The sequence below is a fragment of the Lygodium microphyllum genome, chromosome 3 (assembly GCF_053477565.2).
Source record: "Lygodium microphyllum isolate KBCC chromosome 3, Lygodium_microphyllum_v1.1.10, whole genome shotgun sequence".
NCBI lineage: Eukaryota > Viridiplantae > Streptophyta > Polypodiopsida > Schizaeales > Lygodiaceae > Lygodium > Lygodium microphyllum.
In genome coordinates this window covers 4,693,336-4,837,514 of record NC_141137.1, presented here as the reverse complement: position 1 = coordinate 4,837,514, position 144,179 = coordinate 4,693,336, and the positions used below count along the sequence as shown (strand labels likewise).

The 144,179-nt window shown below is 39.2% G+C and overlaps 1 protein-coding gene across 2 annotated transcripts; it reads left to right on the top strand.

Annotated features, from left to right (window-relative positions):
• The first annotated feature begins 28,289 nt into the window (after positions 1-28,289).
• On the top strand, positions 28,290-89,845 carry LOC148038025 (Nitrilase/cyanide hydratase and apolipoprotein N-acyltransferase family protein). Of its 2 annotated transcripts, XM_087668087.1 has the most exons (10): positions 28,292-28,709; positions 65,694-65,810; positions 65,941-66,165; positions 66,273-66,366; positions 80,239-80,313; positions 88,682-88,760; positions 88,881-88,896; positions 89,004-89,084; positions 89,198-89,280; positions 89,370-89,845. In XM_087668087.1, exons 1-10 carry the CDS (start codon positions 28,470-28,472, stop codon positions 89,455-89,457), a joined length of 1,098 nt encoding a protein of 365 aa, XP_087524213.1. In that variant the 5' UTR covers positions 28,292-28,469; the 3' UTR covers positions 89,458-89,845. The 2 variants fall into 2 exon arrangements, 1 of the variants encoding a protein (XP_087524213.1); XR_015688872.1 differs by lacking the exon at positions 89,370-89,845 and having other exon boundaries at positions 28,290-28,709; positions 88,669-88,896; positions 89,198-89,249.
• The last annotated feature ends 54,334 nt before the right edge of the window (positions 89,846-144,179 follow it).

Here is a 144,179-nt window from a genome sequence, read left to right as displayed (position 1 = left end):
CTCTCTCTCTCTCTCTCTCTCTCTCTCTCTCAATGATATTAGTGTAAATGAAGTGATGTAAGGGATATAGAAATTCTCCAAGATACGTAGAAAAGAATCAAAATGTTATATCTATGTTTAAGGTCTTCATTGTTCTTGGAATTTTCTATTTGTGGATAGAAATAGAAAATACAACATAAGATTCAAAAATAATTTTAAAAAATGTAACATAAAGTCAACTTTTTGGAAAGGCAATAAAATTAATAACTATAGACATTGAAGACAAAGTGTAAAACATGTCATTGGTCCAAGTGGTTATAGCTATGAGACAGACAAAAAATTTAAATTAGAATGCTCATGTATGTGTTGTGTGTGTGCATGTGTGTGTGTGTGTGTGTGTGTGTGTGTGTGTGTGTGTGTGTGTGTGTGTGTGTGTGTGTGTGTGTGTGTGTGTGTGTGTGTGTGTGTGTGACAGAGGACTTTAGATTTTCGTGTTTAAGACTAAGGGTAAAATATGACATTAGTTAAGTGTTTATAGCTTGTGCAAGGGTGAGTATAAGACATGACATTAGTCAGAGTTCTAAAGTCTTTATAGCCAAAGAAGAGTAAAGGTAAGACATCACATTAGTCCAAATGCTTCTTAGAAAAAAAAATTTGAAATTATAATGCTTCGTGTGATATTAAAAGTGTTACTTGTCACATCACTCACAAAGGCATATCTCGTTACATCAAAGAAGATAATGATAACACATTAAAAAAGAGTAGTCAGAACTGTCAAGCTATAGCACATGGAAATAAACTTACAAATTTTTCAAAATATATACTTTCTCTCAATTGCAAGCATCAAGACTATGATTCATTTGTTGCAATAAGGCATGAAATCTGCAAACGCTCATTTTCAATGAGTGCACTTCTTGTTATAGCAAGTAAGCTTGCTCTTGCATTTGCAAGAAATGTAATCGACAACCTTTATTGCAAATCATAGGTTATTGGTCATCTCCATGCCCCCAAAACACAAACCACATATCATTGATGAGCACATTAGTTAGCCTACTTGTTTCACAAACAACTCCAAAAAGAGTCTTCACTTCAACCCTTCATTTGGTCGAGAGCTGCTAAAGTACATTTTGTGTGTGCTTGGTTTCATGCACAACTTCATGCAAACCTTTGGCTTGTTCATTCAATTCTGCCAAAAACATCCCAAGTGCACCATCAACATGTCTACACAAACTTGTCTATATCTTAAACAACTCTTTCATCGTGCTTTCCAAGGATTCAAAAACTAGAGAACTTGGAGTTTGATTAGCTTTCCTCCCATTTTTTATCATTATTGTATGTTTTCCAAGTAATTTTTTTGGTCCCCCTTCTTGCTTCTTTCATTTTATGCACATTCACTTTCTTGGAGCCTATATCAAGACTAACATTACATATAGGATAAAATCACCTCAAAGGTCATATCAAATGATGATGAGTTTAACAATGATTCCTTTGGTATCTTGTAATGTATGACTCCATTTTGTGAATTAAAACCATGAGTGAGATGTACCTTAATACGAAGAGTTAGCATTATGGGATGGAGATGTCTATAGTAAAAGGAAGTATGTTATGCCTGTAACACCTCAAATGGCTTGAGTGTATGATGAAAGCAATGTCCCTAGCATGGACATGGAGAATATGCATGTAGATGAGAGACGCATATCATAGGAGAGCTCTCCAAGCCATTAGCAAGATTCATGACATGTTCACAACCAAGAGAAAAAGAGAGGTGTGGTAGAGGGGAGAGAGAGAGAGAGAGAGAGAGAGAGACTCATAAACGTGGCAATTGCATGGAGATTTGAAAAAAAAAGAGAAATTTAATGCCTTATTGTTTTCAAATCTCCCTGTAGCCTTAAAATTCACAAATCTCATATTAGCCTTACTATTTAGGTTCGAAAGCAACATGGACGTTTCGAGCAAGTTCAGAAGAGATAAAAGGTAGAATGAAAATAAAGAAGTATAGATATGACATGTCATGTACCCCAAATTAAACATTAGGTGGCTTAATTATCTCTCCACACATATTGTAATGCATATAGATTTATCAAATTCTCAAATGTGGCATTGGATATGGGCATTTAGCTTAGCACCAAAATTCCATGTGTTTCCAAAAGCATCTACTTGTTAATGTCTAAAAAGGGTTAAAATGATCATCTTGGAAGAGACGGGGAGTGGCTTCTCACAAGCTTGAGATCCCCAATCCCAACTTCAAGCAATAATATATCTGCATTACAAACGGTGATTATTGTTTATGGACATTAGTGATGCATTTCAGTGAGGGTTTGTGTTATTCATAGTAGCATGCATGTATACATGCATATGATGGATAATAAGTTTGTTTATTATTTATTTTATGTCAATAATAAGAGAGGGAGAAAATGGATAATTTATTCTTAACCTCTTAGGATTTAGATTGGGAGGGGCAAGGATGTTTTGATAAGGTGAACACCTGGGTACTTGTTCTCACAAGGATTTCTAAGGGGAAGTTCTAGTAAGAACCAAAAACTAGTGCACGCCAGATGAATTTCACTAAAAAGCCCCCTCTCTTGAAAACTTCCTCTTCTTGATTCTTAGTCAAAAATCTTACAGCTAATTTGGGCTTATCAGGTGCTTGCTTTTAAGGATAGAATCCACAATGGTCACAAAGGAGAACAAGTCCACCACAACCATTATGAAACCGTGCCAATGGAGGGAGGTGAGGCTTGGCATAGAGCATCCCTCACCCCCTCCACTCTTTTTTTTCTCATACTTTCTTCTTGATGTCTTACTTTGGCAATGAAGCTCAGCAATACTTTTAGAGCACTAATCCACATGTGCTTTAGCAATGACGCTCTACAATACTTCAAGAGCATTGAGCCACATGTGCTTTTTCCTTATTGGCAAAGGAGCCCAAGTTTTCTTATTTATTATTTCTATTTGTGTAGGTGCAGTTGTCAGTAATATGATATCGAGCTCATTGTTTTAGACTCGAAAGGATCTTCTAGAAACGGGTCCTTCTAAATCCCATGATAGCATCAATTCAATGAGGATAGACAAAGGTAAAATGCACCTACATGTATTACACACATGCACATGATATAAGCAACCGATTTTTAAAGTGCATCATAGCTTTTGTTGTGTGTTTCATTTTGCTATTTGCTGTGCAAATGAAATTTCTTCACTCTATTTGGCTTATAAATCGGCCTAGTTTGATACTTTGTTGTGATGGACAAATAATTGGCTATGATCATCTAGGCAGGACATTGATTAAGGAAGCTATATAGCCACATCCAAAGTTTTAGAATAAAAGTTGGTGCCAATTTGACTTCTAGAGTCAACGTTCTACAATTGTTGTGGTTTAATGTGTTGTGAGGTAGCTGACATAGGAGTTATGAGGCCATAATTCATTGTAGAGTGATGTCATGTATGATGATAGGGACATGAATTTGCCGCTAAATTCAATATTATTTCTTAAACCTAACTATTTCAATTGCAATGTTATTTCCTATAGGAAGACAAGAAGTTGGCACATCATAGGCATGAATTGTGCATAGTGCTATTTTGCTTATGTAGAAGAGGAAGTAGTCGGCCAATTGATGAGTGCTAAGAATAGGTGGAGATCTCGTTGTATCATTTTTAAATGGAAGGCTAGGAACTTATGCATTTCAATTTTTTTTAAACGAGGAATTTTGGAAAACCCCCTCATGTAGCCTTCTTTTGCAATTGAAAACCTTTTTCTTATTCAAAAAAGCTTTGCAATTAGAAAGCCCATTGAGAATAACTCATTGGGATCTAAGAATGATTAACTCAATGTATGTCATTGTGGGGCCCATCCCTTATCTCAATATAAACCATGGTGTGATGGAAGTTGAAGCATTTTAAAGTTCTTTGAAAAAAATTTAGATTTTTTCTTTTTTCCATTATCCTTTTTTTGTCCCAAATGAATTATAAACCTTTTTAAATAGTCAAACTACACACACACGCGCACATGCACACACACACACCCCATATGGTGCTCAAAAGCAAACTTTGGGATATTTTGTTACTTTTTTTCAAGTGAACATAGTTATAAATAAAGGGTTCACAAAAGAGTGACAATGAGGGGCCAGTAGAGTGATACTCACTATGCATTGTTTTAAGGTTTTACAAATTCCAAGATATTAAAAACTTTATGTAGCCCAATTGTTTGACTCAAGATTGAGCTTATATGTGATATAAAGCAATTTGTATATCAACTTTAAGTGGCTAAAAGAGATACATCACTTTTGCAAAATTGTCTCTAAATGGAGGTGGGGTCTGTTTTGCTTTTGGAGGGCATCACTTTATTGGCCCCTTTACCCTTACAAAGTGTTTTTGGGTAAAATTCCCCCTTTTATTCTTTCCTTTTTGCAAGTGCTAAATGTGTAACTACCAATTTCCAAGTGTGAAATGTGCAAAAATCATTCCAAGTTTGAAATGTGAGAGCACCAATCTTTACATCATCATGGGCGCTTTGAAAACTTGAAATAGAATCTTCATTATTCTCCTTTTGTTGGTGCGAATAGTCCTCCTATTTTGCTTGACCAAAAAAACATAAATTTTTTTGTTATATTTGAATGATAAGGCTTTCTAATAACTTTTTTAGGCTTTAGCATGAAATAAACTTGACATCAATTAAATATTAAGGAGTCTTTTGAATGGACAAGGCAAGAGAACACTATTCTATTGATATTTGAACTCCAAGAGACTATGGGCCCAGTCACTAAGCCATAGTTATCTTTTTGCAATCTATTAGATTTTTGAGGTGGTTGGGCAAGGAAATGGTGGTATGTAATAGTCCTTGTTCTTTTTCTATAGTGCACACAAGATGTTGTGGTCCACGTGTTGTATTTCTATACACATTGAATGAACAAGAGTTGTTTTGCCCAAATAAACCATTAATATCACAAAATATCCATTTCCACATCAGTGGACCCATATGGCATATACTATCAAACAAGGAGACACGATACTCTTTCCCAAAAAGGCCTCTAAAGTATCCTTTTTAGCATTATTGTTCGCACACATGCGCGCGCGTGTGCAGACGCACACAATCCACAAGCCTTGATGATTAATAGCACAGTGCTTGCACAACTCTCAATCCTAATTTCCTGCTCACCAATTGTAGCCAATGACTCATAACTCATCTCAGTCCTCCTCTCGTCACTTGTATCCTCATCATTGGCAATAGCAAGCGTGCAAGTTGGCCTCAACAAACTGCTAAACAAACATCAAACTACTTTAAAATTTGTGAGGTATGATGCAATGTTGTTTTTCACTATTGTTTGCCTTCTCACAAGCCACTCTTGGCCATCAACTTGTGCACTTTCTTAAATACACAACAATGAATTGGATACCAATTAAACTCTGGGAAAACCACCACAAAGATACATTTGGGTGTATCAAACTTGCTGAATATTACCAATGTCAGTCTCTTAGCTTACAAACCCTTGAATTTTGGCTTGTTTGTGCCTAGCAAGAAATGGATGTTGGATTTAAATCACTCTTAAGTTATTTAATATGATTTTCTACCATGGGCAATGTTCTAAGGCTTATAAGTGACATGTAGATGTAAGTTAATGTAAAGTTACCGTGTGCATAGGACCTAGGGATATTTGGAGATTGACGTAGATAAATTCAAGAGTTGTGTGTATCTTTATGAACCATGTCTTTTTTCATGGGTATGTGTCGGTGCATTCAAGCATTTGTGCAATTGGACATGTGTTTATAAGCATGTGTGATTGTATGGCTAAATTGATGTATGTAGAGGAAGGGATTTATTATTAGCATAGGTTGTATATGGGTCTCTAATCTTATGACATGTATACAACTTCTTCAAAGCATCCAATCACATGTTTCACTTTTAACTCTAAACACACATACACTGCACATGTGTGTATGTATGCGCATCTGTGTACATATGCATGCATAGTAAGAAAGTGTATGGTGTATTTGAGTGGATAGAATTAGCGTACACATGATTGATATTTATTGGCATCATACAACATTGATTACACAGAGAGTAGCCTGATGGTGAAAACCTAACTTTTCTTCTTGTAAAGAAAAGAGCCTTAGCTAAGGTACGTTGCACATGAGGAAGCCATCTTTAAGGGTGTATTATCATGAATTTTAAGAAGGCAATTTTAAGTTTTTGATTGATAGTACACTTCCTCCAATTTTCTCAAACCCTTGTCAATATGTGCTTCCCATTCATAAAAGTAGCATATCTACTCTACCACCCTTATTACATATTGGACCACACAATTGCATTGGTTTGGGTGTTGGAAAGTTGAGCTATCTACTAAAAAGACAAACAATATTTTTGCTATGAGAGAGAGAGAGAGAGAGAGAGAGAGAGAGAGAGAGAGAGAGAGAGAGAGAGAGAGAGAGAGAGAGAGAGAGAGAGAGAGAGAGAGAGAGAGAGAGAGAGAGAGAGAAGGGGGGGAAGAATTGAGCATCTTGTTTCCATGAGAAAATTGAAGACAGATCGGAGAGCAGAAGAGAGTGAAAGAAGCATGGTTTTCCATTGTGGGCCATTGAACTTTTGCCTTCGACTTTATACACCTATTCTTTCATAAGAAGTGATAAAAAATGATATCATACATATACACAGATGCACATGCATGTATACATACATATCATATTTTCTTCTTCATATGTTATTATTTCTCCCTCCCTCTCTCTCTCTCTCTCTATATATATATATATATATATATGTATATGTATATATACATACATATATACATACATACATACATACATACATACATACATACATACATACATACATACATACATACATACATATATATATATATATATATATATATATATATATATATATATATATATATATATATGTATGTATATATATATGTATATATATATATGTCTCCTTGTGGGTCGTCTAGAATTCCAATGATCATTGTCTTTGGTGGAATCTTAACCTTCTCTATTTTTTCATGCACTCTCCAACTAGTCTCTCTATCCTCTAAATTCAGAAGTGGAAAGGCTCCCAAGCCTTCCCTTGGTATATCATAGAGATGTATATGTGCACCCTCTCTCTCTCTCTCTCTCTCTCTCTCTCTCTCTCTCTCTCTCTACTGCTTAGGGTTGATTTCACACACTTCTCTTATGAATCAAAGGTGAGTGTTTGAATACACAACTATTTGATTTGGGACAACCTAAACTACCCCTAGTACTACCTCATGTGTTTAGACCACCTAGAGAGACCTTACATTGAGTGCAAGAGAAGTTCTTGATCATGTTGATTGATTTTGCAACCTTTTTTTGGGCCTCCAAGACTTGCCAAGACCCATTCTTGGCAATGGTCTCTAGAATTCACACCTTATATGATGATCGATAAGCTCTGTGAACTTGATGGCTAGACTAGGACTAGTACATGTGTGTAATAGCAAACTCTACTAATAGACTCCTACCTAGCGTAGGAGATAGATCCTAGCCAGATTGATTACTTCTTGTGGCCACATTGAGTCAATGGACTTACCTCATGGAAATATCCCTAAGCTTTGCATGTGCTCAAATTCAATAGTATGATCCTAGATAATCTACACTATGCATAGTATTGCCTTCCATAGTTAGAACATTAGAATGCATCATAACTAGTATGCAAATCACAATTAGTGGTTCAACAAAAATTTTGAGGTTGCGAGATCATTTTTTAGCCATATCACAATATATTCTCTAGAATATTCAATTCTTATCCAAATCGAGCAATAAAGAACCCAAGAAGACCAAACTAAAGATGGTATGAATCCATGGTACTAGACCTTAAAAGTAAGAACAAGTGTAGCCGAAGGCGATAATTTCCTGATCACATTAAGCGATTTCATGATCACTTGAGTGAAGAGAACCTATTATACTTATCTCTAAAATTCAAACCAATTGATCAAATCAAGTGCTCCTTATCATAGGGTAGGCTTATTTACATGTAACAACCTCACCTAGAGGATAGGAGTCTGCTTTTCAATCAATTTAGTAGATATTAATACATGTTATGACATATTTAACATTAATATTGACTTATTATATTGTAATAATGTGCTTTTATATTACCATATAAGCATTAACATTATTCATATATATGTATAGTAATGTATGTTAAAATGTCAAAAGCTAAATTCAACTTAGCCTTAAAATGGAGTAATATGTGTCTCATTAGGACTAGTGAGTAGCATCTCTTAACATAGACCACAATGATTAGAGATACATCACCCTCATGTCTAACATATAATGTGCTCCCAATGGGATTATTTTGAAAACCATGTGTAGTCAAATATGCATATAGATTCTCATACCAAGCTTGAGGTGCTTGCTTGAGACCATACAAAGCCTTTTTCAATTTGCACACATTGTTTTGTTGCCCCTATTGCACAAAACAGTGAGTTTGAAAAGCATACAATTCCTAATGCAAATCATCATTCAAAAATGCAATTTTAGTGTCTAACCGATATACATTCCAACCATTACATTATGTGAATCTGTTCAAACTCCACTCGACCTCTTATAGTGTGTGACTAGTAGTCCTTGTGAACTACAACATTTTGCCACTGCTTTCTATAAAGAAAGAACACCTTATCCTTAGCATCCTCGTACGTGGGTGCTATAAAGTCAAGGGCACGGATGTCAATCTCCATCCATTCATTGAAGAGCTTAAGATGTTGTGAAAGGAGAGAATGATTGTGAAAGATGTGAGCAAGCACATTGGGAGGTGGTCTGAGCCATTCTTATGCAGACCATGCATGACTTTTGGGTTTTTGAGAATGCTCAAGTAAATGAGCTCTTGTTCTCATTGCTTTCTCTAAAATCATATGTTTATATTTATTAGATATAGATTTTGTGGTAGGCCTAGTCACCTCAAGTTACTATGCACCTCCATTGTGCAGCAAAGTTGGACTCTCGAAGGTTGTAGAGGATGAAGAAGATGGTTTATGGGCACTTTGTATTCTTGTCATAGAGCCATGATTTGAGAGAAGGATTCCTTGGACCACCCATGCACGAATGAATGCCCAAAGTTAGTATGAGTGGAAGATGGTCCACGAGGAGTCGCTTCCAAGTGGAATGCAATGGTTCTCAGTTTTCTATGAGTTGCCATATTGGACCTGTCAACCATCTATTGGATCGCATGTACATTTTCAAGAATGTAAATAGCTTGTTGTGGGACCATATCACAGAAAGAGAGACACTTTGTAGGTAAGAATGGACTTGAAGGAGATATGTAAGACAGAGGCTTATTTGGCCACAAACAAGCACCACAGATAAGCTCTGATGATCATGTGCAACTACCTCATGCTCCTTGGGTCCTATCCACTATAGAGGAGCGCATGGTGAAGCAAATCATCAGATCTATTCACGTGGCAATGGGTATGATGCATTCTCTTAGGTCCATATTTTCTAAAGATGACCAACTAACATGACTAAAATCCCATGATTGGCACAATATATATGAGGTTTGTCCTGGCCTTGATAGTCATTGACTTGATTAAGTACTACCTATACATTTTACCTTGCATCGATCTATAGTACATAATAGTGCATTAAATTTATTGCAGTTCATACTACTAATTGTGATTGTGGGTTGTCTCACTCCAAAGATATATTCGGTGATTTGTAAGTTGTCAAACTTAGTGCAATGAATCTCATAAAAGGAGACAAGGACATCCTTGAGTGAATTTGCAAGGTAAGAAGTGGTGGAGATAGTCTATTTATTTGAAAAGTATCTATCCATAAGCATGCACATGATATAGACTCATCTCCTAGTACATCTTGTGGTGGATAAAGTGGAGTTGTAGGAGTGGTCCATACTCGATGGATGTATTTTTTGGAGCGCTGCAAGAAAACCTTAAAAGGCTTTGTGTAATAGTAGGCTTTGTCCAAAGGATGGAGTGATTGCCGATGATGGATTCAGATAGCAAGATGCTATGAATTCTGAAGGATGACGATAAACTAATTGGAGACAGGGTAGTTGAAAATGGGATATAGAAGAGGAGAGATGGAGCCATGGAGAAGAAGGCGAGTCATTTTTGTATGTTGTATCATGCATCAATGGAGAAGTGGCTAAGTAGGTATGAGCTTGCCCAATAAGGCCACGAGAGGCAGCACGATTAGAATTTTGGCATAGTACACTTTAATATCTTGATTGATTTCCTAACAACATGGAGGAGTTGTCGTGGTTCATGACAATGAGATGGTTGCATGATGCGCCGACAACTTCACACTAAGGGTGGAATTGCTACAACATGGGCATTCTTCCTAGAGAGAGTCACTGAAGAGGAGTGGGAGTTCTTGAGGGGATTCAATCCAAAGGTAAATGGTGCTTTCATTATTATTATTATATCTAACAACTATATGCAGCAACTAACCTAGGCATTTTAATGTACTATAAAAAGTCTACATCACAATGTTGTCGTGTGGGTGACATTTCTAAGTGGATTGCATTGACAAATTGTGCTCGTGGTGTCATGGCAAAGTTTGAGCAAAAAAGTCAACGATGGAAATGTGAATCTTGTGGGGTGAATTTTGGCAACTTGTAAAGTATTATTTTAGTAGATTATCATAGCTTCTCCATAATCATATTTGATGTATAGTGGTTTAAAGTGGTGTTGGATGGAGCAAGGGTAGTTGTTCGTGATGAGGGTTGTTCGGATTCTTAGAGCTAGATTCCGAGAAAAGATAGAACGATTTGCACAATAAGTTTGTCTTATCAGGTCAAAGTCAAAAGTGCCTTTTACTTTGCAGCATGCTCTTACTTGATTCCAAATAGGTGATATATTTATCTCCAACAAGTGCAGTCAATGCTCGAAGTTGGCCGAGAGGGAGGCAACTCAGGGATGCGTCACTTGACTATTGGAGGTGGTGGCTATGGTGCATGCCTTGAGCAGCCACAATCTTCCTCTCCTCCTCGTTCTAGGGATGGTTCTGGGGGGTATTACAAAGATACGGATTTTAAGACCCCATAGCTGGTTGCTACTTCTCACCCCCATCCTAGTTCTAGAGAGGGTACCTCTAGTGCATGCCATGGAGACACCAATATAGTGTCTCTGTCTTGTCGGTCGAGTGGACACTTATCACCTCCTAGATTTGCTACACCTATAAGCATTTCTACTCCTATGATGTCAAGGTTTGCTCTCAGCCATCTACGAGTGGCACTTGTATGGGTGCTACTCTGACAGATGCCACCATTGTAGATATACCCAATATACAGGGGTCTCCTAGTTATGACTAGGAGTGTATTCGAAGGTGGGATAAAATGCACCTTAGACGCACCCCACTAGGGTATGGATACTTAGTGGAAGAGAAAATCGATGCTGTATACATGAATGATGAGGGAAAGAGGCTGATTGCACGTACATATAAGTTGTGCCCAACAAGTTTTTAGGCATAACATATTGGATCATTGGAAGAATATACTAGAGACTAGAAAGGACTAGGTCATAGTATCCTTGCATGAGGAGTTTGCGGAGATCGATTGATCAGTTCTCCACTGAATAGATGATGGATATGATGTGTGTCTACATGTCACACAGATTGATAGATGTGTGAAAGGTAGTGAAGAGTAGCGTATCAAAGCCTAAGTAGCTCGACTACGAGGATTGGAGGAGACTTAGAGAGAAATTTGTAGACTCTCTAGGGCGATGAGAGCAACAACAAGAGGCAACGAGGGAAGGATTGGAGGAGGGAGTTGTGTACCCTTTTAGGAATGGTAGACGTCAAACCTACTTGGAGAGCTTTGTAAGTTCTCTATTAGCTATATTCAGTTTGTAATTTTATGTATAGTTTGTAGTAGTAATAACCTTATTCTAACAATGCTATTTTGTCTTTTTTGCTATATCACTCTAATACAAATCTCGATCCTACAGGATTAGAGAACCAATTTGCAGAAAGACATAGTCTTATTGTACTTATCGACAAGTTATATGTGCAAGATGGTCAAGTAGGTCATGCCTCTTTTATGTTTTCAGTTTTTAGTCCTTGTAATGCAATGTGTACTCAGAATTGATATTTGGTTATATTGCAGACTCCTTTCAACGACTTGTTTCATCAAGTTGAGCTATTAGATGGTGATGAGTTGTAGCAGTCACTTGGATATAGCAACATTGGTATCGGTGCAAATAGTGATGGTACCATAAAGATGCATATGTCAATGTTTTTAGTGACAATGGGAGCAATGTTTTGCATGAATAATTCTCTCACTTTGAATATTGATATTAGGCCTATATGTCGTAGTGTTTGTTGTTCAAAATATGTCTTCTCACATTCGAATTTCTATTGGCAATATTGGATCAATTGTTCTTATATATGAACCTTTAGTGTTCATGGATGGTAGCAATGCTCTAAATGATCAAATTCTAGAAAATCCAATGATCGGTGAATCACATATTAAGAATATTTCCATTTTTAATCACCAAAATGGAGGATTTTAGTCTATTTTACATATCCACATCTTGGAGCTACAAATTTTTTGTTTGAAGACCCAAATATGCATCCCATTTGGAGACTTTCTCAAGTATGTGAGTGATATATCAACCAAACTATGGAGATGCAAAATGCAAATGTAGCTATCATTTTTATTTGGTAAACATTTTTACCGAAACAAAAAAGTGATGTTACCACCATTACAATATCCATCACAACCATTACATGATTTATTACATGGTGTGCATTCTTATAGTAAAGAGTTAAAATTTAGTATACGAGCTCATAATGGTGCTCTTACATTTGTATCGCTTGGTGCAAATGTTGATGAGCTTTTATGTGCTGTCACTAGTAATGGTTATACTAACATGGCTCAATTTATCGTCATATAGGTTCTCTCATGTCCCATATGCAACATCAACAAATACCAAGGTTTGCTCAACTATATGTCTATGATACTGAACACAATTATTCTAATTAACTAAGGGTTATGCCCAATCTCTTATTAGAGAGCTTCAATCTATGATACATCAATGTAATGTAAATGCACAAGCTTTTAGATCTGTGGGTAGGAAATTGCAACACAATCTTCCAATGTAATGACTATTTTTAGTATTCCATAGAGTAATAGTCAACTGTGGAAATTTAAATCTTGTGATGAATGAGATGGAGTATTTTTGGCAACTTGCAAAGTATTATTTTAGTAGATTATCATAGCTTCTCCATAATCATATTCGATGCATAGTGATTTAAAGTGGTGTCAGAAAAAGCAAGGGTAGCTATTTGTGAGGGCTATTTAGATTCTTGAAGGTAGATTCCAGGAGAAGATAGAACAATTTGCACAAGACGTTTGTCTTGTTAGGTCATTGTGAGTAGGTGTATGGCCATTTTTTAACATTTTACCACAATAAGATAAAAGTCAAAAGTGCCTTTTACTTTGCAGCACACTCTTAATTGATTCCAAATAGGTGATATATTGATCTCCAATAGGTGCAGTCAACGCTCGAAGTTGGCCGAGAGGGAGGCAACTCAGGGATACGTCACTTGACTATTGGAGGTGGTGGCTACAGTGCATGCCTCGAGGAGCCACAATCTTCCTCTCCTCCTCATTCTAGGGATGGTTCTGGGGGGTACTACAAAGATATAGATATTATGACCCCATAGCCCATTGCTACTTCTCACCCCCATCCTAGTTCTAGAGAGGGTACCTCTAGTGTATGCTATGGAGACACCAATATAGTGTCTCAGTCTCGTTGGTCGAGTGGACACTTATCACCTCCTAGATTTGCTACACCTATAAGCACTTCTACTCCTATGATGTCAAGGTTTGCTCTAAGCCATCTAGGGGTGGCACTTGTATGGGTGCTACTCTAATAGATGCCACCATTTTAGATACACCAAATATACAGGGGTCTCCTAGTTATGACTAGAAGTGTAGTCGAAGGTGGGATAAAATGCAAAATTTGTAGACTCTCTAGGGCAATGGTAGCAACAATAAGAGGCAACAAGGGCAGGATTGGAGGAGGGAGTTGTGTACCAAGTCATATAGATCAATTATGTCAAGATACCATGGCCAGAGTCCAAAGTAAGGCAAAACTTAATCTATTTATTATAATGACATGCAATCCCAAGTGGTCTAAGATAACTGACGCATTGTTGCTTGGACAAAGTGCTCATGATTGTCCTAATTTAACTACTTGAGGGTTTCATAAAAAGCACATTGATATGCTACATATCTTATTGAAGAAAGAATTGTCTAAAAGATCACAATTTATGTTAGTGTGATTAAGTTTCAAAAGAGAGGGTTGCCACATTCTCATTCTTTGCTAATTTTGGAGCATCCTTTCAAACCCTCTAAAGTATGTCACTATGACAGATTGGTTTGTGCTGAGTTGTTTGAAAAACTAAAATTTTCATATTTATTCGAGATAATTAAAGAATGTAATACTCATGGTCCTTGTGGTCCAATAAATCCCAAGAGTCCTTGGATGCATGACGGTCGATGTACTAAAGGAAAATTCCTCGAATGGTCATGTATATGGCAATTGTTGATGACATTAGATATCCTATTTATAGAAGGAGGGATGATGGAAACACAATGACCATCAAGGGCAATGTTATTGATAATCAATGGGTTATTGTATATAATCCTTATATAAGTAAAAGATACAATGCATGTATAAATGTGGAGGTATGTCAACTATTGTGGCTGCTGTTATACACACACACAAACACACACACGTATAAGGGACATGATCATTCAACCATCCAATTCTCTACTAGGGTTGATTGAGCACCTAATCTTACAAGTGTCTAAGAGGTGGATGAGATCCAAAGCTAATTGGATGCACAACATATGTGTACTTCTGAGGCATATTGGCAAATGTTTGGTTTTCCATCGTATAATGAAAAACTTGATCCACAACACTTAACAAGTGCACTTGCCAAGTAAGATTTTTATGGTATTTTAAGATACAAAAATATGGCTAAATACCATGCACATGACAACATATGCTATAACCTACTAGTTTACAAGTGAGAAACATTACAAATATATGAATGAATCATGAATGTAAAGCAATGTGACTACACATACCCACTTTTAATCCACTATTTTAGGGCAATAAGCTTTAAACTTAGAGCGCAAATACTAATGAACCTAATATGCTCACAGAGGAGATAGTCATTGTTATTTCAAGTTTTTAAAAACATTAAATAGATTGAAAAGAAGAACTAAACACAAAGCAAGAGTTGATAATATATCAAATCTTATAAAAAATGAATATATCCAAAAAACTACTCTTACTGAATAGTTTATATACAATAAAATTCATCTAGATGGGACTATTCTTTACCAAGATTTTTCAATCACTACAAGGATATAGGATAATAGCGATGGCCATTTCTGATGCAAATTAGTGGCGTCGCTATTTATGACACAAATAGCAACGATACTTAGACGAAAAAAAGCGGGTTGAAACCCGAGCGCGACAATTTGCACAAAACAGTGAAAGAGAGAGCAAAGTGCATCGTGCATTTGAGAGGGAGAGGGGGAGGTAGAGAAAGAGGGAGAAGGAGAGCTTCTCGATGCCGACACCGCCGTTTGCGAAGAAGAAGAGGAGAAAGTGCACAAAGGGCGAAGAGGAGCCACCATCGCGAAGAGGAGCCGCAGAATCCATCCTCGGGCCTTTGTGGTGAGTGCATTGCTCCCTCTTGATTTGTTTTTGTTTTTCATCCTTTTCTTTTGCTTGTTTTTGTTAAAAATGATGTGTACTGAGAGAGAAAGAGAGGAAATGATAGAGGGAGAGAAAGAGAGAAAAAGAAAGAAGGAACAAGGGAGAGGGAATAAGCATGAAACACAATAAAGAAAGAGAGAAAAAGAGAGAGAGGGAGGGAGAGAGGAGAATGAATGGATAAAAAACAAAGAGAGGGTAAGATCTTGTTCTTTAATTTCTTATTTTATTGTTTGTAGTAGTAGTAGTAATAGTAGTAGTAGAAGAAAGGCGAGTACTAGTAGTAGTAGTGGTGGTGGTTGTGGTGGTGGTGGTAGAGAGAGAGAGAGAGAGAGAGAGAGAGAGAGAGAGAGAGAGAGAGAGATGTTTTGTTAAAGGTGCACCATTGGTATGTTAGAGAAGGTGAGTACTAGTAGTAGTGTGTGTGTGTGTGTGTATATATATATATATATATATATATATATATATATATATATAGCTAAGTGTACCTTAGGTGTGTTTGACACTTTGGAAAGGGACGGAAGGCTTGTGTATCCAGGCCCGGTAAATCAAAAGAGAGATTGGACTTGGAGGTGAACGGATGGTTTTATTGACATGCTTTGTGCTGCCTCCTCCTACGCTCTATATATCGAGTTGCACACAAAGGAAAAAAGGTGGCAAGGTCCGGTGCAATACCACAGGATGGGAAACACTCCGACATAGGGTAGCTACTTCCTCATCCCCATGCATAGCATATTAGACTTTACATATTGTAGGCCTGTCCGTGGATGGGTGGAGACTTTACATACGTTAATTTTGTTGAGTTACAAGAGAAGAAATCCCTTCTCAAACAATTTAAGAAAGAAAAAAAGAATGATAACAAAAACAAATTGTTTGTTGCAACGTAGACCAAATGGAAAACGATGAACGCCATGATGTTCAAGTTTGCGAGGCGTATCTTAATTAGTGTGTCCCATGTCCTTACTCTCAATGTAAGCTTGCAATTAGCCGAAAATATCGATTGTTTATAGAATACGTACAATGCTTCGACGAGTTTCAATCAAAGATCATCAAGCGATCTCATATTTTGAGCAAACGATAAGAAAAGTGTATATCAATCATGCATTGTATTTGCAAACTAATTGAGTATCATATACAAAAACATTGTATGTGATCATAAAATTTATTACAGGAAGGCGACGTCTCATCCCAAGGAGAAGTGTACCCTTTGCAGCTAGTTAGAAGAGTTCATAGGCGTGCAATGGATGGAGTGCTTGTGCCAATCCACCACTTGGAAGGTACTACCCAATCTATACCGTCAATACTAGAGGAGACATGTAGCCTTCTAGACTTTTTTACAATCTTGGAGCTTGAGATGGAGGCAATGATCGATGCATTGATGCCCATGGATGTCGACACATCTGATCCGCTTAGAGAGGAAGCATCCATACCATTATATGATGGGTGCCGAGTATCTCGCCTGAAGACATTGCTTGCACTCCTAAGTGTGAAAGCAAAATACGGGTGGAGCGATGCGAGTGTGATCGAGTTGTTCATGTACGTTCTACATACGCTTTGTTGATTTCTTTTCGGCACCATCATAAAAAATAATTGTGTTTTTTCAAGGTGTTCTATGATTTTTTTTAAAGGTTACTAAAGTATCATATATTACTACTTGCAAATACCATTTCTGAGTCTCGTGATGATGCGTAACATGTTTTACAAAAGCTTGGCATGGACTACAACATCATCCATGCATGTATCAACGATTGCATACTGTTTCGAGGAGAATACGAGACTATAGAGACATCTCCAAAGTGTAGTGCTCACAGGTATCAGCAAGACTTGCAAGGGATAGCCATCCCTCAAAAAGTTCTTAGATACTTTCTGTTTATCCCCCTTATACATCACATGTTTTGTGCGTCCGGCATGGCGAGCTTGACAACGTGGCATGCGCAGAATAGATCCACAGACGGAGTCCAACGAATATCAGCGAATTTACACGCATGGAGCCACGTTGACTTTACCTTTCCAGATTTTCCAGAGAGCCAAGGAATATTTGGGCTTGCTATGGATGGCGTGAACCCATTCAGTCTACGTTCAACTTCTTGCAGTGTGCGGCCTGTAGTCCTTGTTAACTACAACATCCCTCCATGGCTTTCTATGAAGAAAGCACACCTCATCCTTAGCTTGCTCATTCCCACCGCTACAAAGCCAATAATATGGACGCGTATCTTCGTCCATTAGTCGATGAGCTTAGGATTTTGTGGGAGGAAGGGGTCACCGTGGAAGATATGAGTAAGTGCGATGGTCGATGGTCTGCCAATATTCAAGCCATTCTCATGTGGACCATGCATGACTTTCTCAAATTTGCGGAGTGCTCAGGTAAGTAGGCTTCCGTTCTCATTGGTAATATCTATCATAGCTCATTCAAGTTTGTATTCATTGAATAGAGATATTGGAACAGGTCTCGTTACCTCAGGTTATCCTGCATGTCCATTGTGTAGGCCACAGTTAGACTCCCAAATGTCACAAACCATGAAGAAGATAGTATATTAAGGACACACTACTTTCTTGCCAGAGAGTCATAAATTGAGGGAAGGTTTTCTTGGACGACCTCTAGCACGAACGAAAGCCCAAAGTTGGTACAAGCTGAAAATGGTCCACACGTAGTCACATCCAAATGGAATGTGTCAGTTCTCAGTTTTCTACAAGTTGCCATATTGGACCCACTTACAAATCAACCACTTATCGGATCCCATGCATATTTTCAAAAACGTGGGCAGCTTACTATGGGACCACATCACAGGAAAGAGATATAGTGCAGGGGCATGAATGGATTTGAAGGAGATAGGCAAGATGGAGGCTCCTTGGCCCCGCAGTCGAGTGCTGATGGTCACTTGCAGCTATCTCACACTCCTTGGGTTTTGTCCACTAAAGAATAGTGCATTGTGAAGTAAATTATCAAGTCTATTAGCACTCTGACGAATATGATGCGTTCTCTCAGGTCCACGTTTTTTAAAGATGACCAATTATCAAGGCTAAAATCCCATGATTGGCATAAGATATGTCAGGTTTGTACTACAAATGGATTGTAAGTGGCCTGCGTATTTTGTTATTTGAAGTGTAGTTGTTGTTCATAATACTTCTTCATTTGTAGCACTTTGTACTACTGATCGCGATTGTAGGATACCTTACTCCAATAGTGACAATGTGTGATCACCCTTCACTTATTCATTAGTCATTGAAATAATTAAGAATAAAGTGATTCTGATGGGCGCCTGCCACTTGTAGTGTATAGGTATGTAGGTACTATAAGTGTAGTAAAGTGTAGTGACTACACGGGTGGCATAGGCATATGTGCCTTTACCCCCAAAAACCTTCCACTTAAAGATGATATATGCCTCTAATGAGGAGAGAATAAGAAAAAAGTGATATAATGAATCCAAAACTCATTGCAAATAGCCAAGTGTCAAGTAATTCCCACTAAAACAAAACCGAATGCCAATTGAGCAAGACAAGCTCTATACATCATGTAAATGATATTCAAGCATCCAAGATACATTAAGTGTATAGCCAAAAGCATAAAATGTCAATAAATCTTCAAGCCCATATGTAAGTGATCCACTAAAGCAATTGAAGCATGTAGCCAAAGCTCCAAGACATCAAATGTAGCTCAAAGTCAAAGCCCAAAACATTCCATATAAAATTTTGGGGTCAAGTATCAATATTATGCATCAAGGCATCCAAATAGTATGCCCATATTTCATCAAATGATCGTAGGTATAACTTTCATTGTGTAAGTACTTGTTGTCCAAAAGTATTCCAACAATGAAATAACTATTCACTGAACTATGATAGCTCAAATCAGCCCAAGAGCAACTCAAGTCCTCAACCGAGCATCCACAAGTGATCCATCATTCAGTAGGCATGAATAAAAGCAATATAAGAGATGCAATATTTGATAAAACACTATTCCAGATCTATAATAGTAGGTTTGCTATGAGTAGGGGTAGGTAACTAAGATATAGCCACTCTAAGAGGTGCCCAATCACAATCATTCAGTGCCTAGAAAGTAGCAAAAGGTTGTCGAGGTGTCCATGGAGTGTTGCAGGTGATATAGCAATTGCTAGAAGTCAAGTAAGAAGCTATTGGTGACAAAAATTGATCCACACTGATCTACAAATAGTTATACTATTGGTAATGATGTTAATGCTAACATGTAATGGTTGCCACAAAGCATGGAGTAGATGCTCACTAGTTATCCAAGTGCCTTAAGGGCCAATAGAGCGGCCAAATTGAAGAGGGGAGCTAGAGTGGGATTAGGTGCAAGATGTAGGGGAACACGTTGATTTGCTAGACTTTTTGATGCTATTACTAAATGTAATGGAGCTCAAGAGGCAATCTAAGGTGCTCAAACAAGCTTCCTCAATGTCGGGAAGAAGCTTACACAAGTCGAGGAGCGTGTGAGAAAAAATGGTTACCTCTTCAAGCTAAAACCATGGTTGCTATTGATGAAGTACTGTAGGTATCAAGTTTGGGTTGAAGCAATGGTAAGTCAAGCTCCTCGATCTCAGATCTAATACAAGTTGAAGGAACAAGCTTGAGTGGGAGCATGAGCAAGCGAAAGCAAGGGAGGTGCAAGTTATGGAGGACGGATCAAGAGAGTAAGAGAGAGACTCAAGATATGGGAAATTCAATAGTCACAATGTGTGATCTTAGTCTCACTAAAAGAATAAAGAATGAAGTGACAATGAGATGGGAGTCCACCACTTGTAATGTATAGGTGTGGGTGTTGTAAGCGTAGTGAATACACAAGTGGCATAGCATAGGTGCCTTCACCACCAACAACCTGGGGTTGCTTCATGACTATACATCAAGGTCACGTAGCTCCTACCAAGTGGTACATGAATATTGGGCTAGGTACTTTTATATTGTAATGTGCATACAATGCAATGATCTTTGCTAGTTTTATATTATCTCTATTAATTATAATTCAATAATATTTAATCTACATTATGGCTTTAGTTAATTATAGGTGCAAGAAGAAGGGAAGAGTTTGGCACATTATCCGCCATGCCAATGCAAGAGCATATTGTAGCTTCACCCTCCCATGTTAGCCATGGAGATCAAAATGTTCTCAATAATTCATGGAAAAGGAGAAAGCTTCACTTTGATTAGCTGAATTAGAGGAAGTGCTCTTTTTTTATTAACATTGATCTTTTGCATTGCTTGGATAATTTTGGATCTATATATTATCGAAGGTATTAGAAATTAGGTATATGTCTTCATATTCTTGCTTTTCTATATTTTTATGTGTGGTGAGTTACATTTTTTAATTCTCATGGAAGTAAGAGAGAGAGAGAGAGAGAGAGAGAGAGAGAGAGAGAGAGAGAGAGAGAGAGAGAGAGAGAGAGAGAGAGAGAGAGAGAGAGAGAGAGAGAGAGAGAGAGAGAGAGAGAGAGAGAGAGAGAGAGAGAGAGAGAGAGAGAGAGAGAGAGAGAGAGAGAGTGTGTGTGTGTGTGTGTGTGTGCAAGAAATTGGAAAGTAAGAGAATGTGAGCAAAAGAGGAAACAACCTGCATGGCTAACAAATGATATAAGCAAATGGCAAGTTTTGTTCCTTTCTCAATGCTTCTTTATGGAAATTTCACGTTGTAATGAAGTAGCCTAGCATTCCTTATTAAAAAAAATGGGACAAGCAAAATACAATGGTTTGGTAAATGGAGGATACATTTATTTAAAACAACAAGACTACCACCAATAGTTTGAGAGGAAGGCTTAAAAAATAACATAAGAGTGTTAAAAGCACTTGCAAAACATAAATATAGTAGAAATGTAAATGTGAGTATTACCAATAACAAGAGAAACATAAAAGACAAAGCCAATCTCAAGCAAATACTAGAATACCACTTGTACAACTAGTGTCAGTAAAGAATGACAAATGGATCACAAGGTTTGATAAAGGAAAGTGTTTTATTTGAGGTTTTGGAGTTTAGAAACATGGTCTCATGCATATAACATCGAGAACATGAACAATGACAAACTTATATTTACAATCACAATTATGCAAATATAATATCTAGCTAAGACATAATAGTCAAAACTAAATGCAACAACTAAAGAAGCATCTCCTAGCAAGCAAAACCAAGAAAAAGCATCAATGTTTGAATCAACATCAACACAAAAAGGAAATGCCCCTCTGCACTAGTGTGGTCTTGTTCAATACGAGTGTATTCATGCAAACAACATGCATAGGTGAATTTTACCGCAACCAAACTATGCATCCATCACTTTTCGACATCATGGATCCCACAAAACTTGGAACAATGGGAGGGGAGAAAATGTGTATTGCCCTTGCTTCATGGTGGATTTATGGTCAATGTCAATACAACTTGGCATAATAAGTCAGGGATCCTCAGTTTTGAATGAGGCCTCGAACATGGCAAGTCAATTCACTCGTGCAAGTTGACAAAGGCTGTGACCTATGGTGCATGTTTGAGCTCATTATCAATTATCTTGACTTGTGGGCATGTTTGGCAAGACTCTATATAGTTGAGAGGAATTGCTTTACTTGTAGAGGCAAATTTTATGTGGCAATTTAAGGCTTGTTAAGCAATGTGTTGGGGACCTTTTCTCTCCTTGTTTGCTAGGTTTCTCTCTTCTCCTCATTGGCCTCTTCGATGATTAGTTCCTCTATACATGGCCCTTTTACTCCGAGTTCATGGAATTGCATACATAGGTCCTAACACACCAAACAAACACATGGCCCTATAGAAAATGCATCAAATTATTAGCTAGCCCCCTGCATAAATGAGAAGGGATGTCTGATGAATATATCATTGAACATTCTTATGCGTCCATGAAAAAATAGGAATATTTTCAATCCCTACCTGGCTTATCACCTATACTAACCATCATCGACAACATCACTAGATAAAATGCAATTACATGAGCATAAAATCATAGGGTTCGCATCAAATGGAACTAGTGCCATTATAGAGGTAAACAAAGGAGTTGTTGTTAAGTTTAGAAAAACCATTCCTCATCTTGTAGGTGCTCACTGTATCACTCATTGATAAAATTTAGTTGTTAAGGATACATGTGAGCACTTTATAGAGTTTGTATTTTTAGATAAGTTTGCTACCAAAGTGAGAGATTGGTTAGGAGCTTCTACATTGCATCGTGAGGAGTTAATCAATATCTTAGATGTATTTAAAATAAAGCACTATGAAGTTGTTCATATTTATGGTATTAGGTGGTTGTCTAAAGGAGCTGTGCTTAATAGATAAGTAGTAACGATGCTTGCTTTACTTTCACGATGGAAATATAAAATTGAGGCAAGGTCTAACTTAGCAACAAATTATTAGCTCCAATTTCTTCTTCATTTTTTAGTTGATGTTTTAGTAGAAGTAGACATATTGAATGTTAAGTTTCAAGCAAAACATGTAGACATCACCATCATAGAAAGAGATATAAATGTATTATTAAATATGTTGATAGATAGATATTTAGGAGATTAATTTGGTGGAGACTCTAAATTTCTCCAACAATTCCTTAGAAAATCTAAAGGTGGAATTTATAAGCTTGAGAACAAGGAGGGTAAGGTAATAGAACATATCTTGAAGTATGAAAGTTTGCCAAATGGTGTGAATTTTGGTGATGTTAGTGGATGTACTATTTTAGCTAAGGAGTTCACTAAAAAAATAATTGAAAGATTTAATGAATGTTTTGTTTATTGCCACTTGTTTAACTCATGCAAACTTTTTTCACCCAAGCATTATCCAACTAAGAGATGTGATCGAGATCCATTTGTGAGACAGTTCATGGGATGGTTATGCGATAGATTTGCATAAGGAGCTATGCCACATGTCAATCGTGAATCATGTGAAATAGAGCTAGGTCGTTTTGTGACCACTTTGGTGGAAACCTATCCTACTAAAGAGTTTATTTTACACATGGGCACAATGTGGAAAGGATATGGAGTGGCAGATGTTTCCAAAAATGTTCAAATTGAAGCAAATCATTCTTGTCTTACTAGTGAGTTATGTCACATGCGAAAGCAGAATTTGCTAAAGAGACAACATCGAACATCCCTTTGCCTAAAAACCTTGGATTGGCTAATGTTTATAACTCTCTCTATTCATAAAGACCTTGATGATGTAAAGTGGGATGAAATCTTTGATGTATGGAAGTCCATGAAAGATAGATGCTCTCAAAACTTGAGTGGCTAATCGTTTGTTGTAATCCCACTCCATAATTTAGTGTATTTTTATCATGAAAGTAATATTAGAGAATTATCTTTATTTTTATTTTTTTGAAAAGTATCATCTCCTCATAATTATAAAAAAAAGATACGGTAAAAAATTTCCCCTCGATTAAGAAGAGTAAACTTATTTATAGGCCTTAAAAAAAAAAAGAGCAAGGCATGCCCTTCAAAACCAAGGCTTGCTTCAAATTAAAATAAAAGAAATTGTAACTCAATCGACTGGTAGTGGTGGGGTCAAAAAAAGGAAAGAGACTAACCATAAACCCTTTTTCAGAAGCATCATTCACATGCTCACATATTTGTCCTATAATAAGTAATGATTTTCTTGAGGGTCATTGCTCCCAAGGTGTTTCTAACAATACCCCTTGTTTCTCATTAAAACCAAAAAACCCTCATGTGGCCTGAGGTGACTTCTAGTTTTCTATAAAAGCCTCTCAAAAAACCCTTGTTAGAACAACTTCATGTTTTTTCTTCCCAATTTTTGGTATTGCTCCATGGTTTTTTTTCTTTTTTGAGAAATATATTAAGGTTATATTAAAGTAAGGTAAAAAGTAATATGTACAAGCTTATGGGATTTGAAAATTGGTGATAGGGATGTGCCAAGTTATCATGAAAGTAGCCATGTTTCTATCAAAGTAGGCCAAATGGTGGATTTGTGCATACAAGCCTTTTATGGGACACAATGTAAGATTTTGAATTCTATGAGAGAGAGAGAGAGAGAGAGAGAGAGAGAGAGAGAGAGAGAGAGAGAGAGAGAGAGAGAGAGAGAGAGAGAGAGAGAGGTTTGGGCTAAAGTGGGCCCATTAGCATTACATGGCCACATAGACTAGTAGCAACAAGTTGCATCCCAAATGGTGGCAAGAACTCGGTCTAACTCCTCTACTTTGATCCAAGAAACTTCTTCCTCCATTTCCTAGTCGGAGTGGGGTGGTTCCTTGCCCTTATTCTACTGCATTTGGTCACATAGGACCATAGTCATCGATTTCATGCGCAAAAAGTAGAAGAGCAAACGTCAAATAAAGGTTGAATTTTTTACTTCTATTTTCATCTTAAACCCACCTTCCAAGCTTTTAAAACCTCATTGTCACTTTTTTTTTAAGTTTCTCTTATTTAATCTTTAAATTTTTTTTTTGTTTTAAACTTCCTTGAAAACCCCTTTGCCAAGTCTAATTTATTTGTTTTAACACTCCCTTTTTTTTTTTTCCAAAAACCCTCCATAGAAGGGGGTTTGATGATAAAATTAGATTTAAAAGTTTAGATGAGATTTAAAAACTTGAAATGATCCTTGGTTGAACAAATATATTATGCAAACAATGAGATGCTTTACATAACGTCTATGAGTACTTTCATCAATCATTAAAGAATAAAAAGGACTAGAACAAATTTCATTCTTAAGATTCTCCCAATACACAAGATACATTGCATTAATAAATTATCTCCTAGTTGTGGAATTTATATGCGATGAGTACTCCGTGGAGGTAGGCATGTTTGGGGTGTGCATGAAGATGTGAAATTTACATGCACAATATTCCACATTATTTGAATAACACTCACAATTCAATTTTTTAAAGCATCAACCATTAAATCAGCATGTTTTTCAATAATTTTTATGGTGTTTTTTCCCTTCTACTTAGTTCCTTTTCAACTTGTTTGTGAAGCTCAAAATTTTGATGAACTTCGAGAGCTTGTTTTTTAATAGATTTCTTTCCCATCCCAGTAAATGTTGTGTTTAATTTCAAATCACTACAAGTTTTACTTTTAAGACATTAATTCCCTCCCTCATCAATAATTGAATATACGCATGGATATACAATTTTCCATTGTGGAAGAAAACTACGAACATACCCATCTTTTTTCTTTTTACATTCCTCAATAAGTTCACTCTTTATAATAGTATAATCTTCAACAACAATTTTTTTATTTAGGTCTAATGAGACTTTGCTAACATGTGTCGATGATGATCCTAATCCAAATGCTTGTCCAAACACGGCAAGTCGTCGCGTTGAGTTGAAGGTCTACCACCGGGGCTTTTAGTGCAGAAGAAGAGTTTAGGATTCAAGATTCGGGAAGGGAAAATAGATTGGGGTTTAATAAGATCCGGGATTTAGAAATGATTTAGGTATGGAAGAAGAGTTCAAGCCTTTTCACTATGTACTTAACATACATGAACATAAGAAATAAGTCTATCTTGATTACATCAAATGCCTATGGATACATACATCATATCATAAAGGATATTTTCAGATTCTCAATTCATTTATGAATGTCAAATGCAAGCTCTAATGGCATTTATTTCAAGTACATAGATGGATTTCAACCCTTTGGATCAAGTATATTGATGATAGATTCAAATGCATCCAAGATTTAGGCCAAAGATACATGAAATGAATTGAAAAAGTATAATTTTAGCTTCAGCCGTGTTTTAAAACAGAAAATTCCAGCCCATAATCAAGTTCAAAATGAGTGCATAAACTCAAGAAGATGCACTTCTGATCATTTATGAACAATGTCCTGAAGAAAAGAGGTCATTTCCTTCCATTACAACCATAAAAATCCCATTTTTGCTCATAAAAATGGACCATAACAGTGGGCTGCCCTGTTTATGACTGGTTATTTCAGCCCATAACAGCCCAAAAGTCTTCAATATCCTCACCCTTTGCTTGCCCCAAAGTCACTCAAGTACTTGGGTACAAGTCGGGCTTCATTGGACCAAGAATAAGGTAAACAAAATGAGAGAAGTCGTGCATAAGAGTAGGCTGAATACTCTTCTCTCAGTTTTCCCTCTTTTATAAACTGTTTCAGTATGCATTTTCATCAGACCAAAGAGGCAGAGAAGTGGAGCTCTCACCATATTTACATCTTCAGTAGTTGGGCATGTTGATCTTCAGTTTGCATGCTCCATTTCATGCACCATAGCTCCAGCTCTCTCCAGTTTGCCTCAGACAGTGCAGCCCGCATTTTGCGCCGAAAAACGCGGGCTGCTCCCTGCTCAGTCCCTGGTCACTTTTTGACCAACCTAGGTCACTTGCTGGTCACTTAAGTCTGTTACTCCAGGTCCCATGTGGACCTAGTGGACTTTTGGCAGTTTTTGGCATCTTTCTTGGGTTCTGACCATATTTTTGTACCTGAATTAATGTGATTTATCCTGCAGACTGTCACTTTCTTCCAGATGACCAAGTTGTAGGTTCCCATAGACTTATTTTTTATAAGTATACATGGTATAATTGAAAATTATATGCTAAATACAAAAGAACTTGTATAACTAAGGTGGTTATTGGATAACAATGTCTGAATTTTGTATGCAAATTTCTCATATAACTTCCAGTGAAGCTCTTCTGTGTTCATAAGAATCCCATGATTTATATTATGAACAATAAACTCTTTGACAACGTAAAGATATGATCTATCAATTTTTTGTAACACACTTACTTTAGACTATCAAAATAACACACAAAGTAAAACATGATATCAAGCATATAGTCTATAGATATAATAAAAACATAAAGTTTTTAAGTTTTCAAGCGAGGTAGATCCAAGTAGCAAAATTGAACTCTATAACTGAATTTTGAAATAATATGCATTGGCCAATTATCAATTGTTAGCAATAAGATTCTAGGGTTGAAGATTGAACATAATAACATTATTATATTATTATATTATATTCTCTCTCTCTCTCTCTCTTTGTCCGTCAACCACACAAGCGGCATTACGCTCCACGCTCCCGTTGGCAACTACCTATCTAGCAGCTCTCTGCTCCGCTGGCTAGCCTCCAAGTCTGGGGAGTCGCGACCACCATGCTCAGCCATGTGTGACCGCATGCCAACTGGCAGTTGCCACCAGTGCTTCCATGTTTGCCGAGGCTTTAGACTACCCAATCTCAACTCTCCAGTAGCGGACCCATTGCCTGCTTGTTGGATACAGAAGCTATTGGCCATGACACTTTGGTCAATGGCCATAGCTATTCAATTACCTTTCTTTTGAAAATACCCTTTTAATCAACCCTTAGGGCCTTTAAGGTTGGTCACACACCAAGTGATGGACGATCAATTCCCACCCAAATTGTGGTCATGCATATTTTGAATTTGGGTGTGGACATGGATATCATATCTTTACACACCAAATAGACACAGCTTGTAAAAAAATAAAAAAAATAAACTTATAAATTTTTTGATTGATTGTAAATGTAAAAAGTGCACTCTTATCGCCACTTTACGAAGTGGGAAAAGGAGACTCCGTTTTTGGACAAGGAATTCACTTGTTTACGAGGTAAATAATAGGGGAATGTCCTCTTCACTATGTGAAAGACTATGGACATCCAACCCTTACATAAGTGTTTTGATTGATTAAAGCTTACAAAGTGAGCGCCACTGCCAAGTGGTTTGGTGAATGGGAAATGAATCCCGATCCCGAGAGCACGTACTCGATACATGTATGACGTTATAGGGGCATGAACGTCTTCCCAGCAAAAGAGGAGCGAGTATTATCCCGAGTGTTATCCCTGATAGCCTGAGCGGAGGAATTCTCTCACATCACAGGCATGAGATGATGAGAGCTGCTGCCGTAGCTACTCATCATCATCATCTGCTATCAGCTTCGATCTCGGCTTCTACAGCAGCTAGGATCATCCCTCACGCAGTCTTGCTCTCAGCGTTCTCCTCCTCCTCTTCCTCTGCACGACCCATCATTTTCTCTCGGATTTGCCTTGCGTCTGCCATGGCTACTTCCCAAGCTGCCCGTTCGCCTCCTGCTTTGCCCCCTCGAGCCGCACCCATCGGCATCAAGGTAATTCAGGTTTCTGATCCAAATTTATATTCTCGTGCTTCCGCTGGATTTACTGTAACCGGACGACTCCAATATCCGATTCTCTGTTGTTGGTTAGATTTGTATCCTTTCCTCTGGGTAGTGAGGTTTTGATAAAATGTGCAGGATGGTGGTGATTGAGAAAATATGATTGCTTTGTCTAACCGGAAAATGTAAATGATAGCTAGGTGGAGATAGAAACAATAATGATGGAGTGTCTTCATCGTGGTTTTGGGGCCAATGTACTCAGGTGTAGAGTGATGGATTTGTGTGGCCTTGTTCCAAGGATGTGGCAATGAGGTGAGGAAACATGCATGCAACCTTATGCAATGGGGATGCTTCGAGCCAATGAATCTTGTTGCATGTTGGGGGTGAAACCTTGACTTGAACTCACTCCACAATAAGTGAAATCATCACGCTCTTGCCCAAAAACATGGGGATCACAAGCTTGTGAAATGGAGATCAAGGCTTCGAAAGAAGCTCTAATAAAATGCATAGAAGAAAAAAACTTTGGAAACTGTGATTCTTGAAGGCCATTGTATTATGCACGGATCTAAGTGAAAAAGCACTTCAAAACATAAAAAGCTAAAAATAACAAGAAGGCCCCAGACACACTAGGTTAATTCGGGAGATTAAATTTAATATTCATGATCCCTGAACATTCATTACGATATTATTTTAGAGTTCTGGGTTCATTCCTGTACAAGTTGTAAATTAAATTTGTATGCATGTTAAGACACCACATGTGTATGACTTAGAGAAATTAAATCTAGACATTTTGGATGGGTCAATTACCTTAAGATTCTATATAATAGAGTATCTAGTGCAGAGCCCAAGAGCAAGTGACCTTGCCCACATGAGTTTCAAAAAGAGAAAGTATGTGTTCATGGAATGATGGATGCAGTCATGGAGAGTTTTAAAAGAATCGGTGTGAATTATTTTGGTTTGATATTTGAATGTTAATGATGCAACTATTGAGAGTTTCAAAAGAATCGGTGTAAATTATTATGTTTCAATGTTTGAATGTTCATGATGCAACTGTAGAGAGTTTCAAAAAGAGGAAGTAAGTGTTGGTTTATGTTCCTTACAATCACTTGATTTATGTTACTTGTAAGCACATCTTTGTTCTACAACAATAGAATGCTATGTATCTTTTTTAGATATAGAATGATCAACACTCATGTTATCGCCATTACAAGGGAAAAGTCTAATCCATAGAAGCAATTTGATGCCTTTTGGTGCATGTCATGTGCACCGGATAGCATCGACACTTATCTACACTGATACTTATCTACACTGACAGCCAGAGTGCTTTGGCCATTGTGTAGAACCTAGTGTTCCATGCCTGGACAAAGCTTATAGAAGTTCATTACCATTATGTTCGCGAGTGCATGTGAGTTGGAGATATAGAGTTGTCTTATATGCCCATTGAAGACAACTTCATAGATCTTTTCATGAAGGCTCTTTCTCGATCGAAATTCCAAGCTTTTTGGCAAGCCTTTAACTTGATTCCATTTGTTCCATGATGTGTCGTACTCTGTATTGTGAAAGGTTGCTATATCCACTTGGATGAACTTGTGCAACCTTGACCTTATATCTCATTTCTATTTTCTAGGATTTTGTTATAGTTCCTAGATTAGTTCACCCATTTCATGGAGGGGGTTTTTGTAGGCCATCTCATTAACTACAATGTCCTTTGATCCATGATTTGGGCTCTCTAGGCATCTAAGCTGTCATTAAATGTAGTTGTTGCCCCTACTATTCTAGATACACTATGGTTAGGGTTTTCAGTGACGGTTAAGTTATCTAGGGCTAGGATTTATTATAAAAAGGCACTTTGTGTATCTCTAACATATAAGTGTAACATTATTCATTGTGATTGCTTTGAGTGTTGTACTCTCTCTTATTCATTAATACATTACTTCTCATTTTGTGATTCAGTTATTGTGCATCTATTAACTCTTGTATTATTTTTAATTCTCTATCAATTAATCGCACAATTACTTCACACTTGGGCTAACAAGGATGGACACTAATAGCATCGGTCATAGCGGTTATGAATTGACTTAGTGTAAATCCACTAAAAACACTTCAGGGTTAGGAAAGTTGAGTTCTATTTATAGGACTCTAGGTCCTATTGTGTACATTATTGTGTGATCACCACTCGTGGAGTGTTTGCTTGTTGGCCAGTGCATATGTACAATGGGAGGGTGTGGGTTGATGGAATGGGACACTAGCTCTTGTGGCGTGGTTGTGACTTGGAGCTCTACCAACTCCTAAGTTTGAGGATGAGCTTGTTTGACTCTATGGCAGGGAGGTGAGTTTGATGTCTTGTCCTTGTAAGCTCATGGGTATAGGTTGTGTCTTATCTCATGTGCAGGTTGGATCCTAGGTGGACATTTCATGTTAGTTGATGAAGGATTTGCAAAACAAGGATAGAGCAAGTGGTTGAGCAACTTTTTGTTTATATATACGGATCCTTTCAAACTTTGGACGTTTGCATATGAGACCTATAAACTTTGATACTTTTGAGTTTTGGGGCTGTTTTAAAAGAGCTAATGAAGGTCTAACTAGTAAGTAACATTGTTTCTTGTATTTGGCCTTCTTTAGCATAACATTCCCTCTTGGGCCCAAAATTGGAACTTAGGAGAGGTTGCGAGCATAGCTTAGCTTGTAATACCTCGAGGTGTTCCACCCCAAAGCAGCTAGGATGTTTGTGTAGGGGTCCATGAAGGCTGCTCAAAACCCTATCAAGACCATAGAGGTGATGGTAATCTTACCTTAGGAGTTCAAAGGGCCACACCCTAGAGAGACCAATGCATTGTGACAAAGAGTGTTGATTGGTTGCCCAATGGCCTATGAGGAGCTTTAAAGTTGATGATACCGCTATGAACCTTCTTTTTTTGTTAGGTTTTTTATAAAGAATCCGTGTTCGGGGGGGGGGGGGGGGAACAGGAGGGCAATGGCAAAATCCAACTTACCAAATAGAGACTATCCCAACCACCCATTTGGGTGTGGGTAACAAGTAAATATATGGTGGATCCCAAGTCGATCACTTTTTGATGAAGGAAAAGCGAAAGTATTCATAGATGCAAGGAGATTTTCATCCTTGGATGGGCTCTTGCCAAAAGACAGGCTTTTCTCTCATCCAAAGTTCTTTGTTCATAAAAACCAATGCCAATGCAATATCTTATGCAAGGGGTAATGCAAAGTATCATGCTCAAATAGAATGCTATGCAACGATGCCACTTGGGTAGTGGCCTCATAGGGAAAATGCAAATGGATGATGATAATTCAAAGTACAAATGGAGCTAATAGAGTAGTGGTGAAAATCCCATAAGCACCAAGAGAAGAAGTTGCTTCCTCTCACTATTGGACAGTGGAAGGAAAAGCTATGGGAATCCAATCTATGGAAGTAGATATTGTAGGATTGGGCGGTTAATTGGCTTGGTCAAAATGTTTGCAAAATTTTTGGATGTGTCAAAGTGCAACGAATGTGGAAGTGTATGGACAAGACTAGAAGACAATGAACATGAGAGAAGAGGGAGAGATGAAAAAGATAGAAGAACGCAGAAATTTGCAATTAGAATGCTAAAATGAAGAAGGTAGATATACAATGGGCAATCGAAGTATCTCCTCAAGCCGATCTCTCTCCAGCACTTGGAAGGATAAGTGTGTTGGACAAGTAGACTGTTAGCTATAACTAGTTGGGAATAATACAATAAAATAATTAGGACGGCCAGTAAAAGTTACCGATTTGTAGCAAAATGCTGCCAATTGCTCAATAAATAATAAATAATCATTGATCTATATATGTACTGCCATGTGGCACTACTGCATGCCTATAACTTGTCTGACTTGCCTAGTAAAGGGTGACTACACTTGGTGACTATTGAAAATATCCAAAATTGATAGGAAATGCGAAGCTATGCATGAGAGAATCGATTGTACCAATTGTAGCATGAGAATACCAATCTAGGGGATGACTAAATCTCTAACACTCTTGCTCAGATCTTGGATGCGGCATAAGACTCAGGGATTTGGAGTACTATTGTAGAATAACTTGAGGAAGCGCTTTCGTAAACAAATCTGACAAATTGTCCACCGTCTTGTAGTATACCACATCAATAGTCTCATTCAAGATCTTGTCTTGAATGAAATGGTACTGTATATCAATGTGCTTCGACCTAGCATGAAAAATAGGGTTTTGTGCCTAAGCAATGTAACTCTCATTATCACAATGAAGGATATCCTAATTTCCCTCGGAGGAACGAGTCTACTTGTTCCAAGCTTGCGGAGCTTGTTTGAGGTTGTAAAGGCCCTTCTTCAACTTGTACACCTGTCCATCAGGTGAAGGAAAAGCCAAGAGGCTATTCAACATAGATCTCCTCCTTCAAATCACCATTCTGGAAGGTAGACTTCACATCAAGCTGATAAACTAGCTATCTCCTATGGCTAGCTAAGGCAAGAACGGCCCTAATGGTAGCCATGTGAGTTGTAGGTGCAAAGGTGTCATGGAAATCCATCCCTGATCGTTGTGCGAAGCTGCACCTTGTGTTTGTCTAGAGTAGTATCACTATGGTATTTGGTCTTAAAGAACTGTTTGACTCTAGTCACTTTCTTGTGAACGTTGGGCCAAGGCACAAGATTCCAAGTGCCATTCTGGTCAATAGCATCCAACTCTTGCTCCATAGCCTTCTTTCAATGCTGTGACTATAAAGTGTCCTCCATGAAGCTGGGCTCCCTATCCTACATGCACAAGTCATCAAATAGTAATTAGTATAAACGAGCTCGGTGGAATGTGCTTGCTTCCTCCGAGAGCACCGTGCGCTATCCTACAGCTGCTACCCTTAGGGAATCCCTTAATCCCTCAATCATCCTTATCGAACTTGACTATCAAACCAAGAGCTAGATCTTGCTCATTGAAAGTAGATTATACCCTAGATCCGACACATACAATACCTCTAATGTGTGGGCTTTGCCTTGCCCATCTAGAATCAACTGCATATCACCCTTACCTTTGATCGCGACCAAAGAGCTATCACCTATGAGAATTTACCCATACATCGGACGCACATGAACAATACCGTTCAAAGGAGGAGTCATGTGGTAGGAAGGGCCACTATCCACAATCCAATCATGAGATTGTGGGGCGAGCATTGTTGCATTAGTGGCCCTCTGAGGAACATCCTCTTGTCTCTTCCAAATGAAGGAAGGTGGACGATGAAGGAGCAACCATGGCTCCTGAGTCCTTTGTAGTCTTCTCCGTCTTAGTGTCCTTGTCCTTGTCGGGGCAATCTTTCTTCCAATGACGTATCTTGCCACAAATGTGGCAAGAAGACTCCTTGGCTTTGTAGTGTTTGGACTTCGTTGTTGTTGTTGTTCTTACCCCTTTGTTGGGAAGATTGATCAATCAAATCCTCCCACTTGAGAATGTTCTGACCTTTTGAGTTGTTCCTCTTAGTCCAAGACCATCGGAACTAACTCCTCCCACTTAAGGGTCTTAGTCTGTCCTAAAGCAATCAAGGTGGAATTAAATGCACTGAATCAGGGTGGTAACTAAGAGAGAAGAATTATTGCCATGTTCTCTGAGGTAATTACCTTCCTTGCGTTTTGGACTTGCATTTGCAATTGATGAAGCTTATTGACATGCTACTGCATAGAAGAAGACTTGTTAGGACTCAAAGTTCTCATTTGAATCTCTAGAGACACCCGCTCATACTACCTACTTGTAACCTATTTGACTTGCCCGATAAATGGTGACTGCACGTGTGACTATTGAAAACATCCAAAATTGACAAGAAATGCGCAACCATGCCCAAGAGAGCTCACTATACTAATTGTAGCATGAGAATGCCAATCGGGAGGATGACTAAATCTCTAATAAGATGAAGGGATGAACTCTAGGCAAATGGTGCCTAGCTCCAGATGATGTTAGGTAAAATGATATTGCACACTGGCATGCTTTCTCTTGGGATTGATGATGGGTTTACTAGCTTGTGCTATTGTACTTTGGTTGTCACAGAAGATCACATTTGATATAGTCCATGGAAATTGTAACTTTGCCTGTAAGCTCTTTAGACAGATGGCTTCCATGGTGCTATTATAGAGAGCCCAATACTCAACCTTGGCATTGGAGGTAGCCACTGTCCCTTGTTTATGACTTGATTGAACAATGGGAGTTGTGCCCATGGAGAAGATTTAACCACCATTGGAATATCCGATATCTAGTGAGAGTCAATGTACCTATGCAAAAGCAAAACCCTACCAAAATGTAAGCCATAAAAATAAGCACCCTTAACATATCTCAACACACACAAACATGTAATCCAATGTGAAAGCTTAGGTTCATTGAAGTATTGGCTCAGCAATGAAAGTGAATAAGCTAAGTTTGGCCTAGTATGAATGAATTACAAAAGCTTTTGTACCATATATTGATAGGTATGGTCATCAAAAGGCTATGGATGAGGATCCTTAGAAAGCTTCACAGTAGGACCAAGAGGTGTAGCTATGGGCTAAGTTTAATCGGTGCAATAATGATTCACTAATTGAAGGGCATTATTTTGTTGAGATATGGAGATCCCATCCCCATGATAAACAGCCTCCATGCCCAAGAAATAAGATAGGTGACTAAGCTAATCATTTCAAATGTGGAGTAGAGTTTGGGCTTTATATCTGCTATGGTGGCAGAATATGAGCCAGTGTTCAAAAGATCTTCAACATATTAAGGAATGTAGTTGACCCTCTTTGAAGTAGTTTTTATGTATATGTTTGGTTCATAAGGGGTAGAAGATAACCCTGAGATCCAAGGAACTCAACCATTTTATGGAACCAAGAACACAATACTTTCTTTAGTCCATAAAGAGCTTTCTGCAACAACAAAAGATCTTATCTTTATGGTTTGAAAGAGAGAACATGAGATTGCTCCGTATATCATGTTTTGTTCTATATAGACCTTCTTCTCCAAATAACATTAAGGAAGGCACTTTTTGATGTCCATCTGATGGATAGGCCATGCCTGTTGGGTTGCTAAGGCAGCCAACAAATGGACATTGTAGGTGCAAAGGTTTCTTTATAATCAATACCATGCTTTTGTTGAAACCCTTGTACTATTAACTTTGTACTTATTCAAAGTTTCATCAGCTTTCAATTTAGTGAGAACTATCTATTGTGTCCCAATGTCCTTCTTATGGTTTGTGTCATGGACTGGTATCTTCTAGAAACTCCTAGAAGATCAATAAAGTCCTCGAAGATTTTAAGAAGGTTCCAGATAATTCTATGGAAGATTGTAACGTGTCCACCTTCCCCTTCAGGACATGTCTTAGCAGTCCATCGGAAAGGAGGTCTCGAAAGCTCCGCCTGGCACTCCCATGGAATGTCACGGGGTTTGCGACCTAGGACTTTCCGCGTCTGCCACGTAGCGGAAGTATTCTGGCCGTTCCCACTTAGGACCGACCTAAATCAGGGTTTCCCCCTAATGGTCATTTCTTAAACGGCAACTAGCGTCGAGCCCCAAGCGAACTACTTTACGCAAAAACGCCAGGGCCGAAGCGGATTCACGTTGCACTTGGTTCAAGGAGAATGGGAAACGAGAGGGATGCAAGGCTCGACCTCTCTGCCCTAAGGCATAGTCCCGTTCCGTTCCCCTAAAACAGCATAAATCGGGATTATTATAACCTAGATTCTGGGTCAACGCCCTTGCTATTCATTTCCTTTGAAACGATCTCCTTGCTGTCCATTATGATTGAGAAAAGTTCCCGGCTAATCGGGATCATCCATCCGTAGGACGGACCCATGGCCACATCTGTGAGAGTGCGCAACGGAAGAAGAACGCGAACACGGAGGAGAGGAGAGAGAAAGCAGAGAATGAAGGAAGAAAATCTGCACTGACTGAGATGAATGCTGAATATACTGAAATGGACTGATCAGTCCCTGCACGCAGCCCAAAGCGTCAGTGAGGGCACCAGATCAGGCTGATGATGACGGCAGCACCGAAGACGGAGGAAGATGACGGAGTCGGAGTGTGCACCTGCCAAAGAAGGAGGGAAGTTGATAATACAACTGACTGCCAAGTGGGAAATGGCTATAAATAGCCAAAAAACCCACAAACTGGCCGACCTGAAATTTGAGGCCATAAATATGTCCGACCAGCATTTAATGCTGGTAAAAATGCCAGGAATGCTCAGAAAAATCCCGGAAAGGGTGGACAATGTCCGGCAGGTGAGGCAGGCTGAAGAATGCAGAAACTGCCCCGGGAAATGCACATTTGAGTGCTCTAGAATGAGCTACCTCCTTCGTCAAAACAAGTGATAGACAAGTCAGAGCTCCTAAAGTCCTCATCTGACTCAGACTGAGGCTCACAGGCAGGAGATGACAAGGCATGACAAACATGACTGCTAACACCCCCTCTTAGATCCTGGATGTGGCTGAAGGCCAAGGGAGAAACGGATCCTGGGGTGGCAAGAGGAATGCCAAGGTCAATGAAGTCCGTCAATGTAGACTGCCGCTGAAGGAGCTCCTCACGATCCTGGGAATCCCCCTCTAAAACACTAGGGGCCAGGGATTCCACAGCCGCATCACCGAGATCGTCCCCCTCTGAAAGGGATGGGGGGTACGAGGGAACCACCGGAGGAGAAGGTGGGGGATGGGAAGAAACCTGTGGAATAGAAGGGGCACAAGCGGGAACGGGTGTAGCAATAGACTGCCTCGGAGGACCCTGCATCAAAGAAGGGGAATGGAGCCTGTAAAGCCCGCTCTCTTGCCAACCTGTAGATAAGACAGCTCTTGTAAGAGAATCCTCAATAACAACGGCATGCTCAGTGAAGATCACTCATGTGCCAAGCCTTGTAAGGCCATAAACTGAGAGGAGGGGAAGGCCCAAATCCGGAACATGTAGGGCCTGGGAAAAGGAGCTCGAAGGTCGGTCGGTAAACAAAGGCAGTGTGCCAACACCACTAATAGGCACCGATAAAATGTCACCAATAGTGACTGAACCCTCTGATGGACGGAGATCCTGTAACAAATCACCTCGGGGAGTCATATGACTCGAAGCACCACTGTCCACTAACCAAGGCTGCGCAGAAGACACTGCAGCCACGGAAGAAGGATCCTCCTCCAAAGCATGGATATGAAGGAACACTGACTCATGGGTAACAGCTGGTGTAGAGGTAGAAGAAGGCTCTGATGTAGATCCACCCTTCGCTCCTGGACGAAGGTGAGGGTACTTCTTCCAACATTTCTCCTCTGGATGTGTCCCTTTCCCACAGTGTGGGCACTTCGGTCTCTCTGAATCTGAGTCAGAGCCTGAAGAACTGTCCTTCTTCTTAGCCTTTGACTTCTTCTTCTTCTTCTTCTGTTCTCCCGAACCTGCAACAAAGGCTCTAGTGGAGTCGGATCCACTAGCACTGACCTCGCTGAGTCGCTCGTCATGCTCCAAGACAAGCGGGGATAGCTTCTCCCATAGAAGCTTCTCATGGGTCCTCGATGTAAGAAGGCTGGTGTAGAAGACATCAAACCGAGGCGATGGCAGCTGAGTCAAAAGAATCATAGCCATGTCTTCAGAAGATATCGTCCGACCAAGGGATGCAAGCTCATCCCTCATATCCTGTAATCTGTTGATGTGGTCCTTCATAGAAGGACTATCATCAATAGCGAGTATCCGCAACTTCTTTTCGAGAGATATCCGGTGGGCAAACGTCTTCTGCTGATAGAGAGACGCTAGCTTCTGCCACACGTCCACTGCAGTCTTCAACTTGTGAACATGAACAAGGACAGAATCCTGCAAACTCAGAAAGAGGAAAGATCGGGCTCTAGAATTGAGCCGATCCCATGAGGCTGCACGATCCATAGATGTCCCATCTGCGGGATCCACCATAGGCCGGGGAATAGGAACAGAAACAAGCTCCCAAAGATCGAAGGAGTCCAAGATACACTCCACCTTGCAGGACCATAGAGAAAAGTTGGAACCATCCAACCGGTCCTCTTTGGGCAGCTGAGGAAGTACGGGTACCTGTACAGGGGGTACCAAAGGCTGCATCTTCGGCCCACTGGAAGAGGCTCGCCGAGATACATGAATAGAAGGGGGACGGGAAAGAGGAATAGACTCCGGACGACGGTCCTCGTGATAGAAATCACGCCTCCGTTCAGATGAATGTCGAGACAAAAGCTCGTCATCTGAATCATCAAAACCTGTAGACTGATGATAAGACATCTTCTAAATCTGCAAAACACCAAACACCAATAGAAAACTATGCCGATGCCGAAGAATGACCACCAGAAGGGTCACCAACCACCAGAAGAACCACTAAACTCCAGGAAATCAGGTCGCCTAGCACCAGAAGGTGAAAACGCAGCTGTGTAGGGCACAAAATCCGGAGGGAAAGTTGCCAGGCACCAAAACGCAGCCCAGAAAAGAAGCGCCAGTTGGAGATGAGCCGCCAGGAGGGAATACGACCACCTTGGATGCAAAACGCAGCCTGTAGTGGAGGCGCCCAGCTGAAAACGCAGGTAGCAGGAGCTGGTTGATGACGTGGCAGCCTTTGGAAGGGGCTGATGCAGCAAACGCAAATGTATGGACCACCTGGAGGGGCCGCCTGGCTGTTGGAGAGAAGGGGGGCAGCAACAGATGATAGGTGTGGTGTCTCTCCAGTCGATGAAGACCTCCGTGCTCTCAGTTTGGCGATGATACCATGTGAGAGTGCGCAACGGAAGAAGAACACGAACACGGAGGAGAGGAGAGAGAAAGCAGAGAATGAAGGAAGAAAATCTGCACTGACTGAGATGAATGCTGAATACACTGAAATGGACTGATCAGTCCCTGCACGCAGCCCAAAGCGTCAGTGAGGGCACCAGATCAGGCTGATGATGACGGCAGCACCGAAGACGGAGGAAGATGACGGAGTCGGAGTGTGCACCTGCCAAAGAAGGAGGGAAGTTGATAATACAACTGACTGCCAAGTGGGAAATGGCTATAAATAGCCAAAAAACCCACAAACTGGCCGACCTGAAATTTGAGGCCATAAATATGTCCGACCAGCATTTAATGCTGATCTGACCAGGATTTAATGCTGGTAAAAATGCCAGGAATGCTCAGAAAAATCCCGGAAAGGGTGGACAATGTCCGACAGGTGAGGCAGGCTGAAGAATGCAGAAACTGCCCCGGGAAATGCACATCTGAGTGCTCTAGAATGAGCTACCTCCTCCGTCAAAACAAGTGATAGACAAGTCAGAGCTCCTAAAGTCCTCATCTGACTCAGACTGAGGCTCACAGGCAGGAGATGACAAGGCATGACAAACATGACTGCTAACAACATCCACCGCACTTTCCTCAGGTTGTTTTAGTTGTCTAATTACCTACCACATTTAGTTGCACATGCATCAAGCAGCTTCCTTAATTAACCCGTTAGGCACCGGTTCCTTCACGTAATCTTAGCACTTGGCATAGAAAAGTAGTGTCAAACAAGTTCATTTTTAACAGGTTATCATAATTATCTTTGGAATACATTTATAAAGTCCAGCCCGCAGGCTTATCCATAATCCGCTCCAAGGCTATCCAGCAATCCACAGGGATTACTAATCCAAGATTCCGCTCATAGACTAGTATGCGGGCCTCAAGATCCAATCCCGAGTCACGTTGGCCTCTTGTGCAGGGCCCGAAAGGCGAGGGATTTACGGCCAGAGCCCCTTGGCACCCAAGCGTCCTCTTGCTCCAAGTAGCGCTCAACGGAGAGACCTCACGCGGCGGGTTCGGTCCACCTTCCCGGCGTGGCTAACAACCCCCTTGGTTAGGGTCAGGCAGATAGTCAAGGGTAACTTAGGCTGTCTCTCCCTTCAGGCCTTCAACCTGAAGCATTAGATATCTTTTCATCCTTTAGTTCATTGAGGAAACAAAGCAAACAGTGCTCTTTAAGCACAATTATTTCTAGTGGTCGTTATTTGGCCAACTACTAAGGAGTGAATCCTTCTCTCCGAATGCATTCAACATTCGATCCGGGATCAATTGCGACTCGGCAAGATTCCCAAGGGTTTGTTTGTTAATCCTTATGTCCTTGGGTTAGGGCCGTACCTTATTAGCCCAACTTAACCAATACCTTAAGTTCTATTAACAGTAAATATGTTGCTCCAAATTATTGATTGGTCCTTTGCTTCCAAGCAAATATCTAACCCCCTTATCTTGGTCACTTTTCCCAAGAAAGGTGCTATATCAGGACGACTACTCATCCTCTTGCAAGATAAACTTGCGCAAGAATCTGCCAATCTCATTCCGAGGAATTGGCCATTCTCTTGTGATCAAACCACAAGATCATGCAACGTTGCAACTTGTTGCACAAGTGTCGCATCTAATCCATGGGACTATTTTACCCATCGAACGGCGTCTTCTAATCACGGAATCATGATTAGATAGAAACAGGGTTTAGGGTGTCTTCATATTCAATCCATTTCCGATTGCACTAGGCCGATATCGTCGGTCCTTGGGTTCCAACTCAATCCGAGTTTCATCTTTTTTAACGAGTGATCCTTAGGGTAGAAACCCTAGATCGTTTCTTGCAAGTACGTCCTATTGTCTCTGCATTCCGTGAATGTGGGCAGGACTTAGGTTATGAGAGTTTCGACTTGGCAATAAGTGCGACTAGGTCAAGTCCTTAACGTGCTAAACCCTAGTTAGCACTTGGAGTATTTTGTATCGATTTAACCATCCTAAGCGATTCCTTTGCGGTTTAGGTATTTAGGGTAAACCGATTTACTTATCTATTTCTAAAGATATTGTCTTGATCGAAGAGGGGAAAACTAGTAGTATTACGTTATAATTCATATAAGCATGCGATTCATTTCCTCTAGATTCGCAATCCCTAACTTTTCTTGTTAAGACCAAGCACATGTTAAAATTCGCATAACTTTCATTGGTCCTACCAAGACATGCATTCACGACTCATGCCACTAAGTTTTTAAGGTTTTATGTTAAACAAACCATGCAGCCTTTCCCTAACTACATTTCTGAATGAATTTATTCGTACGACGAATGGGCATTATGCAACCTTTCCTAATTACAACGCAGTTTAAATGATATTTATGCCAATTCACTAGAGTTAACCTATTTCATGCAGCCCTAGAATCATTTCCATGCCTTGCAATTTGCTATGGTTGTTAGCAACTTTCTTAATGAATCATTACGAAGAAAGATTTGTCTAATAATGCGACATGCGATTTAATCTTTCCATGCATAATCGAAAGTGTACTACAATAATCTGGACTTTGTAATGATAGTTATTAGTTGATCTAAATTCGTTACTTTACAATGCACAAAAACAACTTGCTAAGAATACATAGACATCTTATGTTCTTTTTCGTTCATTCCAATACAATTGACCGATCTTCAATTGTGAGTTACTTCCTTTAAAATAGCCAAAGTATTTTAATCGCAAAAGTGCATCCTAATTCCATGAATTAACCATGCATAATTGCAATACTTCGACGTAAATTAAAAATAGGAAGAAAAACCTGGACTTGTGGGTTCGGTGAAATGTCCACATGAATATTAGGAGATGATTCTCCTGCAGTTGTGCCTTGTGACTTTTTAGGAGCCATCGTGAATTCGACCTTCTTGCCTTGGCCGCAGTCTTATGATCTTGGCCTGTCTCCCTCGTACGCGCAAATCCTATCGTACAACCCCCCAAAATAACAAACATTTAGAGGAAGAATAAATTTTTTAAAAATTGTCCTACATTCGTGAGAGGGTTCTTGCGAAAGCCTTGCGGAAACGGAGGCTTAAGAGATTCTTCTCCTTGAAATTCCGGCTAGGAATGGTTTTATGAGCTTTGCGGAAATGGGGACTTATGAACTTCTCCTTCCTTTCAAAGAAGTTTCGGGGAAGATCTTTGTGGAGGAGTGTGGGGGAAAAATTAGAGATGGGTTTATGGGGAATTTTATAGGAAGGCCTTATAGGCTTCCTCTTCGAAGCTCGGGGGAAGAAAAATTGTCTTTTGGAGGGTTCAATAGGAAGGGACCTTTAAACCTGGCAAGGGATTGGGCTTGAGATGGATGCAATGGAAAAGGGCTTTAAATCCCGGGTTACAATGGACTTAATAGGGTCTCCACGGGTAGGGTTTTACAACCGGGGTAAAATGGCTTTTGGGGGATGCAAGGGGAAAGGGGGCTTAAATCCCGGGGGGGGGGGGGGGGGTAAAGACCGCTTGTGTAGGATCCAATGGGAAGGGGGCTTAGGGAAGTCCCCTTAGAAGCTTCTAAGAGCTTCTGGGTGAGTGCAGACCACGTTGAAATAGGGGGATTAATGATAATGTCATGGAAAGCGTGGGGAAAATGGTAATACTGACGTCATGGGGGGAATTCCCTTGTTAGGGAATGGTGGCATTGGCCGCTCTGATGGATCCGACGGCGGCTCTTAAGCCACAGGCGGCGTCGTTCTGACTGACGACTCCCTCCGCCACGGCGGCTCCACAGACTACAGGAGCTTCTTCCTCCCCCATGTAGCACAACGGCAGGTTCAATACCTCCCTCCACAGTTTGGCGCCGTCCTCCTTCTCTCACGCTTCCCTTAAAACACCCCCCCCCCCCCCCCCCCCCCCACCCCCCCCACCCAAAGGGGGTTTTTATAGTCTGGGGGAGAGGGGACCTCCCCCCCACGTGGCCTGTTGCATGGTCCTCTTCCCCCACGACCTCAAGCAACACTGCTGACCCATCCCCGCCACACTCCCTCTCCTCCAGCATGGCATTCGGCTGGGTGGAGAAGGAATAGAAAATAAGAATTTCAATTTTTATCCGCATATTATTCTCTTAACCTCCTCCCAAGAGGATGTTCACCTGCGGTTATGCGGGTTTTTAAACCTTGGTCCCATTTTGCCAGTGGAGAGTCATGATATCTCGCGTACAGTTTAAAGATTGCACCGTCGGTAACTCGAATGCCTGAATTGACCTTTGCGTGAGTTTCACGCGCGTTGTGGAAAGTCGGACTAGTAATTTTTTTTAAACGGAAATATTACATTCTCTCCCCCTTGGAGGAATCGAGATGTCCTCATCTCGAGATGAACTGGGGATATTGTTGGTTGAGAGTGCTTTCATCCATCCAAGTGGTATCCTCCTCGGGATAATCTTTCCATTGGACGAGGTATTCTCTCAAGGTTCTGGATCTCAATTGTCTCTTCCTAACATCTAAGATCTTGTCAGGCCGTAGCTCAAGGACTCCTTAGCTAGGCATTACAACTTGTTGGTCATCAAGTACATGGCTAGGATTAGGTACATACTTCTTGAGTAGGTTGATATGGAAAACATTATGAATCTTTAGGTTCTGAGGGAGTTGCAGTCTATAAGCATTAGGTCCTAGGCACTTGAGGATCTTGTATGGTCCACAATACCTTGGACTTAGCTTCTTGCAATCTTCTAAGGATAGGGAACTCTTCTTTGGGCGTACGCGAATGAAGACCATGTCTTCCTCCTCGAAGGTTCTATCTCGAGATGAACTGGGGATATTGTTGTTTGAGAGTGCTTTCATCCATCCAAGTGGTATCCTCCTCGGGATAATCTTTCCATTGGACGAGGTATTCTCTCAAGGTTCTGGATCTCAATTGTCTCTTCCTAACATCTGAGATCGTGCCAGGCCGTAGCTCAAGGACTCCTTAGCTAGGCATTACAACTTGTTGGTCATCAAGTACATGGCTAGGCATTACAACTTGTTGGTCATCAAGTACATGGCTAGGATTAGGTACATACTTCTTGAGTAGGCTGATATGGAAAACATTATGAATCTTTAGGTTCTGAGGGAGTTGCAGTCTATAAGCATTAGGTCCTAGGCACTTGAGGATCTTGTATGGTCCACAATACCTTGGACTTAGCTTTTTGCAATCTTCTAAGGATAGGGAACTCTTCTTTGGGCGTACGCGAATGAAGACCATGTCTCCCTTCTCGAAGGTTCTATCTTGACGCTTCAAATCCGCGTATGCCTTTTGTCTATCCGTAGCGGCTTGGATGTTTTGTCTTATTGACTTCATTTGGTCATCCATCTCTTCCAATATCTGCCTTGAAGCTTCAACCCTCAAGGTTGGATCTGAGAAGTTTAGGGGACTTCGACAATCATGACCATACAATGCTTGAAAAGGGGTCATCTGAATGCTTTGTTGGTAAGAAGCATTATAGGCAAACTCAACCAAGGGTAGGTATTGAATCCACCTTTTTGGTTCATGGCAGCAGTGTGCCCTTAGCATATCCTCGATGACTTGATTGACTTGCTCCGTTTGACCATCAGTTTGGGGATGGTAGGCTGTACTAAAACAGAGTTGAGTCCCAATGGCTTCAAAGATAGCTCTCCAGAAGTGTGATGTGAAGAGAGAATCACGATCACTAATGATTCTTTTGGGTAACCCATGCAGTTTGAATATCTTCTTGATAAACAACCTTGCAATGTCTGAGGCTTTATAGTTTGTCTTTACTGGAATAAGGTGTGCAACCTTAGTAAGCATGTCAACCACAACCATGATGGAATTGTATCCTCCCTGAACTTGGGGTAGGCCAACAACAAAGTCCATACTGATGAATTCCCATTTCATTTGGGGAATGTCAAGTGGTTGCAACTTCCCAGGCATTTTGACACGTTCGGCTTTGATACGTTGACAAGACAAACACTCAGTGACATATTTGAGAACGTCACCTTTAAGCCTCCCCCAATAGTAGCTTTTCCTAACTGCATTGAGAGTCTTGGCATAGCCAGGATGTCCTGAGAATGGGGAATCATGAGCTTTCCACAGTATCTTCTGCTTAAGTGACTGGCTTGCCGGTATACATAATCTCGTTCTATAGTAGACAAGTCCACTATTGATAGAGAATTCATGATACTTAGCCTGTAGCTTTTGGTCCTGGTTCTTAATAGAGATCTCCCTTAGCATCTTTTGATAGGTTGGATTATGGCATGTTTCTTCTCTAGCTAGCTCAAGTATTGGGTTGTTTGGCATGGATACCTTTGTAGCTAGAGATCTAGCTGTTGATGGATTTTATAAGATTAGAGAATTAAGGAATGCCTTGCGACTGAGTGCATCGACAACTACATTCTCCTTTCCAGGTCGATATTTGATTTCAAAATCATACTCCTCCAGCACTTCAATCCACCGACGTTGCCTCATGTTGAGCTTGTTTGGGTAAAGATCCACTTCAGGCTTTTATGATCCGTCACTAGAGTAAACTTGTTATCCAACAGGTAGTGTCTCCAAAGCTTTAGATCATGGATGACAGCTAACAGTTCTAGATCATGGATAGCATAATTCCTCTCATGGCTCTTCAGTTTCCTTGAAGAGTATGCTACAGGATGACCTTCTTGCATGAGCACATATCCTAAGGCAAGCGTGCTAGTATCAGTTACTACTTCAAATTCCTTACTGAGGTCTGGAAGTTTTAGGATAGGTGCTGATACCAAACTTTGCTTCAATCTATCAAAGCTAGATTGTTCGGCAGCTGATCATGCAATGGATGTTTGCTTTTTCAGTAAGTCCGTTAGAGGTGCTGCAATCAAAGCATAGTTTTTGATGAAGACCCTATACCATCCTGTCAATCCAAGAAAATTGAGTATTTCTTTGATAGTTGTTGATATTGGCCATTCTAGAACATCTCTGACTTTGGCCGGATCCACTGAGATTCCTTCCGCTGATACGATGAATCCTAGATATTCAATCTGACGCTTGAAGAACACACACTTTTTCATATTATCATAGAGCTTATGTGACCTCATTGTCTCAAGGACAATCCGAAGCTGGGGTTCATGATCTTCTTCTTGTTTGGAATAGACTAGGGTATCGTCGAAGAAGACGAGTACGAAGTCATCAAGATATGGCCTAAAGATATCCTGCATTAATCTGTTAAAGGTGGCAGGTGCATTCGTGAGTCTGAATGATATAACTAGGAACTCAAAGTGTCCATATCTTGTGTTGAAGGCTGTCTTTGGGATATCTTCTTCCTCGATTCTTATCTGATAGTAACCAGACCTGAGATCAATCTTGGAGAAGATTTTCGCACCCTGAAGACGATTAAGAAGCTCATCTATTCTAGGAATAGGGTACTTGTTCTTGATAGTTGATTGATTCAACTCTCTGTAATCAATACACAGTCGAAACGTTCCATCTTTCTTTTTTTGGAACAGTATTGGAGCTCCACATGGTGAACTGCTAGGACGGATGTAGCCCTGATCTAGCAGTTGCTTGAGTTGTTCCTTCAGCTCAATTGCTTCTGGGACGGACATCCTATAAGGTCTCTTTGCAATTGGCGCAGCTCTTGGCACTAGCTTAATCTCATGATCCACTTCTCTTTGAGGCGGGAGTTCTGTCAGCTCTTTAGGAAATACATCCGCGTATTCCTTTAGCTATGCAGGTTCTTTACTAGACTCCTGCTTCTGATCTAACTTATTAAGCTTAATCAAGTAGATAGGTAGTCCCTTTCTAACTCCCCTTATAATCCGAGATGCTTTGGCTAATTGAATTTTCGGCTTTCCAGTCTCACCTTGAGTTGTGACCAATTCCCCCTCAGAGTTTCGAAAGGAAACTTGGCCCTTTCCACAATGAATGTGGGCATCCTTAGGTTTAAGCCAATCCATTCTGAGTAAACACTCATGGATACCTAGGTTCATGACTCTGAATTTGACCGAAGTCGTCTTTCCTCCCAGAAATAATTCCACCTTAGCAGTTTGCCTGGTATAAGTGACCTCACGACCATTTGCTAATTCCACAAGCAAGGTAGGTGCTTCTACTGTGGCTATTCCTAATCTTCTTGCACAAGCTGGTGAGATAAAGGAATGTGTACTGCTACAATCGAGTTTACGTGAGCCGTCACAAAGATGAACAGATTTACGATTATCAGGTCCTCCAACCACTTGATCCTCTTTATGTTGGTTCGAAGGTACGCAAACCGGTGGGCAGCTATGTAGTATATGGGGTTTGCAATCTAGGACTTTCCGCGTCTGCCACGTAGCGCAAGTATTCTGGCCGTTCCGCCGACTTAGGACCGACTTGAATCAGGGTTTCCCCTAATGGTAATTTCCTAAACGGCAACTAGCGTTGAGCTCCAAGCGAACTACTTTACGCAGAAACGCCAGGTCCGAAGCGGATTCACGCTGCACTTGGTTCAAGGAGAATGGGAAACGAGAGGGATGCAAGGTTCGACCTCTCTGCCCTAAGGCATAGTCCCATTCCGTTCCCCTAAAACAACATAAACCGGGATTATTATAACCTAGACTCTGGGTCAGCGCCCTTGCTATTCATTTTCTTTGAAACGATCTCCTTGTTGTCCATTATGATTGAGAAAAGTTCCCGGCCAACCGGGACCACCCATCCGTAGGACGGACCCATGGCCACGTCCACGGCACTTTCCTCAGGTTGTTTTAGTTTTCTAATTACCTACCACATTTAGTTGGACATGCATCAAGCAGCTTCCTTAATTAACTTGTGAGACACTGATTCCTTCACGTAATCTTAGCACTTGGCATAGAAAAGCAGTGTCAAACAAGTTCCTTTTCAACAGGTTATCATAATTATCTTTGGAATACATTTATAAAGTCCAGCCCGTAGGCTTATCCATAATCCGCCCGAAGGCTATCTAGCAATCCACAGGGATTACTAATTCAAGATTCCGCCTGTAGACTAGTATGCGGGTCTCGAGATCCAATCCCGAGTCACGTTGGCCTCTTGTGCAGGGCCCGAAAGGCGAGGGATTTACGGCCAGAGCCCCCTGGCACCCAAGTGTCCTCCTGCTCCAAGTAGCGCTCAACGGAGAGACCTCACGTGGCAGGTTCAGTCCACCTTCCCGGCGCGGCTAACAACCCCCTTGGTTAGGGTCAGGCAGACAGTCGGGGGTAATTGAAGTTGCCTCTCCCTTTAGGCCTTCAACCTGAAGCATTAGATATCTTTGCATCCTTTAGTTCATTGAGCAAACAAAGCAAACAATGCTCTTTAAACTGATACAAGCACAATTATTTCTAGTGGTCGTTATTTGGCCAACTGCTAAGGAGTGAATCCTTCTCTCCGAATGCATCCAATATTCGATCCGGGATCAATTGCGACTCGGCAAGATCCCCAAGGGTTTGTTTGTTAACACTTATGTCCTTGGGTTAGGGCTGTACCCTATTAACCCAACTTAACCAATACCTTAAGTTCTATTAACAGTAAATATGTTACTCCAAATTATTAATTGGTCCTTTGCTTCCAAGCAAATATCTAACCCCCTTATCTTGGTCACTTTTCCCAAGAAAGGTGCTATATCAGGACGACTACTCATCCTCTTGCAAGATAAACTTGCGCAAGAATCTGCCAATCTCATTCCGAGGAATTGGCCATTCTCTTGTGATCAAACCACAAGATCATGCAACGTTGCAACTTGTTGCACAAGTGTCGCATCTAATCCATGGGACTATTTTACCCATCGAACGGCGTCTTCTAATCACGGAATCATGATTAGATAGGAAACAGGGTTTAGGGTGTCTTCATATTCAATCCATTTCCGATTGCACTAGGCCGATATCGTCGGTCCTAGGGTTCCAACTCAATCCGAGTTTCATCTTTTTTAACGAGTGATCCTTAGGGTAGAAACCCTAGATCGTTTCTTGCAAGTACGTCCTATTGTCTCTGCATTCCGTGAATGTGGGCAGGACTTAGGTTATGAGAGTTTCGACTTGGCAATAAGTGCGACTAGGTCAAGTCCTTAACGTGCTAAACCCTAGTTAGCACTTGGAGTATATTGTATCGATCTAACCATCCTAAGCGATTCCTTTGCGGTTTAGGTGTTTAGGGTAAACCAATTTACTTATCTATTTCTAAAGATATTGTCTTGATCGAAGAGGGGAAAACTAGTAGTATTACGTCATAATTCATGTAAGCATGCGATTTATTTTCTCTAGATTCGCAATCCCTAACTTTTCTTGTTAGTTAAAATTCGCATAACTTCCATTGGTCCTACCAAGACATGCATTCACGACTCATGCGACTAAGTTTTTAAGGTTTTATGTTAAACAAACCATGCAGCCTTTCCCTAACCACGTTTCTGAATGAATTTATTCGTACGACGAATGGACATTATGCAACATTTCCTAATTACAACGCAGTTTAAATGATATTTATGCCAATTGACTAGAGTTAACCTATTTCATGCAGCCCTAGAATCATTTCCATGCCTTGCAATTTGCTATGGTTGTTAGCAACTTTCTTAATGAATCATTACGAAGAAAGATTTGTCTAATAATGCGACATGCGATTTAGTCTTTGCATGCATAATCGAAAGTGTACTACAATAGTCTGGACTTTGTAATGATAGTTATTAGTTGATCTAAATTCGTTACTTTACAATGCACAAAAACAACTTGCTAAGAATGCATAGACATCTTATGTTCTTTTTCGTTCATTCCAATACAATTGACCGATCTTCAATTGTGAGTTACTTCCGTTAAAATAGCCAAAGTATTTTAATCGCAAAAGTGCATCCTAATTCCATGAATTAACCATGCATAATTGCAATACTTCGACGTAAATTAAAAATAGGAAGAAAAACCTGGACTTGTGGGTTCGGTGAAATGTCCACATGAATATTAGGAGATGATTCTCCTGCGGTTGCGCCTTGTGACTTTTTAGGAGCCATCGTGAATTCGACCTTCTTGCCTTGGCCGCAGTCTTATGATCTTGGCCCGTCTCCCTCGTACGCGTAAATCCCTTTGAGGTACGGCACCTTGTTAGAGGTACCGATTTGCGAAATTTGGCTTTGGAAGGCCTTAGGGTTCGGAGCTTGGGCCTTCTTCTTTCGGAAAAAGAGGGATTTGTGAGAGGGTTCTTGCGGAAGCCTTGCAGAAACGGAGGTTTGAGAGATTCTTCTCCTTGAAATTCCGGCTAGGAATGGTTTTATGGGCTTTGTGGAAATGGGGACTTATGAACTTCTCCTACCTTTCAAAGAAGTTCTGGGGATAAAGATATTTGTGGAGAAGGAGTGTGGGGGAAAAATTAGAGATGGGTTTATGGGGAATTTTATAGGAAGGCCTTATAGGCTTCCTCTTCGAAGCTCGTGGGAAGAAAAATTGTCTTTTGGAGGGTTCAATAAGAAGGGGCCTTTAAACTCGGCAAGGGATTGGGCTTGAGATGGATGCAATGGAAAAGGGCTTTAAATCCCGAGTTACAATGGACTTAATAGTGTGTCCACGGGTAGGGCTTTACAACCGGGGTAAAATGGCTTTTGGGAAATGCAAGGGGAAAGGGGGCTTAAATCCTGGGGGGGGGGGGGTGGACCGCTTGTGTAGGATCCAATGGGAAGGGGGCTTAGGGAAACCCCCTTAGAAGCTTCTAAGAGCTTCTGGGTGAGTGCAGACCACGTGGAAATAGGGGGATTAATGATAATGTCATGGAAAGTGTGGGGAAAATGGTGGTAGTGACGTCGTGGGGGGAATTCCCTTGTCAGGGAATGGCGGCGTTGGCCGCTTTGATGGATCTGGCGGTAGCTCTTAAGCCACAGGCGGCGGCGTTCTGACTGACGACTCCCTCCGGGACGGCAGCTCCACGGACTACAGTAACTTCTTCCTGGCCCTCGTAGCACAACAACAGCTTCAATATCTCCCTCCACAGTCTGGTGCCGCCCTCCTCTTACGCTTCCCTTACCCCCCCAAAAGGGGGTTTTTATAGTCTGGGGGAGAGGGGACCTTCCCCCCACGTGGCTTGTTGTTTGGCCCTCTTCCCCGATGACCTCAAGCAACACTGCTGACCCATCCCCGCTACACTCCCACTCCTCTAGCACGGCATTCGGCTGGGGGGAGAAGGAATATAAAATAAGAATTTGAATTTTTATCCCCACATTATCCTCTTAACCTCCTCCCAAGAGGATGTTCACCTGCGGTTATGCGGGTTTTTAAACCTTGGTCTCGTTTTGCCAGTGGAGAGTCATGATACCTTGCGTACAATTTAAAGATTGCACCGTCGGTAACTGGAATGCTTGAATTGACCTTTGTGTGAGTTTCACGCGGGTTGTGGAAAGTTGGACTAGTAATATTTTTTTAAACGGAAATATTACAAAGATGCTTGCATTGATATTTACATTAGCATTGGTCATGTCAGCAATGTCTTTGTCATCAATGATGTCATCATCTAGAAGCTTCCCCTTAAATCTCATGAACTCTAGTATAAATAGGGGTCTTGGGCTTCAAGCCCTTTAGTCTTGCCAATACTAGTTTTGTGAGGCTCTTGAAGTAAGTCCTTTGTAGTTTCAATTCAAGCCATGTATCTCTAGTTCTTGCCTTGTTTTTCTTTGTCTTCGATCTAGTCTTGTATTGAGGTCTTGTCTTGTATCAAGAATTATATTGTTATGCTTCATCCTTTTGTAATAAGGAAGTCATGTTTTATTATTCTTCAAGTTATTCTCTTGTAAGTTGTGAGGCGACAATCCTTGTTCTTGCCAAGTTCTTTTTGCCCTCATAACAGTTTGCAAGATTGCGTACTTGATCTTGCCTAATTGTGATGGATACGGTGATGGATCACCACTTTACAAAATATTTGAGAACAAATTCAAGAACTTGGTGAGAGTAATGTACAATTACTAGGGGAGAAATATCAAGCTTTGGGGTTAGCCATCCAAGACCTTCAAAATAATCCCAATAACTTGGAGAGGCAAGTCTACATTCAGAAGGCCTTTTGACATCTTGTAGCCGCCCAAGAATTTATCCTCTTCAAGACTTACATTAGAGTGGACAAACTGAATTTTATCTTCTTCATGATTAAATTCAAGGTCTTGCATGAGAGTAGAGCGATAGAAGAAGGAATAGAAGTATGAACTTGTGTACCTTGCACTTGTGAAGATATGCTAGGGTTTGCATTGAGAAAACACAAATGTACGATCAAGATTGAAACACAAAGACTTAGATAGAGACAAGCAAAATACAAAGCCTAAACGCAAAACACAAACAAAGAGATAAACACAGAGAGAAGAAACCTTGAAGTGAATGAATGCTGTAAATGAATGTAAGAGTATACAGAATGTCAAGGGCAGAGCAATGCAGTGTGAAAAGTGACGTCCACTGGAGATGGATCCCAAGTGTTGTGACCACTAGTCGGAGTGAGGAAGAGTGTCAAATGTAGATCCCAACGGATGTTGGAGATGCTGGTAACAACAGTGGAAGATGGAAGAGGAAGGTGGTGACACTAGAAGGCTACAAACTCAATTGAGTAGATGTGTAGATAAAGAGTGTCACTAGCTGCCGCTTGGAGTGGTGAAGGCTAAATGCAAGCTGCAGAAGGCTATTGGAAGGTGTGGGAGATCATTGCAAAGTATCACCTGTTGGAGGAGTGTCCAAATGCAAGATGGAGGAGGCAGATTGAGTGTTAGCAATGGTAGAAAAGTCCAAACGCAGTGAGGAGGAGGGCGCTAGATAGTGGGCAAGAGCTAGAGAGGAAGGTGCCAAGCAGTGCAAGGCTTGATAGTCGAGTGGCAACAGTCGCGAAGGATAGATCGCCATGTGGGTGAAGGCTGATGGCTGAAATCTGCTTTGAAAGAATGAGACTGAATGGTGGGCAGCTTTGTTGGACCAAGAGGGGGCACAAGAGAGAGAGAGGGAGGTCGAGTTGGAGTGAACGTGAGAGTGTGTGTGACGGCTGGAGAGAGAGTAAGCAGAGTGAAAGGTACGAGTCGACTAGAGTGTTGGCACACAAAAAATAAAATGTATTTATACTTAGGGCATGTAAAGGGTGCGTTCACATGTACAATGTGCGTGTACTATACACAGAGGTTACCGGGCCTTTATATCCCAACAACCTCCCACTTAAAGGTCCGATAGGAACCTCTAGCTAACCAACTCCCACTAGTCGAATGCAATGCTCGTGCTAAGCTTTGCTTAGACTTTTAGTGAGAACATCTGCAGGGTTATCTTGTGTTTTAAGCTTGGTGAATGTGATTTGACCATCTTCCAAAATCTGTCTGATGAAGTGATATCGCACATCTATATGCTTTGTGCGTGAATGATACATGGCATTCTTAGCCAGATACACAACACTCTGGCTATTACATCCCAAAACTGCAATATCCATAGACATGTCGAGATCATCTGCAAGTCTGCTAAACCATATAGCTTCCTTAGAACCTTCACTAGCTGATATGTATTCAGCTTCAGTGGTACTCAGTGCAACAATGTTCTGCAACCTGGAATACCAAGAAACAACCCCACGAGCAACTGTAAAGACATACTTGCTGGTGGACCTACGAGCGTCCAAGTCACTTGCCATGTCTAGGTCACAATAACCCTACAAACTAAGTGCACCCTGCCCATAGCAAATACTTTTTCTTTGTGTACCCTTAAGGTATCGAAGAATACACTTGATAGCCTCCCAATGTGCTTTGCCAAGATTTGACATAAACTTGCTAACAACTCCCACTGCATGAGCAATGTTTGGACGAGTAGCAACCATGGCATACATAAGAGAGCCACAAGCTGATGCATAAGGAACTCCCTTCATAGCATTTACTTCCATGTCATCTTTCGGGCTGTTGGCTTTGCTAAGCTTGAGATAAGGAGGTAAGGGTATTCCAAAAGGCTTAGCTTCAGCCTTGTTAAATCTGTCCAGTACCTTTCCAATGTACTTTTCTTGAGATAGAAACAACAAATTCTGCATTCTATCTCTACGAATCCTCATGCCCAAAATATGCTCTGCATTCTCCAAATCTTTCACGGAGAAAGCTGATTTCAGCTGATTTTTGAGAGCATCCAAGCTAGTCTTTCTTTTCTCAGCTAGTAACATATTATCCACATGTAAAACAAGTATGATGGGGCTGCCATTTGTTTACTTTTTCATGTACAAGCAATGATCTGCATGGCTGCGTGTAAACTCATGAGATAGCATATAAGTGTTAAAATTTTTGTACCATTGCCGTGATGCTTGCTGAAAGCTCACACACCATCTGCTCTTTTCTAGGAACTACAAAGCTTTGAGGCTGTTTCATGTAGATTTCCTTATCAATGTCACCATGCAAAAAAGCTGTTTTTACATCCATTTGATACAGCTCTAAATCCAAAACAACAGTAAGAGCAAAAAGCACACGTAAAGTGGTCATCTTTACAACAGGTGAGAAGACCTCTTGGAAGTCAATCCTTTCCTTTTGTGCATACCCTTTTGGCAACTAGCCTTGCCTTGTACTTGGGTTTCCCATCAACTGTCTTAACTTTGTACACCCATTTGTTTGGAAGTGGCTTCTTTCCCTTGGGTAGTGACACAAAATCTCAAGTATCATTTGCATATAGAGATTTAATCTCTTCTTTCATAGCTAGCTCCCACTTACTATTGAACTCACATGACTTGGCCTCTTTGTATGTAAGAGGCTCACCCTCATCTGTAAGCATCGCATAATGCAAGGAGGGGTCAAACCTATGTGGTTGCCTTCTTATGCGTGTAGACCTGCGTATCCAATGATCAACATTTTTAGGAATTGGGTCTACATCTGGAGGTATATTATTTTTAGCATTTATTGGCTGCTGTAAACCATTTTCAGCATGCTGTCCATGCTGCACAGCACATTCATTTTCATTTCCAGCACCTGCATTTTCATAATCAACAAGCCTATCTTGCTGTCCATGACCTCCTTGTGCTTCTATTTGCTGTCCATCATCATCTGGCTCAAAAATAACCGGCTGATCATCAGTTTCAGCTTGTGGTACAGCACCATGAGGCTCATTTTTTGAAGTAATAGGTGGCTACAAACTCTGAAACTTCACCTTTTTCAGATCTTCATTAGAGGCTAAGGTGCCTTTCAGCAATTTTGCCTCATTAAACACAACATTACGGCTGCGAATAATTTTCTTGGATTGAGGTAACCATACTCTGTAGCCAAATTCACCCTCATCACCATAGCCCATGAAGATGCCTTTGGTTTATTTTGGGTCAAGTTTGTTCCTTAGCTCATCTCTAACATGCACAAAAGTATCACAGCCAAATATGCGTAAATGGTCACATGAGGCCGATTTGCCAGGCCAAACCTCCTCAGGGATGCCATTATTTAAGGACCTATTTGGAGAGCGGTTGCAAATGTGAACCGTGGTTTTGAGTGCCTCTCCCCAAAATGTATAAGGGAGATTTGCAGTGGATAGCATGCACCACACTCTTTCACATAGAAGGGTTGTAAGCTCCCTCTTAATACCATGCAAGTCACAAAAGGACTTGAATTCAATCGATGTGAACTCACCCCCATTATCAGTTCTCAAGCATTTCAGCTTTCTACCTGTCTGAGTGGTCACAAATGCATGAAAAGTTTCAAAAACAGTAAATACTTCACTTTTCTTTTTTAGCAAATACACCCAAATCTTCTTGGAAAAGTCATCAATAAAGGAGACAAAATATGCAACACCACCCAACGATTTTACGGGCATACTACATACATCAGAATGCACTAAGTCCAAGACATTTGACTTATGTGAGATACCAGAGTAAAATGAAATTTTTATTTGCTTTCCAAATTGACACTCATTGCAAAAATCAAGTTTAGAGTCTTTTCCATCAACCCTCTTCAGAGAGATAAGGACATCAAGTCCTTTTTGGCTCATATGGCCTAATCTCTTATGCCATAACTCCAAGTGGTTGCAAATTTCAGCAACTGCAAGAAACTTGCCATTCAAGGCTTTATAGTGCAAACAATACAAAGTGCCCTTCTTGGTTCCTTTTGCAATCAGCATGGAACCCTTTTTCACTTTCCACTAACCACCACCAAACAGTGTGGTGAGTCAAGCTAACCAACAGATAGTAAACTCTTTTTAATGCAAGGCACATATCTGACATCTTTTAGCACAAGCTCTTGACCATTGTCTAAAGACAAGTGTATTGTGCCAATCCCATCAATGCTACAAGCATGGTTATTTTCAAGATGCACCTTTCTATAACTGCTTGCATTGAACCTAGCAAAACACTCCAAGCAAGGAGTCACATGGAAAGAGGTACGAGAGTCTACAATCCAAGTCTGAGTGACACCATCATCAACTGACAAGAGTGCATCAATCACATCAGCCTTGGTAATCTGCATATCTTGCATGTGACATACAAGGGCATCATAATCACTGCACATAATACATCAGCCTCTGTATCTAAAAGCTCCTCTATGACAACACTAGAGGCCACATTGGCCTTTTCTTTACCTTTGGTTGTTTGCGATGCATTTGTCTTATCTTCCTTCTTCTTTTTATCTCCTGCATTCTTCTTTCTCTCTTGTTCCTTCTTGTAATTTCTGCAATCAGGTTTCTTGTGGCCCTTCCGACCGTAGTGATAGCAAGTAATGTCACTCTTTTCCTTTCCTTTGCTCTTGCTCCTGTTTCTGTGTCCTGCATTTGCATTTTTCTTTTCAGCCCTACCTCTTACATTGTAAGCTGAGTTGTTGCCTTCTCCACTAGACATACGTCTAATTTCTTCATTCAAGATAGAACCCCTCACCCCATCATATGAGAGATTGGGGTTATTGCTTAGAATCCCTGTAAATGCACTCAAGTGCTCAGCTGCAGGCTTTGACTCATCCAATTGCATATTTACCAACCTGCGCATTAAATGCACTTGATTAACGGTGTGGTGATCTCATAAGTAGTTTTCGGCTTCTCCCATATTGCATAACCTGTATCTAAACCCTTAATGTTTGTCAGAATGTCATGAGTGACACCCATCTTTATGTAAGCCACAATCTTTTTATTCACTCTAGCCCAATTTGCATTAGACATTAGTGTGGGTTTATCTTCCTGCAAAGCATCCTCACAATCCTTTAGGAACAAAATGCCTTGCATACGGTCTTTCCAAAGGTCAAATCCATGACTCTTGATGTTTGAACTGGAAGAAGTTATAGCCATTTTATCACGAACACAAGAGTAAATGCACTGTTGTTGTTTCTCAACCTTAAGTAAATTTCTGCTATTTGTACATGAACCAGCCACCACACGGGCAAAAATGCAGAAATTTACCAGATTTCGCGCAAATCCCCAAAATTTCAGTCCAAAATTGCATAAATGTCAGCCAATCTGACCTATTGATTTCAGGAAATTTTGCTTAAAGGGGCAAAATTTTGACTAATTTGGCAAAATCCCCAAATTAATTTGAGTCACCGCTCTCAATGTCTGCAATTTCTGACTCGATAGTCACTGATAGGCATGAACTATGTCCAATATGGGAAAAGCCCCAAATTTTTGGCTCGAATCCTCACAGATTTGTGATTTGTGCTTCTTGTGTGTGAACTCTCGTTTAAAAAAAAAGAGTAATTGAAAAATTAAAGGTAGTTTTTAATTTTGGAAGATTGACGGGAGGCCGTTGACCGTTGACGGTCACGCGCCTGCCCGTCACGATGAAGTCATCGTCCACCTGCAAGAATCATCGTGCCCACTTGTCGCCCATGTACCTGCCAGTCGCCCACCTATTGGCCAGTTGTCCACCTGGTCACGATGGTCGCTAGCCATAGTAAGTTGCCGCTCGACTGTCGCCCACGTACCCTACAACTGACGTCCACTGTCCCATCGTTGCTGGTCTGCAGCGTGGTCTCTCCACATGCTTGCCTGGTTACCTCGAGTAGTATTTTGCTCGTCTTCTGCACGGCTGCTCGGTTGCTGGTCTTCTTCACGGGAAGCGTGCACAAAAGTCAACTCTGATACTAGTTGTTGGACCAAGAGGGGGCACAACAGAGAGAGAGGTAGGTCAAGCTGGAGTGAGCGTGAGAGTGTGTGTGACAGCTGGAGAGAGTAAGCAGAGTGAAAGGTACGAGTTGATTAGAGTGTACTAACAATGTGTTGGTACACAAAGAATAAAATGTATTTATACTTAGGGGACGTAAAGGGTACGTTCACATGTACAATGTGTGTGTACTATACACGGAGGTTACCGAGCCTTTATATCCCAATAAGCTTGCCTATTTATAGATGTTGAAGGGTGCCCCAAAAAATTAGGGTTTTGGGAGACCATTGAAACTCTCTTGAACCATGTACCAAATTTACGATTTTCATTAACTAAGTGTGTTTTAGGGTTGTTAAAAAATGCTAATCAACTATAAAGTGCATTTAGCTCAACATCCCCTATGAGGCCCAAAACGGAGGCTAAAAGGAAAGGGTAGCCATGTTTACGTCAAGGCGTCCCATCCCATGGTAGCTAGGGTATTGGACAAAGGGTGCATGTCGGTTGCCTACCATGCATATGAAAAGTGTGCATAGTGGCCCCAAAGGTGGACATGGGCAGATTACATATAGAAATAGTAATTGCATGAGGGGCTTAGGGTGGAGGGATAGGGACACGTGGAGCAGAGGATGGAAATCCCTGCGTAAGAGTGACCCAAGGAATGTGCGACGTCACTCCATAAATAGAAGATGGATATCCTTGTGTTTGAAAGATCATGTGGGGGGTTTGTGAGTGTTCGGGGATAGTGAGGGGAATGCCCATCACAACACTCTCAAAGTGAAAGGATGTGGTAAAGTGGGGGTAGGTGGAAGATATAGTGTTAAAGGGTGGCATTCTACCTAACGATACACCAAGAGGTGGAGTGAATGTAGGGTAGGTAGATGATGGAATGGAGAAAGAAAAAGTGCTAGGAGCGGAGATGGAAGATCCAACCCCTAGTGTGCTTTGAGTGGAAGTTAAGTGTAATCCAAGATTTTGGAATGAAGATGTGAGTAGATCAGAATGTGGAGAAGATAGTGGTTGGATGGGAGGGAGTTGAGAAGTGTGGTTTATTTGCTCAAATTAAATAGATAGTAGAGATATACTTGATGAAGCATGTTTGCTTTGAGAGTCTCCTCTATTAAAGTTAACATATTAAAAATCATCTGTATCTTGCACACCAAAAGGAGAAATAGAAGAGGGTTTTGGTTCATACGACTCAAAAGGGTTATACGAACCTGACACAAGGCCTAGCTGAGATAAAGGAGATGGATCGCCAAATGCGTTGAATGTCATGGTCCCTCCAAGATCAAAGAGGTGGCTAGTCTCACCAATCGGTTCAAATGGAGTACTAGCACTTGTTGGAGGAGTGTAAACTGAAATGTACGTGATGTGCAAGTACTCCTCAAACTCTTTAGGTGTAAGGTGACTAAAACAAGAAAAAGAACATGATAAAGATGAAGGTGTGTCTATCTCCTTCTTGAGACAAGAATGCCTTTTCAAAGTCTCTGATGATGGAAAAGTGTGATAAGGCATCATAGGATCCCTAGAAGAAGGTGCCTAAGACATTATGAGTTAGAATCAAGTCACGTGTAAGTCTTGCACAAAGACTAGCCTCCACAATCACTGCATGATACTCTTTAGAAGAGCGTCGAATTTTATACCATGTGAAGATATGCTAGGGTTTGCACTGAGAAAATACAACACATATAACTAAGACTGAAACACAAAGACTCAGACAGAGATAAAAGTAAAAGTCAAACCCTAAATGCAAATCTCAAACATAGAGACTAACACAGAAAGAAGAAACCTTGAAGTGAGTGAATGCTGTAAATGAATGTAAGAGTGTATAGACTCCCCAGGATAGAGCAATGCAATGTCGGAGAGTGATTTCCATCGAAGATGGATCCCAAATGCTATGACCACCAGTTGGAATGTTGGAGAGAGGAAGATTGTTAAATGTAGATCCCAACAAATGTTGGAGATGCTAGCGATAGTAGTGGAAGATGGAAGTGGAAGGTGGCAACACTAGAAGGGTGCAAACATAGCTAAGTAGGAGACGCCTAGATGATGAGTAGTGTCGCAAGCTACCGCATGGAGTGGTGAAGGCCAAACACAAGTTGCAAAAGGTCGTTGGAAGGTGTGGGAGATCATTGCCAAAACTGTCGCTTGGTGGAGGAGTATCCAAATGCAAGCTAGGGGAGGTAGATTGAGTGTTGGCGATGGCAGACGATTCCAAATGCAGCAGGAAGGAGGGCGCCGGACAATGGGCGACAACCAGGGAGGAAGGTGGCAAGCATTGCAAGGGTTGACGGAGTGGCTGTTGTGCTAAGAAATGCACTTAAGTCACCTAAACAGCCCCAAAACATGCTTATTTTAGGGTTATTTTAGCCAAAACCCTAAAATGGGGAGTGGATCGAGAGAGTCAAGTGGGAGAGGATTTAGAACCCTAATTTTCTATAAATTGGCAGCCAGCCCTCCACTCTTCCCTCAATCTCGTTTTTGCAGATTTTAGGTGTTTCAGCTTCCTGCCCACACCCCGTTCGCGGAGGACATCTCAGTCGAAGCTGTCCATTGGTGTCTCCATGAGTGGTGCCTGATTTCCAATCCACTTCACACAGTTTGGAGCTGATTTCAGTTAGGCGATTGCTGTTCTTGTGCAGGCTTGTTGCCGTACAGTTTGCCACGTCATCATAGTCCTGCTGCCATACAGTTTGCCACGTCATCATAGTCCTGCTACCTACGTTTTCAGTCTTTCTCTCTCTTGCAGATTGTCTTGCCTCCGTTTTTAGTATTTCTCTCACCTGTTGCCTACGTTTTTAATCTTTCTCTCTCCTACAGGCTGTCCTGTCTGCGTTTTAGTCTTTCTCTCACTTGTTGCCTGCGTTTTTAGTCTTTCTCTCTTCTCACTGTTGTCTGCATCAGATCCAGCTTCTCATTGCTACGTTTGTTGGTGTTCGACATCCGAAGGTTGCCTTGCTGCAATTCGGGATCCGTTCGGAGTACGACACTCTCTCCAGCTCATTACCTCTGCCTTGATCCTTGAGATACAGGAGTTTGAGGTTCAGTATTCATTCACTGCATAGTGTGTTTGCTGCATGAGCATCATATTGTTCAATAGTTATATCACTTCATTTATTCACTGTGTTCATTGTTTTTGAGTTACCCTAACCCTAACTGTGTTCTTTTATCAGTCTGTGCTTTGTCGTACGGTTTCTGTTTATGTTTCTGTGTTAGGGTATTTCTTAACAGTGGCAGCAGTTGCTGAGGGTAGACTGCCATGGGGGTGAAGGTTGATGGTTGAAATCTGCTCTGAAAGAACGAGATTGAATGGTGGGCAGCTTTTCTACTTATAGATATTGAAGTGTGCCCCAAAAAATTAGGGTTTTGGGGGACCATTGAAACTCTCTCAAACCCCACACCAAATTTTCTTTTTCACTAATTAAGTGTGTTTTGGGGCTGCTTATAAGTGCTAATCAGCTGTGAAGTGTGTTTTAGCCTAACGACAATTGTGTAGCTGTAGTAGAATGGAAGAATGGTATGCTATTGGTGTTTTTGTCTCCAATTGGGGGGTCCATCCTAGTTTTCTGATGGTGTTGCAAGATCTTCAAACTTGTGCACATCATCTAAAGAGAAAGTGCCATTGTTACTTTCAAGAAGTTGTTTGGCTCATGCATGAAAATCAAGTCGTATTAGGCCCAAGAGATTACATATGGTCGGTAATGTCCAAAGTAATTAGTTGGATCTCCACTTGTGGCAGACTCCTTGGGAGCTAGTTGTGAATACCACTCTTGTTCGATTCTTGGCATAGGTTGACTTGGAGGTTGTAGTGGCGATGAAGTGTTTGAAGCATCTTTCCTTTTGCATTCTTGCTTCTCTTGGATGTCAAGCTTTCAGATCAAGGCTTAGGTTTCTTCAATGAGTACCTAGCTTTGATAACATGCAAAGGAATACTCGAGCAAGGAAGATACATGCAAAGCATACGATAAAACATAATGATAGAACAATAGGACTCAGCGGTGAAGAACAGCTCAGAATGAATGCTGAAAACACATTATGCAAAGTGAATATAAAACCTCGAATCTCCATATCTCAGAGTGGACCATCTTAGATATGAACTATAGAGAGTGTTGTACTTTGAACCGATCTCGAAGCACAGAGATAAACTGGGGCAGATATGAACTGCAGAGTGTGTTGTACTCTGAACAGATCCTGAATAGCAGTAGACAGCCTTCAGCTAAGTGACCAGCTGATGTAAATGGCGGAAAGCAGCTGTGCAGCCTGCAAATGCAGGTGTAGACGATGTTGCCTCGCTGTAGACAGCTCTTGGCAGGCTGGAAACTGATTGTGTGCAGCAAACATAGCTGTGTAAGAAGGATGAACAGGGTGTGTGGCTGATGAACAACACCCTGAACTGAGACACCCACCAGAGGGGTGTGGATAGCGCCAACTGATGATGGATTTGCAAAACAAGGGTCAAGGATAGAGCAAGTGGTTGGGCAGCCTTCTATTCATAGATGTGGATCCTCCCAAAAGTTTGGGTGTTTGCTTATGAGAGAGAAACTTTGGTCATTCTGAGTTTTGGGGCTGTTTTAATAGAGCTAATGAAGGTCTAATTGGTAATTGACCCTTTTTAGCCTAATGACGAAACACACCGATTCTCAGCCCACTTGTAGCAGATCTGACACAATGGAAACAGCAGAACATGCACCAAGTTCAGGTTCTTGGTCATCTAATACCATGTGTGAGAGAGATGTGATGCGGATGCAAGAAACATCTATTGAACACTGAAACAGATGAACAGAAAGCAAGAACACAAGAACTCAATGAAGATGAAATGGACCATGTAATCCATATACTAGAGCATGAGAAGATAAGTACAAGCCACACGGGCTGTGGTAGCATGAGAAGATGAGTACAAGCCGCACGGGCTATGGCAAGTCGTGACTACCAAAGTGCCTCTCTTCTCCTTGTCTCCAATGGATGCGGATGTGCCATGAATGAGGAGAGGAGAGGAGGTGTCTATAAATAGGCCACAGGGAGAGGTCCAAGGCAATTGGGCTGGACATAAAAATGGCTCAAAAGGCCCACTCAGGTGCCTATCCAAGTGCCCAAATACAACCAATAAAACCCATGAAATGTCGACCATTCCTACCATACATCGTTGGAGGATATGAGCCTTCTAGAAGGCACCCTTTGTGAAGAAATGGTAGGGTTACTGAGGAAACATAAGAGTGTGTAAGTCAAAAACAGAGAGATAGTGAATGAGCTCAGAAACTCAGAGAACAAATGTAATGTTGATCCGTGTCTCATAGATTAGTATTGAGGTGAGCTGAGACAGGTTGATGATGCTAGTCAAAGCTTGGAGATGACTGTGTTTTCCTAACTGACCAAGCAGCAGCACCTGGGGAGAGATTTGCACTATCAAGGGAGTGAAATGCAGTCCTTCAAATAGAGGAGTGTCTATTCCAAAGATTAGACTGCTCCTGATGAAGCCAACTGCAGTTTAATGATGGAAACAGATATAGATGAAGAATGCTGACTCCAAGGATGTTGATGAAATGCAGATGATGAAGACCTCCTGTATGCATGCGATTGATGCAGATGATGATGCTTGGTGATAGGCAATCCAGATGCAAGGAATTTTGATGGTGGAATCTCTTCCAAAGGGTGGCAGCAATCAGGTAACTTCTGGTCAGACGATCTAGAGAAGAAAACACAGGCTGGAAAAGGGTGATGATGATGTTAGTAGCTGTAGACCACCTGCCCTGCAAAATGCAGATGTTGGATGGCAGAAAACTGGTTACAGTGTCTCGAAATGTTGTTGTTAGCAGGTCACCTAGGGACAGCAATCATGTCAGAAGGCTGGGCAGCCTGTGGATGAGCTTGTGGTAGAGAGGCAGGCTCCAAGTGCAGCTAGGACAGGTTGTGGACTGATGGGCAGCAGTGTGAGGAAAGTATGATGAGTGAAAGAATGAGTAGAGAAGATAGTATGCCCACCACATGTCCTTATGAAGGGGATTTTTGGGCATTTGTTCAACTATGAAAATTACAAGCTGATTATTACAAATAAAGCCTTTCTGGGGCTGTTATTAAGGAGCAAAATCAGGCATTAATGCACTGCAACTTAATGTTAATGCATTCTGTGGTTTTGGTTGCTCAACACCCCTTGTGTCAATGCATTGTTTTGGGCGACTCGGCTATTGGAGTACCATGCTTAGGACAACGAGACGCCTACAATGTGCACTAAGTCCTTTCAAGCACATTGGCCATGGTTAGGGCAATGAGATGCCTACAACATGCACTAAGTCCTTTCAAGTACATTGAGGCATTGACAATAAGCCCTCATGGCGAGAAACACAAATTGCTATGAATGTTTCTTCTCCCACTTCTTCTTTGCTTAGGGTTATAAAATGCCCACCCAGATGCTAAGTCCTTTCAAGCAAATTGAGGCATTGATAATAAGCCCTCTTGGAGATTGACACACCTTGCTATGGATGTTTTTTGAAACCAGCCTTTGTTTTTGGCAAGGGTGGTGAATGACTTGAAGCCAAGTGAACATTTCCTAGCTATTTTGAGAAGATTCTTGGCAACAACTTTTTTCCAAGGTTCATAGCTGATTAACTGAGGCATCACAGGACTTGGTTTTCCCTCTCAACTCTATTTGTAATTGATTCAGTGTGACCGAAAGTACAGAATATCAGTCATACAACCCATGCCAAGCTATACATCGCGCTTAATCAGCCTAATTAGGGTGAGTTATGTGTTGACATTAGCAATTGGACATGGTGAAGCTATAAAAGATTAGGACTTAATACATTTCCTAAAAAATCAGGACACTCCCGCAGAAGGTCCTTAAAATGACTGCATTCCTTGTGACAAGTGAATCTAGAATGACTGCCACTATCCTAGGACACCCAAAAAACTCTATGCGTCACTTCTTTGTATACACAAGTATATAATCTACGATGAATCTGGGACAAACAGACAGGTATATATTGGTAGAGGCCATTGTGTTCATATGTTTGACGATTGCTCATTATAGATGCAATTGCATCTTTGTTTTTGATAGTTGCTTACTATATTACACAAATACAAGGGGTTCTACAGCAGTGCTGGAGAATGTGCGGTTTTAGTCAGACAAAATCACTGTCATCGATATTAGAAAACTCAAGACTTCACTTTATTTTTTGTATGGCATAAGATTATTGATTGCATGGTTTGTTGAGCCTTGTAAAGAATGTATGTATCCAATTGTCATACTCATGTACCCACATTTGTAAGTTTTCATTTAAGTTTGAATTTATCTGGATCCTTTTGCAATCCTTAACCTCTCATGATGTTGATATGTATTATGAAGTTCAAGGTGGCCTTATGCCAGCTGGCTGTGACTCCAGACAAGGGCCAAAATATTGCTCATGCCCTTGAGAAAATTGAATCTGCAGCAGATAGTGGTGCCAAGTTGATTGTCCTTCCTGTACGTTCCATTATTGAAATTTCTCCCTTTTTCCCCCAAATTACAGCTAACTATAAAAGTATTGGTTAATGCCTCTCGTTATGTAGCATTTAGAATGTGACACATCACAGATTGTAATGCCATTATGCAGGAGATGTGGAATTGTCCCTATTCAAATGCTAGTTTTCCAGTCTATGCAGAAGAAATAAGTGTTGGTGGTGAAGCCTCTCCATCAACAGTGATGCTCTCTGAAGTTGCCAAGAGGAAAAGAGTCACTATTATTGGTGGATCCATACCTGAACGCTGTTCTAATCAGCTGTACAACACATGTTGCGTATTTGATACTGATGGAAACATGAAAGCCAAGCACAGAAAGGTTTGGACACACTATTACAATATTTGGAAGGTTTGGTGTGTATAAATTTGGAGACGAAATAATCAATGTCTCAATTGATAAATGGTTTTCTGCTTTGCCTGGGATAGGTGCACCTGTTTGACATTGACATTCCTGGAAAAATGACGTTTAAGGAGTCTGACACTTTAACTGCTGGAGAGAATATTACCATTGTTGATACAGGTGCTTTTCATCATCTAGCTTTGCAGTGACTTATTAACCTCCAGGGTGCTGTATTGTTTGGGTGGGGGGACTGATTCATGGAAGTGTGGAACAGTTTTATCCCCTAAGGTAGTTTTTTCTTTTTGCACTCACAGAGCTTTATAATAGCTACAGTCACATACAACTTGTCTGCGGTGTGTGCTGCAGCAGAAGCATCACTGCTGAATGCAAAACACACGCCTTGCACAAAGTTGCTGTTGTAAGAAAGGTTGAGCTTTGTATTTAGTAATGGTCAAATGAAGAAGTTACAGGTGAAGGTCTGTTCTGTCTACATAACACTTGAAAAACTCACACACAAAATGAGGTAAAGTGATCACCTGCAACAATCAGATACAAAGGAAAACTGTTGTAATTGTGAATGCAATTCAGGTGAAAGCCCTTGCTTCAGCTTGATACTGCCCTTGGCATTGTGAGCTCTCCTTTGATGGCAAACATAACGAGGGTGGGTATGACTAGGATCATGCATAGGCTCTCACTCTAGGACAAGTTCCTAGAGACCTTGAGACTCGAGCACTTGTTGCATTAAATTAGACTGTCATGAAATTTGACTCGTTGAAGTGGGTCTTGTCACAAAGGCATTTTTGGCTGTGGCAAGAGGAGCGTGAGTGTTGGGTGTAGGATAAGTTGAAGGTGTGGATTACACTTTGGAGGTGGCCTCAAAGTGCTCACCATGCATAGGAAAACCTTGCATGGTGGCTTCCGGGTGTAGATTGAGAGATAGGATGAGTAAGAGAAGTTGTAGCTTGGTGGTGATAAGGTCTACTTGACATTTGCAGATATGCTAACTGAATGGCCAGATATAATATGGAAGGTGCTGTTGGAAGTATGGTGGGTGCAAGACAGGTTGGGAGAGAAAGAGAAGAGTATGTTTATGACACGAGGAGATCATTGACTCTATTGAAGTGAGTCTTGTCACAAATACATTCTTAGCTGTTGTGACATTGAGTCTGAGTGTTGGGTGTAGGATAAGATGAAGGTGTGGTGGTTTACACTTGGGGAGTGGTCCCGAAGTATCCACTATGCGTTGGAAAACCTTGCATGGCAGTTTGAGAGATAGGACGACTACCTGAAATTATAGGTTGGGTGTGATAAGGTCCACTTGGCATGTAAATCGAATGGCCATTTGAGAAATGGAAGGTGCTGCAAGTGTGGTGGGCTCAACAGAGGGTTTTGTTGAGAGAGAGAGAGAGAGAGAGAGAGAGAGAGAGAGAGAGAGAGGATTTATTAATGTCGCAAGAGGCCAAAATGACCTATGAGACCATAAGTTACAACTATTTGTAACATAATCGAAGTGTTTGGAAATATACAAGGAGAGAGAGAAATGAAATGAAATGATATATTAACGTATACAAAAGGCCAAAATGACGAATGAGACCGTGAGTTACAATCATGTGTATGATAGTACAACTGTCTGGGCAAATTATGTAGCACAAAGCAAAATAAGAAAGGAAACTAACTATGGCTATGTGTAAAACATAGAGCTCTATCTAGTAACAATGAGATCCAGATGGTACAATCTCATGTGGAGAGAGAGAGAGAGAGAGAGAGAGAGAGAGAGAGAGAGAGAGAGAGAGAGATTAATGCCTTCTTTTGAGGCCGAAATCAGCCTATGAGACAAAACCATGTACAATGCTGAAGGATGATCAGTGAGATATTGTGAAAATAAGCTAAGGTGATGTACAAGACAAAATAATTTCCATGTAGAAATACAACAAGAGGATGAAGTAATGCATGTCTAGTTGTGTGGTTGAAAAATACACAGATATCTAGTTCCACCTAGTCAAGATTAGTGGGTAGAGTATGTCATACACTCCTGATGAAATAGTACAGGGGTAGCCTCATGACTGGTCCCTTAGCTCTGTTAGGTGTTGCTCCTATCGTTAGTGGATCTCCCTTGTTTCTCTTTGATGTAGCATTTGTGTGTGGTACCTATGTATCTACAGTCAGTGTGTTGTTTTGATCTCCTCAACGAGAGAGAGAGAGAGAGAGAGAGAGAGAGAGAGAGAGAGAGAGAGAGAGAGAGGGGTAGGTAGGTACATTTGTGGAGCTCTGATTGTTGCCTTTTGAAGTGCCATGATTAGCCCTATGTGATTTGGAGATAGTAGGTTTGCAGAACAATGCGATAGATTCAGCCCTGCTCACGAGTTGCTTTTTCTCAGATAGACCAACACACACATCAGTACGATGCCTGGTTTATTATTTGGACGAACCACCATTCACTAAAATACCTATATGATCAATCCAATCTTTGTGGCCGCAAGGTGAGATGGGTGGAGCTTATGTAAGAGTTTGACTTGAAATTTGCTATAGGAAGGGTAGAACTAATATGATTGCTGATGCTCTTAGTGGAATTGCTAAAGTCAGTGTCTTATCTTCAAAATTTTGACTAATTTCTATCTTTCTCTCAAAGGGCGTTGCCAAAACAATCTTCACTTTGGTAAAATTTGACAACTAATTCAATGAGGGCCTAGTAGCCTAGGAAGCTTTGGCGGTCCGGACGCTCGAAAGTTGGCTATTGAGAGAAAGATGGTGCAAACATATTCCATTCGTAATGGACTACTTTTTAAAGAAGTCAAAGTGTGTGTGCCCAATGATCATGATATTTGCAAGAAAATTTTATACGAGTCACAATATGTTGATGCTAGACTCCTTGGCATATATTGGACTTTGATTCTTATTAACGGCATATTAAGACTATCGTTGAGCCTTATGTATGTGAGTGCTAGCAGTGTCAGCTTAATAAAGTTGAATGGTATCGACAGGCAGGAATGTTGCATCCTTTACAAATTTTGAATAAGAAATGAAGTAGCATTTCCATGGATTTTGTAGTGGGATTGCCGTGTATGAACCAAGGTCATGAAACAATCTAGGTTGTGGTTGGCCAATTGATGAAAATGGCTCAACTCATTCCGACGAAGACAACCGTGAAAATCCATGAGTTGGTTGGTCTCTTTGTCGAACATCTTTATAGACTTTATGGTTTGCCCAATGAAATAGTTAGTGACCGGGATCCTAAGTTTAGTGGCCATTTGCCATTTTTAGCAAATGGGTTTTCAAAAATTGGAAACTTAGTTGCCCATGTCGTCCTCAAAACATTTTGAAATTGATGGATAGATCTAATAGATGAAGCAAACCATGGAGTATAGACTTCATTTATATGTCTCTCATAGGCAATCTAATTGGGAGTGTCACTTTCCTCAGACTGCGTTTGCTTATAATAGTACCAAGTATTTGGCTATTGGTTGTAGCCCATGTATGCTTATGTACGGTTATGAGCCAAAACCATCGATTGCCATAGAGCTCGGGGGGGGGGGGGTGGTGAAAATGCAATTCGTAGTCGACTTTCTGTACGATATGTAGGAGATGTTGATGATCTCTAGGGAGAGCATTAAAACAGCCTAGGATTGTTTCATGTTTTTATGCTAACCAAGATTGTACTCCTAGAGAGTTCTAGGAAGGCATGTGGATTTACCTTATAAAGTCCCAAAGGACTCTGATTCAATGAATACCGGAAAATTCTATAATGTCTTAGAGGTGTAATGTATTGTGGTCCTTTCTAGATTACCAAGAAGATAAGTAACGTACCCTATGAGTTGGATTTACCTTCAAAAATACGAGTTCACATTGTGTTCCACATGAGTCATTTGAAAGAACGATTTGGATAAGGTGAATTGATTGTTCCGATTGAGGAAGTCTTGCGGCTTGAGGATATTGCTTGTTATGTTCCACTCAAATCTGAATTGGTTCTTGACCTTACGACTAAACGATTCCAAGAAATGCTCCTGTGTCCCTACCTCCTCATGGCGCTATGTGCATATCCTCTTCTCCTTGGGGACTCTTGAGGCTCTACTTGTCTCTATCTCCAACTGGTGTGATGAAACTTTGAACTGGCCTATGGCATGTAAAAATCCATGTCAGTACCGTATTTGACAAGTAGCTGCTCCACTTGGAAGTACCATGAGTTCTCACACCCCTCGCGGGCCGTTTGTTGGAAGCTGGTAGTGCTCTCCATGGTAACATGTTAGGTGTCATGCTTTGCACTCTCTGTTTAAAAGTGATGATAAGAAAGAGAGCCTCTATGTCCATGGGTAGCATAGGAAACTCTGGTCTAAGAATCTCATGTGGCAGTGAGGGGTTGCTATGTATCATCCATGACAACCAAATAATGTGGGGACTCTCTATCTGTGTCTAGATTGATGTGGCTAGGCCTGGGGCCTAGACCACTACTCATAGTACATAAGAGCTAGAGTGATCAAGGAATCGAATAGCCACTACCTGGTATATGGCTCTTGTAGGTATGTCCGTTGACATTCTCTCTCCAAAGGCACTAATGATGCGGATCATTTGGTGACTGTGTCCCCTACTGCTTGTGCTATGGAAAAGTGACCTAACGTGGTAGTAAAAGTGGCTCCCAAGTAAACATATGAGCTTAGCACCTCCACTAGCTACCCAGCCATAGTGAAAGACGATCTCTTGCAAATAGTGTACATGATAGTGGACAGCCCTGCTTAACATCAATAGTGCTAGCAATCTCTCTGTAGACAATCCTCCATGCCGTCTGACTTGTCCCACTACTCACTCATATAGTGTGTATGTGCCCCATATCGTATTTGATGGCACTCCTAAGGTCAAGAGGCACTGTAATAATGTGTCCCTTGGCACCATATCAAAGGTGAGAGAGAGTTTACAACATGACAAGATCATACACTTAGTTGGTAACAAGACAAATCATAGATAAGAGCAATGAGGGAAAATGGAAATCAACTCAATATTGATGAAGATCACACAAGAGTTACCCAAAGCGAGCCACCAAGAACAGTCACAACAAGTTGGACCTAAGAGTGAAGCACCACAAAGAGGGAGCGAACAGCAAGTGTGCCAAATAGGGTTACCTTTACATATGCTATAATTGGGACAAGACTTGAGTGTCATATGGATAAGAGTTAGGAGGATTCACAATGAGCGCCTCACGAGAGGAATCCCAATAGCACTTCGTAGAGGGTCATACATATTTCTAAGATCCTCTCTCTATACTCAATAAAGGCCGAGTACCAAAAGAATAGAATGATAGAAAGAAGTGAACAAAGTGCTAGATTCATGTATACCCTAGTCCTATGTGTAAACCACATGTGCCTTAGAGATAGCACAAAGAAGGCTCCTCAAGTACGAAGCATGTGTAAAGAAATACTGGAGTATAGAAGAACACGATGATAGAATAGCAGAACTCAAAGGTGAAGAGTAACTCAGATTGAATGAAGATGAATGTTGAAATCACACTATGCAAAGCGAATACAAAACCAAACCTCAAACCTTTGTGTCTCATAGTGGACCAAGGGAGAGATGAATTGGAGAGAGTGTCATCCTTTGAATGGACCTCAAATTGGAGCAGGCAGCCTTTGGCCAAGTGACCAGCTGCTATAAATGGCAGAAAACATTCATGCAGTTTGCTTTATCTCAAAAATGCAGGACTGAACCTGATGTAGACTGATGTGATGAAGTATGCAGTTGTTACCAGGCAGGCGATAGCTCTTAGATGATGTGAAGATGTTGGGCAGCAGGTGTAAACAGCAATTGCAGGCAGTAGATGTGCAGCTGATAGATAAGTGATGATGTCACTTGCTGTATGGACAGGCTGTGTAGAAAACACAGCTGTTGATGTTGCTGGTGTTGAGCTAAAATTGCATTAGCTTGACTTAAATAGCCCCAAAACACACCTAATTAATGAAGAAACCTTCTTATTTTAAAAAGAAACGTGATCCTTGAGAGTTATTGTGTTCCACATGCAAAACCCTAATTTGGGTGTCCCAAACTTCCTATAAATAGGTGTACAGCCCAACACTCTCTCTCAATCTCGTTTTTGCAGGTTTTAGGAGCCGTATCTTTGCTGCCCACACCCTGTTCGTGGAGAACATCGTAGTCAAAGCCTCCCATAGTCATTTGCTACCACCTGGTGCTTGATTTCAGCCTCCATCTCCTTCATCCATTGCTGGCGATTGCATCTAGAGGCTCTTCTTCTATTGTTGGCAATTGTTCTACATTGACGTTCTATTGTTTTCACTTGTCGCCCAGCTGCACACACCCTTCTGGAGGCTGTGTTTACAGTTTGGAGCTGTTGCCGTGACATTCTCTCTCCTTCCTAAGTTGTGTTTACTATGTGGCTGCCACCCTGGCTTTCTCTCTTCTCTCTCTTCAATGCTTGCATCCTATAGATGTCGCCCATATTTCTCTCTCCTTAGATACTTGCGTTTTTAGTTTTTTTTTTCTCCTCATTGCTTGTCTGCATTAGATCCGACCTTCCCAGTTGCATTTGTTGTTGTTCGATATACGAAGGCTACCTTGTTGCGTTTTGGGACTTGTTCGGGTACGACACACTTTCCATAACCTCTGCATTGATCCCAGATATATGAGAGTTCGAGGTTCAATATTCACTTTATAGTGTGTTTGTTGCATGAGCATTGTATTTTTAGTATCATTCACTTCATTATTCATTGTTTCACTGTCTCTGTTGGGAATAAAGGCCCTTGTGCCTTTTAATGTGCTCAGGTGTGAACACACCCTTAGTACTTGTACTTACACATATATATCTAGCTAAAAACCTAAAGTGGTACACTCGTCATTGTACCCAAAAATCGTGCATACTCTTTACTTTACTCTCTCTTACTCTCTGTCTCACTACTGCTAACGAACACTGACTGTCTCAATCTTCGTGCCTCCCGGTCACTACAAAGTGGTATCAGAGCCAATGGCTCACCCAAGCTATTGAGGGGTAGACCGATAGGTGTAACAGTCTTGTGGATTGTTGAGGAGCAGGCAACATGTGGTGAGTAGACGAATAGATAAGCGAAGAACGATTGACGAACAGGCGACTGTTGGTCGGGTGCAGTCGATGGCAGACTGACGACACATCAAATGGGCTGCGTGACAGGTGACGAGGTCGCACTGTGTGACAGGTGACGAGGCGACTTGAACGTGACGTCAAACGGTCTCCGTGACAGGTGACGGGGCGAATTGAATGCGACGGGGCTGCACGACGACCTATACGTGATGGGCGATATGTCATCCCATCACACGAACGGGGCAGAAGATCAACGCTGCATTTTTCCCTTTAATTTACTTTATCCTATTTTCCCCTTTACCAGGTGTTCACACCTACAAGCACAGAGTGCAAATCTATGTCTTGAAATTTGGGGGTTTTCCCAAATTTGGTGCTTGACACACATTGTAGTGATCTCTGGACCAAAAATTGCAGACATTGAATGCACAAGCCTCGGGAATTTTTTGGGGATTCTCAAATGCAAGTGAAATTTTTTGCTTGGACGAGTCAAATTCACTGAAATTTGTGCAATCTTGGCCCGAAAATTTGGGGCTTTTCTTGGATTTGGGGATTGTGATGCAGGACAAGACAATTTGTCTCAAAAATTGCAGGAGTTTGTGACATTTAGTCTCCGAAATTTGGGCCTTTTCATGTACATGCAAAATTGGGCTGAAATTTACCCAATTTCTCGACAATGATGCACATTGGACCCCGCACAATTTGGGGCTTTTGCTGTTTGGGCAAAATTTGTGCGTTATTTGGTCATTTTATGTACATGCAGGCTTAATTCCATGCAATTTGGACATCTAGTACTTGGAAAATTTGGGGATTTTTACTGAAATTGCTCTATTTTGGCAAAATTGGCTTGTTCTATGCATGCCAGAGACAATGCAGATGTGTAGTTGATGCTTTGAGCACAAAAATTTTAGGGCTTTTGACCACGCGTGTCAAATTTTATGCCCGTGGGTACATATACAACAAAAATTGCAGCTAAAATTTGGGATTTCTCGTGTAATGTGATCCTTTTGCTCTTGGAATAGCTGTAATCAGTTGTGGAATGTTGTAGCACATGGTTTGGGGCTTTTGAAAATTTAATTACAGATCTGAAATCTCTGCTTCTATGTGGTCATTTATTGCTGGTTGGTACTTGTTTGTACCTTGGTCACTTGTGTGACAGTTTGGGCCTGCATTTGCTGAATTTTTTGGTCACATTTGGGATGAAAATCATGGCTGGCAGTAGTGGCAGCAGTAATCTCATGCATATAAAGAAGCTCGAAGGAGCACATAACTTTGCAGTTTGGCAAAAACAATGCTACAATATCCTGTTGCAAAAGAAGGAGGCAAAGCCCAATAAGATGAAAGGGGAAAAATCTGCAGATATGGAACAGTACGATTGGGATGAGTTAAATGAGCTTGCACGCTCTACCATTGAGCTCTTGATTTCTGATGCCTTGCTGTTTAATATTGAAGGTTTGGATTATGCATATGCTATATGGACTCGACTGGAAGAAGTGTATGCACAGAAAGAGTGCTGCAAGCAAAGTGTACGGGCTGAAAAAACTTATGGATTTGCGTATGAAAGAGGGTACATCAATGTCTACTCACTTGAGTGAGTTTAACTCCATTTTCAGCTAGTTAGTTGCCTTGAAGTTCTTGATTGATAAAGAATTTAAGCCTACGTTCTTGCTTTGCACTCTTCCAGAGAGTTGGGATACATTCAAGGCTGCTATGAGTAATTCTAATGCGATTCTCTTGTATGCTGATGTAGAGAGTGCTCTACTCATGGAAGAAATGAATCGGCAGAACAATGCATCTAGTAAGTCTTCTAGTGCTTTGCATACTAGGGGCAGATAACAGTAGAAAGGTAAATTTGATAGCAAGGGATGCAATAAATCGCGTTGTAAGGATGTTGAATGCCATCATTGTGGCAAGAAGGGTCACTTTAAATGTGACTGCTACAAATGGAAGAAAGAGAAAGAAAAGGGCAAGAAGACAGATAATAGCAAGGAAGAGAAGAAAGAGAGTCAACCTAAGAAGAGGAGTGTCAAAATTGAAGAGATGAATGTAGTCACTCATGACAGTGACAGTGGGAATGACGTACTCTTGGTCTCTTTACACTTTGGTACACATGCTTTACTTGCAGATACAGATGATGACATGCATACCTGGATTCTCGATTCAAGTGCTTTCTTTCATGTCACCCCTCATCGTGAGTGGTTCTCTGTCTATACAGGGAGTTGACATGGTGTTGTCCATCTTGGGGACAACTATGCATGTGACATTGCAGGTATTGGCAGTATGCAATTGCAATTTCAGTATGGTTCTGTCTTCACACTTCAACATGTATGGCATGTACCTCAGCTCAAGAAGAGCTTGATTAGCACAGGGCACCTAGATGATGATGGATTTCATACCACCTTTGGTGATGGGAAATGGAAGATCTGTAAGGCATCTAGAGTGATTGCTAGAGGTTGTAAAAGTGATACATTGTATCCTCTCCATGTATCTAGTGTGAGTGATCATGTTGTTGCCGTGGCTGAGCAGCCAAGTGTTTCTTTGTGGCATGGCCAGTTGGCACACATGAGTCAAACTAGAATGAAAGTACTTTCTCGTTTGGGTTACTTGCCTTGTCTTTGTTATGCTGATTTTGAGTATTGTGATCATTGTGTTTACGGTAAACATGCACGTACGTCTCATAAAAAGTCTCTTTCGTTGAAATCTTCTCCTCTAAAGTTAGTACGTTCAGATGTATGTTAGATGCCAGGATTATCTTCAGGCGGAAAGAAATATTTTCTCACCTTTGTCGATGATGCTACACGGAAGATATGGTTTTATCCTAGTCGTAGCAAGGATGAAGTGCTTGACAAGTTTAAAAAATTCTTGGCATTGGTTGAAAATCAGACAGATAAGACACCTAAGTGTCTTCGCTCTGACAACGGTGGGGAATATGTGTCCAAGGCCTTTCAGGCATTTTGTGACAGCAAAGGGATCAAGAGGGAGCTCATTGCCCCTCATAATTCACCCCAAAATGGAGTTGCAGAGCATATGAATCGGACCATATAGGATAAGGTCCATACGATGCTGTCTCATGCTACATTACCCCATGGTTTTTGGGCAGAGGCTGTTATGACAACCGTACACTTAATTAATCAGTCATCAAACAGGACTTGGGGAAGGGGGGAGTTCCCTTAGAAGCGTGGTCGGGCAAGCCACTTTCATATGCTCACTTGAAAGTGTTTGGCTGCAAGGCTTTTGTGCACATTCGTAAAGAAAAACGCAGCAAACTTGAGTCAAAGTCCTGTAAATGCATTTTCACAGGATATGGTGACGAGGGTGAAATGGGATATAGATTGTGGGATTCCGAGAAAAGGAAAGTAATATGCAGAAATGATGTTATCTTTTGGGAAGATCGCATGTATAAACATCCCAAAAAGACTGAGGAGGTCCGTAGGGTTGTATTCCGAGAAGAAATACCTCTTGGACAGCAAAATGTGCCTGTTGTATAGTAGCGAATACCTGCTGTAAATGAATGTGTAAATGCAAAAAATAATACTGGAAATGATCAGCCAGCTATTGCCCATGATAATGAGCCACTACATGTGCAAATTGCCAGGACAGCAAGCTGTTAATGCTGAATTGGAGGTTAAATGCTAGGACAACAAGTTGAAAATGCTCAACAGCCAGCAAACAATGATCATTGGGTTAGGAGATCGTCTAGGGCTACTAGACAGCCTAACAGATTCATTCCTGGTGCAAACAATGTGGGCAATTATGTCATGTTGACAGACTGTGGTGAACCGTCTTGCTTTAAGGAAACAATGGACAGACAGGACATCAAGAAATGGTATAAAGCCATGTTGTCAGAAATGGAATCTCTTGAGAAAAATGGCACTTGGGACTTGGTGCAGTTGCCTAAAGGGCAAAAAACACTTCCATGCAAATGGGTTTACAAGATGAAGGTCACTTCTGCAAGATTGGTTGCGAAGGGGTACAAGCAGGAACATGGAATTGACTTTGATGAGATCTTCTCTCATGTAGTCAAAATGACTACATTGAGAACCATTTTGGGCTTGGTTGCAGCTGAAGATATGGAGCTCATATAGATGGATGTAAAGATTGTATTCTTACATGGTGATCTGCATGAAGACATTTATATGCAGCAACCTGAAGGGTTTGTTGAAAAAGGGAAAGAAAAGATGGTATGTAAACTCAAAAGGGGTTTATATGGGCTGAAACAAGCACCAAGAGAATAGTATCATAAGTTTGATACATTCATGCGGTCTCAAGGTTTCCATAATAGTCAAGTGGATCGCTGCTTATACACCAAGAAGGCAGCAGATGACAGATTGATTATCTTGGTTCTGTATGTTGATGACATACTGATTGCTGGCAGGAATACTCATGCCTTGGACTCATTGAAGCAAAGTCTTTATGGCAGCTTTGACATGAAGGATCTTGGTGATGCAAATCACATTCTTGGCATGGGAATACTTAGAGGTAGATCGAAAGGATTACTCTATGTATCTCAGCAGGAGTATATCTCCAAGGTTTTGGAGTGTTTCAATATGGAGGGGGGGAAAACGATTGGGATTCCATTGCCTCCATATGTGAAACTCAGTGCACAGGACAGCCCTACATCTGATGATGAGAAGGCTCAAATGGCCAAGATACCATATGCTTCAGTTGTTGGCAGTTTGATGTATGCTATGGTTGCTACACGTCCTAACATTGCCTTTGCAATAGGAGTGGTTAGCAGATACATGGCAAACCCTGGCAAAAAGCATTGGAAAGCAGTGAAAGGTATTATGAGATACCTCAAAGGCACAAAGGAGTTGCGCATCTGCTTTGGAAAGCATAACTTTCACAGGAGTAGCAGTCTCTTGGATCTCCAGGCTGCAAAAGTGTGTTGCATTGTCTACTACAGAGGCAGAGTATGTGGCTGCCACTGAGGCATGCAAGGAGGCTTTATGGCTTTCATGTCTGGTGGGAGAGCTTGGCATTGTAGAGCTACATGTTCTCCATTGTGACAGTTAGAGTGCTATCATGCTAGCACGGAATCTTGTCTTTCATGCGAAGGCGAAGCACATACGTGAAGTACCACTTCATTAGAGATGTCCTTGACAGCAAGAGCATTGAGCTTGTCAAAGTGCATACAGATGATAATTCTACAGACCTTCTCACAAAGGGTCTTCCAGCAGAGCGGTTTGCTCATTGCCGACAGATGATGGGAGTTGGATAGATATATGTATTTCAGCTTTGTACATACCTAGACTTGATTCTTTTCTCCTCTTAAGGCACATTGCCTTTAGGTGGGAGGTTGTTGGGAATAAAGGCCCTCGTGCCTTTTAATGTGCTTGGGTGTGAACACACCCTTAGCACTTGTACTTACACACATATATCTATCTAATAACCTAAAGTGGTACACTTGTCATTGTACCCAAAAATCATGCACACTCTCTACTCTGCTCTCTCTCACTCTTTGTCTTGTTGCTGCTAACGAACACTGACTGTCTCGATCTTCGTGCCTCCTGGTCACTACAGTCTTTGAGTTACCCTAACCCTAACTATGTTTTGTGTTTATCAATCCATTGTCTATGATTGATTTTGTGTTTTTTGTGTTTAGAGCATTTCTTTACAGCTAGCTACAGACAGCTTCGAGAAGTTTGGAAACTTGGTTGTGTGCAGCAAATGCAGCTGTGGAAGATGGCTGAATAGGGCACCTTGGTGATGGACTGCACATGAATTGAGATGTCCGCTGGAGGGGTGTGGACAGTAGTGGAACAAGGCACCGGCTGATGATGGATTTGCTAGACAAGGATGGAGCAAGTGGTTGGGCAGCCTCCTAGTTATAAATGTGGATCCTCCCAAAAGTTTGGGTGTTTGCTTATGGGACACAAAAACTTTGGTAATTTTGAGTTTTGGGGCTGTTTTATAAGATCCAATAAAGGTCCAAGGGGTAATTAACCATTTTTAACTAGTAGTTTTTTAAAAAGCTTAACAACATGGTAGGAAGAAACAACTTTGGACAATCATTTAGCTCACCAATGTCCAGCATTGTCCAAGCAAGAAGTGTTAACGCTCCAAGAAGACCATCCACCAGCCTTCAACCATATGTAGTGTCCAAGAGGCAACAAAATGTCGAAGAAGTAGGATTGGGTCCCAAGCCATCAAATATGACAAGGACTTGACTTGATTATCATCTAAACACTAAATATTATATTTCTGCAAGGAAATGAAAAAAAAGGTACACCCAAAAGGCACCAATCATAAAGTACTTCTGAAGGCAAGTATCATAACATGTCCATAATGACGAGCAGTGTATGAAGACTCAAGAGGGATGACAATTATGTGCCATAGGTGGATGTGAAAACCCCTCACTTATACAGAAAAGAAGTCACTCAAAACTCAAATGGGAATGCTAAAGAATGCTTGATTAGTAATCTTTAATACGTGTTTGTGCCTTTTCCTAGGCTTGCATAAAATCTTGGAACTTAAGAGCTAAGGGTCCTATTGAGAAAATGGGACCTAAATGGCCGAGCTCAATTCCTAGCCTCTAGCCATAGCGACCTTTTAGTTGAAAGATCTGAACTGAAATTGGCACTCTTTTTTGGATAGCTATGTAAAAGGATTGAATGGTATATTGAAGTATTGGTGGCTAGTAGTGAGGTTTGAAACAATTTCAATGCTTTGCCTTCAAGGAAGGTGAGTCAATGGGTGGTTTTCTTTGTATCTATAGATTGTCCGCCTCACTTTCATTCACACCTAACAAGCCCAGATGAGATTTAGAAATTGCAACATGTTCGAATCATCTAACAATTATTAATTCAGTTAGTCAAGAAAACAAAAAGATCAACTTCCATTCAGATTGTTTTTTGTCCCTTTGGGTTTTTGTGGGGGTGGATTCTGTTTATGCTCTTGGTGTTTTTATTTTGTTAGAGAGAGGTGTGTGTGCAAGGTATAAAAACATTTCCATTCTTTTAAAATCTTTACTTGCTCTGAATCTAACATAGTTACTGCAGAGGTTGGCAGAATTGGTGTGGGCATTTGTTATGACATCCGCTTTCAAGAACTTTCCATGCTTTATGCTGCAAAGGGTACACTCCTTCATCTTTAAAGAAAATTGGTCAAAATCATCATACCAGGATCTTATTTAGTGTCAAATGTTTTCAGGGATGCTTGTAGATAGAAGCATTAACTTGTGCACACAGCTACCTCTTGCCCACTTGTAATATGGTATGCATTTATTTATAGATCTGGATTCTGGATGGACCTATTTTTCCCATACTGGTCATGTGTAGGATGGGGCAGTCTAATCATATTGAGATGTTAGCACATTGATGTATCTCTGTTCATATGACTTCAAGAATAGGCTGTAAATCATCTTGTGGTCACTAAGTTTCAGTGGTTGGTTACTTCTGTGACTGAGGTCTCTAGGTCTTTCGTCCTACTTTTTGCACTTGACTTGGTAGTTGCTTTCTGAGGAATGAGTTCTTTTCTAAGAGACAGATCCACAGGCTTTGGGGGGATTAGACTACCCATATGGGGTTTCGAGAAGCTCTTAGTTGTGGAGTTTGCTGATGGCACAACTGTATACTTAGAGGGGGATGAGAGTAATTTAAGGCCCTTTCAGACAAAAATTGAGATCTTTTGTAGGACATCAGCTTCATCAGTTGGCAGTTTTTGTGCATGCAACGCTTAAGAGATCGGATTGGAGACCTCATGAGGGATTCACTTCGGTTCTCATGGAACCACATTGAAATATGTTAGATGCCATGTGGGTATTGACATTCCTCCATAGTAGCAGTCGGCATCACTATTGAGAATTAGATAGAAGCTCCTTTATTGGAGTACAATGAGACTCCTTTTAGCAGGGAGAGTAGTGGCTAATCAAGTTCTTCTTGCAACCATGTGTTACATCACTTCTTGTTGGGACTTCTTGAGGTCATGCATTGCTGAGGTAAAGTGGCTTTATGGAAGCTCAACCAGGGCAAAGGATGCTTTGAATTCATCATTCAGCCCAAATCCAAATGTGGCATTGGGATCATTGATCTATATAGCTAGAGAAGAGATCTCTTACTCCAGCTTATTGTTAGGGACCTTCCACATACGAGAAGCCTTGGAAGGAGCTTTTGCTCTAGGGATGAGACACATCATGAGTGCACTCGGGGGTACCTTGGTAGTTCAATATTCATTGGATTTTCAGCAAATTAAGGCTATAAATCTTGGGAGGAACTTGGATGTGAGATTTGCAGCTGCCATTATCCAAGCCTAGGAATTTGTTTCTATTCAACTTCATCAAATAGCTTCAATCACTATAGAAGAGAAGATGAGACGACCCCTTGGCTTCAACATCATTTTGGGATCAAAGTCCGGACACACATTTTGGGGGGATTTTCTAACTCAAGTTGCATCCATAGTGGGAGTGTGGTCTTTTTTTGGGAGTAATCAAAGGATCTTCAGAGCTTGAGATTTTAGGGCCTTAGGGTAGGGCCTTAGGGGGGTTAATACCTACGATGAAGATAGCAGTGGAGGGGGGAACAAAAACTTCTCAGAATTGGATTCACTTATTCACTTGAGAAGACATCCTCATTGCCATGATTGGGACTAGCATAAAGTGTATCTTCTCTTTAGTCACAAAGGATGACAAATTGGGGAGAGAGGATTTGGTGATACAAAGTATATAGGCTACTACAGTGAAAGGATTAGAGTAGTCACTCACTAGGAGTGTTAGCACACATGTTAGTTGATGGTTGAGTTTGTGGATGTGATTCAATGGGCTAGGGCATCGGGATATTTTCTTGATTATCTAGGCATTTTATTTGGCCATTTATGATGTGATTTTGGCATGTTTCAGCCACTCGGTCAGCATTTTTAATGTTGACTGACTTGCCATATTCGTTGGTATTATTTTGGCCTATATCAGGCAGTGTCCCACAGTCATTATTATTCATTTGCCATCTACAAGTTCTTGGTGGAGAAAGAAGCGGTGCCAGTGCCTTCACAGCCAATGACTCACATTGGTTTTGTACTGTCTCATGTCTTGGTATGTGGATTCCATCTCATGAGCATTCATTTGAGTTCTCTTCTTTTGTGGTGTTCTTTTGTTCTCTCTTTCTTTTCTCTTCTGTCTTGTGTTCAACAGTCTATTTCAGCATATGTATATGCTTCCATTGCTGCATCCAATCTTAACATGGTATCAGACTAGAGGATTTCTGCTTCTGTTGATGTCTTTTTGCTGATTACAGGTCTTCCCCTTCCATTTGCTAATCAGGGGAGTTGTTGCTGATTGCATCCAGCCTGCTTGTGGTCCAGTGCAGCCTGCGTTTTGTCTATAGGACCCTGCGTTTTCAGCGTGCACCAACTGTTTGCCTTGTAATCATTAGTTTGCTGCATTTATTGCTCACATCAGCCTGCGTTTTGGTTTCCTAACCTTGATTGCTGGGTGTGCTATTGTGTCTACAGATTGTTTTTGCTGTTTCTAGCATTTTTTGGCTGTGTCTTCACTCTCTTGTAGTAGTAGCCCTTTTGTTTTGATCAGATTTTGGTTTCCATTGTGTGTGAACTCTTATTTTATGTAGTCTTTCTGTTGGTTTGGTTGTATTCTCTCTTTGTATACCTTGTATCCTCTATCTTCTCTTCCTTTCCTCTCCAGATGGCTCCTCCGTGCACTTCTATTGATGATAAGTTACATGGCCTTGACTATTTAACTTGGAGTGCTGTTATGAAAGCCTAGTTTGTGCAGAAGTGGTTATGATACATTGTTTGTGGAGCTATTCTATGTCCTCAATGTCCTTTTCTAGTTCCAGAGGATTTTGATAAGGACAACCATGAGGAAGTTGTACTTATATGGGATATGGATGATGTGTGTTTGTGGAGCTATTCTATGTCCTCAATGTCCTTTTCTAGTTCCAGAGGATTTTGATAAGGACAACCATGAGGAAGTTGTACTTATATGGGATATGGATGATGTGTGCGCTTATTTTTGCTATTCTTCGATGTATTTTTAAAGAAGTTTTACCAGCGGTTATCTCTTGAGGGACGTCTCTAGAAGTATGGGTAAAGCTGCAGATGTTATATAAGGCATCTTTCACCATGCATGCACTGACAATTTATGGACAACTCTAGTAGATGAAGTTTGAGCCTAAGGGTAGTATTCAATCATTTTTGCTCTATGTTACATAGGTGTAGGACCAACTTCAACACATGTAGAGTGTCTTTTTAGAGGCATATCTTGTAGGGCAGAGTGCTCTACAAGCTCCCCTCGGAGTTTGATGGAGTGGCCAATGCTTTGAGGGAGCAGACATCCTTGATGCATGTGAGCTTTACCCATATGTCCTCCATGCTACTTGAACATGAGGTATCTTTGCTGAATAGACTTTCTTCTCATTATGTAGGTTCTGGTGAGGCTTTTGCAGCTTCAGAGAGGGATGACAAGAAGAAGAAGTTGAAGGCCCAGTATTATCATTGTGATAAGAAGGGATACTTGCGGAAGGACTATAAAGAGTTAGTGGTTTCCGGAAAGAAGTAGAAGAAGAAGAAAAAGAAGCAGGATTAGGACTCCTTCGTCGAGTCATCCTCCTCCTTAGACTCCAATTTAGATTCTCTAGCCACGATAAAGGCCAAGGTGCAGAAGGATCCTTGTCTTCAAATTGAGGGAAAGGCTTGGTAGCCCCTTCTTTTGCCACTTTGTAGGACAAGTGATGTAATCATTCGTACGACTCTCCAATGCTAGAGAGGGAGTATGAGAGGGTGGTGAGGTGGGGCAGATGAGCCTCATCTATATAGGTATACTAGTGCATAGGTTTTAGAGAGGGATGTCCGTAATGCATCGACTGAAGTCTGGTAGGTTCAAATCTTGGAGTGGGGATTGACATCTAGTTTTGTGATGGGCTTGGTCCACGACAGAGAGGAGGCTTGGCTCCTAGTCTAGTGTTCACATGAGGGGACACTTTCGTGGGTCGGTCAAAGGCGGAGAATCCATGGTCACATTGTTTAAACTTTAGAGGCTTTTTTGAAAGGATGGTCTTGTATGCTACTACAAGACATTGTTGATAGATGTAGAGAGTTGCTATGATTATTCTCTATTTTCAAAAGCTTGTATGATCGACATTGACATCAAGTTTTCTTTGAAGCATCTTGGTGGTGGCTTGTGCACCCACTGTTTGGGTATCCATGGTTTTACTTTGGTGGATATTGTTCTATGTACTATGATGGGACATTATCATTGTATCTTGAATTGTATTAGATCACCCTTGATCTAAGAGAAAGTGTTAGGAGATATGTTAGTTTATGGTTGAGTCTGTGCATGTGATTAAGTGGGCTAGGGCATCAATATATTTTCTTGATTATTTAGGCATTTACTTGGCCAATTATAATGTGGCTTTGGCATTTTTCAGTCAGTCGGCTAGCATTTAAATATTCTTTGGTATTATTTTGACCTATATTAGACGCTTTTCCTCCATAGTTATTATTTTTCATCTGTTATCTTTTTGGTGGAGAGAGGAGGCGGTGTCTATAAAGAAATACTCTGATATAGAAACACAAATAACAATTGTACAACAAAGCACAGACTGATAAAAGAACATAGTTAGGGTTAGGGTAACTTATAGACAATGAACACAAAAAATAATTGAAGTGATATAACTACTGAATATACAATGCTTATGCAGCAAACACACTATGTAGTGAATGAATATTGAACCTCGAACTCTTGTATCTCAAGGACTAGGGCAGGGGTAATGAGCTGGAGAGTGTGTCGTACTTTGAACGGATCCTGAATTGCAGCTAGACAGTCTCCAGATGTCGAACACCAGCAAACGCAGCAGTGAGAAGCTGGATCTGATGCAGACGGCAGTGAGGACAGAGAAAGACTCAAAACGCACGCAATAGGGGAGAGAGACTAAAAACGTAGGCAAGACAGCTTGTAGGAGAGAGAAAGACTAAAAATGCAGGCTGAACAGCTGCCGATTGTTGGAGGAGAGAGAAAACCGCCAGTCGACAGGCAAGATAGCTGGGCGACAGCCTGCAGGAAGCAAACATAGGGCTGTGATGACGTGACAGGCTGTACAACAACAGGTCTACATAGGAACAACAGTCGCATGATTGGGATCAGCTCCAAACTGCATGAAGAGGGTTGGAAATTAGGCGCCAACAGATGTAGAGAGCAATGGACAGCTTCGGTTGAGACCTCCGCGAACGAGGCATGGGCAGGAAGTTCAAACACCTGAAATCTGCAAAAACGAGATTGTCTCTTGAATGGAGGGTAGCATACGTATTTATAGAAAGTTTGGGCCCTTCCAAGTAGGTTTGTGCTTATGGGACACAGAAACTCTCTAAGATCGCATTTCTTTTAAATAAACTAGGTTTTTTCATTAATTAAGCAAGTTTTGGGGCTGCTTAAGTAAAGCTAATGCATTTTTAGCTCAACAGTGCCATTGCCTTCATAGCCTGTGATTCACATTGGTTCTGTACTGTCTCATGACTTGGTATATTGTTTCCATTTTCTGAGCATTCCTTTGAGTTCTGTTAGAGGCATACCTTCTTTGGATATACCACTAGGGTAGGGAGGAGGATTCAAATGAGTAGAATGAGATTAGTACTAGCTGCTTCTCAACAGTGAATCAAACAAGTCTTGAGAAGGTATCTAATGAGTGCTTTAACCCATTGCGTGGGTCTGTAATTAAATATGCAAAGTAACAGAAAGGATACAAATTCTTTTTTTTCTGTTGTGTTATGACATATGTTGGAGCTTCTATAGAAAGTGTTAGATGTGGCAAATCAAAGGAGACCTAGAGCTATTGCCTTTGGGATGGCTATAGAGGCTAGGAGGTATGGAGGAGAGCTCTCAAGTTGGTCTTCCACATCATAGTTAATGCCCATGATAGTCTCTCGGTATTGTGGGTCATTGAACGAGGCGCAACTTGTGGTTATGACGATGTCTAGGGTATTCTTATCTTTCCTTGCCTTTGTTTAGCATGTGAGCAGGATTTCTGTACCTGATCTCTCATAGAAAGTTTGGACAGAGGGATAGTCATATATTGGAGATGATTGGCAGTGTTATCACTTGGTCCATTTGGATTGCAAGGTGCACCCCATGCTAGACTTACAAAATGTCTCCATCGTAGAGACTCTCCAAGCTTTGGATAGACATGATTCACACTCATTCAGGGGATGGGAAAGACTACAGGGGGACTTAGAGCATATGATTTGACAAGAGATGCTTTTTGTGGACTTGAGATTCAAGCACCTTCTTCCATTTCGAGGCGCACATGGTCTGCAATTAACATTTTAGACTGCCAGCAGACTGGCTTTTTACTCAGCCCTTGTATTAGTCTTTATTCAGCATTTGAATGCTATCTGAAGTCCTCCTATACAAGGCCTTATCGTATTTTTTGCTTAAGATTCATCTTTTGAGGTATTCATTAATATAGAAATTTCTCTTCCTTGAAAAAAAGGTTTGGGGCCAAAGTGGGTTTAAATTCGGGATTAAACTAAATGTGACTTTCTTTAGACATTGCTCCACATGTGGACTAGGACTTTCACGATGCATTTGCATTTTGTATAAAAATTAGACACTGCTTAGATTAAGGTACAACCTTCCTAAGAGGAACTAGATTCATGTATTGTCCGACAGGTTTAGTCACACATGATGTGAAGAGGACAATGTTGGATGTATTTTTCTCAACCTGTGCCTACAAGACAACTGTGCTAGGTGTCAATAACATTATTGGTTAAGGAGATTGGCTTGATTGTGGATGAGGCTGAAAAGACTATAGAGCAATATTGAAAAGATTGGAAATGTCTGTTAGCAAGACATTTCACAAATAGAGATTCTTTGGCAGGTTGTTAAGCACCTCAAATACATTATCGATTGACATGTCTTTTGTCTACATCTTGTTCAAGCACATGAAGGGTACACAAGCCATTCCTAAGATTATCGACTATTTTCTACAGGCTATAGCTCCTTTCATCCAGAATTAGAAAGTCGAAGATGCACATATGAGGATTCTGTCAATTGGGGATCCCATGATGACATACACAAGCGTTTTGGCTCTGTACGTTACTGGATTTCAGGAGCCTAAAAGAGGACATAGAGTGAAACGGAAAAAACAAGTGAGGACCAATAGGGGTACATTCGAACCTGCAGCAGCAAGTTCAGGCTATGACGCACGTAGCCTTGCTGGACCCCTTTGGCCAAATAATTTGGTTGTTTAGGGTGGTATTCCATTTTAGGCTCCGACTGTCATGTACATATGTCCCATCTTTTGTGCTCCGTCACTTTTATTGGCCCTGCTATAGATGCTTTTCTATGTATACCACATTCTGTTCCTCCATGATCTCTTTACTTTGGTTCCTACGTTCTTTATACTGTGCTGTCAAATATGCCACCTAACATCTAGGGTGTTTCGGCAAATCTCAACAAGAGGAGTTATTGCAATGAAGGAATTATCTTGACCAAATATCTGTGATTTTTCAGAAAATATATTGAATTGTATTGGGTTTAGACATTGCTCCCTGCAGAGTAAGACCTTCCCAATGCATTCGCATCTAGTACTGGATTAGATACTGTCTGTATTGAGGTAAGACCTTCCTTACAGAAACTGCATTCATGTTTGGTGTCATGAACTGAAGGAATGGATACATTCCCTTGCGTGTATGATCAGCCATTTATCTAGGTAAGGTAAGTTTGCCAGTTAACAACATGATTGGCTACAGAGATTGACTTGGATGGTGAGAAAAAGCTTGATACCCTCTTAAAGCGTAGTACTTGCCTCTGCATCACTCCATCAAATTTACCCTCTCATCTTTCAAAAAGATTCACCCTGTTTCTCTTAGAGTTCCTAGAGTACAGATCGCTCCCATCCTCCAATAAATTGATGGCATTGACAAATATTGGTATGCATTGGTTCAAAAAATTCCAATATCAACCCCAACATGTATGTCTCTCTTCGTCCCAAGAGATAGAACCATTTCCTTCTTAAGATAACATCATAATCTAGCTAGCCTTTGGCTGGTATTTTTTTGATATTCAAATTTCCCAGCTAGGGTTGGGGGTTCTCTTTTGATGAACTTATTTAACAACGTCACAAAGGTAAAAACCATCATCAAGCATAATGTGAACCTTACTATTCTGAATTCACCATTTCCTTCTTAAGATAACATCACAATCTAGCTAGCCTTTGGCTGGTACTTTTTTGATATTCAAATTTCCCAGCTAGGGTTGGGTGTTCTCTTTTGATGAACTTATTTAACAACGTCACAAAGGTAAAAACCATCATCAAGCATAATGTGAACCTTACTATTCTGAATTCACCATACATACACTCAAAGTCAAAAGTAGGCTTTCAAATAGGTGATAAATTACAATTGTGTGAAGCTTTATGTTCTTGATGTACACTATATGATGTAAAGCGAGGCTGCATTTTGTTGTCTGAAGTCACGTAAATCAGACTGTCTAACTAGGTGCTCACATGATCTGTTATCCTGGAGCTTTCAATATGACCACTGGGCCTCTTCACTGGGAGCTTCTAACCAGGGCAAGGTAAAACTTGAATTGGGGTTTTGTGAAAGTTTGTGTTGAATTAACAGTTTGTAGTTTTCTTGTGTGTGGGCCGACATCCTTTGATGATTTGGATCTGTTGGTGATTTTCAATGACAACAGAGCAGTTGATAACCAGGTAAACCAAGTTCTCAACACTAGAAGGGTTAATTGATGCAGATGAATTCTGTTTGCTCATCAGCTCATATGCATAGATCCTGTCCACTGACACTTGGTAGGAAACAGGTTTATGTGATGACTTGCTCACCAGCAAGAGATTCAAGTGCGGGGTATGTTGCGTGGGGTCATTCTACAGTTGTTGATCCGGTGAGTGCTGATTTTTTCCCTGTTACATGATTGAAAGGGCAGCTCAAATGTTGAAACGGCTTCAAAGACCGAGTAATCATTATCTATTATCTTGGGGGGACGAGAATCTGTAGTTTGGAGAAGTAGTTGCAACAACAGATCATGAAGAAGCAACTATCTATGCCGACATTGATTACGCGGAAATTGACAAGAGGAGGCAAGTCTGAACTCCCAATTAATCATGTACAGAAGTTTACGTGGATATATATTGCATAATTTGATAGTGGGATTGTTTTTGACGACCAGGACAAATATTCCTCTTGGGAGTCAGAGAAGAGGTGACCTCTATTGCCTGGTTGATAAAAGCCAACCTGCAGCCGGAAGCAAGGAGTGACAGTCTCTAAAATGCTTGCAGAGCTTATTCTCCAATTCTCATCAAGAATGCAGCCACAATTGACACTAGTTTGACAAATTCCTTTTTCGGGGAAGAAGGATTACAAACTCCAACTTGACAGGATCAAATTGTCAAAGCAGTTGTCATCCTGGCATCCCAGACAAAAAGCAAAAAACATGCATTATAGAAGATGCCCTTGTGGCTTGAGTCTTCTTTTATCCCGTGTTTTGCATGGTCATCTTTGTGGAAAATTTTGCCCCAATTTGGAGCATTATTTGTCGGACTGCATGCATGAATGTCACATAGGAGTTCCATCTTTTTTATCAGCTTCTGTGATTTAGATATTTTGTGCGAAATTTCGACTGCCAATGAATCTGAGGTGTTGGAAGCCATCCAAACAGATAAGTGGGTTTTGGCTGGTTTTTATTTACAGGTAGGCAAAACGTTCATGTGATTGCCTCGAAGGTAATAGTAGCTAGAGATTAGCAATAATGGTTCCATCTGTTTTGGTGATTGTACCTCTTTTCTATATGTTTTCTTCCTTTTTATCCCCTAACATGCTCAGACCGGTTGTGTAAAGAATTGTCACCAGGAGGCACCATTTGCTATGGAGTTGGCGGCCATGCCGCAGAGCCAAAACAGAGAGGCATGGCAGCTAGCTTGGGGGTATTTGATCTGAAGGGAAGGTTTTAGTAACAGCACGATCCTTCTTATCAGGACAATTTCAAGCAAGATGAACAAGTTTGGGGAAGTAGGCTAAAGGGGACAAAACGGGGATGGGTACTGTTCTTATGCTCCATGCATGTGTAAGCCCCACTCTTCATTCTAAGAAAGCTTTGTGGAAGTCATCTAGTACATCAAGGATCCTCTATGCCTCCCAGCTGGACCTTGCCATCCTCTCTCACCCTTGACGTACCCTCCCAATTTCCTTGGAGTTGTGGCACTCCTAGCCATTGTTCTGATGGGATGCTCCCCATCGGAAAGGTTGATTTTCACCAAGGTGACTTTCATGAGGGGAATGGAGTATCGTTAAGAGGTGAGAGGCACCACGTTCAGATCCCGCTCATGAGAATGTCCTCGTCAAATCTGCGACGGCTGTGTAGACTGTGAGTAGGGGGACTGTGATAGTGACGTGCTGTAACTCTTTGAAGGGGGATTGGATACCTTGATTGTGATGGGCTACGAGGGCCTAGGACGGGTGATTCTGACGAGTTAAGAGAGACGCACCACCCTCGGGTTCTCGTGCGCCAACCCATCGGCACAGGCACACTACCGAGTGACAGTGACGATAAATTAGGTTTTTTGTAGGACATTTAATGTATTTTTGACAATATTTTCCTTGCTCAGATGACAATCAGAAACTAATTTCTCGTTTATTTATAATCTGTTTTTCAATTTAAATGATTTTAGTAGCAGTAGCTCTTGTAATACCTTTTTTAAAACCGTATCTTTGTGTAAGACTTTAAAATGTGTTTAATCACAACACCTTTAGGGGACACACTAAATGTGACTCTCCAAACTGTGTTCTTAGAGTCAATTATGCCTTGTAGTAAGACACTAGAAGGAACGATGTCTACAAATATAATGCAAAGGGGTTTCATGTTCATCGTTAAGTTGATGAAGTCGAATGTGGGGTTTCTCTATTGCACCACACATTTGACAATAGCGTTAGTGCTTCAGATTTAGTGATAATCCTAAATAGACAATCACTAGATGGAATTGCAAGGTTACTGACAGCTGTCTGGAATAATATGTTACCATGATCTCTGTGTACTTTTTGATTGTGCTATATCCTAATGCAAACATCATAGCAATCACTCTAGCCGAGTGTTTGTGAGAAGCAAAGTGCCACAACAAATTGTTATGGATTTGACTTCTTACAAAATGAGTTGTCTAATGACAGTAAAAATGACTCAATAACATCCTCAAGTCCACAAAATATCTTGGAGCTTCAAGCTCTATTAACCTTGAGCAATGTCAAGGCAATTATCTTTTCTTTTCTTTGTTCCTATCATAGACATAGTAAGGCCTCAGCTTCTTACATAAAGCAAACCTTGTGGTTCTTTCAGAAGTAGGCCCTAAGCTTCTCTTCCACAAGCAACCCCCCCCAATAGGTGCCCTGATTAAGCTATGCTTGAGCTTAAGTAGCCCTCTTGCTTTCAGCAACCGAAACATACAACCTTCGTGCAAGTGGTATTGAGGATTCAATCAACAAGATGTGAGGAACTTGGTTGTCCTATCGTAATCATCAATAGAATGTGAGATAGAGGGGGGGTTGAGTGTGATTGATTTCCTTTCATCAACTGAGAGGTGAGGCTTGAGGGACGTTTCAACTTTGAAGACAAGTACATTTTTGTTTTCTTATGCACCCATAGGACGAGCTTTCTCTGCCATCATGATACACCCCATTTCGTTTGGCGTATTGCACTATAAGGCTTCTCAGCCTTCCATCTTTCACCTATGCTAAATGGATTGGAACACATTGATGCACCATCAACTGTGCACATTGGCATACTTCCTTTGATCCATTCCAACATGAGAGATGGTCGAGATTAAGAGCTACTTGGGACTTCAATAGATGAAAGTTATCATAATTGATTTGGCAAAATGTTTGATATTTATGTTGGTTTACTAACATTGTTTCGTGCCATAGGTCTAACTGAACTTGGTTACCATAGTATTACTTACGTTGGAAACATGAACCAGTTGAGGCTTGTAGTCTGTAGAGTTTGTTGTATAAATTACAAGGATTGCGATGATAGTAAACACAATGAATTTTTAAAGTTGTGTATTTTGTGTGCCTTGTATCATGGTCTCTAGTTGGAAGTAGTTGAATGCATATGTTCAAGTAGAACAAAAGTGCCTCATTAGGCATCTTATAAGAACAAACATAAAATGTCTATCCCCTCACTTCCTCTCTCTTGTCAATCTATTACATGTCAATAATTCATATTTGAGACCAAATGAGAAGTATTTATAAATATAACAATTTATTTTTTGGGATTAAATATAGTAAAAAGCACACACCATTATTACGTGAAGTTGATGTTTGGAGTGATCTCCACTCCTTTTATATCTTGTTATTTGGTTTTGAAAAGTTTATTTTGGAATATGGTTTGTTTATCTTCAATAGATTCCATTTTATTGCACATTGATTGAAATACCTTGACCATTACGCATGTGAAAGAAACATTAAGATTCTCGTTCTTTGCTTAATTGTGCCATTTGGTTTTGCTCCCTTAGCTCAAAACACAAAATATGTTATTGCTTACTAGTAGGATGACAATAAATATGTTATTCTTACTAGTAGGATGTCTATTTTGTTATAAACTTGGTCAATATTCTCTCTCCTCTAGATCTTCCTTACATGTGAAAGGTTAGGTTTTCAAAAATTGTTATCTAAGCCTTCTCTTCCTCGTATGGGTATACATATCTTGATGGTATTTCATGAGTAAGTTTGTACTAGGATCTTCTTGCTTAACTATAGCACATTTCTCAAATTGGGCAATATCAAAATTGTTAGGGGTATCCATTGAACTTCTTTTTGTACTAAAAGTAGTTGATCTAGGCAAATATTACTTATGTTAATATGTGTTTTTTTGTAAATGAATAGATGTTTCTGCCATTATATTTGTGTAAGAAGAAAACACACCCATAGGATGTTGGAAGGCACATTCATCATATTGCAAGTAGTCCCATTGGCTCCCCCCATTTCACCAACTCCCTTATCATTGTCATCATGTGATGAGACTAGTGGAGGGCAAACACCTCTTTTCCTAAGAACGGGTGCATGAGATTGGTGTTAGGTCTTTGTCAAATGAAAAGGGCCATTTACATAGTATCACTTTTATGATACTTCAACCTTGAACTTATTCTTCCATAGAATTATTCTTATATCATGCAACTAATTCATCCAATATAATTGATGCTTAAAGCATAGACTTAGTGTTACATCATGAAACTCGTTCTTAAATCCTAAGCCAAATTTCAAACCATAACTCACACCTTAGACTTAGTTTTACATCATGAAGCTACCATGGAAGACACGTCATGTTGGTTGTAAGAAATACTAATTGTTGTGTGCTTTTCAAGTTGTACTACCATAGGATCATTTTGTGTTTATTATGTTTATTATACATTTATTTGGAGAATGCATTATTCTATATATTATTAAAGCTAAACTAGTAAGAGATGTGTAGTCACCTCTAGGTAATGTGATTGTTGAAGGGGAAAACAAGTTGCATTATGACATTGATTTGCATAGTTGTAGTGTATATTCATGATGTTCCTCATTAGTGTGTGGATACCAGTTATTATTGTAGCATGTTTTGTTAACAAAGGTAAATGTAACTCCATTCATTACGCAAATATGTTTGTATGATTAAATATCATTCTAAATATTTGCATCCATATTCATGATGTTTCTCATTAGTGGTGTGGATGCCACTTTAACTCATTATTGTACCATGTTTTGTCAACAAAGCAAATGTAACTCCATTATGTTAGCGTGTTTGTATGATTAGATATCATCATAAATAATTGTATCCATATTGTTGAACACTTGGTCTTAGAATTTTCATATGTTTTTTACTTTATGTTTCTTTGCGCAAAAATAACTTAGAAACTTGTTCTATAATGAATGAAGTCACTACTAATAACCTATTTGACTTTGTTTAATTGTCAATATAAATATTGTATACATATTCTAAAAAACTCGGTCTCAAATGTTTCACTCGGGTTTAATGTATGTTTCTATGCTTAAAGAAAAACAATCAACACACACTATATGCTCTTTGAGGTTTGGAATGGATGAAAAACACTTATAGCCTAATAGAGTCAAAAAGTTGTGTATATTCTCCTCCCACTACTAATGTTATTCCTTACGTGAATAGTACCTTGAAATTAAAAAACACAAAAACAAACAAACAAACAACTTTGATATTTTCTTATTGTCAAGAACAATGATGTTGTAACTCTAGAAGAGTATAGTAGCAAATATAAGTAGCTAACCATGCTTCATAAATGGCATGGCAAAGAGTTGGCACAAGTCTCTTCATTTTTTCATAATTATAGGAAAAAGTATCATTTGTCTATATGCATTTCAAATAGGAAATATGCTATCTTGTATTGTTTTGCTCTGCTCAATATTGCAACGATACATTTAAAAAGTATATAATTTTGACAATAGATTCTAATGATAAGTTTAAAAAGTATATTGTTTTTTAGAATAGATTCTAACGATGGGTTCTAAAGGTATGTAGTGTTGACAATAGGTTTCTAACATTTGGTGAAGATCAAACTTCATTATATTGAGCTAGTCCTTTGGTAGAGTCAAGCTTACATACACAACAATAGACCAACATTTCATTTTAATAGAATACCATTGTTAGAAGCATAATACTATAGTTTATTGTAAATATTAATTAGTGCTAATAATTAATAATTAATAATTAAAAATTCTAAAAAATTTTAATTACTAACTAATAAATACTAGTTCAAAATAAGTGTTGACTACCGGTCGATTAATGTTGAATCTAGGGTTACAAGGATGCAAGTATACAACTTGGAGAGGAAGAAGCTTGAGAGATCACAACTCAAAGTATATTAAGAGAGATCAATAGAGAAGATTTACAAGACTAAGTATGCCCAAAAGTGAATAGGCATATATATAAGGCTGGGGAAAAAAACTCCTAAAGAGGGAAAAAAGTGTGATGATGGCCCCTAATGTATTTATATGCATCATTGTCAAAATATAGTAGCAAATCTCCCTTGGGAGTGATGCACATCATGAGAGTTGGCACTCATGTATAGGAAAATGCCACGCCTAGTGGATTAGATCAATCCACAAAGGATAGTAAGCCCAAAGCTTTGCAGAAAGCTTCAAACTTCTCATGAGGCAAAGCCTTTCTGAAAAGATTTGCAAGGTTTTTCTATGTCGGCACATAGGCCAAGTTGATCTCTCTTGTAGAGAGCCTCTCACTGGTATATTGATAGTGCATCTCAATGTGCTTAATTTCTGCATGGAACAATGGATTTTGTGTAACTCCCAATGCACTTTGAGTGGCAAATGACTGTTTAACATCCAAGTCAATGAATTTTGTGCCTCTTTGAAAGTCACATGCTCATCCTCATCACGCAAACTAGAAACAACCAATGTGTAACAATCTAATCTATAAGAACACTATGAGCTATCACACAGTGTTTTTACTAGTCGTTTTGGAAATAGTCCTAGAATTATCAAATTTCAATCTAACCAAGAAGTGCATCATTCACATCTATATTAGAAATAAGAAAATTTATGTTATCATGAGAAACTTGCATAGGTTGAAAAACGCCTCATTTGGCATTGCATGTGAATGTACACCATTAAAAAGAGGCAACAAAATGTCATAGATATCCTATGAGCATACATCTCTCTCTTTTGTACACAAAAAAGTAATGGCTGAATATCATGTTTCACAAAAGACAAGATATGCTTACTTTGTGGATGGTATAAATTATTACCTTTGCTTTCATTACTATTTTCATTTAAAATACATTTTATAACATTATCATCCAACTTCTTGTGTTATTGCACTAGAATCAAAGCATAAGCCAATCAACTAGAAATATGGAAGTGATCCACCGACGGTTTTTTTACCATGCCAAGCCTCATACAAAGTGATAACATGCAAAGCCTTGGTAGGACACTTGTTAAGTATATATCCTACACATAAAACAACTTCAAGTTTGAAACTATGTGGCAAAGCATGACTCTTAATCATGCATCTTTCCATCTCCATGAGTGATATGTTTCCTTTCCTAGCTAAACCATTTTATTGTAGTGTATATGGCATTGTATATTGGTGTTTTATCCCATGTTCCACCAAATATGCAATTAGATTCCTTAGACATATACTTTTCTCCCCGATCAAAAGAGATAGCCCCCACTTTACATCATGATAAATTTTCAGTAATCATGGATACAAACTAAAAGCACTAAACATGCCAAAAGATGTTGTTTGTATTAGACCACACACATCATTGTGTGCAAGATGCAATTTGCAGTATCTCTCACCAAATCATCTTTTGAAAATGAAGCATGTTGCATTTTACTCGATATGTAGCCTTTATTAATGTGTTTTCAAGTGCCTTAAAAGTAGCCAATGATGACACTATATCAATTTTCTATAGACACAACAATTCACAAAATTCGGATGTCCAAAATGAATATGTTAAAGTTTTGTATCTAAGATTGCTTGTGAATTTGCAATGACGCATGCTATGTCTTTCATACATTTTCCATAGTTCTTGAGCTTGTATAGCCCATGACATAGGAAAAAAGATGCAATAATCATATCACCACAAGAGAGATAATGAATTGTGTTTTTGTCACTAATAAACTTCATAATCAAGCCAATCTTAGCATGTGAGAAAATTGACAACAAATTCTTTCTGATCTCTACTACATACAAAGCATCCATAAGTAGGAAAATACTACCATTAACAACAACAAACACAAATGTTTCAACTCCTTTGATAGGATAAAATGAGTTATTGGTACATGTCACAAGATTGTCCCTAGGGGCATGCTTAAGATAGGAGAGTTGATTGCATAGAGAAGAAATATGCTTAATGTGGCACCATTTGAATGTACCATATATATGAATCGACAACAGGCATGTAAGAATCTTGTAAAGAAGGGTCATATTTGTGTTGTGCACAACATACCCATTCTATATCTTGCACAACATTTGCAAGTTCTGACTTAGAAGGAGAGGCATTTGTAATAGCCATACTAGCCTTTTTCATAGCCAATTTAGGACAATTCTTTATAACATGATTTTTTATCTTATAATATGTGCAAAATATTTGATTTTCATTTACCTTCTCATTCTTATTAGCCTTCTTTGTTTGAGCAGTAATTACAAAGTTTTGCTTGATAGCAGAAAAGTAAGCTTTTTCTTTACCTTCCTAACTAGCTACATAGCAGCTTGGTTTGCAACACACATAATGGACCTATTTTGTCTAGATTGTTCTTCTTATAGCAAAACAAAAACTAACTCATTAAGTGACAAAGCATTTAGATTGCCTTTCATCATCAAACGAAGAGTAGATGCAAAACTCTGATAAGAATTAGAAAGACCATTGAGAATAATTTGCACAAGTAAACTGTCTAGCAAAATCTTATTTACAATGGTCAACTACTGCTTAAGATCTTAGACATTTGTCCAAAAACTATCCATGGAGCCACCTTTATCCATATGTTCACTTTCTAATTGCTTACATAGATAAGCAACACGAGTCTTATTTTTTCTCGATACAAATGTGCAAGAGTATCCCAAGTATTCTTGGCTATCTTACATGATTGAACATGTGGAATCATGGTATGTTTAATAGACAATGCAAGCAAAGTATGAGCCTTTATATCTTTGCCAAGTATTCTTAGCTATTTTATAAATGTGCAAGAGTATCCCAAGTATTCTTAGCTATCGTACATGATTGAACATGTGGAATCATGGTATGTTTGACAGACAATGCAAGCAAAGTATGAGCCTTGCATCTTTGCTATACCAAAAATTTTCTTAGGAGTTGATTGTGGTGGCACTCTAGCATCAGGAGCAAAGCCTAAATGTGCAGCATCCTCATCATCTATTTCTATTGCTCCTATTGCACTTGTAGCTTCTAAAATACCACAATATGTCTTTCAATTCTATGTACAATGTTCCAAAGCTCCTTTACACGATGCATCATATAAGCCTACAATAGATAGTTGGTTCCATCCAACTTGTCATGAACAGCCAACTTATGGGATACATCACTATTTCTGGCCATAGCCATTGATTGCGCTTTTGATACAAATATTTCTTGTATAGAGAAAAACATGCATAAAGCCAATATGTGCTATGTAGCATCCTATAAAGGAGAATATAAGAGCTCTTACCGCTCATCAAATCTCATCCCCTTCTGAGAAAATCAAGCGGAGGGTATTAATGACTCTACCCAAGATACTGAAGCTTGCTTTGACACTTTTTATTAGATTTAAGGCTGTAGGAAAGCAGGTACATAGCTTGGAGATGAAGAAGCTTGAGAGAGCACAACTCAAAATGTATTGAGAAGTCTCAATAGAGAATATTTACAAGACTAAGTATGCCCTAAAAGTAAATATGCATATATATAAGGCTAGGGGAAAAAAAACCTCCTAAAGAGGGAAAAAACTTCCCTAGTGGTTCTAAATGTGTTCACCCACATCAGTATCAAAACTTAAATTTCAATTAAAGCCAATCAACCAAAAAATAAATTAAAAAATTATTAACTCTATAACATGTTTAAATGTTAAATGAAGCTATTATGCTCACTCATGCACATATAAGGTTATTTATTGGCTTATTACATACTTAATAAATGATAATGAAAGTCAATAGTTAATAAAATGACATCACATAGAAGTTAATGAAAATAAATATATTTTTTTATTAAAATTTAATGTTAAAAAGTATTAACTAATATTGATAAAAAATTTAATGTGTATTGTTTTTAGTTAGTGATAAATGTTAATTAGGAACTTATTAGCATTAGCTAGTAATAAATGGTAAATTTTAACTAATATACACCAATTAATTGACAAATCTTAATTGCAAACTACTAACCCTTCATTTAATGAAGCTACTAAGTTTATGAATATCTATTACATGTGTTTAAAAAATGAAAAAAGAGCCCCCCCCTCTCTCTCTCTCTCTCTCTCTCTCTCTCTCTCTCTCCCCCCATTGCATCATATGTCCCCCCAAAGAAAAAACCATATTGCTCCCTTTTTTTTCTCCTCCACACCAACTATCCTGCTATAATATATTTACCTTGTGAGTATTGAGTTGTAGGACTTAGAGGTCCAACAAAATCTATCTACCACTTCTCAAAGGATTGACGAGCTATAATTGGCATGAGTTACATTTATCTTTAGGCATGAGCACTTTTCTGTGCTAGCATTCATCAATGCATTTGGCTATATGATAGAAGAGGGTGGGGTAGCATAAATAAGGATACTCTATCTCGCAGTACAGTCTCCATCAAACTATCCTCATGTGACTCCTATAACATGGCTTCTATTAGGACCTTGTGTATCACATGCTCATAGGTGCACCTTCTTAATAAGCCTTCTTAACCTAGTTGGTACAATTGTCCATCAATTAATTGATAGGGTTATGATTTAAGGATAAGGTGACAAAGCCCTGCCTTCTTGATTGACTGATTAGGTAATCCTTTTTCAACCATCTATATGACATTGTCGGACCAATATAGAATAAGGTCTACTTTATATTGATCCTTCTTTGGGGAAATCTTGAACAGGTGTGCATCAGGAAGATCATCAATAATACCATTTTTTGTTGGTTCTATGATACATATTCATGATAGATGATAACCGCTGTGCTGCTTTTCTTTCCTCATAAATACCAAGAAATCAAATTCAAGCAAAAGCAATGGCCACCGACTTATGCATCCAGTTGTGTATGGTTTTTAAACTAAATAAAGCAAAGCCTCATTATCAACATAGAATGTGAATGGTATCACTAGCAAATAGTGACGAAATTTTTTCATGGAAAATATCATTGCTTAAAACCCCCACCTATTAGTGAAGTAATTCTTTTCAGTATATGTGAGGTGATGACTAGCAAATCTCATTAAATAATTTAGGTTATGCTCTGTAGGCTAGCGCAATACTACTCCATAGTAAATTTTGAAGTGTCAATGTGCACATGGAAGAATATGTTCTAGTCTATGTTGGGGGTAAAGGCATATATCCTTATGGTGCCTTGTATTTACTTCACACATCGTGATCACACACCTATACACTATAGGTGGTGTGTACCCATCATTGTCACTTTATTCTTTATTCTTTCAATGACTATTGAATAAGGAAAGATAGGTCACACATTTTGTGACTGTTGGAGTTTCCACATATGATCTCTCTCTCTCTCTCTCTCTCTCTCTCCATTTGCTATAGCTCTTGCTTTGCTCTTGTTTTTGCTTGTGTGTTTCCACTTAGGCTCTACCTTTTAACTAGTATCCGAGTGGGTATTTGAGAAGTTTCTTCATACTTTGCTTCAACTCATATTCAAAGCCTTAGCTCAAGGTTTCATGGCAGCCATTGTTTCTTCCTCTTGAGGTATGCATTGAGTCTTTTTGTCTCCTTGCTTGTTCTAGCTTGCTCCTAGTTTATTGATGAGCTTCTCAAGGCTTATTTGAGCCTTGTTCAGTGCTTATTGAGTTGAGAAGCAACCATTCTATCCCTTTTGAGTAGATACAGAGCATGTTGTAGAAGTTGTGGATCACTGTGGTAGTTTGACAACACTTGGATTTTGGCCATTACTTTTGTATATGATATTAGATTCAGGTGTATAGCTAGAAACAAAGAGCACGATGAGAGCTATATTTGAGCATTCATAGAGTTGATTTTGTGTAGTTTTAAAATATCTATTTTATATAGAATAAAACAAGTATGGTTTAGACAGTAAGCATTTGATTGATTTATGCTCTATTGATGCTTATGGGGAATGTTTACAATCTCTGGATGATGCATTGATGTTTCAGAAAGGCTTTTGGGTTGATTAGAGCTTGATTAGCTTAGTCATTCAAGTGTTTATTGTTGTAATAATAGTTTGGGTAGCAAGCATACAATAGTGAGGTTCATGCTTTGAATGCCTATTATACTTACATGGTATTTTGGGTATGCTACATGTTTACAGTGATGTTTAGCTTTGATGTATGAACTCAGATATGGTTATGACATACTTTGGCTCTTGGATTTGAGCTACAATTGATATACTTGGGCTTTGGTTAGTTGCTTTGAGCTTCTTACTCATTTACGAGTATTTAAGCTTCATTGGATACTTATGCTCCCAGATGTATTTATGATGATGTGCTTGGGCTTCTCGGATGCTTTGATGTACATGTCTTGAGCTTTGCTTGATCACTTTGCATTCTAGATTCACTTGTAGTGGGAGACACTTGTACTTGGCAAAGCTTGGGTCTTTGAGCTAGTGGGGCTCTTGGTTCATGCATATGCTCTCGTGTGCTATTGGACACAATTATCTCTCCTTGTGGGCTGATTTGATTCAATATGCTTTGGACACCGGCACTTACCTTTGCCAATAGTATGCTCTTGTGTGCTATTGGACACAATTATCTCCACTTGCGGGCTGATTTGATTCAGTATGCTTTGGATACTTGCACTTACCCTTGTTAGTAGTTTTCTAGTGATATATATGCTTATGGGATATATTCAGTTCGTAACCATCTTTGGTACATGTGGTCTATGCCTAGTCACTGCTAGTTGCGTTCTTTGTATCCTGGTTTTTGTTCAGATATCCTTCGCAGTGGAAGCTTACTTTCATGGCTATTTTCCCACAATTAGATTGACATATACTGCTATCTTTATTTCAACATTGCTATAATTATAGTGTTCACAACATTGTCTTGGAGAGTAGACATTGCACTTTGGTAGTCTATTGTTTGCATTTGATGGACTTCTCTATATTTTGGTATTCCCTTCTATTTTGCCCTTGCTTTTTGTTTGAGTTTTGGTGTTGATTTGCAGTCATTTACAACATCCCATTATCTTGGATTTTTCATTAGTATATTCTCATTATGGCTGGTTCTTTGAATGATAGTGCTATTTTCAATATTGAAAAGCTTGGTGGCACAAATTTCACCTATTGGAAGATGCAAATATGGCAGGTATTGGCTCAAAAGAAGTAAGTTAGATAGTTGAAAACAAGTGTAAATCGTGAAGGTATGGATCAAGATGATTGGGACGAGTTGCATTAGCTAAGTAAATCCACCTTTATAGTATCATTGTCTTAACAAGTTTACTTCAATGTTGTTGCAGTTGAGGATAATGCCTAGAAATTATGGGAAAAGATATGCAATCTTTATGACAAGTAAAGTTCTACATCACAGATATATTTGTTGAAACGACTTATGGGCCTAAGCATGAAGAAGGGACTAGTACATCTGCACAATTGAATGAATTTCATTCGATTTTGAGCTAGTTGACATCACAAGGCATTGAGTTTAAGGATAATCTATCTCCCTTGTTCTTGATTGTGACACTTCTTGAGTCATGGGACACTTTTCACATACAATAATGTGTGCTAATATATCAAAGAATTGCTTGAAACTCTAGGATGTTAAGGATTCTTTACTCATAGAGAAAATAAACAAAAAGAATGTGGATGCCTCATGTAGTTCTCATGCATTGGATCTTAGGGGTAGACATGATGGTAAGAGTAGTAATGACTGCTATGGTAGAGACTCACAAAGGTTTCCACTTTCTATATACAATAATGTGTACTAAAATGCCAAAGGATGGCTTGAAACTCTAGGATGCTAAGGTGCTTTACTTATAGAGGTAATAAATAGAAAGAATGTGGATGCCTCCTATACTTGTCATGCATTGACTATTTAGGATATACATGATGGTAAGAGTGGTAATGACCACTGTAGTAGAGACTCATAGAGTTCTTGGTCTTGCAAGTAGTCTCACAATAAGTCCCGTGGTTATAAGTTCTCTTTGACATGTCAATGATTGTGGGAAGCAGGGTCATATTCGATCGTATTGTCATAAGATGTGCAATGATAATAACAAAGAGAAAGGCAGCCACTAGGTGATGTGAAGTACTTTTGTTATGTTCTTTGATGATTATGCACATAAGTTTTGGGCATATCCTATTAAGAAGAAATTAGATGTCTTATCTACCTTTTAGTGTTGGCTTGCTCTTATTGAGAACTAGTTTGGGTACACATTGAAATGTCTAATGTCTGACCATGGGGGTGAGTATGTTTCTAAAGCATTTGGGTAATTCTATGATGAGAGGGGTATTAAGTGTCAGTTGACTGCCCAATACAACCCACCCTAGAATGTTATTGCTAAGCACATGATCATGACCATTCAAAAAAGAGTCCACAGTGCGCTTAGTTAGGCAGGCTTAGTGCAATATTTTTGGGTTGAGACAGTTACTATTGTTGTACATTTGATATACATATCTCCATGGACTACTATTGATTGTTGTTGTTAATAGTATTTTGTGAAGACTAAAGTTTAAGAAGGTTAAAGAAAAGTCAAAGCACAAGCGTCAAATTTAGTTGATACCGGATTATTATTTTTGAGTGCTTTAGTAATTATCTTTGGACACTTATACTATTTTCCATACTTCATGGACATTATATTATTATGATTGTATTATTTTGTGAGAACAAGGTAGGGTCACTCTCGTACACATTGTATTTGTCACTCGCATTGTATTTGTCACGCCCGCAATTGTTATGTGGGTTGCACACATGTATTCGCCATTGTATTAGTGTAGACATGGTCTAAGAAGGCTAAGGTGCAAGTATGCTTCAAGAATGACCAGACTAGATTCCACAAAGAGACTTGGATACCCAAAAGAGGGCACAAACCCTAATTCACAATGGTGGAAATCCTAAAATGCAAAAGGGTTACAAATCATAATTCATAGGGTCGCAAATCCTAAAACCCAAACCCTAAAATGCAAAAGGGGCGCAAACCCTAACCCCCCTAAAATAGTGTCCCACCTTAGAGAAGTGGCCTAACCCTAACCCTTATTTGTGTCTATATAAGAGTGGGAGGTCTCAATTGTATTTACCCTTTTGGTGTATCCATGATGCAGAAGCTCTATCATCAGTGCAATGATTGAAGCCTTCTATTCTCTTTTTCTATTCTATCACCTTGCCTCCATTGTTGAGAGTGAATGAGAGGTGTGTTGTTTTGAGGAAAAATGAAGCTCTTCATTGTCATCTTTTTTTTTTCTTCTTCTCTGATAGCTTCTTCAATTGTTAGTAGGCTTGGTGATGGATGCGAAGGAGCGATGGTATGGGATTGTGTGTCTTGGGTCATGGAACCATCTTTGAATCTTCAAGCTTTCAGACTACAATGTGTGAAGATAAGTTGGTGAGTTCACTATACCTCAAAGCTAGTCTTGTATTCTTGTATTCTTGTATTCTTGGTATGAAGAGAAGGATGCATGGTTAGTTAGAGTAGGTATCGAGAGGCAAGGTGAGAGATTGCTGTCAAAGTTAGTTGCAACTTCTAAAGTCTAATGTCTCAATTGTTTTGTGTATTTAGCCCAACATTTTGGTCCTCTTACTATACTGGGACAAAGGACGGTACAATCACTAGTTCTCACACTCCTACTGTGTGGTGGAATGGGAGGCTTGTGCACGGTGTGGATGGAATTGATCAGGCATTGATCATCTACTTTCATGGCTAGGCTACTTCAAAACCCATGCCGCTAGTTTAGACAGGCCGAATCAGGAGAAACCGGTTTGTTAGATTGAGATTGGAGATATTGGATTTATTAGATTAGATAAAAACAACAAATTCAAAATTAAAAATAACACAAAAACATAAAAATATAAAACACAAAACTCAAAACTCAAACTTTTCTTGCTTAAACAAATAATGTGATATTATTGTGGATTGAAGATACATCATGCTGATCATGCTTGTTGGGTTCTATGTGTATTGAAACAAAAGCAACACAAAAATGCAAAACATAAAACTCAAAACTCAAAACTCAACTCTTCTTACTTGAACAATGTGTGTATCAATATTGTAGATGCAGCTTTCTTATTAAAAACTCAAAACACACAATGCAAAAATCAAATATACAACCATTGTTTCATTGTTTGGTTGGTTGTTACTTGTTGCCATTTGATACTTAGGATCCTTTACATCTAGATTTAGAGTTACTTCACACTAAAAGTTCATTTTCACCATAGTTTATTATCACCATAATTTTACTCATCATATTTCACTCATTTTAGTTCACTCTCCTAGAGTTCATACTCATCAAGTTTACCTTTAGTAAGTCCACTGTCATAGTTTATTCTCACCTTTTATCAAGTGCACTCTTGCCTCATGTTGAGTTCACTCTTGCCTCCTATTAAGCTTAGTCTCATAGGTCACTGTCACCTCATATTAAGTTCACTCTCAAAATTCACTCTTGTCTCATTGGATTAAGTGCACTCTCATAATTCACCCTCACATTTCACTCTTGCCTCATATTAAGCTCACTCTCATAGTATACTCTCAAAATTTACTCTTGTCTCATATTAAGTTTACTCTTGCAGTTCACTCTTGCCTCATATTAAACTCATTCATATCTTGTTTACTCATCTTGAAAGTTCACTTATATCAAGTTCACTCTCACCAATTCATTTTTTAGAGTTTACTCTCATAAATTCACTCTTCGGAGTTTATTCTCATCAATTCACTATCATTAAGTCCACTTTTCTTGCACTATGCACCCTTGCACTTCTCATTAGGCCAACAATGAATTATTCACTTCTTAATGATGGTGTTAGCCTATGACATTGCTTACATATATGCATAGTGGATTTGAAAGAAAGAAAGTCTAATGTTGCGCATCTCACTCTTGTATGTTTAAAGTGTCTCAATTGTCTTGAAGATTGTAAGTTTGGGAATAAATTTGTTGGAAGAAGCATTTTAATGCTGTGGGAATTCAATAAGAAGCTTGTACAAACCAAGGTTAAGATGCCTAAGAACACTTTGTCTCATTATAAGGACATGGCACACCTAGCACCTAGGCAACACATGTCATTCTATCACTGATTCAGTAAGCATTATGCGGCTATTACAGCTCCTTTGACTGACAGGTTGTTGAAGAAGGAAGCCTTCTTTTGGGATGCACTTGCAAATAGTAGCTTGAACTAGTTATTTAAAGGAACTCCTTACTTCTGCTCCTATTCTAGTATGCTCATTTTAAAAAAAAGATTTTACTGTATAGTGTGATGCTAGTGGCCGTAGCATAGGGGTTGTTTTGTTACAAGAGCATGGAGTTATTGCCTTTGAAAGTCACAACATTACAAATAAGAAAACGGCTATGAATGTCTATGATCAAGAGATGTTAGCTATCTTACATACAATCAAAAAGTGGCACCATTATTTGTTTGGCAGCCGATTTAGAGTTCAAAGTGATCATAGGGTCCTAAAGTATTTCCTCAGTCATTCCAATCTCACTCCTAAGTAGTGTAGGTGGGTAGCTACTCTACAAAATTATAATTTTGGCATCACTCATATGAGGGGCAAAGACAATGTAGTAGGTTATTCTCTTTTTGGCATGTGGGGATGTCAAGTTTCAACTATGACTAAGCTACATAGTGACTAGATTGAAGAATTATAATAAGCTTATCTTTTGGATGACTTGTTTTTAAAAAAATTACAGCAAGGTCTTACAGAGAAAAACTCACATTATTAACTTAAAAATGATCTAATTTGATGAAATGGTAAGATTATTATTTCCTCTACGTTTTCTTTTACACAAAAAATTATGGAGGATTTGCATTCTTCACCTTTATCTTTACATTTTGGAGTTTTTCAAACCTATGATAAGATCAAAAGAGCTAAAAGCTTTTATTGGAAAGGACTATGGAAAGATGTTAAGGATTTTATTATGAAGTGTATGCCTTTTCATCAAAATAAGGACATCACCCATAAGCTAGGTGGTTTGTTGTAGCCACTACCTATTATTGAGGGTAAGTGGACACATATTACCATGGATTTTATTACTAGTTTACCTAGTACCAACAGGGATGGAATAGCATCTATGTGGTGGTGGATAGACTCACCAAGGAATCCCATTTTATTCCTACGAAGACATAGTTCACTGTTTCACAGATGGCTAACCAGTTTATGGAGCAAATCTTTAGATTACGTTTATTACCGCACAAACACTATATTAGAGTCCCACTTTCAAATAAGGGTTAAAGATTTGGCTATGTGGATAAATCTTAACCAATGCTTTAAAGTCAAACTTGGAAAGACAACCTATATAGTAATTATGACAAATATTAACTATATTGGAAATTCCCAAACTATATGAGAATTCTCAAATTTCCTAAGATAGTGTTCACATGATTATAGGTGATATAGATTCAAAGTTCATGAGTAACTTTTGGCAAATGATATTCAGCTCCATGGGTACTAAATTGGCTCCTTCTACAACCTATCATCCACACATTGATGGCCAGACAAAAAGTGTAAATAAGTGGTTGGAAACTTACCTTCATCATTTCTATTATGATGTGCAACATGTGTGGGATTCTTGGTTGCATTTGGCTGAGTTTGCCTATGATAACTCCACTGATGCTAGTATTGGAGTTTTACCCTTTGAGGCTATGTATGGTTATAAGATGCCATTATCCACAATCATTTTCAATGGGAAAATCATCCTCATGGGAAAGAAGAATTGGAAAGAATGCAAACCCTTTTTCAACAGTGTAAGATGAATCTTAAGAAGGCCCAAGATTAAATGAAGATGTATGCAGATGAGAAAAGGTGACCTTTAGAGTTCCAAGAAGGAGAATTAGTTTTGTTGAAAGTGCCCAAGTCTTGCTACTCAACCTTGAAGGATGGATCCAGTAACAAGCTTGCTCACATGTTTTATGAACCCTACAAGATCCTAAAGCACATTTTGAGACGGCATATAGATTGGAACTACCCTCTTCCTATAACGTGTTTGCTTGACCACTTGTGGGACATGTCTTAGCAGCCCATCGGGAGGGGAGTCTAGAAAGCGCCACCTGGCACTCGCAAGGAATGTCACAGGGTTTGCGACCTAGGTCTTCTCGAGTCTGCCCCGAAATGGAAGTATCCAGCTGTTCCCAGTTAGGACCAACCTGAAGTCAGGGTTTCTTTCCTATCAGCCAAGTCTCTAGGAAGTAGCTACGCGTCGAGCTCTAGATGACCCACTTTGAGTAGGAACAACAGAGTCAAAGCAGATTTATGCTGCACTTGGTTTATAGAGAATGGGAAACAAGAGGGATGCACCGCTCAAGCTCTTTGTCCGTAGGGCATAGTTCCATTCCGGTCTCCTAAAATGGCATGAATCGGGTTCTAACTTAACAATACCTAAAGTCATCTAACGGTAAATCCTTGTGAGAAGCCTCCGAGTTCTCTGGGACCACCCAGCCGTAGGACGGAACGGACCCATTGGGGGATTCTGTCCACCCACTTCCCTTGATAGCTTTAGTTGTCTAATTAGGTCCTACCACATTTATATGCGACATTTAAAATCAGCTTCGTTAATTAAGCCTTTTAGGGCACAAAAACAAAACAAGCAGTCTTTTTATCAAACAAGTTCCTTAACTTATCTTTAAGTTAATCTTTGTCTCCTGCCCATACAAGAGAATTATGTATCCCTTTTTTCCAACAGAAGTACCCTGTCCAAATCTCATGGCACCGAAATTTCCATCCTTTTCAATGACCTATTCTAGCACCACAAGGTACGGAGCCTAATGCGTCTCTTGCGAGCATTAAAACAAGCATCTATCAATTTGAAAATACATTACTTACAACTGGTACCGCAATTGGATTGACAGTGATACCTTCACCCGAAGCTCTATTGCTAGTTGTAGGATTGTCATCTGCACGCAACATTCTTCACTTGGAGTAGTCTTTAGTTAGTAATCTTACTAACTTATTAATTGACTAACTAACTTTCAAACTAACTAACTAACTTTTATTGCATGGAAATATTACACTTCCACTAAGATTCATAATGGATTCCATGTTAGTCAGCTCAAGCCCTTCTATGGCACTCTTGTGGATACAGTTGAGTTGCCATCTATAGATAAAGAAGGTTGTATTCAATATATCCCTGAGGCTATCGTAGGTTAGCATGAGAAGAAGCTTCGCTCTTGTTCTATCATTAAATAATTGATTAGATGAAGAGGTTTACCACCTAAAGAAGCTTCTTGGAGGCCTAAATTTATATTAGATGAGTTTCCTTATCTATTATATGCATTGGTGTGGCTAAAGATTAATTATAGTGGATCCAATTCTGATACAGACAAGATCTTGATAGCAATTTGTTTTAGAATAATTTTTATTATGCCAAAATTTCAGAAATATGTCACCTATATAAGGTGAACACTCTCTTCAAAAGCTACATTTTGACATGTGGCAAACTTCATTTGCATACTTCTACTAGAAGTTATGGCAAATTTTGTTCATCAGGGTTTGTTTTAATAGCAAGCTGTCCTCTTAATTTTGAGTCTATTTCTTAAAGACTTAAAGGCTCCAAACTCTTTTGAAGATATCTGGATCATGTATATATTTAAGGCTTACCTTCATGTCTTCATTTCAATCCGTATATTCTCAATCTTTCATTCATTTCCATACTTTGTATAGCTGAAAATAGAGTAGTACTCTATTTCATCCATCCTTTCTAAATCTTGTAAGTTTATTTTTGTGAGCAAGAACCTTTGGGACGGGATGGATTGTAAGAAGTTGGAAAGAATATATGTTTAGTTTGGAATTATCAATAATACTTTGTCACCCTGACATAGGTATAAAAGGGGTGAAACATGTAAATTTCACATCTTTTGAACATTAATACATTTATTGTCTCTTACCTCACCTTCTTGTTCACAACTTCTATGGCTTTTCTCTCTTCTTTCTTAACATTCTAGTATTTCTCTCTCCTCGTCACTCTTCACTCTCTCCTTTGCTCTTCTTTCTCTCACCTCTTAGTTCTCTCCTTAACATGAAGTGCTTTACCACTTTAAAAGTGGTGCTCCACCACTCAAACACTGGTGCTCCACCACTCTACCTTTAGTGGTGCATCACTACTATGGGTATGCACCACTTTTAAGTGCTAGAGAAACTCTAAAAAGTGGTAAGTTTCGAGTCTACAGCCTTCAGTACCAATAAAAGATAGCGAGCACCAATAGTTAGTGGTGATTGTACATCACTAGGGAATGGTTCTCCACCACCTTTGAGTGGTGGAGCACCACTACATTGTTGCATACTCAAAAAATGCAATGATAAATTTTTTGCATGATTGTTATAACTATCATGATTTTATATTTGTTTTTTGCATCAAGTGTTTGTACCACCACTAGCATTACCGATACACACTAGATTTTGTTTTTTGAAAGAAGACTAAATTCAAATATGGGTTGGGCAAGTTTCCACACTTCAAAACTTGAGTGTGTGCCATGAATCCCCCTCCTTTAATCATCCTACCAAGTTATAATGTTTAATACTACATCATGATGGATCAAGAGATTAGCACACTCATCTTTACCTATGGATAACAATCTGTGGAGTATGTTGATTCTTATACATATTTGGATGACTTATTTAAAAGGCCCATTTTCTCTATGAGAGACATGGTAGAGATGAGACATACAAAAGGGGATATAGCATTGGGAGAGTTAGAGAGGATGTGCTAACATGTACAAATTTAGAAGCATTACACTAAGCTATGGGTATTTGATACTCTAGTTACATCTATACCATTATATGGAGAACAAATACAAGGGTCAACCTTGACCATCATAGTAGATCATGCCACACATAAGATGGATGGAGGTCAATGGAGAGGCCACTAGTATCCATGATTTCTAAGATAATCAAATGCAAGACTTTGATCCCATAAGAGATTGTTAGAGCTTAGTTAGGGGATCCTATGATTTTGGTAGTTAATACACAGCTTATGGAAGCTTCCCCAATGCAGATATGCACAATTAGCTCCTCACAATAGCTTGTTGTAGGGGGTGATATCTCATGATGATATGCCCAGATGGCATCATGATCTAAGTTACATGGTTTTAGCATGGATAGGCTACCCCCCTTTTAGTACTTCCTTGATGCACCATTTATCACTCTAAGTCGCTCAAAAATTGGCAAGAACATTAGATGGGATATTGTTCAATTGGAGACTAGGAAGACAAGGTTCATACCAATACATGAGATGGGGACAAAGATGGCTTTCTATCAAGTCCATTTCCTGACACCACTCAGGATTGCTTTATTATACCCTTAAGATACATGGATACTCACCTATCTCATGGGGTTGGATGTATTATTGGTCAAATATGCACCTTCTCACACCAACTAAAGTTTGAGACTAGTAGATGTACATCTATATCCCCTAAAGGAGCATATATGTTAGATCAGAGAGCCAAAGACAAAGGAGCATCGCATTTGTCATGATGTTTGACATACTATGAGATTCAGGGACACTTTTACTACCTATTCAAGGATGGGTTTAGGTCACTATATTAAGGGTCATTGACAACAATGATAAAAAATGCCATGGCCCTTTTGTCCTGGAGATATAGGGACTAAGAGAGACCATCCTTAGAGATATAACATCAGTCTTTTCAGGGCCCATCTAGAGATAGCTCACAATTTTCTTTATGAGAAGCACTCACACAACTTAAAATCAAACTCAGTCTACACTCGAGAGGAGTACTAAGGAGTTCCCTACAGAACCTCAACTTATATCTACCCAAATGACATTGATTGATTGAGTAATGTAGCTTGGCCAATCCATGCATCCTAGATCTCTAGCAAATATGCCAATGACACATGCATAGGATGATGCAATAGATCATTGCTCAAGCTAGAGCCAAATCACTTAGGTTCTTCTCTACATGGGAGGAGATTGAGGCTATGCTTTAGCAACAACTGATAAGGGATATCTTAAGATGATGTGCACCCTTATGGCCCTCCTATGTCCAAGTTATCACTTACTACACTATCAATTTTTTTAGAGTTTCATAAGTTTAATGATTTATAGTTTGGTTTAGGACTACTTTTCTTCTATCATTTAAGTTTCACAGTTTGATGTTTGGTGTAATAATAATTCTGTAATGTAAGTTTATGATATCTGGTAGTATTGATGTGATAAAGGAGTTTCAATGAGTACAAAAGTTGTAGGTACAACCATGGCAACTTGAGCAAGCCCCAATGTGCGAAGATATGAGGGTGCTAAGTAGGGCACATCATGATTGCCCCTCTAATATCCTACATGTAGGCCAAGAGAGGCAATAGACTCGGATGTTTGTCAAGACTCCCCCATGAGCCTCAAATTCCCAAAATCAAGTAGCATAGATGGAGCTATGGAAGGAGAAACCTACATTGTGCAAATGAAAGAGAAAGCTCTAGATCTATGTGCACTGGTTCATGCATTCATAGTGGATATGCTTAGAGTCAATGAAGCCAAGTTGCCAATGGAGGCATGACCTTGAAATGTATTAAAGATATTATTATTTATGGGATTGCACTATTTCAAATTTGTTCAAAGAGGATTCTATCAATTTCTTCTTGGTTCTCAAGCTGAATATATTTGGTTCCTATCATGCTAAATGGGATTCAAAGGAAATTTTGTCCATATCCTACCATGGTCTACTTCATTCTCCCCAAAAGAAACACTCATGTCACAATGCCTTGTTTGGGTCACATTCCCAAACCTTCATGCCATATTTGAGACAGATATTTGAGCCATCACTACCACCTTTGGTAATGTCCTCTATGTTCCCCCTTTGCTTGCAAACCCTAAGGAAGAGTATGAGGCAAGTATTCTATGGGGGAGATAGATACCACAAGCCCCCTGAAGTCCTTGAGATTCATGAAACGAGAGGTCTTGATTTTGTTGGTGAGGTCCACTTTGGTAACTTTCTACATGTGTCATCAAATGGGGCATTTTGCTAGAACCTACCCCTAGAAACAATATAAGGACATGGTGGGTTCACATCATGTGTCAAGTAAGGAGGAGCATAAAGGAAAATCTAAGACCAAGAATGAGGAATCCAAGGGTAAATGTGAGGAACCCAGGATAAAGACTCCCTACTATGGAAAACAAGGCAAGTTCTACAAGAAATCAATATCAACATGAAAGGGAGTACTAAAGAAAAGGTTGAGTCCTCCTCTCTAGCCAACAGCAAGGAGAGAATGCAAGATGCTAAGAAACATGCTATGGATGAAAAATATTGCATGATGGTGACCCGAATAGACCCAATACTACCAGGGATATTGGCAAGTATGGTGCTAAGGAGAATGAAAGTATTGATCATAATGATTGGAAGACCAAGAGCAGGAAGCTCTTAATTAAGAAGCTTATAAGAAGGGGGAGGGGGCTTTACCAACATCTATGCCCCTCTCCTAGATGCGGATAAAGGATATTGTTTTTAGTGGTGCTGCTAAAATTCCAATCATGCTCCTTAGTAGCCCTACAAATCCTCTCTCCATGGCTACAAGTAGTCTTAGAGTTGAAAAGGTGTCAATAGAGGTCAAGGTGATCCCTCATTGCTCTTCAACATTTGGATTAATCAAGGCACCTACACCAACAAGATAGTTCTAGCCACTAATAACCCATCCTTGAGTCACAAAATTTGCAACAAAGGAATAGGGGCACATATATATGTTTGGGACCCTACCAATAGGTCTCTAAAATGCATAGAGGAGGTGTTTCTAGGGTGAATATGGCTTCATGACAAGCACCCATCATGGCAGGCCAAGAAAAGGTTGTCAAATTGCCTTTTTTAGAACAAGAGCAAGCAAAATAGGGCCTTTCAGTGGAAACACGTGCCTTTAACTAGTTTGAATTCACCTAGAGGATGTGGCCATCGAGGAATGTGCTATGAGGCAAATCATAGACCAATGCCAATTGCAGAAATACATGGAAGCAGTGAGCCAAGGAGTTGATTATATCCGTTGTGTAGAATTTCTAAGAACTTTTAACAGGAACCGTGGCACCATCATCGTGCAAGAGGGGAAAGAGACTCGCCAAGTAGTGATTAAGCTAACCCCAAACCTGGTGGAAAGGGCCCTGGGATTGGCCAATAAGGTGGAACAGAAGCCAAAGAGAGATGTGTACGCCATGCTAGGAGTGGACAAGATGAAGGTCCATACCAACGATGGCATCAACTTGGCAAATATCCCCAACCATAAGATTCAACTCCAAGCAAAAATGGTGCACGCGTTATTCTCTAGTTAGAGATACAACACCATCATGAGCCACATTAATGTTTGCTAGAGAGCATCGCAACACGATCACTTGATGAGGTAAATCTCAATGGTTTCCTGAGAAAGGGCATCGAGACCTCAGCTAAGGCCCTAGAAACAGGAGGAGGGCCAGCATGAGGAGAGTCCCCAGCTACCAAAGCCAAAAGGAAAGCCCCATCTTCTAAGGCCTCAACCATTAGATTCAGTGGGGTCCTTACGACCATTATTAGAGAAGCTTTGGGGAAAGGGCAGAGACAAGGAGAAAAAGAGAGGAGATGGTGGAGGGCTTCACCTCCAAGATCCCTCACCCTCACACACTCCCTCCCTCAAGCACTCATCATAAACAAGTAAGCAAGAGAAGAGAAGGAGAGAAGAAGAAGATTCCACTTTGCCACACACCAAAGAATGAGCTCACCATTCACTTTTCAACTTTATATACAAACCTCTAAATCCCTTTTGGGCGGTCATCCCCTTATCTACTTTTTTGCATGGCGGCCTAAGCCATTTTTCCCATTATCCTCCTATCTTCTTAACTTCCTTTCTACCGCCCATCTACCTTTACAATTTGCACAGGAGGGAACCTGGCACTCTTTTACAATAGTTTTAGGGGCGCCTTGTATTTAAAAATGTGCTTTTACCTTTGACTTGATTTTTGAGACTGCCCTTGCACTTTTAATCATTCTCCTTCTTGCCTCTTCAGTTGTGTTCAATTTCCTCTTGGGCCACATCTCTTAGGTCCTGACTTGCACTTTTCCACTTTTTTCACTTTCTTCTTGTGCTGAGGTTAATAAGACTGCATGAATGTATACATATGATACCATTCTCATGGTACCTATTTAAGTTCATATACAAACTCTTATTGGGTTTATAATATACCATCTTGTCTTTTCCCTTCACCATAAAACCCTCAGGCTACTACATATAGATGTCCTCATGCAAATCATTATGTAAGAAAGTAATTTTTACATCCATCTATATGAGTTCCATATCAACATGACATAATTAGTAGCATATTGAGCACCAAGGATAAACTTGACTGGTTGCCTTGAAGGTTAGATTGACCTACAAACCAAAGGTTCAGCATTTGCAAGCTATGGAGCCTACAAATCTACATTTATAGCATACTATTCAAAAATTTCAACATGTCATCCTACCATTTTCGATAGTCCTAACCGTGTGTTTTCCTACTGAGACTATTATACATCATGGGAAACTCTTTGTGGACCATTTTTAGCATCATTCTCTATAGTTTTAAGGTCATTTATAGCAAGTATTTGCTACTGTCCAATTGGCATTCTTTGATGTTCAATAGGTACATCTTCCCGAAATACAACCCTTTTAATCTCCTCTATCTTTTCGGGTTGTTTATGCATGCAATTTTCCTAGATGATAATATCATTATTGCATACTACTTTTCTTATATCGAGATCCCATAATTGATACCCCATTTCACTAAGGGACTCTCCCCTCCAGATACCTATTTGATTATTGATTTATCAAGTGAACGACTGTCATAATAGCCTTTGCCCAAAAACCATGAGGCAATGTAGTATGAGATAGCATAATACAAACCTTATCCTAAATGGTCCTGTTCATATGCTCTACAACTCCATTTTGGGGAAAATTATGAGGGGCAGTGAGCTCCCTCTTTATTCCTTTACTGCCACAAAAGTCCTGAAATGTATTAGACACATATTTTTCACAATTGTCTATTAAGGGTTAATATGATTATATTTTTTATTTTTTTTGGATTTTTTTGGGTATTTTTGTATGATTCGAATAATGATTGATTGGTTTGGAAGTTTTTGAGAGAGTTTTGAATAAGGTTGAATAGGTTTGAGAAGCTCATGATGTTTTTTAGTTGAGATATGATGTCATGAAAGGTTATGTTGATGAGTGCCAATGATAGGCTCTAATTGGTTCTATTTAGCTTCTATTTTGTTTTGATTTCTTTCTATATGAGAGGTTGGAATGATTATTAATGAAGTTTAAGGGTGTTTGGAAGCTTATTGAATGATTATTGATGATTTTGAATGGTTTTAGTTGAGCTGAATGCTTTCTCATGACATGTTGTATGGTACTGTAGACCTTCTATAGAGCTTGTATAGATCCTCTGTATGCCTCTGTGCCATCAATAAGCACCAAAACAGAGGCTAAAAATGGAAGAAGTGGCATTGTTATGAAGAGGAAGAAAAGCAATGAAAGATTAGAGAATCCCTACTATTGTTGAAGAATTGGAGATCTTCATTGCGAAAGCCACTTTCTACAAGAAGTGCATCCCTCAATAGCAGAAGCATGTCACTATCTTGATGCAGATTCTATGTGATAGACTGATTCCACTATCTTCTGAAGCTACAGAAAGCTGTATCACAATAGCCAATTATTTTCCACAAATTTGAAAAGACAAGCAAAAATAGAGAGAATGACTGCCCATGGGAGATTTGGCCTTCATGGAAGAATTTCCAAACATCATCAAGTGGTGGGAGATTGTGAAGAAGCTTTAGGAGTGGTGGTCAGTTTGAAGTTCACAAGAACAATAAGAAAAAGAGTTAGAATTTTTTCGTGGATGCACAACAACAAGGTACATGGGATGCTCAGTATACTAACAACCTTCTATTTGTCCAATTGGCAACTCACTGAAAGCTAGTCGACACAGTGTTCTTCACAACCTATGCTATTGAAACCCTCTAAATTTGGTATTATCAAGACAATGGCACTATGGCAATCCTTGAAAGAATGATTTTTAATACCTTCAGAACTGAATATCTTCCCCTTTGTAGTAGTGGAATGAATGTTGAATTTAGAGATGTTGAAAAGAAGGAAGTAGAAGAAATGTTGGTAAGAGAGTCCTCCAAAGATTAAAGCCCTTCTGATTATGTTCTGTTGAGTACATACAAATTGGGTGGAGCTAACTCCTTGATGAATGACGCGATCAAGAGGCAATCACTAGCACAAGTCCGGAGGCACGTAAGAAGAGAAAATGCAAAAATCAAAGCTAAGAACAAGCTAGCAACAGAAGCCTCCTTTGATGCCCTTGTGGCACTCTTTACAGAAGTCCCCATGCCAACTCAAGGCCCCCTTCCTAGTCAAATCCATTCTAGAAATATGAATGATAGGCCAACGAATGTAGTCTCATTGCCCATCTTTAAGGGAGAGTACAATGAAGTCTCTGATCTTCATGTAGCCGAGTTCATGGTAGCGTATGTAGCCAACAATGCCAAAATCCCTGGGCATTGGTTAGCGATATTCCCCATCACTTTCAAAGATGCGGCATTTCAGTGGTATGAGAGACAAGCATCATGACCTTTAGACACATGGGATGACCTGAAGTTGGCCTTCCTCACTAAATTTGAGCATGAAGATTTTGAAAAGCAAATACGAGAGCAGTTCATGAACTTAAGTCAGTCCTCCGATAAACAAGTGGAAGCATATATCTCTAGAATCGTATCTATACTGAAGAGATGGACCAACCACCACCTGAATAAAGGCATCCAAAAGGGAGTTTTTCTTAGAATCCTACAACTAGAAGTTTGTAAGTTTGTGGAATTGAGAGCAAGTCAACTTGCAAGCTGCCGCAATGGAAGGTGCAAGACTATATAATGAAGTTGAATCAAGGTTGTCGATGACCTCAAAAAGAGGAGACTTATCTCCTCTCATGCTAAAAATGGTATACCTACCAAATTTAGTCCCATGGATTATTTTCTACCCCTATCCTCAAATGCAAATAGTGATGCAGTACAGTGCACCAAATCCATAGTGCGGTCACAGACAATAGTACCTTAAATGATGGTTTAACCACAACAACAATGGTCTCAAATAGTTCCCGCAATGGCAACTCAACAACAACAATGGAACCCTATCAATTGGAACCAACAACCACTAGTCTCAACAAGAGCTCTAAATCAAAATCAAAACAAAGGACCCTCTCGATCAACCTAACCAGTCTATGTAGTGATTATGAAGGCTTCGCAAAATCCTACTGCAAGTACTCAAGAAGAATCAAAACAAAGGACCTTCTCGATCAACCCAACCAATCTATGTAGTGATTACGAAGGCTTCGCAAAATCCTACTGCAAGTACTCAAGAAGGAGAAATTTTGAAGGACTATCTGTCCAATTCAGTTGCAAGCATCGAGAAAGAGTTGATGGATGTGATTACAAAATAGCTACAGAAGCTGAAGGGAAATACCATCAACATATCCAATGTTGTAGGAGGTGGAAGAGATGTGATATGATCTAATACATGGTGCAAAAGTGCCATCAAACAAGACATCTAGCCACTAAATGTACCCGAAAACCAACTATCCTTGGAGCCTTTTTTCACATTGTTTAAGAAAGAACTATATAGAGAATATCTGCTCTCTAAAGGAGATACATGAAAGAAGGAAAAAAGATAAAGAAGCAAGATTCAACTTGTAGAATCCAAGATGATCACCCAAGATATTAGACCAAAGCCTAGAGAGTTTGGTCCTAATTTTGGCCCAATGAGGTTTTCCTTAGGACAATCTAGCGATGGCTAAAGATCAAAAGTGGAGTATTACATATGTGGAGAAGAGGGACATATCTCATTGAATTGTCCAAACCCTAGAAGTTCCATGGACTACAAACCCTTATGCAGTCAATGCAAAGGAGAAGGCCACACTACAAAAGACTATCCCACTCTTATGAAAGCCAATACCACTAACAACCAATAGAAGACCCAACAACCTACCTCCAACTTGGTGGAATTGGAAGTTGCTGCAATAACACATGCCAAGAAATGAGAACCCATAGTTCCAAAAGATAACATTCCCTCTATCAAAACGGTCAAGTTCAATCTACCAAAGGAGAAACAAAACAATGCACGATAGAATAGTATAGTACAAAGCAGTCCAGTATTACAGAAGGATATAAATATATTTACAAATACAGGACCAGAGGTCCAAGAGATAGAGAATGCAAAAGCACCCTCGATGATAGAAGAAGGGCAGATGTTGCTGCTTCTAGAGAAAAATGGAAAGATAAAAGTGGGTGTTGCCCCATTTTCTAACCGATTGGAGAATCTTGTGGATCCTATCAAAGAGTATAACTTGGTCAAAGACCTAGACACCTTAAAACCAAACCTAACATTCCAACAATTGCTAATGGTGTCCCCTAGTTTCCAGACAAGGCTTAAGGATTGCTCCCATAGCTACCACCAAGTCTAATAAGGCCCCATAAGCTGTAAGAGAAGTAGATGTGGCTAACACCTTCCCAGATCCTAGTACCCTAGAGGTTGGCATTTGGATTGAAGGATGTTTAATAGCGGATGCATTGATCAATGGAGGCTCATCAGTGAACATAATGATGAATGTGACAATGAAGGATAATGAAGGATTTAGGCTTGTGAGATATACAACCTACACAATGGCTTATTAGACTCATAGACCAAAGCAGAATTAAGCCTTTGGGCATTCTCCCATATGTGAAGACAACCCTGGCAAGATGAGACTATTGGCTGACCTATTTGGTGGTAAAACCAAATTCCTATGGAACCTCATACCCTCTACTTTTGGGAAGACCATGGCTTTTTAAAGCAAGAGCAAGAATAGATTGGTTCAAGGGAACCCTAACCCTAAGCAACAAAGGATCCAATGAAGTGGTGTTGAAGTTGTATGGCTCGCAAAAAGATAATGGATCCACCTCTGTCAAAGTCTTAATAGACTTATCTGATGAAGTAATAGATGGCATATCAGTAGATGAAGAAGCTGTCAAACATATCTTTCCTAAGAAAATAGAGGCACAATCCTTGACAGTAGACACTATAGCTTCTCATTATTGAGGCCGCCCAAATTAGGTGAAACCAAATCATCATCATCATGCATTGCATCAATAGCTACTAAGGCATCTACAATGCTTTTCACATTTACAAGCATCTTCTCTTTCTTCAAACTATTCAACTCTTACTTGAGTTGAATATTCCATGCCTTTGTATTTGCTGAAAACATATTCTCAAAGATTGTCCAAGCTACATGTGAAGTTTCTGCATTTGTGATATGCCTTGACATAGTGTTGTCAATGACTGCAAAAAGCCAATACATCACCTTTTTATCTTTTGCATTCCATTCTTCCATGCCTTTAATTCTTCTACAATCGCAAGATTGCTTAGCTCTAGCTCATTTTCTTCACTTGAAACAAACTTGTAGAGGCCTTTTCCAATAAGGCATTTTCTAAAACAGGGCTTGAAACGGCCTCAGATGACCAAAAAAGTAGTGGCTAGCTCTAAATGACTAATTTGTAGAGTATATTGTGTCCTTCTTACCTACAAATCTCATAGAAATTTGAGATTTTTGCTCAGTCCTACTTCTAATGCCTTCAGAGACACTATTCAAGAGAAAGAGTGGAAGAATGAGAGAGCTTCTAACTTATTGCTTGCTCGCTCAAATCATTGCTTCTTCTCCTTCATTTCAACCTTCAAAACCATCCTCTCTCAGAGATACCACTCTAATACCATATCAAGAATTGCATGATGGGGGGATTCGCTTAAGCTACTGTGCTAAACACACATTATACACACAAGAGAAAGCTCACTCAAGAACATAAGAAGAGAGACTAAGGCCAAAAAAATTTTCTTGCTAGCTTCTTCTTCTTCTTCTTTCACACACAATATAATGTACATAAAGTATAGATATGATACAACATAAAGAAAAGTGGCCTACTAAGTCAAATAGTGCATAATTAACTATATTAATTGATCAGCACTATAACTACGCTAGTCATAGATAGGTGTAACAAACTAAATATAATAAGTGATAAGTCAATGGCCATGTGAGGATCATAATGACCACTAACGTGCTAAGTGTAGATGTACGGACCCATCTAACTAGGTGGTCCATCGTCAATGTCTACATGTGTTGAGCTTGCCAACTCAATCGTAGTAACTATCTCAGATTAAGGTGTAGGGATGCCTGTCCAAGTTAGCTGGAATGGAGGTATGCCATCCTTAAAGTTGATGAGCATACCTAGTTTGATTTTTACTACTCACCATCTAGTGAATGGGTTGGCATGATTCATTATCCATATGTAAGGAGACATAGTATCTAGGTTGCATTATTTGGTCTAAATAATGATTGTTCAACATATTTTATCGAGGAATCTTTTTTTGTGTTAGAGATTACCTTACACTTCAAAAGTTTTTTTTAATTTTTATGTTATAATACTTTTAATTAGAGTCTCCCTTCAACAACAAGAAGAACATTATGACATCATCTAGTTTACACTTGTTTTGAAACTACCACATGCCTCCTTCAAATTCCTCCTTTTATTCTTGCATTGTAGGTCGACAATGGGGCCTCTTGCACCTTCTGTGTTGAAGCCAACAAACCTATCATCCTAAGCTTAACACTACATAAATAATGTTATACCAACTAGATTCTCAAATGTGGAAAAACACTATAAGCATGCTGAGAGCTCAACCCAATTCCTTGTTGCATTGGCACAAGCACAACATTTACCGTACAATAACCCCAATGCGTTTACATGCATTACATGTACCAAAAAAACTTCAATGGAGACTAATGATTTTCTTTTCACACATCTCAAAAAATTAATAATCATTTGCAATAAAGTCTCCATCTTGACAAGTACCTTATTGTAATGTTATTATATATTTTCATATGGATCTATGTATATATCCATAATTTTTCTCTATAGAAATAACAATTTTAGGAAATCAAAACTCAACTTTTATCCCAAAATATTCAATATTAGGCAATCATTATGAATTTTTGGGGCTAAAATATGACCTTACTTTTTTCTTACTTTATCAGGGAACCCATATTTTGCATAAAAAGGAAAAAAAAATGCCTGAAAGAAAAACATCGATGAAGGCATATCAATATCAATGGCCTATGCATTATCCTTACCTCTTTGGCAATAGCATTTTCCTTGTAACCTAACATCACCAAAACTAGAGTCTTCCACCATCAAGAACTAGAGAAAATCCCAACTTCATGAGCCACTACAAAGCATTAGAGGAAATCACAATTTCATGAGCCACTATGACTACCACTCCTGCAATGGACCACTACCACAATCATGATTATCCCAACACATGGAAACCATCATGTTGCACTAGCATACCACCATAAAGGATAAGGGCTATGGTATCAACACTTGTCTAGGAGGGGGTATTGTTAACCCTTGATAGAAAAGCCAAGCACCAAAAGCTAGAATGCAAATCAAAACTAGAGAACAACCTTGGACACCATCATTTCAATGCATAATTCAAATATTTGGAATCAGGAATGTGATTGTAAGTGTTCACATGAGAGCAAGGTCACTCCATTATAATTTCTACAACTCCCTGATGATTGAATAGGTGACTCCATTTACTCTAAAATGAATGGGTTTCATTAACCAAAGCATATTCATATAAAGAGCCAACCAGAGTGTCAAAAGAGGATAGGGTGCCCAATTTTAAGTGGAAATCCTAAATCTTGACTCTATGTATAAAAGCTAAAATATGTAGAATGAAAGAGCTTATTCTAGTGTGTGCCAACTTGTGAGTTCAATCTCTCTTCCTTCTTGCTCTTACTTCTCCATTTGTGTGTGTGTGTGTGGGCACGTGAGCATGCGCGTGCGCGTGTGTGTGTGAAGAGTGAAGCACCTCATTGCATCCATCCTCTTCCCCTTCTTCTTTCTTCTCTTCTCATCCTTGCAAGAAGTGCACTCAAGTTTAGTGGGATGTTTGAGAGGGTTGCATGAAGGCTTGGAGTGCAAGTGGATACCACAAGGATCATGTGACCATCTTTTCCACATCAACTAAGGATTTACAAACCAATAGGATAAATAAGAGATGGGTCTACTACAATCTCATAAATTGTTGAGCTTGCTTCTTACATAGTAATAGTGAGAGGTGAATCCAATGGTTTTGGAAAGAGAAGCAAGCAATTAGGTGAGAGCTAGTCCACGATGGTTGGTCAAACTTTTAAATCAATAAGAAATCCACTCATGTCCCATTGTTGAGTACATGTAATCCCTAACAACTCTTCACTTCACTTCAATTCACCTTGAATAGTCTTCACCTCAATGTAATCTAATATCAATGGAAGATCCTCTTGCAAGAGAAAAGGCTAGAGAAGATACAGATACACCAAGCCAATATCCTTTTGTAATAAGCAAAGAAAACCTAAGATACCCAATGTTAGCCTCACCTCAATATCCTTAAGGTGAAGCTCAACAAGCTTACCCTTGAAGTAGACCATAGCATTGAATCCTTTCTCAAGTACTTACCTTCTCATGGTGGATACACATCAAGCAAGTAATCGAGGATAAACTTGTCACTATGGTTGGCTTCTCATGTAAGCATGCCGAGCTAAGGCACAATGTAATGTTCTCATTATGTAGTTGCTAGTAATTAAGTAATGTGGATTTTAAAATAATTAAATTAATGTATATAAAATGTGTTAATAAGTATCTTAAATGATGAAATGTGCATTTGAGGCCTATCTAAAAATACATTATCTGTGAATCTTCCCTAAATAAAATACACCCCTTTTCTATTGAATCTATAAATAACCCATTTAGATGGTACCCTTTTGTATGTAAAAAAATCTATAAATATGGTATTTTTAAAATCCCTTATTTTGAATCCAAGTGATATGCTTACATATTTGTGAGTGACCCCCCAATCACATTTATAAGTTCTCAAACACAAGTATAATTAGTCAAGTTTAAAATGTACTATTAAAATGCAAAGAAAACTTGTATATTTTAAAACAATTCATTTAACATTGAGAAAAAAACTAATTGTATAAATGCACTTATCTTTAAAAATCAGTCACTCTACAGTTTTATGATGCATTAATCTAACTCCAAGAGTACAATAAGCCTAAATCACATGGAATAGGGAAGAAAAGTGCTTGGGGGAAGAGAAAATAAATAAGGAATGGAAAAGATATGGATTTTAGCTTCTAGGTGAAATAAAGTAGCTAAAAAAGAATTGGTTTTTTTGGAGAAGTCATACTCAACAATGTTAGATTCAAACTAGAAAGTTTTTTTTTTAATTTAAAGAAATAATGAAAAACAAAAATGTCTCTCTTCCAAACATATATATAGACCTTCTTATTTATGCAAAAAATCATGGATTCTTCATGGTATGAGAGAGAATAGACCTTTGGAGGTGCCACATCTTAAGGGCAATAGAATTCTAGAATGCAATGCCCTGAAACATTTTAGAAACATGGTGTTCTCATTTTGTTAATTTAATGTTCATGTGCAAGAAGTCTCTTATGTTATATCTCTAATATCTATTAACATCTACTCTATCCTACCCACTTACATAATTCCCTATTTCTGTCAACAACAAGCCCAAAGAAGTGACTCAAGTGCTGAAACGACTCCCAAATTGACTCAAAAAATTCAAGCATATTCCTAAACCTTTGGTCTGCCTCCTAGAGCAACATTAGTCCTGAGTTCAGAGGCCATTCACATACATATGTAACATTTGTGTCCCCAAGACTATTTTCAATGGCCTTGATGAGAACTTTCATGCCTTTGTCATCAATGAGCCCATTGCTAAAGATGATGCATATCATGAAGCTATAATACAACCCAAGGAGGCTATAGAATCCTTGCAATGTGAAATAGCAATGGTCACAATGCCAACCTAAAGCCACAATGGTTCCATATAGTGAGATGCATGGCCAAACGAGGATAACTAGGCTTACATAGATTATGGCTAAATAAATCTTCTCCAAATCTCACTTTAGAATTTTTACTTTTTCCTCTTTAAACTATGTAGATGGTCATATGCACATTAGTTGGATTATAAAGAATAAACTCAACAATGGTTAAAAGGCACATAGAACTAAAAAATTTAGTCCTAGAAATTGTATTGCTTGAGAATTGACTTGATAAAAACCTAAGAAACCTCAATAAGAATTTAGTTCTATATTTGATTTTTAGAAATACACACCAAATAAAAGCAAGGCTTATTTTATCATGGTTAAAGAATTATTAAAAAGTGATAGTTTCTGATTGTGGCATATCTTTGTATTTCATATGTGATGGTTGTCTTATTCCAAAAATCTATGCTTGTGACAGTTAGATGGAAAAGAGATTATGGTGGTTCATGCTATTGCGATCATCTTGTGGGATGTCCAAAAAACACCCATTGTAGGGTTAGAGTCCTATGCTCTTACAAGAGCTAGGTATTTTGTTTTATGATCATTCAAGTGCCAAATAAGACAATGGGTTGAGTGGTAGGTACCCCATTATATAGGAAAGCTCTAGAGGCTTACGAAAGCTAATTAATGCACCTCTAAGCTCATAATTTCCCTATGATTGCAAAAGGCATGTGATCGCATATGGCACAACCTTACGAGATTGGAAGGTCCCATCCTAGGTGTAATGCACTCTTTGAAAGTGATGGTTTTGTATAGAATTTATTAATTAATATAATTTAATGTTTTCCATAGTTTTATTATCTGTCTAAAGGTGGATTTAACAAATGATGTGTAGCATATAAATAAAATAAATATGGTATTATATGTTGAAATAGTGGATTAGCATGTTGTATTTGATTAGATAACTAAAACAAACCCATTGAGGAATTTGGGAGGCCTCAATCTTGCTGATTAATTGCCTATTGAATTGACTTAACTCCATTTCAGGGGACTCAACCAAAGTACAATTGAATACAGTTGTCCACTCTTTTCGAACCAAGTGTGCTATTAGCTCACTCTCTAGTGCGCAATTTGGATGCTATATGCGTGCGTAGTGAACGCCAGAAGGTTCCCAAGAACAAAGAACTCTACAAAAGCTCATAAAGCAAGAAGAAAGGTTTGCACGATATGAGGCAAAAAGACAAATTGTGTACAATCTCCCCCCATGCCTTGTGTGAGCGCTTCATAAGGCATGCATTTATAAATTTATTCATCTCCAAGCTTAAAAATAGCCCAATTTACAATTAGCATGCTTTGGCTTTTGTGTTTGCTTTTGCCCAAATAAAGAATAAAGTGTTTGGGTGTCCAAAAAGTCAAGCTGTGCCCAAATACAATGTCCAATAATGAGATATTTAAATCGAGCACCTATGCGCATACAGAATAATAAATATTTATCAAGTGCTTTAATAAATAAGCGCACTTAAATAAATATTAGCACCACGCCTTTAATGATTAGGCACGTGCCCACATAAAAAATAATAATTATTCTAGGTAATTTGAATACACGCCATCGCCCGATGCTTCCCAATGCCACCATTGCCTGCTCTACACATCAACTGAAGCATTCACAATTGTTAGAAAGTAATAAAATTAAACCGACAAAAGAGAATACCTAACCATCTTCATCTACAAAATAAATAAATAGGTTGGAACTACGTCCTAACTTTAATTGAATACAAGTACACTCTAAACTCATAAATGTCCATTAATTTAAAGATGTATTTTACGAAATCACCCGCTATGGAATCACCCATGTGCACATTAAATTAATCTGACGCCCGAAAAGGACAAGCGTCCCCGTCAACTTCTTGCACAATGAATCCACCTTGTGTACAAGCCTCTGCAAATAAATATAGTTTTACGGAATCCACCACAAAACCTCATGGAATCCACCATGGAATAAAAACCTCGCAGAATCCACCGTGGAATATGCCTCCTGGCATCGTACCCCTGGGGTGGGATAGCAATTGTCCTTAATTGCTATTAGCTCAATGTGGAGCGAGTAGTGAGGGATAAGCACTTAGGTTGCAGGCGTGCATCCATTGGGCTTCTTCAACACGATGATTTTTAAACTTAACCAAATATCTAGAATATCTACGGCTAGTTCTAGTGGTCATAAAGTGTGTGTCTAGAATAGTTTCATGTTCAAGGATTTCGGTTTCTTCTTTTAATAAAGGCAGGTTTTCATAGACAGGGTGGATAGGTAATTGGCCTCTAAAAGGTTGTAACAAACTGATATTAAAAGTATTATGGATTTTCCAATGTTGGGGTAGTTCTAATTTAAATACATTGTCATTGATCTTGTGAATTATTTTGAAGGGTCCATAAAATCTAGGTGCTAATTTAACAATAGGGTGTTTCTCAATACTTTGCAATCTTCTCTTTTCAATGCGTAACCAAACATAATCATCAACATTGAAACTCATAGCTTTTCTTTTCATATTAGCTTGTTGAGTGTATGATTATTGGGCTTTCGCAATCATATCTTTAACTTTAGCAAAAATAGTAGCATGCATATTGGCAATATCATCAACAGCTTTAACTTTGTTCGACAATGATGTAACATGTGTAGGTAATCTTTGTCCATAAATGATTTCAAAAGGTGTTTTTCTGTAGCTGTGTGTGGTGTATTATTGTATGCAAATTGAAGTAGATGCAATTGTGTATCCAATGTTTATGGTTTTGAAATTGTGTATGCACGCAAAAGATCTAGAATTGTACTATTAATAGCTTCTGTTTGCCCATTGGTTTCAGGATGCTTGTGTGTTAGGAAAACCAGTTATAAAATCCATTAAAATATATTCCCATGCCATATCGCTTACCATAGTGTCACTTGACTCTTTGGCAAATTAAACACTAAAAAACAAAGTCAAAAACATCAGATTCCATTTTTGGCCAGTAAAAATCTTCAACCAATGTTCTTAAAGTAGAAATAATACCTCTATGGACTTGATATGGGGGACAATGAATTTCGTGCAACACAAATGATCTAAATGGAATAGTGACACACAATCTGTTCTCATAAAACATAAATCCATCAGAATAAGACAAAGAATCAATTGGAATCTAGTTATTAGCAACTAATTTATTCCAATCAGCTTGAAAACCGGGGTCATGGTCATAGGTATCCTTCATAGGAATAAGGGGTTCAAAAGAAAAAATGGAGATATTATGGATACTTGGTCTTCTACTCAATGCATCAACAACAACATTTTCTCTTCTAGGTTGATATTGGATAAGTGGATGAAAACTTTGAATGAAAGCAACCCATTTAATATAACATTCAAAAATTTGTGGCTAACTAAGAAGATGTTTGCTACTTTGTTGGTCAGTTTTGATCATAAATTCAGATCCCATAAGATAGTGTTTCCATTGATTAGATCAAATTTTTACTCCATAGTCGGCTCCTATCTCGTTAGAGGGATGAGCATAGCTCAAGTTTGGGTTTACAAGGCTTACTTTTTTTTAAAATCACTTTTTTCAATCTTGCTTCTTTTGTGGGTACGGCAATTGATGACGGTCTTCTTCCAAGCGAATACACCTTCCGTATAGTTTGCGTATGACAGTCTACTTGGTGAAAATTGACTCTGTCAAATTGCAGGTAGGAACAAAAGCTTGTTGAAGTTGCAAAATCAGTTCGGGATTAATTGGGGGCGAACTCCCACTATGGAAGAGTTTGAAGATTGAGTATTTAGCCTTAATAAGGCTTAGCTTTAAGCTTTAAAATTTTTAAGCTTTATAAAGAAAAGCTTAATTGATTCATTGGCAGCATGCAGGATGACGACAGTTGTTTGACGACGTCGACGACAATGAGTATGTCCTGCCGCCACAGTCATTGGATTTTTGGAGCTTAAGCTTATTGAACTCAAACTTAATGAAAAGTTTCTTATCTACTTCTTTGAGAATAAATGACTTGCAAAGGAGCTTGGGAAGTAGTCCTTCGCCACCTGGAAGTGGTCTTTCACGATCTGATAGCACAATAGGAGGTTCTTCACTACCAAGAACACGCTGGTATTGACGGTTCGTCGTGAGACTACCTGTAGAGCCCATTTGTTCCAAGATCTTCACCTTCGTGTGAGAGATGGTAAGCGATTGGAAGCCCTTGATCTCAGCTTCGCTCTAATACCACTTGTGCACAATTCGGATGCTAGATGCACATGTAGTGAACGCCGAAATGTCCCCAACAACAAAAAACTCTACAAAAGCTCATAAAGCAAGAAGAAAGGTTTGTACAACATGAGGTAAAAAGACAAATTGGGTACAATCTCTCCCCATGCCTTGTGTGAGGGCTTCACAAGGCATCTATTTATAAATTTATTCATCTTCAAGCTTAAAAATAGCCCAATTTACAATTAGCATGTTTTGGCTTTTGTGTTTGCTTTTGCCCAAATAAAGAAGAAAGTGTTTGGGTATCCAAAAAGTCGCGATGTGCCCAAATACAATGTCCAATAATGAAATATTTAAATCGAGCGCCTATGCACATACAAAATAAAAAATGTTTGTCAAGCATGCCTAAATAAATATTAGCGCCACACCTTTAATGATAAGGTGCGTGCCCATCAAAAATAATAATTCTTCTGGGTAATTTGAATACATGCCATCGCCCGATGCTTCCCAACACCACCGCTGTCCGCTCTACACATCAACTGAAGCATTCACAATTGTTAGAAAATAATAAAATTAAAGTGACAAAAGTGAATACCTAGCAGTCTTCAGCTACAAAATAAATAAATAGATTGGAACTCTGTCCTAACCTTAATTTAATAAGAGTGCACTCTAAACTCATAAACGTCCATTAATTTAAATATGTATTTTGTGGAATCACCCACGTGCACATTAAATTAATCTAACGCCCAAAAAGGACAAGCATCCCTGCCAACTTCTCACACAAGGAATCCACCTTGTGTACGAGCCCCAGCAAATAAATATAGTTTTACAGAATCCACCGCAAAACCTCACGGAGTCCACTGTGGTGTCACGGAATCTACCATGGAATATGCCTCCTGGCATCACTCTCACCTTTCATTGGTTATAAAGTAACCCTTCTTAGGTGGGTATTAGACTAATCTTAGAGATGAACCTTGCAAGCTTCCCATAAGAAGTGGAATTAGGATTCGTGCTTAAGTAAGTCCACTATTTCCTAAGGGGATATTGGACAATGATGTGTACAGGCCTAAGTTTTGACTAAGTACTAGAGAACTTCTTGCTCCCATATGGACCATCAAGAACCGACTAAATGGAAAGACCAAAGATAGTCGAGGTATACTTTCTATATACTTTATATCACTTAGAAGAAAATATTACTAACATTTTATAAATATTCTTTCCATATGCTTCATATATGGAAAGGTTACTTGATGTTGGAAATGAATTGATACATAAAACATTCTAGAGCTATTGCCATGTGATGCAAATAGTACTATGTGAGGAAGTAACCGCAATGCTAAGGAAGCCCATGTTTTGAACTAGATGATGGGGTTACCCAAGTGCCCAAGTGATATGTTATCTATATCATCTGAGAGACACCACCAACTTATGAGAATGTAGAGCTTGGGAAAATTTTATAAACTTATACACTAAATGAGAATAACTTAATTGTGAGTCAAAAATTTTATGTAAATCATGGTGCATTAATAAAGGAGATCTTTACCCCTTTTATGAAAACTTTTGAGATATGCTTGTGCTTAATAACTAGGTTATTTTGATAGGTAACTAATGAGGTACATTGCATGCTATTGATCTTCGAGATCGTACACAACAACTTGCCAATCTCCTGTGTTGAAATTCCATGAGAATGTCATGACTATCCTAGAGATGGCACATATTTGATCATGTCTCAATCTATGGAGAGGCTATAATGGGAGTTTGACTTGCTAATCCCTACTTTCATTTGTACATGAGCCTATATGAGGATGTGGAAACTCACCTTGAATTAATGAAATGCCTCAAGGAGCTTAATAAACTAATCAAAATTTACAATTGCAATAACCTTTAAAGAGTTAAATGGAAGTATATAAAAAAAAAGTTTATAATGAAGAATGAGGGGGTTTATGAAGAATATACTATTGCTATTCCACCCAATAAGGTTGCTCTCGTAGAGAAAACTGAAAGGTGAGAAGGATAGAAGCTTGCACTCAAGAGCTATGGTAGAAGAGCAAGAGCAAGAAAGAGAGAGATGAGAAATGGGAACTCCAACAGTCACAATGTGTGACCGGGCCTTCCTTTATTCAAACTGTCACTAAAAGAATAAAGAATATAGTGACGGTGATGGGTGCCCGCCACCTGCAGTGTGCAGTGGCGGTGACTATCAGTGTAGTAATACATGGGCGGCTAGGCGGAGTCACCTTTACCCCCAACAACCTCCCACTTAAAGGCAAATCTACCCTAGTGAGGAGTGAAAAGAAAAAGAAAAAAGATAGTACAACATGTACACATGTACAACAGGATGAGGAAAGATGTCATCTCATCCCACACCCATCAACCTCCTGAGGAAGGCAAAGCACTCTATAGAGAGGCTTTTCGTGAGCAGATCTGCAGGATTCTGGTCAGTCGAGATCTTGACAAGATCAACAGACTTGTCCTCAACGACCCCACGTATGAAGTGATACCTCACCTCAATGTGTTTCGTCTTTGCATGGAAGACTGGATTCTTGGCTAATTGAATAGCACTCATAGAATCCGAATGCAGTGTAGGGATAGCATCAATACCAAGGTCAGCAACCAAACGACCCAACCAAATGGCCTCCTTGTAAGCCTCAGTGGCTGCAACATACTCGGCCTCTGTGGTAGAAAGGGCCTCTGTGGTAGAAAGGGCAACATAGCCGGAAGTGAACGTCCTACTATCTGCATGTCCTGCATAATCAGAGTCAGTGTAGCCCACAACTCCTGTATCCTAGCTGGCATAGCATTTGCACATATCTACAGCGCCCTTCAAGTACCTCATGATACTTTCACGGCATCCCAATGCTTCTTGCCAGGTGTATCCATATAGCGTGCCACAACACCAACTGCAAAGGCAATATCTGGATGAGTGGCGATCATGGCATACATAAGACTGCCCACTGCGGATGCATAGGAAATCTTGGCCATCTACTCATCTATCTGTGAACAATCAACCTGTGATACCTTCACATAAGAAGGCAATGGACAACCAATAGGCTTTAGTCCTGCATGCGGAAGCGCTCAAGGACTTTATGAATGTACTCCCTTTGTGACAAGTAGAGGAGTCCTTGATGCATGTCGCGTCTAATGCGCATACCAAGTATGTGAGTGGCCTATCCCAGATCTTTCATCTCAAACCTCTTCTTGAGCTGAGCCTTAAGAGCATCTAGCTCGTCATGAGCTTTCCTTGCTATCAACATATCATCCACATAGAGTACCAAAATCAATAAAGAACCATCATGGGCTTTCTTCATGTAAAGACACGGATCCATATCACTCTTGCTATAGCCCTGTGACTGCATAAAGGCATCAAACTTATGATACCAGTCCCTAGGTGCCTGCTTCAACCCATAAAGAATTTTCTTCAATTTGCATACTAGGTGCTCCTTGCCAGGTTCTGCAAAGCCCTTAGGCTGCTCCATATAAATCTCATCATGCAAGTCCCCATGTAAGAAAGTCATCTTGACATCCATCTGGTATAAATCTAAGTCAAGCTGAGTAACCAAAGCCAAGACTAAGCGCAGGGTGGTCATCTTAACCACAGGAGAAAAGACCTCATCAAAGTCCACACCATGATCCTGCTTAAAACCCTTTGCTACCAATCTAGCCTTGTATGCTGGCTTGGGGTGTCCAAGGGTACTTTTTAGCTTGTACACCCACTTGGATGGCAAAGCCTTCTTGCCCTTAGGCAAGGAAACCAAATCCCAAGTGTCATTCTTATGCAAGGAGTCTATCTCAAACTTCATAGCCCTCTCCCAGGAGTGACTGTCACCCCTGTGCATAGCCTCATCATAAGTGAAAGGTTCTCATGTATCTATAACCAAGAAATAATGCATCGAGGGCTAAAATCTATCAGGTGGACATCTGTCTATAGTAGATTGTCTCAATGTAGGCTCTGCTGCCTGTCCAACACCCTAACCACCATGAGCATCTGCTGCAGTTGTAGGCTATCCAACTGGTTGTGTGGGAGCTCTTGGCTCCTCCTGAAATATGACCCTACGAATCTCAACAACTCTCTCAGCTGCCAATGCATCTTGTCTTCATGGAAGACTACATCATGACTTTTCGCGCCTGCTGCGGATCCCAAAGACGGTAACCCATCTCGCCTGCATCCCCATAACCAATGAAAGCGTGCAATGATATACATGTAAATATCATTCTAAGGTAAATATTACACTAGTTATATCTTGAAAAATTATTGACAATATATTCTTGTGTTCTTAGGATGCAGAATTAGGGGTTTATATACCTAAACCAATTTCATGTGATAATAATGAGGTATTTATATAGAAGTGTTAGCTTCATCTCTTTTTTTTGTATTTGGAATTTCTAGAAATAATGATATTTATTTAGTATCTAATATTCATTGCACTTAACTTACTTGTGTTGCAACAACTTAACTTCAGGAGAATGATGCATACACAATGTATGCAAATTTTGTAAGGAAAAGCCTATCAAAGAGTGAAAATAACATAATGGAATTGAATGTATGTATTTTTTAATCTAGTTTCTATCAATACATGCATCTTAAGGTGACATTATCAAGTAAAATAGTTAATACGCTTAAGATGATGATTTGGTATATTTTGAAGGTTGGAAAAAATAGTAAGGTGTCTCCAGATTGTCTTCATAAGGCAAATACACATTGTTCAAATGTAAGTTTATTTTTTATTTTATACCTATTTCTTATAGCAATACATTACTTTTTTTAAATTTAAAAATTTTCATACATAATATTATTTTGTATCTTAAGTTTGTGCAACCTCAAAGATTGGAGTCAATATAGATTATGAGTCTTAAAAATGCAAGCAACCACACAAAGTAAGTATCTCATTTTCAATATTTATAGTAAAATATATTTGATATGCATAATAAGACAAAATATGTTTCAGATGACTGTAAAGATGCAGCAATGTTTATTACAATCGACTTCTACAAATCAAAAAGTAAAGAAGTTCAAGGTATGCTTTGAAGGATTTTTTTGCTAAAATAATAAGTATAATTATTTTTTAAATAAAAATAAATGGCTTCACAAAGATATTGACTTTTACTTTTTTTAAAGGCTCTTGATGATATATGTCATAAAGGCAACGAAAAAGCTCTCATTTCTATGCAAAAAGTAAGATTTTTCCTATAAGTTTATTCTTTAAATATTCAAATAATCCAAATAGTTGATAGCATGATTTGGTTGTGTTTTTAGGTGTTCAATGAATAGGATCAAGAAACCATTTATATTAAATTCTTCAAAGTCCATACAGTATCAGAGATGTACAAACGATTGAAGTTGCAATATGTTGGTTTAAGGAAGGAGATGGATGCTTTTTGTCAAAAAGGCATTGAAACTAACATGAATACATTTAGAGAGGACTTCGTTGATTTTTTGCTAGCTAAAAATTAAGTATGTGTGAGAAAAAGTGGAAGCTTAACTCTCACACTTAATGATGTCAATATACTTGAGTGATTTGTTACAATAACAACATATGACAATTTATGCTAATTGATAATTTTTGTCCCAAATTTGTATTTTTTTACTCTTGAATTTTTTATATTTTTGAGTTGTAAATAAAAAATTTATTTGTACTCTTTATCGAAATTGGCATGCCATTGAGCTTATGATAAATTTAGTGTATGTAATATATTTATTGAAAATTAGATGCTTTATAAAGCACGACTAAGATTTACTATAATGCACACTCATTTACTTTTCTAGTAAGATTTTGTCAATATTAAAAAATTACATATATATAGTGAGATCTCCATATAGCAAAAGTTTGCCTATATAGAAAAATTATATTATCTATATAGTTATGTATATCTATATAGTGAAATCCCTATATAAGAAAACATTATCTATCTAAGAGTTTTTTCTCGACATAGAAAATAAAAGCCTATATAGGAAAATATTACCTTTGTAGGCACTTTTGCTCGACATAGGAAAAAAGGCCTATGTAGGAAAATATTACCCATCTAGGAATTTTTTCGTAGACTTGGTAGAGACAGCAAACAACATGTTGCTAGTAGAGAGGGCAAACAACATGTTGCTGGTAGAGAGGGCAAACAACATGTTGTTGGTAGACTTGGTAGCATTGTTCATGGCGATCCAAATGTTACTCATGCTGGCATATTAGGACTAAAGGCAAGGGTGCCTCCCAATGTAGGTTAATGATTTATAGGGCTATCAATAGTGAAGGGTTGGTGTGCAGCATGTGTCGGACACAGAGGTGGCATTAGATATCCCCAAAGCTATGCAACGAACCACAGGTGTCCATAATAGTCGAGGGTAGAGTGAATGAAGGCTATGGTGGAGAAAGCTATCAATGAAGGTCATAGGGTGCTCCCATGGTAGCTGAGAGGGCAACAAGGTGTGGGCAATTGGTAGCTCATGAGATAGGAAAGAAGCCGTAGCTGGTCAAATCATCTCCACAAGTGATGGGTAGAAGAGACAGCCTCAAATTAGCAATAGTGCAACCCTAAGGGTTTTCTCCCTCTCTTTCCTTTTTTCTCATTTTGTTTTAAAAATAAAGAAATGAAAGGAAGGAAAAAAAACTAAGCCGTTGTGCAGATATGGGAGCTCTCCATCTCTCTCCTTCAATCTTCTCTATCCCTCTGTTCCCCCTACATTGTCTATCTATGCAGGTGTGCCTTGGGTGATGTAGCAATGATGACATTAATCAATCTTTCCCAATATCTTCATCTCACAATGATAGTCTTTTCTTTTCTTTTCTTCTTTAATTCAAAACAAAAGAAAATATACAAGCTGTGCATGTCTTTGACTTAAGCATTATCCATAAATGGCATCTACAATTCTCATTTCATTCAATGAAAAACAAAATCACACATTCATCTCAACCAAGAAAACAAGATCTAGCTAGTTACGTGCATTTCGGAGTTCCTTCTTTGTGTTGCTTCTTACAATTAACAATGAACTTTGCCTCTTGAACCTACATTCTCTCTCTCTCTCTCTCTCTCTCTCTCTCTCTCTCTCTCTCTCTCTCTCTCTCTCTCTCTCTCTCTCTCTCTCTCTCTCTCTCTCTCTCTCTCTCTCTCTCTCATGGAACGGGTCAAGATTGAACAATAGGTCACAAATTACAACAACAAATTCAAGAAAGAATATGACAATGTGACAAATACAATGAATGAACAACTAAATGAAAGGATCAAAAAGCTTGAACTAAAGATAGAGGCACAATATGAAGAAAAAGAGGAGGAAACCACAAAATAAGCCACTTCTTGGGTGGAGTTGCTCAAGAAGACTTAAAAGCAAGTGGAGGAAGTGGATCAATGGATCTAAGTGGCTAGAAAGGGGAAGCAACAAACCAATATATCCACAATAGCACTTGACATCTAGGTGCTTCGGTTGAAAATGCATGAGAATATGGAAGAAGACACCAAGGACCTATATGCCATAGCGAACATTTTAAAAAAATTAATACACATCTACTCACAGAGTAGATAAAAAGATTATCTAGAATAGTGTGGGTGAGATCTCAAAGGAGCATGCTCTCATTCTCTACTCCCATTGTAGAGGCAAGGAGAGATTTCCTAGCCTAGTGCAAAATACTAAAAGGTATAGCAGTGTTTTTGGGCAATGATCTCACGCTCACCGAACATGCCCACATGAGAGAATGTATGCTCAAAATTAAGGCACTCAAGGAAGAGGGTGAACTGGCCTTTTGTCAAGGAGGGAAATTTGTGATCATTGAGAGACACACCAAATGACGATGAGACCTATATGACCAACCTCAAAATAGTGGTCTAGAACTATAATGGGGGCTTGCAAACTAAATGTGGGAGCATTTGAGAAGACGTTCAAAGAGAGAGATATTTTCTTCTACTCCAAGACATGTCATGGACCACATACTACACTACCATGAGTGATAGGCTATAGATGGGAGTCAACATGTAAGAAGGGGATGAGTATAGATCGTAGTAGTCACAACTCAAGTAGAGTAGCAATGTTGTTTTGAGAGGAGCTTTAGCAAATGGTCTAGGTAGTTTGTAGTCGAGTATGTGGATGAGAGTACGAGGTAAAGAATAGACTCTCTACATTGCTATATTCTTACTTCCCCAATCTAACATCTCAATAGGCACCATCCAAGGCGCAATCACCATATATGGCCTTGGATGAGGATATATGGGAATTCTCGAGGGAGGATGATGTCATCCTACTAGGAGACTTCAATGCGAGAATGGCCTTTTATTAGGTGTCTTTATTTGATGCATGAAAGGAGAGGTTGCGAGAGCAAGATGTAGTAGAGCTATAGCCAAAGAAATTCTCCTAGGATATGGGGGAATTCACAAAGTATGGGAGGTATCTTGTGGAGATTGACACAACACATGGACTAGCCATACTTAATGGCTTAGGTAGATATCCTCTATTAGGCACATTCACATGCTATCCCTACCAACATGGTGTTAACACAATTGATATGTACTTGCCCCTTTGATGCTTATAGCCCATATCTATGATCTCAATGTCTCACCAAGTCTTATTGGAGTTGCACTAGACCATGCTTATCTGTTTTTCATGATAGATCTCCAATTCACACATGGATAGACCCATCATGGAGTCCATTTGACATCCAAGTACTACTTCTCTCAAGAGACAAAGGATATTTACAAGGAGGAGATTCTTAGAATCCTACTATTGGGGATAAAAGGCCACATATACCTAGTGGCCTATATTTACTTCTACTTGCTATCTACATGCATGTACACTATAGGTGGTGGATGCACTTTATTCTTTATTCTCTACACAACAATAGAATAAGGGAAGGCCAATCACACATTGTAACTATTGGAGTTCCCACATATTGTCTTACTTTCTCTTGCTTGAACCTTCATAGCTCTTGCTTTTTGATTACTTCTACTTGTGATTTCACTCTGCTCTGCCTTTTAACTAGTATAAAAGTAGTATTCGATGTTTGTGGAAGCTCATGCTTAGAGTCAAGAGCTCGAGGAGGAGTGAAGCTTTGTCACAAAGATCGAAGATTCGAGCTTCTCCTTTAACATTGATGCTTGCTATCTACACATTGATAGAGGTACTATTCTCATTGCTAGGATCTAGATCTAGCAGGTGCTTCAACCATTGAGGTGTGATTTGGGATTGCAATAGTTAAGCTTGAAGACTTCTTGAAGGTATATGCTCCCAAATATACACACGACATACTTTGGACACCCGTATGTTATCACCTCTATGTATTGAGCTTGCTTTGTTACTTTAGATACTCCAGATTTGCTCCGGTAGGAGCTTAGTTCATTTGAGTTAGTGGGAGACTCTCTTCTATTTTATTAATTTATGCATATACTGTCAATGCAAAGGTTTATAAATGTTGGCCGATCTCCCTTTGATTAAGAAACCTACGATTATTGTCAATAGGTTATCATTGGTGGATATATGCTTGTATATATCTATAAGCCTGACACCTTAAATGTTTTGACAATCTTTGATACTCGATGGTTTATGCTATGTTTTTACACTGCTAGTTGCATTGTACATCTCGATTGGCTACTCGAATTCCCCTAACAATGGAAGATTATTCTTTTTTTCATATTTGCCTATAGTTACATGCTGATTGATTGTATTTCTATTAATAGCAATGCTCAAAATTAGTTTCGAGTTGTTCTTTTGAGAGCAAACACTTGTATTCAACACTCTAGTACTTATTGCTTGTGGACAATAGTGTATTCGCTCCATCTACCTCTTGCTATACTCTTTTTGGCTTGGATTGGGACTAATTTGCTATCATTATAGCAGCCCGTACTCTCTTGTTTGGCAAACATAATGGTAGGTGCTACAAATGCTTCCAATGACAATGCTATCTTCAATATAGAGTACTTGAATGGTAATAACTTCTAATATTGAAAGACTCTAATTTCGCATGTATTGGTGTAGAAGAAGCAAGTTAAACTATTAAAATTAGAGGGCATAAAGCCAAAACTTTATGATACAAAGGAATGGAAAGAGCTTGATGAGCTATCTAAGTCTCCCATCATTTTGTCATTGTCAAAGCAAGTATACTTCAATTTCATTGAGATTAAGGGTGGTGCTTATAGGGTGCTTATGCATTATGGAAAAAGATATGTGATGTCTATGATAAGCAAAGTCCTATAACTAAGTTGTATTGGCTTAAGAAAACTCATGGATCTTTATATGAAGGAAGTGATTTTTATGTCTTCTTATTTATATGAGTTTCATTTCATTTTCAATCACCTTACTTCACATAGCCTTAAGTTTGAGAAGAATGTCAAGTCTCTTTTCTTGCTTGTCACACTGCCTGAGTCTTGGGATACATTTCACACTACTATGAGTGCAAACCCTCCTAAAGATGGATTTCAACTAAAGGATGAAGAGGATGCTTTGCTCATAGAAGAACTGAACAAGAAGAACATTGATACATCCCATACTTCTCATGCACTTACAATGAGAGGTAGATAAGGTGGTAATGGAAATAATAATCATGCTAAAAACTCATAGCCTAACAAAGGCAAGTCTAAGTCTCTTGGGCAATCACAAAGTAAGTCCCATAGTTCTAAGTCCTCTCTTACTTGTCATTGTTGTGAGTAGGAGAGTCACGTAAGGCCGCAATGCCATAAGATATGCAATGATAGGCACAAAAAAGGCACAGGGAAAGTGTAGGACAATGCCAAATCTTCTTATGATTGCTGCTTTGTTTCTAAATAGAATAGATAAATGCCTTGGATACAACTCAAATGATTACATAGTTTGAAATGAACATAGTCTAAACTGAATTAAAATGACAAGAAAATCAAGAAACACCAATTAAATCAACTGGCCATAGCCATGCCATGGATGAAAATGTATTAAATCTGCAAGGCAATGAAACCATAGCTAGATGAAATCAAAAGTACAATGAGAATCATGGATGACAGGCTCTGCAAGAAATCCACCTCTTACTATGGTGGGCATTGAGTATTCATCCTCAATGTTGGTAGGGAAGGAAAAACCCTCAAGCTCCAAGAAATGGAAAAGTTTGCAAAGACGCTAAAAATATCCTCTCTATTTCTATTCTATATGAGAATATCATCAAAGAATACCAAGATAAATCTATACAAGAATGACTATAGAACCTTGTTCATAAGAGCCTGGAAAGTAGCAGGTGCATTGGAAATCCCAAATGGCATAACCAAGAAGTGGTAGAAACCTCTTTCTATTCTAAAAGCCATCTTGTACTGATCACCTTCTTTCATTGTGCAATCTTGGTAAATACCTTACCATTTTTGAGTTCATCCAATAAATCATCAAAGTGGGAGATTGGGTACCTATTCTTTATAATGCTCTTATTGAGGTCCCTATAATTAATGCACAGACTATAGGATCCATCTCTCTTCTTAACAAGTAGTATGGGAGAAGCAAAAGCTGACTAACTAGGCTGAATAAATCCTATTTCTAGCAAGTCTTTAACATATTTCTCCACTTCTCCTCTTTCATATTTTGACAACTTGTAAGGGGGTTTGTTAATAGGTTTAGTGTTAGGTGTCAGATCAATAGGATGGCCCACTTCTCTCTTGGGCAGTAATGATGTAGAAGGCTACAATAAATCATTAAACTCTTCCAAAAGTTTATAAAGACATGGATCACGCTCTTTAGTACAAAAGATTGCTGATTTTCATCCACATTTAAGAGGAAAAGTGTGAAAATGCAAGGCATTCCATTGATTTCTCTCATCTTCTTTTTATTGATTACTTCCACATGTTTTATCTCTATGCCATTAAGTGTTACTTACTACCTTTTCCAAGTAAACTCCATAAACATCCGTTGATTAAAATCCAAGGAAAACTTTTCAATCTTTTTAAGCCAATCAAGCCAATAATGATGTCTGTAGAATCCATATCTAGGACAATCAAATCTATCATAATGGTACAAGACGGTGATAGTTCAATGGTTGTTTGTAGATATATCTCTTTGCTCAACTCTTGAGCTCCATTGACCACTTGTATCTTTCGTGAGGTGTCCATCTCTTGAGGTAGTAACTTCAACTCAAATAATAACTTGGCATTGACAAAGCTATGTGTGTTGCTTGTATCAATAAGAATATGAGCAACCTTAGAATTGATAGTGCCTTTGAGCCAAAGTGTATTCTCTCCTTTTTATAGCCCATCATCCAAGCATCTTGGGATATAGAACATAGCATGGGTGAGCATGCAAGAGTTAAAGAATTATCCATAAGTAATCTACCTCGATCAAATGGACCACTTGGATTGAATGGAAACCTATTGATCAGCTCTAAATCCTCTTGTATAAATTGATCATTATGGTCATGCACCACATCATGAGTAGGAGCTATCTTATCTCGTATTTAAGCTTTCTCACGGGCTTCATTTGAATCTAAATCGTCTATTATCACCATATTAAACTTTGCACTGTTAGCTTTGCAGTTTTGTTTATGATCATGTTACCATTTTTTTCCACATTTGAAACATAGTTATTTTAGCTTGTCATTAGAGAATGGCTTATTACTAATGGTATTGGATAATTGCTTGGCTTCACTTTCAGCTCTCTTGAAATCCCATTTTGGATGAGTATTATACCTAAAGTTGTCCCCTTGTTTGGAAGTATATGTTGTAGGGTATGTAAGAATCTTGTTGAAAGTGTTTAAAGCTCTATTCTCATGTTTATAAGCCTCTCTTTGTTGGTTGAACTGTTATTCAATCCTTGTTGGCTAATTTGAATAATAAGTAACTCCTATCTTGGGCTTAAAAGAGCTCACTTCTCTTCTATATTTTTGGCTATAACATTCAACATATTGTATGTCTGCATGTACATCCGTATGCTTTGTTGCCTCCACCTCTACTAAAAGGTTTGGATCTAATCCAAAAACATACTTATTCAACTTTGTTGAATTGGAAATGCGCTCAACATACATGAAAAGGTTTTGAAATTGGCTAGAATGCTCCCTTAGAGCCTTATTGTGTCTAAGATCATACCACTTACTTTCCAACCTTTCCTTTTCCATTAGAGATACAAAAACCTATGTCATGGATGATTTAGAGTCCTCCCATATCTGAAAAACTTGCCCAATTTGTCTCATGTATCTCCACCATGTATGTGCATATCCCTCTTAAGTGTAAAGCTGCATAGCAAATCTTAGCCTCGTCATGGCATGGATAGAGGGTAAAATACATTTCCAACTTATTGATCTATTTTTCAAGCTCTATTGGTGAGAAATTGTCCCTTTGAACTATGGATTGATTTTCTCTTTATACTCTCTATCATAATGGTAATGATGGTGGTTGTTTCTAGGTAAATCACTTGATTAGCAAAAATTAATCCAATTTAGGCTTTCTCTAAACTCTATTAACCTCATTTAGTCCTGGAACCTTCAAAATGGGCCTCTTCTTGTCTAGGAGCTACAAAATATCCAAGATCCCTCCATTTCTTCTTCAAATATTCTCTAAGAGCTCTAGAAATAGTGAAGACTAATTGCAAGAGACTCCAACTAGTCATAGTTTAAATTGTACCAAGTCCTAAAACCAAATCTTGAACTCCAGTTATCATGGATGGTGCTAGCAACCAAATCTAGGCTTGAAAACGGCCTTGCCAAAAATCAAATTCAAGGCTCTGATATTGTTGAAATGAACTTAGTCTAGATTGAATTAAAATAACAAGAAAATCAAGAAAAAACAATTGAATCAAATGGCCATAGTCATGCAATAGATGAAAATGTATTAAATCTACAACACAATGAAGCCATAGCTAGATAAAATCAAAAGTACAATGAGAATCATGAATGAGAGGCTACTACAAGAAATCCACCTCTTGTTATGGTGGGCATTGAGTATTCATCCTCAATGTTGGTTAGTTGGGGAAGGCAAGAACCCTCAAGATCCAAGAAATAGAGAAGTTTAAAAATGCACTTAAAAAAGATGGTTACAATGGCACACTCTTGCCTTTTATACTCCAGCCCCAATTAAGCTAAATTTCTCTAAGCTAAAGGGTTTTAAAAAAATTTATTACATACTCGTTACTTCATTACTTGATGCTATTAAATTGCAATGCTCTATCTTCTTACTCTCAATGTTGACTTCTTAATTCGGGGGCTTCATTTCATGTACCCCTCATTATCATTGGTTTAATACCTACCATACTAGTTCGATTAGGAGATGACACAACATTGGATATTATTGGTATAGATAGTGTGAGATTGCAATTTGGTATTGGTGTTCCACTTGTGCCTCATAATGTATGTCATGTCTCGACTTTGACTAAAAGTCTTATTTCAATGGATAGTTGGATGATGACAAGTACCATATCTTTTTTAGTGATTTTGCATAGAAGACTACTTGTGGTAGTATTTTTTTTACAAAAGGTGCCAAGGTTGGTAGCCAATATACTATGCTTATATCTAGATTTATTCATTATGTTTTAGCCATGACTGATCTTCCTCATTATCTCTTTGGCATAACTGTCTTGGGCATATGTCCCTTAAATGAATGAAAATATGTACTCATTGCAATATTTACCACCTCTTGATTATTCATGTTTTGGCTCTTGTGATCATTGTTTATATGGTAAGTAGACCCATAACTCACATAAAAAGTCTAGTTCTATACGCATGAGTGAGCGATTGGCTCTTGTGCATTTAGATGTTTGCAGTCCCATACCCTGCCATGGTGCTAAATATTTTGTGATATTTATTAGTGATTAGTCTATAAAGTTTGGGCCTATCCTATCAAACAAAAATTATAGATACTGGCTACTCTTCAATGCTTACTTACTATGGTTGAGAACTAGTCTAGGCATAGGCTAAAATGCCTGCAATCTGACAAGGAGTGTGAATATGTCTCTGTGATGAGAGGGCATTAAGCATCATTTGACTACCCTATATATCCCAACCCAGAATGGTGTTACAGAGCACTTAAATAGGACTACTCATAAAAGAGTCTACAATATGCTTAGTTAGGTAGGGGTACCATAATACTTTTGGGCTAAGATAGTTATTATTACAATTCACTTGATAAATAGATCCATGTACACTGGCCTTGTTAGTAGAATTGCAGAGGAAGTATATCTAGTAAAGGTTCCTTGTATCCAAACTCGCATGT

Coding starts and splice junctions, on each gene's coding strand:
- LOC148038025 (XM_087668087.1), top strand. CDS start 28,470: ATGATGAGAGCTGCTGCCGTAGCTACTCATCATCATCATCTGCTATCA. Junction 65,811..65,940: donor CCAAGTTGATTGTCCTTCCT/GTACGTTCCATT, acceptor GCCATTATGCAG/GAGATGTGGAATTGTCCCTA. Junction 89,085..89,197: donor ATTCTACAGTTGTTGATCCG/GTGAGTGCTGAT, acceptor GAGAATCTGTAG/TTTGGAGAAGTAGTTGCAAC.